The sequence below is a fragment of the Trichomycterus rosablanca genome, chromosome 26, assembly GCF_030014385.1.
Source record: "Trichomycterus rosablanca isolate fTriRos1 chromosome 26, fTriRos1.hap1, whole genome shotgun sequence".
Lineage (NCBI taxonomy): Eukaryota > Metazoa > Chordata > Actinopteri > Siluriformes > Trichomycteridae > Trichomycterus > Trichomycterus rosablanca.
The window spans coordinates 13,413,360-13,535,866 of record NC_086013.1 but is presented as its reverse complement, the minus strand read 5'-3'; the positions used below and the strand labels follow the sequence as shown (position 1 = coordinate 13,535,866).

The following is a 122,507-nucleotide window of genomic DNA, read 5'->3' as shown; positions in this document are numbered from 1 at the left end:
TTTGATATGACTCACTGAATTGAGGCAAACTGTCCACTAAACCAGAACTGACCCAGCACAAGATGGCTTTATGCCACAAAGAGGGATTTGTTCTATTTACTTCCTGAATTTTTACAGCTAGTACTAGTACATATTAGTGGCAGGTCCAAACTGATTCAAACTGTATGTAAGGGTTTATGGAAAATATAATGAAAATCTATGTTTTTCCTGGTTGAAGGTGTGAGTAGTGAAGTGAATTGCATCAGCTGATCGGTTAAACCAAATAGATGGAAAGCAGGTGAAGCAATGATTGTAATTCTGTATCATAATTAAGCTAATTCTATGTTAGCCATTAAAGTTTAACCACTTAATACTTTATGAATCACCAGTCAAGTCTTAAGCTATCATTCAAATGTGAGATGATGTGATGATTGTGCTAAAATAAGCCTTTTTGTAAGCTGTTATAAAGCTTGGTATAATAGTTGCTGAAATAATTTTGTGAGATGGTAAATAAATATGTTTAATGCTGTATAAAAGTATGCTGGTTACTGAAACAATTCTTTTATAGTGTGTGAAATCCTTTTATATTTTATAGATTCAATATTGTTTTTGTCAGTGCAAGATCACACATAATACCAAGAAATGTCCTGTAGGGGGCGCACTGCGATTAAATTGTACACTGAGAAGATACTGCGAAGTTTTTCAACCAGCAGAACCAGACGGTTCGAAAAACGATTGATTGTTTCGAAACGCTTAAATCAGCGCATTAGTGACACCTGCTGGTCAGATACTTGCAAGTGCGCCAGGAGAAGCAGAAAAATTATAATAACTGTAGTTTTAATTACCTGAAATTTAACAGATCAGTATTTATAATTCATAAAATAAACAGACATGTGTTGTAATTTACTTTTACGTTTATTTGAATCATTTTTTTATAAAACTGTGTGAAATTATTTGATAGGCTAATAAATGCACAATTATCAAAGAGCATAGTGTGTTTGTGCAACACAACATTTTTTAACATAATTAGAAGAAGATATACTTTATTTGTCATATATACATATACAGTTGTACAGTATAATGAAATTCTTTCTCCACATATCCTAGCTTGTTTGGAAGTTGGGGTCAGAGCCATCGTACGGCGCCCCTGGAGCAGACTGGATTAAGGGCCTTGCTCAAGGACTCAACAGTGGCTGCATAGCAGAGCCTGGATTTGAACCGCCAATCTTCCGGTTGATAGCCCAAAGCTCAACCCACTAGGCATAATTCACAAAATCTCTTCCACTACAAAAAAACAATATTTTTTTTCTTCAAACCATTATCACACACATAGTCATTTGTTCCTTGATTGACCAAAATCTTTTAAATTAATGATCAATTAATGATAAAGATTGAATAAGCTTAAGAATCAGTTCGTGTTTGTGTCTGTTCCTTAAAATGTTCCTCTTTTGAGGTGTTTATACCATCGATGGAGAAGATGTCTAAATGGTGGACAGCTTTTGCCTACTTGGACCAATTATTTACAACAAAAGGATTCAACAGTCAGAAAATACGACATAGCCTGGCAGAACAAAATGATGGAACTGGAAAAACCCTATTTTGGACAGATTTGCTGGAAAAGATGCTTGGAAGAGTTGAGGGTAAAAGAGGAAGAGGACGGCCAGCTGTAAGATGGATGCGTTCAATTAGAGGAACAATGAACGGGACATTAAGAATACAAAAGACTAAACTAATAATAATAATAATAATAATAATAATAATAATATAGGGCGTTTACAGAAATACTGATCTTGTATTTACTCCTGTATTTCATGCACACTAGTGCATCTTGGGTAGCCTACTCGGCATTACATCATTTAAATGCACCTTGAAAATGTTAGGGGTTTTTCTTTATGAACTTGCTAGTGCACTACATAGTGAGTTTGATGGGATTTGGGACATGCAGTTATGCTGCAGCATCAGCACCACTATCAGCCCGAACCAGGATTTTAAGGTGACCGCAAGTTCTTAAGCTCGACCTGCAAATCTGTGTACGATTGATTTAAAGATAAAAAGGTAAAACAGCTGCACTTAAGGGGTGTATTTTTCTATCGGGTATCGTTTGTTACAGATGTGCAGATTTGCGCGGTGTGTTATTATTATAGATGCATACTTATAATAACGCTCATGTTCAGCTGAATTGTGAATACATTGATTACACAGTGAGGTTACAGAGATGATAGAAACTGTATTTAGAGCTTAAAGTGACTTTGATGGGATGGTCGTTTCCCCCATGATAGTCTGATCACTGTGTGTTTGTGTGGATGTTAAATGTCCCGTTAGAACACCCCAAATTCCTGCTATAAATAATCCCTCTTATTTTCCACCCCGCACTTTATTTTAGTCTGATTATTACCAGTAGACGCAGCTCGACTTAACAACATTATGATTTTTAAAACTGATGAACAAATGATGAACAAAATGGCTATTTTCTATACAGTTGCATCCAGAAGAATAGAAAGACTGCAGTACAGAACCTGGTCTGCCAGCCATGACTCTGCATTCCTCATCAGGCACCCTGGTGGGTAAGTTAACCCACGGCCTATACAACCAATATGGTTTTTACTTGTAATAATCATGAATAAACAGTTTTATTAAAATGACATTTAAACCATTGTATCACCCACATACTAATATTTTAAACCATTGAAAGTTATCTGCAGTTAAAAAAGTTTACACTTGAAACACTTGAATTGTGTGACGTAGCAGTCATGGCATTTTAATGCTTTCTACAACTGTCATACTGTAAATAAATCATTTGAATAAATACTGCATTACAAATGGAATTATTAAGCACAAATCAATACATGTATCGATATGACGATATAACAGGGCGGGTCACGTCTTGCTGTTTAGGCACCCTGCACCTGCAAAAATGAAAAATACGTCCAAGTGCCGAACTGAGAACAGGTTGTCACAAAATGACAGGCTGCTCTCGCAATCTGCGATAACCCAGTTCTCAAAAAAGAAGAAAAATAGGGAACCCGTGACCAGCAATGCATAAGCGACACCCCAAGCCCAGCAACAGGCGCCCACACATTACATAGATTTACTTGCAGGGTCTGCTTCAAAAAAGGGATGTCACGCTGCCTCTGGGGGAATTCGTTCTCCCAGGGTGGTTCCGTCATAGGGCCCAAAATGCGATGACACCTGGTGAGTTCGCAGAAAGAAATAAGTGTGCTGGCATCATACGCCAGTGGAAAACCGGAACTGACTGGACTAGGCAGCTTGGTTAACCATTTCACGGTTTCAAAGAAATGCAGGTTTGCCAACAAAGGAGCTGGCCAGTCTGAGACGGAGAAAACATGATATAAAGAAAAAAAAAGCTTTTAAAGTGAATTAACAATAACAAGACTGAAGAGCTATGTTACACCACAGTCAAGCAAACTTTACATTATACACCTCTAAACATTTCTACATTTTAACCTGTATTAAAATAATCGTTATATGCAAATTATTTTCTACATCAGCTCACATTTAGGTTTAGTAGATATGAGCAATATTTAGTCTCTACCTAGCAAATTCCATAATGTTCTAAGCAGTGTATTAAATAGGAGGTCCCGTCAACAGTACATCAATTAAAATAATCTTGGATATTTTTAGGATAGATTATTTAGTCTGTTTTAAAGCCAACAAACAACTTGACCAGTTGAGCTGAGCTGGTTTGTATTTTGTTGTTTGTTAAAGGTTCAGTTTTCCGACCAGATTATCCATAAGATAATCAGTCTAAATTGCCTGAATGGCAAACCAACCAACCAACTTGTTCATTCTGTGGCTGGTCTCATTTATGTGCCTTCTATTTGATATGCTGTGTGGTCAAAAGTATGTGGACACACCTATCATGCTAGTAATACTATGTTTTGTCTATTTTCCTTATTCTAGCCTTTTTATTTTGCATTGTCGGATTGACTACTGCCACATTCAACTACCAGAAACCTAGCTTTCTTGATTTTGACTCCTGGTGGTGGCACACACCCCGTGGCCCTCAGATATTTTCCTGCCTCAGCTACTTGGAGAGAAATGTGAGAGTGGATTGCGAGTTCCCAAGGAGCGACAAGATTCCCGGGCCATTCTGCGAGTTCAGACAGGATGGGCGCCTCATGGGTACCACTTACCCCAACAACCCGGTGCACCTCATACCTTCTGTAGAGACCCGACGGCGTACCAATGTCACACTGGTACCACCCAACATTTGCCGCCTTACCTGGATGCCCATGACGGATGACCGAGCATACACGTACACCTGCAGAGTGTATCAGGGCAGCACCTGGAAGGAAAACAGCATGGCTTTTAACCAGAGTGAGTGCACCGTAGGACATGTACAGTTAAAGTGGAAAGTTGACATACGTTTCTAAAGAATTTTAACTCTTTCTGCAACTGTTCTTTTTTGTGACTGAATGATTGAAACAACTTGACACACATTTTAAATTCTTTTATAAATATATTGTGGATTGTCTGAAAAAAACACAAATTGCATCACATATGGGCAATAGTATTTGGACATTCATCCTAGTTTCCTGGGTTTTAGCTGCACTCATTGCTAACAGGTGTGAACTCCGAACCGAATTTGAGTTATTTCATAAATATATTGTGTATTGTCTAAAACAATTACATTTTGTTAAGTCGAAATAGACGTTAAGAATTTAGATGATAAATTATCTGGTGTTTGACTGCACCCATTAGGCCAGGGTCACAAACATAACAATGAAAAAAGCAGAACATATTCACAATTCATGAGTGTCAGTTTTAAATAACATCAGGTTTCAATATCAACTGTAGAATCAACTGACTGTAAGTACAAAGTACATTAAACAATATTCTTTTTGACAGTACAAGTACAAGGAAGGGAAATTTGAACTTTCACCTTATGCTAAGAGGAAATGTGTTTGAATAGATGTAATCAAAAAACGAATAAAAAGCAGATCCATCATGAAATGGGAACTACTACAAAACTGGTTCTACTGTCCACAATTAAGCACACTTTACATTACCATATGCCTGACTGCTGTGTGTCAAAATCAGCTGATCGAGGTGAAAAGAGCTACGAAACAGAATTAAATATTTGCTGTGGCTTTTCTACACTATATAGCCAAACAGACCGTTGCTAACAGGTGTATAAAATCATGATATAAAATAAATGATCCCTTACCTGTTCCAGCATGGAGCACAGGAACACAGTTTGGTGTGGACTCCTGTGGCCTCCAGTGCTCAGAACCCTAAAACTTATTTATTCAGTTCCATAGAAGACAGAGTTGCAACAAAAATATTCAAATCTCAAGACATGAAATACACGTCCCTTACAAGTGTGTGTAAACGTGTGACTCTATGTGTATATGTAGGAACCTGTATTTATAAAATAGAACGTTTTGCAAGTGTAACATAGTTACAGTAAGACTTGAACATGTCTTGTCTTGGTTTGACCTCTTTGAAAATGCTTAATTAATTCTTTTTGTCTTTTGCAGGGAACATGCTTGTGTGTTCAGCTTTAAGCATAGACACTCACAAAGCGTCATGGATCCTTGTGACTATGATTGTACTTTCTGTCTCCTTCATGGTTTCATCACCGTGATCTTCAGTGGTTGTTTAGTCAAAACAAAATTCATGGCACCAGTTTTTCACAGGCAACCACACACTCATTCATTAGAGAATCAGTTTATAAAGAAAATTTAAAAAGTCAAAAATACAAAGAAACCCTTGTAACCACATGATTAAAACCTGCAAAACTCTTTACAGTTTCAGAGGCAGAACCAAAGGACATTAACATATTATCATGCAAACCAAGCCATGCAAATGTACTCAGTAACTGTAATTTGAAGTTTGAAAAACACATGAAAATCAAAACTTTAATATTTGACTGAATGATTGAAACATGTACTGTTACTGTGGATTTTCAGAAAATGTGACTGGGTCAAAAATATACATACATCACAGCAGGTCATTAAAATATTTTGCATTTACTTGGGTTACCTCTGTCTAATATTAAAAGTAGTTTGATTATCTGCTAAGTGTATAACAAAGAATTGTAACAAATATGCAAAACAGGCAAATCATTTTCACAGCATTGTATTCTTGTACCTTTTGAGTATTGAGGACAGGATTTTTGGAAGGCCATACAAAAATTTAATCTGAGCCTGTTTTCGCCATTTCAAAACTTTTCAAAACTTTTCAAAACACAAATCAACGTAAAGCTCACTGGCTGTGGACGGTACCACCTGTGTTTTGGTGTGACTTGTTCTTGGTGGTTCTTGTATCTGAACATCTGGGCACATTACCCCCTCAGATTCAATTTCTGAGATCTGTCAAAAGCTCTCCAGATTTTCTATTGTAATGTTTGTGCCTCACTCAAAGATTACTGTTAAAATAGTCCTAGGAAGTCACCAGCTATTGTCAGCCATGGTAAATGGCATTATATAAGTTCATAAATGTATTCTATCAATATATCTATCCGATTTGCTGTATGTATAATTTTGAGCTATCTCTTTTCAAAACAAATACAGCAACAAATATACTGGGAAAACATTTTTATAAAAGGTTGTTCACAAGGATTGGTTGTTACAATCATTTAGTCACAAAAATTCACAGATCATGAAATTCCAGACTACCATGAAATACATAATCCTTACAAGAGATTTTTTTTACTTGAACTGTTTGTGTAGTATATATTTTAATGTTATAATGTAATGTTTCTTTTCATCTTGTGTGCTTAGCTTTGTCATACTTACAAATATATGACAGAAACACACAGCAACATCCTAACTGTTCAGCCAAAATATATCACACAAATCTGTACTCTTACCTTTTGATACATTAATATTTTTAGAAAAAAACTGTGAGGTCATGTATGAGGTTAACATCAACAACTAGAACAAATCAACCTGAACACCCAGTTTTATTTCCAGGGCATAAACTGCTTGTTGTAAGTTTTGCCACAGCATCTTCATTGTGTTTCATTCAGGACATTGACTAGGCCTTCAGAATTGTCTAATAGATATTGAAATTAAACTTTTACTTGATAACAGTAAGCTTTGTTTCTGACCCCTAGAAGAAATTTTAGCCACTTGATTTGCTGTATTTTTAAATAATACTGACCATAATAATAATAATACTGAGTAACCAAAGTGGCAATTTTACTTGAAAAAAAAATGTTTTTTTTTACTGTACTACTTTATTTTGTGTAATAACATGTTTTAATTCATCTGAGATTATTCCATGTTGTGAATAATAATGCTGGAAATCATAACAAGGCCAATAACTTTTGCACAGCATTGTAAAGTTCAATCTGCACCACACATTGTGTAACTACTGGAATGGGGAAAATAGATTTATTGTCTTTAGTCAACAAGGAAAAAGTCAGTAGTCAATTTTGGAGAGGGGAGGGGGCACAATCTGAAATTAATTCATTTTTATTTTATATTATTTGAATTTTGGTAACATTATATTTTTATTTTAATCTTGTATAGAATTCTAGTATATACTTTTATTCCAGTTTTTTGTAGTTCCCCTAAGATAACCTTTATCTTTATCTCCAGTATTATAGTCCTTCAGCTTTGCCATTGTCTTTAATGTAGTTTTTGTGAAGAATATAGTTACTTTGCCCCACCCAGCCAGTTTCAATATTATATATTGTAGAATTAAATGTCAAAAATCTGTCCTTAATTTCATTAACCAATTACTAATGTCTTATATACAATACACTATAAGCAAATCACCTTCAATTATGTGTCTTCCACTTTTGTTCACTTTCATTTTTATCAGATTTTGTACTTGCTTTTTCGCACTAAACTTTAAAGGAAAAATCTGTTGCTGTGGTATGTAAAATAATGTATGAATATAAACAGTGTGAGTTAAAAAGTATGACATATTTACATTAGCTGTTAATGTTCCAGGATTTTCCTAAATTTGAGCCATGTTAAATCTGTTTGCATATTTAGTATGATGCATGACTTAACAAACTGTTGTTTGTTTATGGTCTAAGTACTGATACACTGAGAGAAATAAAGGAACACAGACTGTAGACTGTTTGCTGACTGTTAATACAGCTAGCTAAACTTGAGGTTTTTAACCTTTTTTCGACCAGCCTTCTCTGTCTTGCAAATGTGTAGAGTCACTATATGCAGATGTGTACAGTATTGTAATCAATTTGCATACAGTACCACTAATAGCAAAGAAGGAATTGTAATTGTGGGTCACGCACATATTTGTAGCATTATGATGGCAGTTGGTCAATGGTTTCCAGAATGTAAAATGTAAAGCATTCAAATGCACTTAATTAGAGAAACAAAAGTAATGATTTTGCTTTCTATCACAGCTAAAGAAAAATGGACTGGTAAAGTGTGACTGGTAAAGAAAGGATAGATGGCAAGATGGTAGGATGGCAGAAGTAAAATTTAAAAAGATGGCAAGATTAAAGCTGGATTGCAAGATGGGAGGATGGCAACATCAAGGATAAAATTAGAGGATGACAGCATGAGTAGCTGGCATGATGAAACGATTAAAGGATGCCAGGTCAGGAGTATAAAGAGTACTACAGAATAGCAGGATCAGTAAATAAGATTTGGCAAGATAACAGGATGGCGGAACGCAAATCCTTGCTTTGAGCCTGGGGATGGTATGATGAAAGAAGGCATGGGTTTTAGAATTAGCAAATGAAAGGTGTGGCTGTATATTTCTTACTAAGCCAGGGTGGGTTGGGCAGGAGGGCGCATTTTCTCCACACCCCTCTGTATTAGTGCGCATTTCCAAGTCTGAGACGTGTGAAGAACAGAGCTCTGCTCCAGCGAATCAACATCCAACATTACAAATATTCGGTAAGAAAAAGTTTATACTTTATTATACCAACAACTATTATAAATAAAGAGATTAGATTAGACTGTAAAGTATAATATTGATAAAGCCTCAGTGTGCCGTGTCACTGGTCCATTTCGGGCTGCAGGGCTTTCAGTTCTGTTATAGTTCTTATTATAGTCCTTCAGCTTTGCCATTGTTTTTAATGTAGTTCTTGTAAAGAACATAGTTACTTTGCCCCACCCAACCAATTTCAAATATTAATATATATTGTAGAATGTTTGCCGTAAGTACCGTTAGAACATTTACACTGTATAATAGCAAACAGATCACATCTAGTAGACTGGAACAGGTTTGGCATGATGCACTTATAACGGTGTAATATTTTAATGCTTCCACTGGAATGACTAGAAGCTTTTACAGAAATCCTGCCAAGTGATGACTTGTTTAAGAATGTAGGCGAGCTCAGTCTTGTCTTGGTTGCAAAATGATAAAGGATCAGACTTCTGTGAGCTGAACTTTCATATACTTCCCACAGATTGCTCAAACCTTTAGGTTGTTTTTATTATGGTAATTTTGAAATAACGCCCAAACCAGAATAAACAATTATTAAAGTTATTAAAACGTACGTTTATGTGGTGTGGTACCGAAGTTAGAAGCATTAAATATATGCAACAATCAAATACAGCAAGCAAGTCTGAAAGAAAGCATTATAACCTTAGTGACACAGTTTAACTGGAAATTTTAATTCCTGCCACAATATGCTACTTTATTTATTGGAGGAGTAGAGCAGATAAGTAATATATATTTAGTCTGTGCGACACTCTGCCCTGTTCTAATGTCGTCGTTCGACCCCACCCATATCATACCTCTGTTAGGCATGTACACAGACAGATACACTTCTGGTGGAGCTCAAGCTCCTGCCCTCAGAAAACCCTAAAAAAAAATTTTCTTAAATTTAAAATAGATACGTATTAAACAACTACATTAATAAATATTTATTTAAGTAAAAATGTGCTACCTTTATTTTTTATAAATAACTATAAGGTGCCTTTTTTCACCTGAGCACCTCCCATTACTCTAGTGTAGCTTTAACAGCTTAATGTACAGTAGTAGTGTTTATAATTCAAAATGTACCCTAAAGACAGCTACACTATAATATATTTACTTTCTTATATTGAAAAAACCACACACACACAATTAGCCACATCATGGTTTTGCAGTGGGTAGCACTGTCGCCTTGCAGCGAGAAGGGCCTGGGTTCAATTCGCCGGTTGGGCGGTCAGGGTTCTTTCTGTGTGGAGTTTGCATGTCCTCTTTGTGTCTGCATGGGTTTCATAAGGGTACTTTGGTTTCCTCCCACAAGTCCAAAGACATGCAGTCAGACCAACTGGAGTTACTAAAAATTGATCTAAGTGTGAGTGTGTGCACAAATGTTGTGAGTGTGTGTGTGTGCCCTGTGATGGAGCGACGACCTGTCCATGATGTTTCATGCCTTCTGCCACTCTGAGCAGAATAAAGCGGTGGTAAAACAGACAGTAAATGAATGCACATAATTAATATGAAAAAATATGTGTCAGTGTGTACATGCCTGAATTGAATGGAACTGAATTTAATTGAATATCTGGGTCATAAATACACATATGGCTCACATCACTATAATGTGTTTTTAGCTTTGTTTGCCTTAATCAGCTGATGTGCCTAGAGTGAAAATATGTTAGAGTGAAGAAAAACTACTTCCTCCTAACATCCCTAAATTGTCACGCAATGTGTTGTGGTCAAATGCGGCACATGTACACAATGTGCTTCCTTAAAAAATAACTGTCACAATTCATTATTAAAATGTGTTTCTCAGACTGCATTTTAAAATGATTAATTGTGCATTTGTAGTTTTTGCTGCCACATTCATTTTTGACATTTAAGCTCTTCATACAGACTGAAATGTAGATGGTCTGGTCTTATCTGGCTTTTTTATCATTAAGAATTTAGGAGATATATGAAATAGAAAGACTTCTTTTTTTTCTTTTAATGATGAACTGGTAATATTAGATTAGATCAGTGGTTTATGTTTTTCTCCCAGACCAAAGCATCCTGTTAGCTATGAACATCTGTTACTTTGTCAGATGCCTGCATCTCTGATAACAGATAAACCTCTTCCTCTGTCGACTTCTTCTTATTAACATGCTTTTGTAACAAGATATGGCTAGGTTTTTAAGCTTTTTATGACATCTGTTTTTACATTTTACATGGCTCCTTCTTGTGCTTTCCACAAAATCAAATAAAATTATTTATTGAAGAGCTAAATAAACCACCCATTCCATAGATGTCAGTGCATAAACTTGAGCTGAATCATGTGTGGAATCAACTTGACGTTCATATCAGGAATCAAGAGGATGAAGTTTTAGTGATACTGTAATAAATATTAAGTGAAATAATCAAGGAAAGGACAAATCTTACTGTAGGCTTTCTAACACAGAAAGTGTTATCAGTGTTGTGGTATTGCAGTACAAAGTGATGAATTACTGTTATGTGATGGTTGGCTATTTTCTTCAGGGCTTCCACTGGAATGACTAGCAGGTTTTATCAGAATTCCTGCCAGGTAATGACTTGTTTGAGAATGTACACAAGCTCTTGTCTTGTCTTGTTTTGGGTACGAGAAGATAAAGGATAAATGTTCATGCATGTCCCGTTACTCCAGTGTGGCTTTAAAGGTGGAATGTACAGTAGTGGCTCTCATAATCCAAAATTTACCCTAAAGGCACCTACAATTTCTTACTATTTGCATTCTTATCTTAAAACAACATACTAAATGCACAAAATTAAAAAGTTCTTCAGGGTAGTGGTGTTTTGATCAAAGCTAAATGTCAAAGAGATATTTAATGAACATTTTTGAAATAACAGAAAAATTATTGGTATTTGCACACATTCTGAACACAATTTCTGCTGACTGAAATAAACCTGAGGTGGCACGGTGGCTCGGCGGGTAGCACTGTCGCTTCACAGCAAGAAGGTCCTGGGTTTGATTCCAGGGTGAAGCGGTCAGGGTCCTTTATGTGTGGAGTTTGCATGCTCTCCCTGTGCTCGTGTGGGTTTCCTCAGGGTGCCCCAGTATCCTCCTACAGTCCAAAGACATGCAGTCAGTTTGAATGTGTATGTATGTATGTGTATGTGCCCTCGGATGGACTGGCGACCTGTTTCTACCTTTCATCCAAGTCGGACCCAATGCGACCCTGAATAGGATAGAGTGGTGGTAAAACAGACAGTGAATGAATGAATAAATGAATGAAATAAACCGACAACAGTTAAAGTCTTACATACAGCTGTAAAGACAGAGTTACAGACTGAAACATCACACACAAAAAAAATAAAATAGAGTTTACATGGGTTTTCTGATAATATGACAAAATATTCTGGTTCAAAAATATACATTATAATTATGTGCTTTTTGTTTTTGCTTTATGTGTTTTTACATTTCACATGGTTCTTTCTTGTGTTTTACTCAAAACCATATACTGTAACTTCACTGTAATGTAGTGCATAAAAAATTATTTAAACAATAGCTGAATAAATTACTCATTCCAAGTAATAAATTATGTGTTCTGATTAAAGCTTCTGATAAAGGGAAATTGCCATTTGTGGCGCTTTGTGAAGTTAGCACGGTCGGACTAAGATTGGCAGATTTTGGCCAGAAAATGTTCCGCCATTATGGTTCAGCTCGCAATGTAACCATGATTTAGCATTCTAGTTATGCCTAACTTGTGTGATTTATTTTACCAAAATAACATGGGGGACCAAATCAGTTTCTACATATACACAAAGTTTTATAAATTGGGAGTTGTTCACATGTTTGAGTTGCTGTTTTCGAGCCTATCAAAAAGAAACAATAAAGACTTTTTCACTTTGCTACATACTGTATATACACACATATTTAAAGTTTGCTCATTTTGTATCAACTAAGAACCAATATGAATTACCTTTTTAGAAGAACAGGGCTATGGGTTTGAGGCACAAATTCAAGATACAATTTTACTTTCTGCAGTAAAATAAAAGTCAAAGTAAATGTAACAAAAAGTGTTTTGTATTTTTCCATACTGCTCCAACTTTTTTCTGATTTGAGGTTGTATTATGTAATGAAGTACTAAAAGATTTACTGTCATCCTTGAACTGGGTTTTAGTAAGTCATCTCCTTACATTATCAGATAAGTAGTCATCTTTAATAAAATATGGTTATATTATAGCTATTTCTAGATTTGAGTAAGACATTACCAGTCAAATCAAATTGACTAAACTTCTCTCCCAGCAGTCTGTAAAGTGTTCTCAATGGGTCTTTAAATGCCACGAGGCAGTATTGATCAGTGTGCCATGTTGTGTTTCATCTGCAGGCTCCTCCCTGTGCATTCAAAGGTCAAAATGATGTACTACTTCATCCTTGCCTCATTCTGCTTACTGGGTAAGATAACACTCGTCTTTCCTCCTGTCCTTTAACAGAAGAGAATACAGTACTCCATTGTAATTAACAATTATGTAATTAGAAGAACGATGCACTCTTAAAGTCACTCTTTGAAATGTCACTGTAAATATTTACATAAGTTAGCACAGTATTGTACATTAAAGTAATCAAAGGCACATAATAAACTTCTGTGTATTGACTGTCAAACTACTGTCAAACAGGATTTGTATTTATTTGACTAAAAACTTTTTAAAATAAAAATTTAAATGTTGCCCATTCATATTGTGGAGTTTAAGATTATTGCACAGCAGTTTTGAGATCTTGCTACAGTTTGATGGGGGTCAAACTCTAAACTGGACCACTCAAGAACATCACAAGTGGCCCACCAGTTTTAAAAAAACACCTCCGTTTTGAAAAACAACCTTCCAGACTTTACAATTATATCCATAATTTCCATAAAGCATCATGCATGTTCCAACCAATCCTGACCTCACTGGCAGCTAAAAAGCATCATCACAATGTAATCATATCACCATATGTTAAAATAGCTATGGATTAGAATTGATTGCAAAAGGATTCACTGTAGTAATCTCTCCAGATTACTACAGGTTGTCTTCCAGGTGGCAAGTGGTGTTGTAATGAGAGCACTCCTAGTTCATCAGTTCATTTAAAAAGGGCCTCACCTAGGTAGTGTGGCTGCAATCCATATTTAATCTACAATTACAATGGGTATTTCTTTTTACAATTTTGGTAGATTCTTTTAAAGGCATTGGCTTTTTTCCTTTCACATAAAAATGTGAAATCTAAGCTAATAGTGTAATAGGAAAGTTAAATAGAACTCAGTATTAGCAAATCAATAAGATGTGCCAGGTAAAATCTATAAGTAGTTTTTAAATATTTAAAAGATGGTTGTTCCCTTGAGATCTTGAAGCTTCTAGCTGATGGTCTTGTAGCCCATTCCAGCCTTGTGCAGGTCTACAATCTTGTCCCTGACGTTCTTTGATAGCTCTTTGGTCTTGCCCATGGTGGTCGAGAGATTTGAACGGAAGAAACTGATTCTGTGACAGGAGTCTTTTATACAGGGACAGGACTAATTTGTGTGCCTCATGGGCACATAACCGGTCTGTGGGGGTCAGAATTCTTGCTGGTCGGTAGGGGATCAAATACTTATTTCCCTTAGTTAAATACAAATTAATTTATAACTTTTATTTCATGTTTTTTTTCTGGATTTTTTGTTGATATTCTGTCTCTCTCTGTTAAAATAAACCTTCCATAAAAATTATAGACTGTTCAAGTCTTTGTAAGGGGGTAAACTTACAAAATCAGCAGGAAATCAAATACTTATTTTCCTCACTGTATATATATATATATATATATATATATATATATATATATATATATATATATATATAAAACAATTATTTTACAGTTATTTTTACTATCTTACAGGTATGACCAACTCTCAGACTATAACAGATCTGACTGCCTGTGTGACCAAGGAAAATAACTTGAGAATGGAGTGCAAGTTCACCCTAAACACTTCAGTTCCAACTGCAGCTAAATGCACCTATAAAACCTCAGGGAAAGTGGTGGCCACTACTGATCCTACTGTTACCCAGGATGCAACCTACAAGAATCGTGGCACAGCCAGCATTACTAACAATATGTGCCTTCTGGAGCTGACTGGCTTTCCTGATGGTGCGGCCCAGGATTACGAGTGTGCCATCAAACAGGACAAAAGTGTAACAAAGACAAAAAGTGTGGAAAAGAGTAAGGCCATCAGTTTTTTATACTGTTTAATATATACATTTTTCACATTTATAGCTTTGACACTATTTCCATACTACAAAACTTAGAATTAAAATGCTATGAAAAGTATCAACAATACAAATTTACATCTGTAGATATTTATGTTTTTATTAGGCTTTACTTAATGTTAACATACTATTACTGAAAAATAGATAGATAGATAGATAGATATATAGATAGATAGATAGATAGATAGATAGATAGATAGATAGATAGATAGATAGATAGATAGATAGATAGATAGATAGATAGATAGATAGATAGATAGATAGATAGATAGATAGATAGATAGATAGATAGATAGATAGATAGATAGATAGATAGATAGATAGATAGATAGATAGATAGATAGATAGATAGATAGATAGATAGATAGATAGATAGATAAATGATTTTCTTTCCAGACAGGTTCATTACATCTCTAGTTGTTTAATTAATTTAGATAAATAATATTTTGTATAATTTATATAATTAATTATTTTATATATTTGTTTTATTTGTGTATTTTCTGTGTAATATTTTCTCTGTTCTTATAAATCACCAAAGAAACCTGTCCCTTATGTAAAATATGGATTTCCACCGTCTAACAGTCCCTAAACACTTATGAGAATGTAAAAGGCAAATCTGCTTTAGTTACATTTTGTATGGCACGCAGCAACAACAGCCTAAAGTACAAAGAGCTCCTAGTTTAGGCCTAAAGAAAACAAAAATGCTCCTCTGAACAGGCAGCAAGTATTGTAATGACAACACAAGATAACATGCCACAGATGTTTATATTAATTCATATTTTTATGTGCTTTGACAGAAAGTGCTGCGACTTGCTCAGCTTGTAAGCTCATGCAGCTTGGCGGTCTGACTCTCCTGCTGGCTCTGATTTTCCCCCTGATGTCTGAGCTGCTGTAGACCATCTGGGTAAATCATGGGAGGAATTTTACCTTGCTGCCACGGCAGTGAAGCATCCTCACTGCACTGAAGAAAAGCTTTCCTGCTCCAAACCTCCAAGTGCTTTTAAATGATGAGGATTTCTGTACTACCTTAATGCTTTCATTTCTAATTGACATTAGAAGCCAGTGATATTGTTCATAATGGTCTTTTTCTGTCTTTGTGATTTAAATTAGTGTAACTTCTTCTTAAAGCATGTTCGTACATTGATTAATGACAGTGCCTACTGTATATTGATTATGCATATGCAAGCCATACAAGACTTATTGTCTTATTGTCCTATGAAGATTCAAAATGTCCAGTAACCAAAGTCGCAGTTAGTGATTGATGCTGTTTAAGTTTGTTAAATGTACTAAATGGCTTGGGGAAAAGTAAAACTGTTACACACACCTTGACTAAATGTTGCATTATTATATATTATATATATTATACGTATATATATATATATATATATATATATATATATATATATATATATATATATATATATATATATATATATACATATGGCAAAAAGTATATAGACACACTTAAAAATTATTGACTAAAGGTGCTTCTGCTACACCCATTGACAACAAAAACTAAATTTAATAAATATATGCTTTTAGCTTTCAGTCAGCTGTTTGGGGAAGACGTTTCTTGTTTATATAGACATAGTTTGATGAGTCTGGTGTGGAGAAACTCCACAATCTGCACAAATTACCTTTGGGATTCATTGAAACTTTGATACTGAGCCAGGTTTTCTTGTCCAGCATCAGTGCCTGGCTTCAAATGCTCTTTTAACTGAATAAGCTTTTTTTTTTTACTGAAAAGTCCCAAAAAACATCGACGTTTTATGTAGGGCAGCTTGTGAACTAAACCTGAAGATATGAAGCAACACAAATCAAATAAACAAACATTCTCTCTTCTCACACACATGCACCGGAGGACTAAAAAAATAAATGTTATCCTAGCTGTTGTTACCAGTGCTGATTAAGCGAACCCTTACCTCACAGCAGCAGTGTTATCATTATTCTCATGTCCTGCATTTTGATGTTCTACCGTAATGAAGCTTTCAAAAGAATTGTTACACCATATTTGTGCAGAATGTTTATGGTGCACTTGCATTACATTTACGTCTGAAAGCATGTTTTGGATTACAGTGCTTTTAACATGCCGTCTGAGCAATGTGTGGATTGTGGATGTAACACAATCCACTGTGCCACCTGAGTGCCTGGCACTCAACTCACTAAAAGTATTTAGAACATGAAGGACATGTCACGTGAGTAAGGACACACAGCAATGTTTGCCAAAAAGCCTGAGAGATAGTGGGGAAACTGTTTTATACATAGCATGCAAATTTGCTCGTGCAGAATTCAGCCTGCAAAAAACAATATCTAAACTTTAGAGATAGTGTCACATTACTGCTACCTAGTTACACAAAGTAGTGGTCAGATATTAAGTGCTATTAAGGTTTAACCATAAACTTAGTATGAAATAAATAATACCTTAATTCTAGAGGTTGTGCCACATTACTGCTACCTAGTTACACAAAGTAGTGGTCAGATATCAAGTGCTATTAAGGTTTAACCATAAACTTAGTATGAAATAAATAATACCTTAATTCTAGAGGTTGTGCCACATTACTGCCACCTAGTTACACAAAGTAGTGATCAAATATTAAGTGCTATTAAGGTTTAACCATAAATTAAGTATAAAATAAATAATACCTTAATTCTAGAGGTTGTGTCACATTACTGCCACCTAGTTACACAAAGTAGTGATCAAATATTAAGTGCTATTAAGGTTTAACCATAAACTTAGTATAAAATAAATAATACCTTAATTCTAGAGGTTATGCCACATTACTGCTACCTAGTTACACAAAGTAGTGGTCAGACAACAAGTGCTATTAAGGTTTAACCATAAACCTAGTAAGAAATAAATCATATCTAAATTCTAGAGGTTGTGCCACATTACTGCCACCTAGTTACACAAAGTAGTGGTCAGATATTAAGTGCTATTAAGGTTTAACCATAAACTTAGTATGAAATAAATAATACCTTAATTCTAGAGGTTGTGCCACATTACTGCTACCTAGTTACACAAAGTAGTGATCAAATATTAAGTGCTATTAAGGTTTAACCATAAACTTAGTATGAAATAAATAATACCTTAATTCTAGAGGTTGTGCCACATTACTGCCACCTAGTTACACAAAGTAGTGGTCAGATATTAAGTGCTATTAAGGTTTAACCATAAACTTAGTATGAAATAAATAATACCTTAATTCTAGAGGTTGTGCCACATTACTGCTACCTAGTTACACAAAGTAGTGGTCAGATATCAAGTGCTATTAAGGTTTAACCATAAACTTAGTATGAAATAAATAATACCTTAATTCTAGAGGTTGTGCCACATTACTGCCACCTAGTTACACAAAGTAGTGATCAAATATTAAGTGCTATTAAGGTTTAACCATAAACTTAGTATAAAATAAATAATACCTTAATTCTAGAGGTTATGCCACATTACTGCTACCTAGTTACACAAAGTAGTGGTCAGACAACAAGTGCTATTAAGGTTTAACCATAAACCTAGTAAGAAATAAATCATATCTAAATTCTAGAGGTTGTGCCACATTACTGCCACCTAGTTACACAAAGTAGTGGTCAGATATTAAGTGCTATTAAGGTTTAACCATAAACTTAGTATGAAATAAATAATACCTTAATTCTAGAGGTTGTGCCACATTACTGCTACCTAGTTACACAAAGTAGTGGTCAGATATCAAGTGCTATTAAGGTTTAACCATAAACTTAGTATGAAATAAATAATACCTTAATTCTAGAGGTTGTGCCACATTACTGCCACCTAGTTACACAAAGTAGTGATCAAATATTAAGTGCTATTAAGGTTTAACCATAAATTAAGTATAAAATAAATAATATCTTAATTCTAGAGGTTGTGTCACATTACTGCCACCTAGTTACACAAAGTAGTGATCAAATATTAAGTGCTATTAAGGTTTAACCATAAACTTAGTATAAAATAAATAATACCTTAATTCTAGAGGTTATGCCACATTACTGCTACCTAGTTACACAAAGTAGTGGTCAGACAACAAGTGCTATTAAGGTTTAACCATAAACCTAGTAAGAAATAAATCATATCTAAATTCTAGAGGTTGTGCCACATTACTGCCACCTAGTTACACAAAGTAGTGATCAGATATTAAGTGCCATTCAGGTTTAACCATAAACTTAGTATGAAATAAATAATATCTTAATTCTAGAGGTTGTGACACATTACTGCCACCTAGTTACACAAATTGTCAGATATCAAGTGTTATTCAGGTTTAATCATAAACTTAGTATGAAATTAACAATATGTGATTTCTAGAGGTTGTGTCACATTACTGCCACCTAGTTACACATTTCACAGCCGATTTAATTCTCTGTTTAACACAGTTCAAATGCTATTGACTCTGAACCGATTCCCTGGACTATGTTTTATTTTTTCATTTTGAAAGACGTTAAACGACAAATATGTTGTCTGTGATGTGTAAAATTTAACGTTCAGATTAAATACTGCGTATCAAACGATATCTGCGGATTATTTAGGACGTTTCTTTTGTAAACACGGTTATTTTAGCGTACATTCTGATAGAAGCATTTACGGAAATGATTCAGTGATTCAGTTACTACACAGCGATAAGCAAGGCTGCTAATGTTAGCGCCGTATTGTTGCATGTGATAAAAACATACAAACTTTGTAACGTATGTTCGTATTATGGACAAATCATAAACCTTTTCTTTATTACCACTGAACTGTTTGTAAACTAGCGAAGAATTTCAAGCCAGACTTCGCCATGAAGGGGTGAGTTTTACTAGCTTTTATTTATTTAGGTAGCATCAAGAAGTACAGACACAAGAACTCGTGACTACACTTAGCACCTACAATGGGGAATTAACAAGCATATCCAGTATACACATTCATAATCTATATTTAAATAAAGCGAATAAAAGCTTTGTTTCCCGCTACAAGTGAAGTCAAAGTTTGTAAACACTTGTAATATTTAAATGCAATCTTTGGCGAACAAAATCTGGAACTCTTACCTATTGACTGAGTTTAGGTGTTTTGACTACACTATTGTTAACATATGTAAAAAAATTAGTGCTTTAAAACGAATTATTTGCTTCCAGCTTTGCTGACTGTGTCTCTATGCACAATGCGAAGAGTATACAGTAGTGTGAAAGAACTCTAGTGGCCAGGTCATTGAACACCTTTGGGATGAACTGGAACAGGGACTGCGAGCCAGGCCTTGCAAGTGTTTACAAACAATTAGTTCTAATTAGACTGCACTCATATAAAAGTAAATAACACAGTAGTAGCTTACCATGGTTAAATGAACACCAAGACTGTAACTATGTGATGATTCATAATTTAAGGACAAACATCTGCCAGTTATTAGCAGCTGCTGGAACATGAGTGACACTGTCTACAGTCAAGCAAGCTTAACATTGCCATGGACTTAAAGGATGCTGGGCAAGAAAGTCCTCCTGTGTTTCTATGATCAACAATAAATTACAGGCAAGCATTAAAGCAGCAATTTGAAACTGTGTTTTCTTTCAAAGTGGTTCCCCATTGATTGTGCAAATCTGTGTATATTTAATGCCTGTGTTTAGACTTCATGAATGCCAATCCTATTCTAGACTTTTGCTCCGACACTAAACTAGGAAACACCTAAAACACTTAGTTATTTTAAACCCTGATACATTTACCCAAAAGCACCTGTGCACTCGTCACTCAAACTGTAACCACATTAAAACAGCATTTGATTTCAGAACATTATAAAGTTGGGTGTGTTTGATACATGTTTGAAAACATCCACAACTTTAATAGAATATATTTTATTTTGAAAGCTTTTGTTAAAATTCGTTCTTGGGCAGATTTACATACAGTACATGTGTTTCATGATCCCCATTGAGCGAACCAAAGATGACAGTAGCAAAGAAAGGAAAACACTAAGAGAAACAAAGATTTTAAAATAAAATGTAGGAATTGTACTTGGTATGGAGTTAGTGGACAGGAATATTTACATTTACATTACATGTACATTTTCAGCATTTAGCAGACGCCTTTATCCAAAGCGATTTACATTACAGTTACAGAATACAGTCTCAGCAATTGAGGGTTAAGGGCCTTGCTCAAGGGCCCAACAGCAACAACCTGGCAGTGGTGGGGCTTGAACCAGCGACCTTATGATTACTAGTCCAGTACCTTAACCACTAGGCTACGTCTTGCCCTATGATATGATAGACACCAATATGCTATTATTGTAATTAGTATAAATAGGTGAAACAGGTACACGCACTTTTATTTCAGGTGGCACACCAATCTCTTATGCTAGCCCACCACCGCTGAGATCTGGGTTTGAATCTCAGCGGTGCTATCAGCTGGTTGGGCATCTACAGTACAGTACAGTATATAGAGGTGTTTGGTTATGTCTTGTTTAGGGTGATGGATTGGCGCCCTCTGCAGGATATTTCTGCCCTGCGTCCAGTATTTCCTGGTGGAACCGGCCCGCAGCAACCCTGACCAAAACAAATCAGTAAAAAAAATATTTTTGATTAATGAGTGTTCATTTCTGACTTTTTCCTTCCACATTTGTCTTTCAGGCAGCAGAAAAGCCCAGATGCACAAGTGGATTTGCCTACCACCGAGGAAGGTATATCATTTTTTAAATAAAAGTTTTTTTTTTTTAATTAAATGTTTTGTGTAGGATGCACCACTAGATTAACAAAATGCCCTAAAATCATTTTAGGCTCTTGCTTTTGGTCATGTGCCAATTGATTAGCTTTAAAAAAAACTTCCCTCTGTTGGACTGAAGGCTTGTTATACCTGACTGACAGGTTTGGCAGACTCACCCCTCTGTGTGTTTTTGTTTAAGGCACTGTTGCCACAGCTGACGATCCAGCTGCTGCTTCAACAGTTCAGTCAGCTTCTACATTTGCTGATCAGCAGATCAAGTACCTTCTCAAAACAGATGCAAACACAGGGCAGGTATGATCAGTGTGTGTTTTTTTTTTTCAAAATCATACTAGTCAAACCTTGTCTTTATGGATCTCGCTGTGTGCACAGGGATATAATCATCCTGGAACAATAAAAGCACCTTTCCTAAATAGTTACCACAACGTTTTAAAGCATACAGTGAGCTAATCCTTGCCTTAGTGAGATACAGGTTGACCCTACGACCCTTGTGCTGCAGGTGACCTATCGTGTGATCCATTTGGCTGAAGGGCAGATGGAAGCTCAGGCAGATGGAGCTGGAGCTGTTAGTGTGGTGACTGGCCTTCCTCCAGCCACTCAGTCAGAACTGCCCATTGTAACACAGGTAACTGTGTTCCTGCAGTGTCATTATTAGCGACTGATTGGCCACATCTTTCAGTCTTTGTTGTGCTAAGGTCTTGTGTTACATTTGGATGGGCGTCATGCTCTGGCCTGGGAACAGGACAGGAAATATAATCCGAATAGTGGAGATTCCATCCAACAATTAGTATGCAAAATTTTAAAAGAACAGTGTCAGATTTTTAATAGGGGAAGAGCTGTGCCATGTTGGAGCTTTTTGAAAAGGTTAGCATTCACTATCGAGGTGTTTAGCAGTTTCTGTGAGATAATTGGCTCAGGTTTGTTGTAAAAATGTTTACTTGCCAACGACTGATTTACTGCTCTGAAAAAAGCCAAGGAAAAGTTCGGACACTGCCGGTGTCTAAAATTTGTGATTCAAATGTCACAGTGTGACCGCTGCTACAAGGTTGGGCAAATAATTGTTCGTAAGAGGACAGCAGAGGACGATGCAAAACAAGCAAATGAAACACTGTGACTTGGTTATTCAAAATAGTACAAATTTAGAACAGGTAATCGTTTAAATTCCCAGTATAATTGTTTATATTAATTCATTGCTAGATACAGAGGTTATAGAAGTCCTGATGCTACTTACAATTGTGTAGCAGCTAATAGAAAATACACTTTTTATCTTCTGTTCTCTTTGAAGAATAAGCATTCTGTGTTCTATTTACCTTAGCCTTGAACAGCTCTTCTCTTTGCCTTTTTTTTTTATTGTGATGTATTTAGGCATAACATGGCACTTTTGTACTAATGTCACATGACTGTGTGTTTGCGGGTTTGTCGCTTAAGTCTTATCATATGTACAATCACAGTGTCATCAAATCAGACAAGCAATCTAACATAGTGTGACAAGTAGTGACATTATAAGACCAGAGAGATCACACTAAACTTGACTTTAGTTTCCTACACCTAATTAATCTGTGTAGCTAAATGATCCATGTTTCCATGGAATCAAAAAGTGCATGTTAATCTGGGCCCTGCCATACTGCTGCTTTGTGTTCTTAGTTTTTGTCACACTGTGACCCTGACCAGGATGTCATTGATGTAAACAATTGTATTGTAAATCTTTTAACGGCACTTTCCCCAAAATCTCTGCAGGCTGTTTTCTCTCAGGCTGAGGGGCTGGAGACTAATCTGGAGGCCACCGAGAGTCAATACTACTATCCAGCCACCATTCCTAATACGTCCCCGGCTACAATAGTAACCAACGTCCACGCGGCCGATTCGCTGCTCACTCAGTCCGCTCCCACAAGTGAGTTTGAAATCAGTTTACATGCTGTGGTCATGGTTTATTTGTTTATGAGCTGGCTTATTTGTTTTTGAGCAGGCAAGACAGGCAACCCGGTGAATCTGGGTTTTGAGATTTGCACACGCCCATGACTTTTAACTGATATGCAAAAAGCTGCTAAGACAAGACTGGCTATGTATGGGCATTGAGAAGGGGGTGTGGATGGTGGTGGCAGAGCAACCTAGCTATTGGAAGGTTTGCTCTCAGTGCCTGTCCTAAACCGGCATAAAAAGAAGGGTAGTGTTGGGACGGGCATTTGGCGTAAAACTGTGCCAAATCAGGTATGCAGACCAGAATGATCCACTGTGGCAACCCCTAAATATGGGAGCAGTCTGCATATAAACAAAGGTGAAGATTACATTGATGCACCCACAACTATTATACAAACTATTTTTTATGTTCGCTGATAAGTTGTGGCCCAGCAAATTATACCAGACTATACTGTGCAAATTTTTTTTTAAATAAAATAAATCAGAGAAATGGTCTGTAAAAGGATTGAAACAGCACATGTTTTTATAATAATAAACTGTGAAACTGTGTGGAATATTTTTGTCAAATTAGTATAGACTTGAGGCATAATTTTTTACATATAGGCAGTATTATATATTAGTATTTGGTGTAAAGAATCTAAAGTTTTTATACCCCCTCCCTAGGTCAACTCTATGTAATGATGTCGCCCCAAGAGCTGTTAGGGAACACCCATGAAAGGTATATATCTGTACACACAGACACACACTTTTAATACATGACTAAAAGTATGTTTAAATCCCTCCTCATCATTGAGGTCAGGTTTTTCAGTTCCGCTCATTACTAACAAGTGTATAGGGCTAAGTGGGTAGCACTGTCGCCTCACAGCAAGAAGGTCCTGGGTTCGATCCCCAGGTGGGGCGGTCTGGGTCCTTTCTGTGTGGAGTTTGCATGTTCTCCCCGTGCCTGCGTGGGTTTACTCTGGGTGCTCCGGTTTCCTCCCACAGTCCAAAAACATGCAAGTGAGGTGAATTGGAGATACAAAATTGTCCATGACTGTGTTCAATATAACTTTGTGAACTGAAGAACCTTGTGTGAAGATAAACTAACGTTTCCTGTCATGAATGTAACCAAAAGTGTAAAACATGATGTTAAAATCCTAATAAACAAACAAACTAACAAGTGTATAAAGTCAACTATGTGCTTTCAGCTTTGTGACAGGCCAACAGTTTGGTGAAGGCCATTTTCGGTTCCAGTATGACTGTGCCCTTATGCACAAGCATTGTTCATAAAGACGTGGTTTGACGACTTTGTTCTGGAGAAACTGTAGTGGCTGCACAAGTTCTGACCTCAACCCCAATAAAGACCTTTGAGACAAACTGGAATGTCAATTGTGAGCCGGACCTACTCGTCCAGCATTAGTGCCTGACCTCATAAATGCTGTCTTGACTGAATGGACACGTTTGATATACGTCTAAGGTTTAAAAACCTTCCCAGAAGAGAGGAGGATTTTACAACCACATCAGGGGCAGCTTCATATTTATGCCCATTGTTTTGGAAAGATGTATCCAGCAAGCTAATAGTCAGGTGTTTGCTTTTAATCTGTATGTGTTCTTGCATTGTGCCCACTGATTCCAGGCAAACTGGACCTGCCATGACCCCATCCAGGATAAAGTGGTGGTAAAAGATGAAAATGAAGTGAAATCATTTCCCCCGTTTAATATTGAATTAAAGCATGCTCTGCAAATAGGGGATGTATTCCAACTCATGGGTGCAGAATTTATTTTAACACCTGTTTTTGGTATCTGACAGCATTGATCAGACAATGAAAAAGTTTGATCACCCCTGGTAAAATAACTTAAACATTAAATGCTCCCTGTAAAAAACTCATTTTAACTTAATAAAACACAGAATTTACAAAGGGATGTCTGAACATTTAGGAATGTTAATTATTAAACAAAACTGTTTGCTCAGGTATATTTAAATAAATGTTTTTTGTTTATTTTTTACAGCACAAATGAGATACCACACACATCAAGGGATAATAATAGAAGAGCACAACACAATGAAGGTAATGAAGCACTCGTGGTTGTAAAACATGAACTTTATAAATACTGGGTCAACTCATCAGAAGTGTTACCATGGCGGTACATATTTGCTTTTGATAAGATACCAGGAAAAATATCACGATAATAATAAGATATCATGATACAGCAGATTATGCTCAGAAGAAATCAATTGAATCTATACATTGACATTTTCACCCCTAAACTAAGCAAGTAATTTAACATTTTACAAGTATTTTGTGTTTTCAGTTTTACATTTAAAGAACGGCTTCAATAATTTCATGTTTACAGTTGAACGCAGGCGCAGAGACAAAATCAACAACTGGATTGTCCAGCTGTCCAAAACCATTCCCGACTGCAATGTGGACTTGACTAAAAATGCTCAGGTGAGCTAAATCTAATGCAATTCATATACTAGTCACTTTAAAATATCTTTTTTTAAGGGTGCTAAAGGATTTTAGGCCCTGTCCATATGTTTTTACATTTATGGCCTTCAATAAATGCTTTTATCCAAAATGAAGTACACTTGTGGCTAAATACAATTTAAGCAACTGAGGGTTAATGGCTAGTTGGTGGGGCCTGAAATGGCAACCTGAAGCTTATTAGTCCAACACTTTACCTGCTAAGCTACCAATGCCCTTAGAATATGGATATTTCAAAAATAAACAAACTTGTGACCATGTTGGTGGCGCAGCGGTCTGACGTTCTAACACACCACACACGCTGCATAGCGGTGTATTTAGAAGTAATGAATGCAGCACACACATACACATAGAATGGCATACACATACACATTGAATAAGGTTATTTTGATATAATGCAATATTAGCCACTGCAGTGTGGACAGGATTTTAGTCATTTCCCCCTTTACCTTTTAATACCTGACTATTTTTCCATCTCTCAGAGTAAAGGTGGAATCTTATCAAAAGCTTGTAACTACATTCAGGAGTTGCGCCAAAGCAATGCTCGATTATCGGGTGGAGTAGAAACGTTGGAGAGACTAAGAATGGAAAACCAACATCTCAGAAAAGAGGTATATCTAATGCCATTCTTTTATTAAAAAAGGGCTTGCTCAAGGGCTTAAACCAGTGACATTCAGAGTACTAGTTGAGTCCTTTAATCACTGAGCTACCACATTCTTAAATTCCTTCTCTGTATATCTTTTCACACAGGTAGAAGAGTGGAAGTCTAAGAATCAGATGCTCAGAAACCATCTGGGGCAGCATGGTATAGCTGCGACATCAAGCATGGATCCTTAGTAAAGCACCGAGTCCTTGATCACTTCTACTCGCTCACAGTGGGCTCTGATTAACTGAGCTTAAGCAGGTCTGCAGTTAGGAAAATTCACTCTATACTGGTTTTATCAGATGATCTTACATTCGATCATTGTGAGTGTAATTTTCCTGATCATTTCAGGTGTAATGTGAATGGTTTATGTTAGAAAGGATCTGTAAAGCTCATGCAGCTACTTCTGTCAGGTGTGTTTCTCTTGGTGAATGACTTGGTCTCCAACCACAACCACAGGTGCCAGATAAGTGATGAGGATCTGACTTGCACTGTGAATACTTTTTATGTCTTTTAATGTCTTTTTTTGATCGAATGTTATTGGAATCATTTATTTTTGTGAATCACTGGATAATAGATTAGTTTCAGACTTTTGTGGGGCACATTTTTGGACTTCTTTCTCAGAAAAGCAAGTGAAAGGCATTATTAATACATTAAAGAAGTCACAACTGAGCCAGTTTAGGGGTTGTTATTGATGTAGCATCCTGGGTCAAGGACGTAGTTTGCATTATATTTATGTCCAAATGCATTATTACAGAGCCTGCTTTGTGTAAACACTAGTCTGGCGGGGTCAGATTTAGTCTTTAACAAGATCTGGAAACTTAAAGGTGATCTGAAATAATGCCACTGTAGGCCAGGACCAAACTCAGTTGGAATTGTATAAATAATCTCTGCCCTAAAAAAAACAGTGTATGATCAGTAGTATAGTTATACACAATGAGACTAAAGTTGTGATTGAGGATGCAGCCACGAAATCTCTTGTGTGTGTTTTGTGTAAACAGTGTCTTCCTAACCATAAATATAAGTTGTCCAGATAACATGTTAATAACTGTTAAGTGTAAAATGCTGTGTTTTTTAAATTCTGTTTTTGACTTTTAGGATACATTTGCTTTGATCAACTTGTTTCTTCATGCTCAGATATTTCCACTTCATTTCCAAATTATACAATGTAACATTATAAGGTGTGCATTGTCAAACTGTCAAATTGTTTTCTCTTTATGTAAAGTAATAAAAAGTGCAAAAATAATTGTGAATTCTGTTCTGCAGCAATAGCTTGTAGTTTAATTCAATTAGCTGCAACAGTTGCATACTGCATACTTTTTAAATAAAAAGATGATGCCCATGGCCCTTTTGGTCTTTGATACTACTGGGGCAATAGAAAAAGGTGGCCTGGTCAGATAAATCAGGTTTTCTTTTACATCATGTGGACAGCCAGGTGTGTGAGATGGCACCTAGATGCACCATGGGAAGAGTGAGAAGGGAGGGTGATGCTCTGTTCTCTTGTGACAACCTGGGTCCTGGAATTCATGTGGCTGTTACTTTGACATGTACAACCTACCTAAACGTTGCAGATCAAGTACTCAAGTACACACATTTCTTAATGCACACTGCAAAAAGTGTGCAGGAATGGTTCGAGGGAGTGTTGATGAGACTGGAATACTATAAATGAACTCAGGACCTTGGGAACAGTTTGCTATGCTGCACCCTTCAATGTAATTTCAGGGTGTAAAACGTTCTGATCACGTGATCCACGACCGCGTTCTTTCACTCCGTCACTAACTGGGCGTGGCTAAGTGCATAGCAACTTCAGGCTGAGCGCTCAGGTAAGCAGTTTCACACGGAAGGGCGTCGACTTTCGACGGCTGCTGAAAGCGTTTCTCTCTCAGGACTACAAAAAGGACACAAACAACAAATCAAACACACAAAAGTTCTCTTCAACCACCTTAACTATCATCTGGGTGTTTTAAAAGAACAGTGTTTAAAACGGAATAACCGCCATGTTCGTCGTGTTTGTGCTCCTCTGCCTGCATGCAACAGGTAAGTCAACTGGCTGGGTCTCAATTCCATACTAGAGCACTACACAGTAGTGTGTGTAAATAGTTATTGGTGTGTTTATTTAACGTACTCTTTAGTACCCTAGTATGCGGTTTGGTAGTATCCATTCAGGTTTTCGTTCCTTCTTTTCTAGGAAAACAAAAACTAAAAGAGAAGCGGTTTATTATTACTTAGGCCTCTAGTAATTAATACTAGTAATTTATTTTATCAAAGTTTTAGTGGACGTGTATTTTTTTTTTATTTTTTTTATAAAAACTAAAGTACACACTTTGCATTGGCATTATTGTTAGATTTATCTCAATATAATGATTTCCGAACTGTTTTAATAAACTACTTAAACGCATATAATACTTTATATTTAGTGATTTACTTTTATTAATGTGTTTTATTTACTTTCCCTTTAAAGATGTTTTTGTGTAATCCAACGTCTCTTGGTGGCCCTTCGTTTGTTCTGTGTATTCTGTGTAGACCTGCTTTGTCTTACCAATTTTACATTTATAATTTGTGTTTTATAAGTAATTCAAAAGAAAGTTGAATCATGTTTTACTTTAATTAGACTTTAAACAAGATATTAAACGCACATGTCGATCGCTTAAGGTGCATCGAATGTGTTCCAAACGTCTTCATACGTCCCGCACAGGCACACTCGCTTCGTTACAACGTACTGACGTTTCTACCCTACCTAGTGGACTACTGCCCAGTAAAAGGAAAATTGAAACCAAGCCATTAAGTAATTTTTGAACCCGTATTCCCCCCTCCCCCACCCGAAACTAGAAGCAGGAAGTGGTCTTGGTATTTCTAACCTTTAAACTGATTTTATTTGCAGATATTTTATTTATACAAGCGGATCTTCATCGAAACATCTTTTTATTTTTAATTTATACAGTCTGAGACAACAAGTATTTTGCTTTTGTAAATTATTTTCAGTGCTTTTAAACACCTGTCACCTTACACACGTAATGACGTCATTTCAATGTAAACATAACAATATGTACCAATCAGCCAAAACAATTCTGTTTAAAGAAACGCAATTAATGGTAACAATTTAAAAACAGACTACATAAAATAGTTTTAGATAAATAAATCTGTAACAAAACAACCAAAAGCCAAATAAGTGAAGACTGGTTTCTAATAAAGAAAGTGACTTAAATAGAATTAATTCTGTTGTTCAAACAACTCTAAATCAATAAGAAAATGACCATTAAATCCTACATATACCATGGTTAACCTAATTCCTTATACTATTTAGTGAGTTGAAGGGGAAACTCCAGCACTGGGCAGCTGCATTACAAGTAAATCCATGTCAACAAAAATATGAATCCCTTTCAATTTGTAAATGGTTATGATTCCAATGAACGATAGACTTCTGTTAATGTTAAATATTAAGTGGCTCTGCCATCACTAGCTGTGAATATCACTTGTTTTTCCAAAACATGATAAGCTAACGTTTGAGTCATTAACATTTTTTAAATCAAGGCCACATGTGGGTTGAGAGCTACAATCTTAAGTACCAAGGAATTGTTCATTTCATTTTCATCAATCTCCTAATTCTAATCAGGCTCGCAGAAGGTCCAGTTCCTACAGGAAACACTGGGCACAAGGCAGGAATACCCTGAACAGGGTGCCCATCAATAACCGCGCTTTCTTTAGCAATCCCCCCTCCTTTTCAGACATGACCAGTCGTTTCTGTGTAGATGCCCGGACAGCTGAGCAGAGCTGAGACACGAACCCATAGGTGGGCTTTGTAACTTGACTGCCCACCAGTGATTTAAATGTACATTATTATTTCATCATAGTTAAATAAAATTTTAATATGAGCTCTGTTTGGTCAGTAGAAAATTGGAATTATAAAAACGTACATTACTAGCTTTAATAAGTAACAATTACTATAAATATCACCTTTCTTGAAAGTAAACAGCTTCACCACAGGTCTTCAAAAGATTACTGACTGGCTCATGTAAACTCATAGGGTTCCCACAGTCAGATTACTGAAGTGCATGTATTATTACTATTGTGTCTATACAAAGCCACCCAGTGTCTATCCAGTGGTATTCAGTCCTCCCCACAAAAGGCTGTGGCTGCAGATTCTAATACTAACCAAGCACATTCTACACCTGAACCAGCTTGAATAATCGTTGGTTCTTAATCCTCAGTTGTAGATAAGATTGATGATAAGATTGAACACCATCAGATATATATTAGTAATCAACACCTTAGGTTTGTAAGGTAGCTCAACATACACAGTTTTGGTTAAAATAGCTGTCGTTACTTAACCGAACATTTGTCTTAAGGTTTAACTGATACTACAAAAACAGATAATAAATAGTTATAGTAAGTAAACCCAGGCATTAGTCCTGTGTCATCATGTTTTAATGATGAACACAGTCTCCTCCACAATTAGCTTTATCTTGCACCAAAAAAAATAAGAAATAATGATTGGAACCCTGCATTTAATACATTGTACAATTTCCCTTTGCAAAAGAAACAGCACTTGTTCTTCTGTAACATCCTAGGAGGTTGGAGAATACATAGCAGGGAGTTTATGTAGCATTTAGCAAACCCCAGGTGCCTACATTTGTGGTTGGGTGACAGTAAAGGCTTTTTCCTCGCAAGTCTTTCAAATAAACTGTTAGACAGGGGTGGCATCGATGGTGGTTTTTGGATTATTGGTGACTCCAGGATGCACATTCTTTAAGTAGTTCTTCAACAAGTTTTTAGTGATTTTTTTTTTTTTAATTTATTTTATTTTGCTTCTCTTGGCATCCTCCACAGTGTGTTGAGGCAAAACAAACTTATCCTTATCCAGGCAAGTGTGTTGCAGTTTCAGTTGAGTGGAACTATTGAACTATTGCCCTAACAGTAATGTGGCATCATATGTCTTTCCAAAATACCCTTCCAAATAGTCTTTTGTAATCGCCCAATTTGCAGCCTAAAATGTATTGGATTAAAGTAAACAAATTGGCAATGAGGTTAATAATTTCTTCACATAAAACTAAATCATAATCTGTCAGGATGTTGATCACAGGAACACGTTGTATTATAAAATGTAATAGGTAAAACCTTCTAAATAAATATATTTTTTAAAACTATAAAACATTGATACAAATGGTAGTTCAATTTCAGTTGGACGGTTTCATTTCAGTCAGTTTTTATGTGTGTTGGATGGAATAAAGCTATAACGTAAGCACCATTATACCAAATTTAATGCTAGAACTAAAAAGTTATTTTGTTAGCCCACATCTCTGCTCTCTTGATTTGTGTTTTTGTACAGTTGACAGTAATAAAACAGTTTTATTAAATGCAGTGATACGAATTTAGTTCCTTCATCATGCACATCAACAGTGCTAAACAGAAATATAATGTTAATTCCTTTTGTTCTGTCAGTGATTGAGTTACATACTGTGTTTCATTTCCCATGTGATGCTCAGTGGTGGAACTGGGTTATGTGTTAAGCAAACACACATGATGCAGGTTTGTTGAACCTGTTGCCTTTGGAAAAGCCCCTGACAGATCAAATAATGATGACATCGGCATGGATACCATAAAACTGCACTGCTCACACATTGATTTGGTAACAGCGTCACACTAAAAACGAAACAAAATGCACAATATGCATTGCTGGTGTTTTATCTTAGCTGGCACTTTACTCTCTCAGTGTAGGACTTGATCATAAAATATCAGGTATTTGTTCCTATCACTGCCACTGAAGATATGGGAGGAGATTAAATGTGACCCACTTAAAAAAAAAAAACTATGTGGGTGGGAAGGATGTAGTTCAGACAGGTCTGGTTTCTCTTAGGAACCTGCTCAGGTGCTGCATGATTTATGTGTTACACACTAGATGGAGAAGTTTAGTTGTGGGGGATGGGGGGGATGCAAATGCCAATTTAAATGAAAAATAAAGCTATCAGACTATAACAAATGCTTCAGATTTGACCATGGGTCTACATTAGACTTTTGTGATTGCACAATGTCTTTCAGGCGGCTAAGTGGGTAGCACTGTCGCCTCACAGCAAAAAGGTTCTGGGATCGATCCACAGGTCGGGAGGCCCGGGTCCTTTCTGTGTGGTTTGCATGTTCTCCCCATGTCCGTGTGGGTTTCCAACGGGTGCTCTGGTTTCCTCCCACAGTCCGAAGACATGCAAGTGAGGTGAATTGGAGATACTAAATTGTCCATGACGTGTGTTCGATGTAAACTTGTGAACTGATGAATCTTGTTTAATGAGTAACTACCGTTCCTGTTATGAATGTAACCAATGTGTAAAACATGACGTTAAAATCCTAATAAACAAACAAACAGCACGTCTCTCCGACCTTAAATGAGCCCCATAAGATAAATGTAATCCAAAGAAGAGAAACAGAAAGACGTTTTTGAGAAAACTGTACCTAAGACAATCTTGGACTTCTTAAAAGACCTTAATTTGAAGCAACTAATATAGTCAGTGCAACAATTTAACCACTGTACCTAAGTGTATGCCATGAAAAGGGGCCCATTAAAGGCTAAAATGAAATAACAGACCCCCCCAATCCCCGAGATAGGACAGTTGCGAGGCCTCTGGCACCCCACCCCCCGCACACACCTGGAGGTAGCCAATTGTGTCTGTACATAGAAGCCCGACCGGCCGACCGCACAACTAGGGATTCAAACCCTGGATCCCAGCGATAGTGTGTTAGTGCAATTTACCGCCATGTCACTGTGTCATCTGATGTTTCTTTTTCAGGCCTGCATGCCTTTACTGCCAGCTCTTCTACACCAACTGTGATGGTCAAAGAGAACAATGGTGAGTGCATTTGTTTTTTTGTTTGTTTGTTTTGTGTTACTTTTCTTTTAATCTGCTTTCATAGAATGTTTTGATTATAGGTTCAGGATTATTACAGTGCACATAAACAGTAAACATTTATGTGAACATTGTTCTATATTACAGAACAAAAAAACGTCAATTACTGCTGATTTCAAAAGAAAAGAAAACTTTATTAAGATACTTCTGTCCTTTGTGTATCTCAGGAGCCGATTTGAAATGTGAATACTCGGCTGACTTTGGGTCGGCTCCTCGAGTGGAATGGAAATTTATGGGCCCAAAAGGAACTTCACAGTCTTTTATCTATTTTGATGGGCAGATCACCAGTAAGTTACAACCACTTTTTTTTTATCTCTCTAAAGATAAAAATTAAAAATGGGTATTTATTAAATGTATTTACTGTACATCTGTTTCCATTAACATGCACTTACTATCCTAACTTATTGGATTATGTATTTACTTTCTGAAGTACATCTTTATCAGAGCTGATCTTAACTTTCTCCATTAGAGCCGTTCCAAGGACGGATGACTCAGTACCCTGGTGGCCTGAGAATCGAAAAGGCAACCAGACAAGATACTGGGGATTATTCCTGCGAAGTGTCTGGCAACTCGGGTTATGCTGAAACAGTCATTAAGCTAACTGTTCTTGGTAAGTTTCTGTGTCTGTCTGTGTATTAAAATGTAATTGATTGGAGAAAAAAAAACTGATTTTGAGTGGATGTACAGTACAAACTGACCTACTACTACTGGACTTTAGATTCAGCTGGTCAGTGTGTAATTTGGATGAGTAGTTGAATGTTTCCTGTATGACTGTCTTTTTCAGTGGTTTTAAAGTGAAGTCTGAGACATGGTGCCATTCTAATCAGCCAGATTAGCAAACTGCGAAACAGAGAGGATATACAGGGGTTGGACAATAAAACTGAAACACCTGGTTTTAGACCACAATAATTTATTAGTATGGTGTAGGGCCTCCTTTTGCGGCCAATACAGCGTCAATTCGTCTTGGAAATGACATATACAAGTCCTGCACAGTGGTCAGAGGGATTTTAAGCCATTCTTCTTGCAGGATAGTGGCCAGGTCACTACGTGATGCTGGTGGAGGAAAACGTTTCCTGACTCGCTTCTCCAAAACACCCCAAAGTGGCTCAATAATATTTAGATCTGGTGACTGTGCAGGCCATGGGAGATGTTCAACTTCACTTTCATGTTCATCAAACCAATCTTTCACCAGTCTTGCTGTGTGTATTGGTGCATTGTCATCCTGATACACGGCACCGCCTTCAGGATACAATGTTTGAACCATTGGATGCACATGGTCCTCCAGAATGGTTCGGTAGTCCTTGGCAGTGACACGCCCATCTAGCACAAGTATTGGGCCAAGGGAATGCCATGATATGGCAGCCCAAACCATCACTGATCCACCCCCATGCTTCACTCTGGGCATGCAACAGTCTGGGTGGTACGCTTCTTTGGGGCTTCTCCACACCGTAACTCTCCCGGATGTGGGGAAAACAGTAAAGGTGGACTCATCAGAGAACAATACATGTTTCACATTGTCCACAGCCCAAGATTTGCGCTCCTTGCACCATTGAAACCGACGTTTGGCATTGGCACGAGTGACCAAAGGTTTGGCTATAGCAGCCCGGCCGTGTATATCGACCCTGTGGAGCTCCCGACGGACAGTTCTGGTGGAAACAGGAGAGTTGAGGTGCACATTTAATTCTGCCGTGATTTGGGCAGCCGTGGTTTTATGTTTTTTGGATACAATCCGGGTTAGCACCCGAACATCCCTTTCAGACAGCTTCCTCTTGCGTCCACAGTTAATCCTGTTGGATGTGGTTTGTCCTTCTTGGTGGTATGCTGACATTACCCTGGATACCGTGGCTCTTGATACAGTGTATCACAAAAGTGAGTACACCCCTCACATTTCTGCAAATATTTCATTATATCTTTTCATGGGACAACACTATAGACATGAAACTTGGATATAACTTAGAGTAGTCAGTGTACAGCTTGTATAGCAGTGTAGATTTACTGTCTTCTGAAAATAACTCAACACACAGCCATTAATGTCTAAATAGCTGCAACATAAGTGAGTACACCCCACAGTGAACATGTCCAAATTGTGCCCAAAGTGTCAATATTTTGTGTGACCACCATTATTATCCAGCACTGCCTTAACCCTCCTGGGCATGGAATTCACCAGAGCTGCACAGGTTGCTACTGGAATCCTCCTTCACTCCTCCATGATGACATCACGGAGCTGGTGGATGTTAGACACCTTGAACTCCTCCACCTTCCACTTGAGGATGCGCCACAGGTGCTCAATTGGGTTTAGTCCATCACCTTTACCTTCAGCTTCCTCAGCAAGTCAGTTGTCATCTTGGAGGTTGTGTTTGGGGTCGTTATCCTGTTGGAAAACTGCCATGAGGCCCAGTTTTCGAAGGGAGGGGATCATGCTCTGTTTCAGAATGTCACAGTACATGTTGGAATTCATGTTTCCCTCAATGAACCGCAGCTCCCCAGTGCCAGCAACACTCATGCAGCCCAAGACCATGATGCTACCACCACCATGCTTGACTGTAGGCAAGATACAGTTGTCTTGGTACTTCTCACCAGGGCGCCGCCACACATGCTGGACACCATCTGAGCCAAACAAGTTTATCTTGGTCTCGTCAGACCACAGGGCATTCCAGTAATCCATGTTCTTGGACTGCTTGTCTTCAGCAAACTGTTTGCGGGCTTTCTTGTGCGTCAGCTTCCTTCTGGGATGACGACCATGCAGACCGAGTTGATGCAGTGTGCGGCGTATGGTCTGAGCACTGACAGGCTGACCTCCAACGTCTTCAACCTCTGCAGCAATGCTGGCAGCACTCATGTGTCTATTTTTTAAAGCCAACCTCTGGATATGACGCCGAACACGTGGACTCGACTTTTTTGGTCGACCCTGGCGAAGCCTGTTCCGAGTGGAACCTGTCCTGGAAAACCACTGTATGACCTTGGCCACCATGCTGTAGCTCAGTTTCAGGGTGTTAGAAATCTTCTTATAGCCCAGGCCATCTTTGTGGAGAGCAACAATTCTATTTCTCACATCCTCAGAGAGTTCTTTGCCATGAGGTGCCATGTTGAATATCCAGTGGCCAGTATGAGAGAATTGTACCCAAAACACCAAATTTAACAGCCCTGCTCCTCATTTACACCTGGGACCTTGACACATGACACCAGGGAGGGACAACGACACATTTGGGCACAATTTGGACATGTTCACTGTGGGGTGTACTCACTTATGTTGCCAGCTATTTAGACATTAATGGCTGTGTGTTGAGTTATTTTCAGAAGACAGTAAATCTACACTGCTATACAAGTTGTACACTGACTACTCTAAGTTATATCCAAGTTTCATGTCTATAGTGTTGTCCCATGAAAAGATATAATGAAATATTTGCAGAAATGTGAGGGGTGTACTCACTTTTGTGATACACTGTACATCACAAAGACTTGCTGTCTTGGTCACAGATGCGCCAGCAAGACGTGCACCAACAATTTGTCCTCTTTTGAACTCTGGTATGTCACCCATAATGTTGTGTGCATTGCAATATTTTGAGCAAAACTGTGCTCTTACCCTGCTAATTGAACCTTCACACTCTGCTCTTACTGGTGCAATGTGCAATTAATGAAGATTGGCCACCAGACTGGTCCAATTTAGCCATGAAACCTCCCACACTAAAATGACAGGTGTTTCAGTTTCATTGTCCAACCCCTGTATATTTATATATATTTATATTTATTTATTTATAGACGATTATTTGTTCTACACTATTTTAACCTTTAAGCTTCACAGGTTAGCACAAACATTCAAACTTTTCACCGTCCTTCCCACCGTCAGGACCCCCATTAATGCAGCACCTTTAGTAGTGTTTTCATTTTATAGCAAAATTGTTACTACAATGTGTGTGTTCTTTTTTTAATTAAAGATTACATTTAAAGACCGTCAGTGAGCATTTCATTAGGAATATTGTTGGCAAGATGAACATTTCTACATAAGATACTTTATTACCAGCAGCACCAATCCAACCCACTGACAGCAGGCTTTTCTACTGACTTTAAGCTGTTATTAAGATGTTATTACAATGCTAAATTTGATTAAGTAAGTAATTGGATTAATTAATGGTGGTATTCCAAGTTTTGGTACATTTCCAAGTGAATGAACAATAGCATGCCTTCTACAATAAGTTATATTACTTTTATTACCTAAATTTGATGTAGTGAAGATGGATTAAACGTAAACATGTAGCATGTACAAAAATAATGCTTTATAAAATGTGCATAAAATATGCAAGAAGAAAAAAAAATTACCAGCTCATAACTATCCATGTTTTTTTTTTTTGTTGTATTTTTTAGTTCCTCCTTCAGTGCCTGTGAGCCGAATCCCCAACTCGGTTACGACAGGCCGGAATGCTTTAATGACCTGCTTCGACAAGGATGGTTCTCCTCCACCCACCTATAAGTGGTACAAAAATGGCACTCCCCTTCCTGAGGACCCCACAAAGTTCCCTGCATTCAAGAACATGACATATAAAATGAACATGCAGAACGGAAACCTGGTCAGTGTGTCTTTTAAAGTCCACTTTTAAATAAAATAGTGTCCAAGTACATGTGCAGATTATACTAAAGGAATTGAGATGCTAAAACTGTGGATTTTAAGTCACAAACTTTATTTAACTAGACGTAGTGTTACAGTTGGGTGGAACCACCATTATCAATCAGTTCTGCTCACTGTTTGCCTCGTGTTTTTCTGTGTGACAGGAATTTCCCAGTGTGACTAAGGCAGACGGTGGAAGTTATTACTGTGAAGCCAGTAATGGGCAGGGTGATCCAAAACGTGGAGAAGCTGTAACGATGGATGTCCGTAAGTACACTTCGTTTACAATGCATGTGCACTGCAAGGATGAAAATTCTAAATGTTTCATACACAACTCACATTTGTCTTTTTCATATTTTGTGCCACTTTTGAAACTGGAAATCCAGTTCACAGACCAGTCTCGACATTTAGCATCATTTTGTGGATTATAAAATTCCAGAATGCAGTTTGAATAATATGTAATATTTAATTAGCTTTTTTAAATATTACAAATATAGTTGTGCCTGTGTGGGCACTTGAGCAGGTCAGTAGCACCGCCTGGAATTTAAACTCAAGAGCTTGAGATCCCAGCTGCAGTGGGCTAGCCCTGTTTCTCATCCAAATGACTGCTGCTTTACTAATTTTTTGTGTCTGGATCACATTTATATTCTTTGCATCAAAGATATTGTTCTTTTTTTGGCTAAAGGCATAATTTAAATATTTTTGGTATATATCTATAAGACTTTACACGTCTGCATGTTTAATTTCCTTAGGTATCGTATGAATTCAATATTACTTCTGCTAGTGGCAGAAACATGGTTCCTGCTGTTCTAGCAGTAGCTGCTTTAGCATCCGCTACCTATTTAGACTGTTGACTAATATTAAACAGTTACAAATATTATGTCAACAAACTAACAAATAGATTAGGCAATTAATCCTGCAGCATCAGTGTTGCTCTTGATTTCAATCATTTTAATAATTTCTCATGTTTCGTAGGTGATCTGAACACTGGAGGCATTGTGGCTGGAGTTATCGTAGCCCTGCTGGCCATTGCATTGCTATGCTTTGGCCTGTGGTATGCCAAAAAGAAGGGATATTTGCCCAGTAAGTTCTGCTCAGTGTATATGTCCTAAATAAGCTTTTAAATTGTAGTTTTTAAAACTAATCTAATGCTAATTTCTTTTTCTCTTTTTACCTCACAGAAATGTCTCAAAGGTAAGAGATGTTACTCAGACAGAGCACATTTTAATTAACACTTAAACATGCTGATGACTTGTCATTGCTACTATGCATTTGTTTGCTGAATATCGATTTTCATGTGTTGTTACAGCAAGCCGAAAACAACAGTGTACACCAAACCAGCAGGACAGGATTATGGGGATGAGGATGATGTAAGTACCGTTTGAGCTAATGAAGGGACTAACGTCACCTTACTGTGTTTACTGAGTCTGTCCTGCTCTATGGTTTTATGATTTTAATACATTTTACAGAGAACATCTCTGTACATCTTGAATAAGTAATTGTGATGTTTTTATTTTATTATATTATTTATTCAGGATAGCTGTAGTACACTAAGTATTCAGACCCTGTGACATTTTGAACACTGTATTGTGGATTGCAATTTTTACCCATCAATTTACCTTTAATCACCCATAATAAAGAAGCGAAAATATGCTTGTAGAGGTTTTCATAATTGACTTAACAATCAAAAACTAATATCTCTTATTCACAGACCTTTCAAATCGTGGTCAGGTGCATTCTGTTTGCATCATTAAATTGCATCCCTAAGGTGTTTCTAAAACCTAGTTGGAGTTCATTTGTTGATTGGCCATAGTTTGGAAAGGCAGCTCACACATTCTCACCCTCCTGTATGATGTAGCTCAAGAGGATGTGCAATAAAAAATAGGATAAACCCAAATAGAGACACATGCAAAAAGACATACAGAGTCTTTTACTTTTGTAAATAAGAGACTGTAGTATTAAAAACCTCTTGAACATTTTTGCCATGCCATTTATGGGTGACTAAGTGTAGATTGAGGGTGGAGGGGGATGGAAATATACATGAAATGAAATTAAGCATTAATGAAATTAACTCCACAACAGTGTGCAAGTCAAGAATACTTTCTGAATTCACAAAACTTTCATATGCTAGCAACAATAATCACATGACCTTGTACTTTTTGTTGTTTTTGATTTGACACTGAAGTAACTTATTATCTGTTATTATTCTGACAGTAAACAGTAGATAAAACAAATGCTTAGCTGTTTCTTGATGTCTCATATGGGTTTGGAAATACTGTATGTGCTTTTGTCCAGAAACACAGTATACTGATTGTTAAATTAAATAAGTCAGATGCATGCTTCAAGATCAGAATGAGAACAAAATGAGAACATCACAGCTGCACTGGTACTTTTTGAAACAAAAGTTAATTCATTTAAATAAGATTTAAAATGCCAGTAAATGTAGTTGAACTCAAGTGCTTGATCCAAACAGAAAACGGGATGTCCTGGCAGGATTCAGAATTGACTTGACAGTACTTAATAATAATGCTGTTTGGATTGTTCTGCCTGCAGCATGCTCGTGCACAGACTGATCTTGTCAGCTCAGCAGCAGTGTTAAAGAAATGAAAAGAAAAGAAATTCAAATGGGCAAAGATTCTTTGAGTATGTCAGAAGCCTGTTTGCACTTGCTGAAAATTGCTTATTCGTAGTTAAAGGTTAAAAGGTTGTTCCTTCAAGTACTGAGTATTAGTGTATGTGGATATTTGTCAATAGAACTAGATGTTTTTATTCTCCAAATTATAACTCCAAATTATGTTCTCAAAATACTGTTATCAATACATTCTTTGTCTGTTTACTGAGACCTCTATACACCACTGTAAAAGTGTATGTGTGCATATCTTTATTTTTCTACGTATTGAATATATAAATAAATAATCATATCTGTATTTGTGTTTTCAGGGGGAGTTCAGACAGAAGCAGTCGTTTGTGGTGTAGCCCTGATTTTGTACTGATGCAGGTGAAGAGGGTCTTGTACAGTGTAATGTCTGTTAGCTCTGGGATGATAATTGTGTGTGTGTGCGTGCGTGTGTGTTGTTGTTGTTTTTTTTACCACTACTGGCCATTCTATCACCACTGATCGTTTGTACTGACCCGTGTAGCAGTATGTTTTGTAGAATCAGCAGTTGCTCATTATGAAAAGGCATCATGGATTGCTGATGATCATATCATATTTCCTAATGAACAAGTATAAATCTTTTTATTTAATATGGAAAAACAGGTACTGGAATGACTGGACCTGCTTCAGTGGATATTTTCTGCTGAATTATACAAAATCTAAACGTTTGGCCTTCTACAGAAATACTTGTATTCACTGGTTATTCAAATGTGTGAGTTTTATTCAAATGAGTTGTATTTCCTTTTGATTTTTACTTAACTAGTATATTTATTAAGAAAATGGGAAAAAAACTTACAGAAGGTACTCAATAGCTTTATCCTATTTAAGTGAAGGAACGTCCTCTACTGTTTACGTAATTAAAGATTTTGGATTTAAGTTTAACTTTGTTTTAGTTTAAAAGCTGTAAATATGTGCTTTGCCATTTTTAAGTCATTACCATCTGTGCTCTTAAGCTATTTAATCATGCTTGTGCTGTAAGTGACAGGACTGGTTGTAATACAACATTCTATATAAACCTGACTTTCTAAAGTCACTGTGAAAACTAAAATATAAACTAGTCTGAATCTGATTTACAGTAACACATCTTGTAATAATGAATTGTCTTGTTTGATATGATATGCTCATGATTTTTTTTTTAATAAATGCACATTAATGTTTATCTGTTTTTTTTTTAATGTACTTGTGGATTTTTGCTATATCTTGTGTTGCCAGCAGAGGGCAGTGCAATCATGTTATTGATTTTATATTACTTAAATTGCAATCGGAAATAATTTAATCTCGAAATAAAAATTGTTGATGTTCAATCCTGCTGCTAGCCTGTATAACCTGAACTTGGGTTACAACATGATTAAACCATTGGAAACTAAGTAACAAGCCTTAATTTGCTTCAGCTGTGCACATTCATAGAGATACAATGAATAATATTGTCCTGAAGTTCCAACCTTATCATGCAGCAGCAAGCCGGCCAGGCCGCAGGAGAAAACTCAAAAAGAACAAACAGGATGAGATGATGAAGGCTATGATAGCAACCATAAAAGCACTTACCAATCAAGGACTTCATGGCCATACTCAATGATGAACACCACTCTTGACCAAGAATAAAAGAAAGGGTCAGTTAGAATAAACCAGAAGGAATTTGGACAGATCTACAGAGTCCTGGGAGACAGTTCTTTGGAGTGACCAATCAAAACTGGGACTGTTTGGCCATGAATCAGCAGTTTGTCTGGCACAAGAAAGGCGAGTCTTGGTCATGGTCAAGCATGAAGGTGGGTCAGTTACTCTGCTGCTGTGTCTGGCATCAGTAATATTAAGGCATTTTCAGAAGTAATTTTAGGCCTTATGTGGTGAAATTGAACCTTGGTGATAACTGGACTTTCCAGCAGGTGACTGATCCCAATCACACTTCCAAGTCAACCAAAGCTTGGTTAAGGAATTCACCCTGGAATATCATGGAGTGGCCTGATCAGTCTCCAGATATAAACCTTATAGAACAATCTCTGGTGGGGTTAAAAGAACACTGTAGCAGCCTGAAAGCAATGGGGTGACAGTTTGGTTGTCTTTCCATCCTTGGTAGGAGACTGCTCTTCCATGTTTCTTTTATGCATGCAGTAACAATAGACCTATTTATATGGGTACAGATAATAAGCAGTATTTGATTGCAATTACCATAAATATTTAGGATGCCATGTCAAGTTAAATGACATTACAGAACCTTCTAGAACACCAACTACTACTAATTATCTTGATGTATGTTTATATTTGACTGAAACCTAAAAAGTGTCTGGATAGAGAATTGATTGAGAAATAATTAAATCTTAAGAATATGGTAGGATACGTGTCCCTAACAAGTAATAATTGTGAAATATTAACAAAATTATTCTAAGGAAAGAAACGTTCGCCTCACTTTTTACATACTTGGGCGGCACAGTGGCTCAGTGGGTAGCACTGTCGCCTCACAGCTAGAAGGTCTTGGGTTTGATTCCCAGGTGGGGTGGTCTGAGTCCTTTCTCTGTGGACTTTGCATGTTCTCCCCGTGTCTGTGTGGGTTTTTTCCAAGAGCTGCGGTTTCCTCCCACAGTCCAAAGACATGCAAGTGAGGTGAACTGAGGAATCTTGTGTAATGAGTAACTATCTGTTCTGTCATGAATGTAACCAAAGTGTGTAAAACATTATGTTAAAATCCTAATAAATAAATAAAGATGTGTATAGAGAATAAATGGATTGTAATTACTATACATAATTAGAAGGTCATGTCAAGTTAGATGACATTACAGAACCTTCTAGAACACCATCATAATTATCTTACTTGATGTATGCTCATTTTTGACTTAAACCCAAAGTGTCTGGATAGAGAATTGCATTTTAATCGCAGAAATAATTAAATCTTAAGAATATGATAGGATACGTGTCCCTAACAAGTAATAATTATGAAATATTAATTCACTTTTGACATACTTGGGCGGCACGTTGGCTCAGTGGGTAGCACAGCTAGAAGGTCCTGGGTTTGATCCCAGGTGGGATGGTTCGGGTCCTTTCTGTGTGGAGTTTGCATGTTCTCCCCGTGTCTGCGTGGGTTTCCTCCGGGAGCTCCGGTTTCCTCCCACAGTCCAAAGACACGCAAGTGAGGTGAATTGGAGATACAAAATTGTCCATGACTGTGTTTGACATTAAACTTGTGAACTGAGGAATCTTGTGTAAGGAGTAACTACCTGTTCTGTCATGAATGTAACCAATGAGTGTAAATAAATATATGTGTATAGAGAATAAATGGATTGTAATTATTATAAATATTTAGAAGGCCATGTCAAGTTAGATGACATTACAGAAGCTTCTAGATCACCAACATCAGTATCTTACTTGATGTATGCTCATTTTTGACTTAAACCCAGAGTGTCTGGACAGAGAATTGCCTTTTAATCGCAGAAATAATTAAATCTCAAGAATATGATAAGATACGTGTGTATAACAATAATTATGAAAAATTAACAAAATTATGGTTCGCTTCACTTTCAACATACTTAAAGGATTTGTGAGTGAAGGCGAAATGAGCCTATCAGCAGGCGGTCTCGTTTAGGCCCGCCCTTTAAGTAAACCGGCCTATCAGAAAGTAGCTAGTCTCACGCTGCTCCGTGATAGGCAGATTCCGCTGTCATTCAACACACCATTCATAAATAAGTCATGGAAGGAGGAAGCGAGGCGAACACGGAGGCTAGATTTCATTTCTGATATGACTGTGCTTACATTTTCTCCTCACTACTTCGGCTGCTGGGGGCCGGGACGCGTCCACCCCGCTTCCGAGACTGCCCATGTCATTTAACAACACTGACTTCCGATCTGTGATCAGTTTTCTGCAGCGATGGCTTGAGCGCTCCATCATCGGATAGTCCGAGTTGCATCAGTAAACAGCGCATCCTCAGAGCCCGCAGTTCATCCTCCATCCAGATCGCTGCGGACTAATGCGCGCTCCTCTCTCCTTCTCCGGCTCATCTGATAGTTCGGTTTGTATTCGCATCCAGCCCTGAAGATCCGCCGTGTCTGTCATGTCCGACATGGCAGCGAAAGACGAGCTTTACGCCAAAGTGACTCCGCGCAGGCAGCGGCAGAGTCGCACGGGGACCCTGAAGCACGGATCCTGCCTGGACGTGCTGCTCAGCATGGGCTTTCCCAGGACCAGGGCGTGAGTACACTGGCCTTACTAATACCTAAACCTCACCCACGATCTTATTCAGCATGTCATGGCAGTTCGGTTATTTTTTTAGTGACTGAATGTTTGGGAGACAAACTGCTGCGTTCAACAAACTTTCAGCAAACACACTCGAGTTTCATCATGTCATTCAAGTTTGTTTTTATTTGGAATTGGCCACATTGTGTGATCTTGATGTGTCCATATAAATAGGGCTAGTTTGGCCGGTGTTCTGTCGATTTATCCTACCCATCGATTTGTCCTACTGAGCATGCGCACATCGGTTTTGACTCGTTGCGGGGAACGCCTATAATTCTGTGCTACCTTTGCCTAATTTATTTGTTCTAGCGGTTAGTAACGTATGGTTTCGTTTTAATTCTTTAAAAAGTTTAAAGTTTAAGTGTATGTAATGCTGTTATTATGTGACTTTAAAAAAAAAAAGCTATATAAAAATATTCAAAGTGCTTAAATGAGCTGTACTTGATTGATTACAGTTAAATAACTGTGTATCTTAATAATGCTGTGTTAACGTTGTATTTAACCACGTTTATACATGCCTTTGGTAATTTTAGATGCGTTTTTCATACATCTAGAAAAGCCAATCATTTTTAAATAACCATCTGCGACCTTAACATTATGACAACACAAAATGTATTAGGTTATTTTTCAGTTTTGTGCTTTATTAGCAGTTCAATATGTACAGTAACGGTTGTTTGAAGTTAAAGTTGAGTTTAAAGTGAATTACTGAATGAATATGTTGAGCATTTATTACGTTTTTTATGTACTCAGTTATTTGTATATGTACAACTATTTTTTGCTGCTCCCCTGTCAGTTTAGTTCTAATTATTTGAGATTAAGATGTTCTTCGGGTTAGAATATTATTTACTACAAAATCAAAATGTACATACATCATACATACATCATACACACATACACATATATATATATATATATATATATATATATACATACTGTATATACATATAATACTCACTACATAGCCAACACTACATATACACACTACATAGCCAAAAGAACTCGCTTGTAGTTCTACAATTACTGACTGTAGTCCATCTGTTTCTCTGCATGCTTTGTTAGCTCCCTTCATGCTGTTGGTCAATGGTCAGAACCCCCACAGAGCAGGTATTATTTAGGTGGTGGATCATTCTCAGCACTGCAGTGACACTGACATGGTGGTGGTGTGAGTGGATCAGAAACAGCAGTGCTGCTGGAGTTTTAAAATACAGTGTCCACTCACTGTCCACTCTATTAGACACTCCTACCTAGTTGGTCCACCTTGTAGATGTAAAGTCAGAGACGATCGCTCATCTATTGCTGCTGTTTGAGTCGGTCATCTTCTAGACCTTCATCAGTGGTCACAGGACACTGCCCACAGGGTGCTGTAGGCTGGATATTTTTGGTTGGTGGACCAATCTCAGTCCAGCAGTGAGGTGTTTAAAAACTCAGCACTGCTGTGTCTGATCCATTCATACCAGCACAACACACACTAACACCATGTCAGTGTCACTGCAGTGCTGAGAATGATCCACCACCTAAATAATACCTGCTCTGTAGTGGTCCTGTAGGGGGTCTGACCACTGAAGAACAGGGTGAAAGCAGGTTAAAAAGTATGTAGAGAAACAGATGAACTACAGTCAGTAATTTTAGAACTACAGAGTGCTTATACATGATAAGTTTTTCAGGATGAACTCAAGTTCATATGCATGTATAAATAGCTGGAGGTAATATTGTTATTGAATATTTTAAACTAGTTAGAATTTTGCTAAACCAGATTTTGCCACTGTCTCCATTAATTAATAGGAATTATAAAGCCAAGTGAACTTCATGACAGCAGGGCTGAGTGGTGATTTAAGACAATGCAGAGGATTACTGCATAAGTTGCTCCATGCTGCAAGACAGAGCTGACAAGAGCATGATTGAAATGATAGATATTTAGAGCAGCTATATTATACAGATATACAGATATATTTTATCTAATTTTACCTTTATTATTAAAAAGTTATTGTGAACATTATTTACTGATTTGTACAGCATTGTTACCTGTTTTACTCAGGTGCAGTGTGACAGTAGATGGGTACATTTTAATGTGCAGAATATAACAAATCACACCCAAAATACATATGTAAAAAATGTAGACACATCCACCAGAGACTCAGGATGTGTTGTTGTTAATAAACTAGTTTAAAAATTACACAATTATTTGAGATGTATGGGCTGTATAGTGGCTCAGTGGGTAGCTTTGTTGATTCACAGCAAGAAGGTCCTGGGCTCCATTTACAGGTGGATTCTTTCTGTGAGAAGTTTGCATGTTCTCCCCATGTGTATGTGGGGTTTTTTTTCCGGGTGCTCTAGTTTTCTCCCACAGTCCAAAGACATGCAAGTGAGGTAAATTGAAGATACAAAACTGTCTCTGACTGTGTTTGATATTAAATGTGTGAACTAATAAATCTTGTGTAATGAGTAACTACCTGCCCTGTCATGAATGTAACCATGATGTTAAAATCCTAATAAATAAATTAAAAATTAAGATAAATGTCTGAGAGACAGGTCAATAAATCAAGTGTGCTACCTATCATTTGTAATAAAATATAAGCCCATCGAGATGTGCTAACACTATTTATAATAAGACATAGATCTATCGAGATGCGCTGTCTATTGTTTATAATAATATACATACCTATCGAGATGTGCTACCTATAGTTTATAATAAGATACATACCTATCGAGATGTCCTACCTATTGTTTATAATAAGATATAGAGCTATCGAGATGTCCTACCTATTGTTTATAATAAGATACATACCTATCGAGATGTCCTACCTATTGTTTATAATAAGATACATACCTATCGAGATGTCCTACCTATTGTTTATAATAAGATACATACCTATCGAGATGTGCTACCTATAGTTTATAATAAGATACATACCTATCGAGATGTCCTACCTATTGTTTATAATAAGATATAGAGCTATCGAGATGTCCTACCTATTGTTTATAATAAGATACATACCTATCGAGATGTCCTACCTATTGTTTATAATAAGATACATACCTATCGAGATGTCCTACCTATTGTTTATAATAAGATACATACCTATCGAGATGTGCTACCTATAGTTTATAATAAGATACATACCTATCGAGATGTCCTACCTATTGTTTATAATAAGATATAGACCTATCGAGATGTGCTACCTATAGTTTATAATAAGATATAGACCTATCGAGATGTCCTACCTATTGTTTATAATAAGATACATACCTATCGAGATGTCCTACCTATTGTTTATAATAAGATATAGAGCTATCGAGATGTCCTACCTATTGTTTATAATAAGATACATACCTATCGAGATGTCCTACCTATTGTTTATAATAAGATATAGAGCTATCGAGATGTCCTACCTATTGTTTATAATAAGATACATACCTATCGAGATGTGCTACCTATAGTTTATAATAAGATACATACCTATCGAGATGTCCTACCTATTGTTTATAATAAGATATAGAGCTATCGAGATGTCCTACCTATTGTTTATAATAAGATACATACCTATCGAGATGTCCTACCTATTGTTTATAATAAGATACATACCTATCGAGATGTCCTACCTATTGTTTATAATAAGATACATACCTATCGAGATGTGCTACCTATAGTTTATAATAAGATACATACCTATCGAGATGTCCTACCTATTGTTTATAATAAGATATAGACCTATCGAGATGTGCTACCTATAGTTTATAATAAGATATAGACCTATCGAGATGTCCTACCTATTGTTTATAATAAGATACATACCTATCGAGATGTCCTACCTATTGTTTATAATAAGATATAGAGCTATCGAGATGTCCTACCTATTGTTTATAATAAGATACATACCTATCGAGATGTCCTACCTATTGTTTATAATAAGATATAGAGCTATCGAGATGTCCTACCTATTGTTTATAATAAGATACATACCTATCGAGATGTGCTACCACTAGTTATAATAAGATACCTATAATTTATAATATGATAGACATAATTTTAATAAGAACAGATCGATAAAACTTAAATATTTACTACAGGAATACATTTCGATAGGGTAGGACAAATCGACAGATAGATCTATAAATCTGCGCTACGGTAGGAAGTTTCGATAGGGTAGGACAAATCGACAGAACACCGGCTGCACACACTGCTACTTGTTTAGATGACCTAAAAGAACTTTGTGCAAAACCAAACTCATAATTTTTGTATAATTATGACCCAGCAGATTTTCTGTCCACTTAAAACCAGTATCTGGTGGACCAGGGCGTGAGTACACTGGCCTTACTAATACCTAAATCTCGCCCATGATCTTATTCAGCATGTCATGGTAGTTTAGGGATTTCAGTTATTTTTTGCAACTGTATTTAGTGACTGAATGTTTGGGAGACAAACTGCTGCGTTCAACAAACTTACAGCAAACACACTCGAGTTTCATCATGTCATTCAAGTTTGTTTTTATTTGGAATTGGCCACATTGTGTGATCTTGATGTGTCCATATAAATAGGGCTAGTTTGGCCGGCTGCACACACTGCTACTTGTTTAGATGACCTAAAAGAACTTTGTGCAAAACCAAACTCATAATTTTTGTATAATTATGACCCAGCAGATTTTCTGTCCACTTAAAACCAGTATCTGGTCCAATTAGCATGGGCTTTTTCCCAGGACCAGGGCGTGAGTACACTGGCCTTACTAATACCTAAACCTCGCCCATGATCGTATTCCCTATGTCATGGCAGTTCGGGATTTCAGTTATTTTTTGCAACTGGTTTTAGTGACTGAATGTTTGGGAGACAAACTCCTGTGTTCAACAAACTTTCAGCAAACACACTCGAGTTTCATCATGTCATTTAATTGGCTAAAGCGTGTGATCTTGATGTGTCCATATAAACAGGGCTAGTCTGACCGACTGCACCCACTGCTACTTGTTTAGATGTCATAAAATACCTTTCTGCAAAACCAAGTAGTAATCTTTGTAATTGTTAATAAACAATTATTCAGTCTCAAAAACCAGTTGCAATAGTTATTGCAGGTCCAATGCATTTTAGGGCCCATGCATGACTCTTTTTTTCCAGGACCAGGGTGTGAGTACACTGGCCTTACTCATACCTAAATCTCGCCCATGATCTTGTTCAGCATGTCACGGCAGTTTCGGGTTTTTAGTTATTTTTTGCAACTGGTTTTTAGTGACTGAATGTTTGGGAAACAAACTGCTGCGTTCAACAAACTTTCAGCAAACACACTCGAGTTTCATCATGTCATTTAAGTTTGTTTTTATTTGGCTACAGCATTTGATGTGTCCATATAAGTAGGTCTAGTTTGGCTGGCTGCACCCATTGCTACTTATTTAGATGATCCAAAAGAACTTTCTGCACCACCAAACTAAAATGTTTTGATATTGTGTGTTTTAACCCAGCAGATTTTCTGTCCACCTAAAACCAGTACCTGGTTCAATTATAGGGCTCATGTATGACCTTTATGCTGCTCAGCATGGGCTTTTTTCCAGGACCAGGGAATGTGTACACTGGCCTTACTACTAATAAAGACTCTTATCAGTCCGGGTTTTAAAAAGTTACTGTACGTGATTGTTTAGTATAGATGCAGTTCAGTTCACATACATGCATTGTTCTATATAGATGCAGTTCCTCTTTTTAACATTAAACATTTCACACATCCAGTCCTGTTTGTGCACAAGTATTCTGCTCTAATTTATTGCAATGGTGAATTATGTTTTCCACAAGTTACACTTTCTTGGATGCAAAGTGCACAATTGTAACACCAACTTCCCAATCTGCAGTCTGTAGGCTAACTTATGCTGATGTTATTTATTATGCATTAGGTCAAATATAGATACAGTCTTTATAATCAATGAGTTTTATCCTTTTGTGAGCTCACAGTAGGTTAGGATTTCATAACTGCAATCTATTTCCTACTGTAGTTTTTTATAGAGTTAAATTTTGATTGTCAGTGTACTTATTTTAGGTCAAATATGCTGAGGGTATCAGTGATGAGCATTTGTAGATTGAAGGTTACAGTTTTCACCTTTAATTTTGTGAGAAATCTGAACACAGGACCAGGGTATAAACAGCCTGTCGTAACTATATTGTAATCTCATTTCTCTTTCATCATTGTCATTATTTTTTTCACAGGCCCGGTCACACCAAAATTTGCGTTGCTTTGCCTTTGCAAAGTGAGCTGGGCCAGAGTGAAACTGGGAGGTTTTAGCCAAAAATGGTGTGCCATTGTGGTTGAGTTAACATTTTAGCTGTGCCTATTTTAGGAATTCATTGTGATCTTGCAGGCTTCATAAATGCAAATTTTATCTGCCTTGCATGCAAGAGTCACAGTTATCAAGTGTGAACAAAAAAATGACAAAAAAAAAAACACTAAATGTACTCGTTTTAGTCCATTTAATTAATCTTCCTGAGTTTGATGATTTATCTTTATCCATGTTTATTTAATTAAAAACTGTAATTGAAACTGTAATATGAAGAGCTTCTGCTGTTTAAATTTTTTTGATCAACTGTCTTTCAGCACAGCCGGGCAGATTTGCCATTTGTTGATGATGCACATTCACAGCTTAAACTTGAACAAATTTGAACTCTGGTTTCTCTAAATTTCAGTTTTTATTCTGTTTTAATTTAAAAGATTTTCACCTCACTTTTACTTGCACAACACTTCTAGTTCTCGGAAATTATTGGACATCTGCTGCATTTTTTTTATCTACCAACACATTTTTCATGATGTTCAGGTCAGAGGGCTATTAGGTTCATTACAAAAGCTTCAGCTTGCATTTCATAAAGTAGTTCATGGTGGATTTTAGGGTTCAGATATGTTTTGGATTATAGTTCTGTCTGGTCATTTTAAGCAGTCTGTGCCAAACATTTACAACACAGAAAAGCTAAAGTATCTTTGCTTAAAGTGGCATATTGCTGTATGGCCAAAAGTATGTGGACTGTGCTCCTAATTATTGCCTTAAGGTATATAAAATGAATAAATGTGGTTCTGTTTACAAAGCAAGGTTTGACAAGTTTGGTGGAATGGAACTCCAATGCATTTAATGCAAGACTGAATGTGAGCCAGACCTCATCCAACAACCAGCTGTTTTAATGCACATAGTTTGAAGTGTGTTGTCCATGTACACCACATGTACAGGTGTACAGCACAACAAAATTCTTTTTTTCGCATATCGGAGCTCGTTTAGAAGTCGTGGTCAGAGCACAGGGTCAGTCATTGAATAGCACCCCTGGAGGTTTGCTCAAAGGCCCAACAGTGGCAGTATGGCAGAACTGGGGTTCAAACTCTCAAACTTATGATTGATAGCCCAAAGCTCTACCCACTAGGCTACCACTGTCTCTAAATTTTACTTGTAAAATAACAAAATAATAAATAAAAAAAACGTTCTTCTGTGTTGCTGAACCTTTTAGCTGAAACATTTCCTGAAACAGCAAAAAATAAACTATCAAACGATCACTTTTATTCACATGAATTAGAGATCAACCCTACTGTTAAAAAGGGCCCCTAAAAAGGTTTTTAAAGATCATTGACCTGTACGTTCCATCCACACATGCACAGCCTGGTTTAAATCTAATTTCTTGGAAAGGAACAAACCTTTGAATTAGTCACTCTCACCATCCTAATTACTCACTTTAGGCAACATGTGCTAAACACTGTTAGACTGTGTGTAATGAGTCAGAATATGGAGAATCTTAATCTTGACCTAAGCAGTAGTTCCATTTTAGCCCACACTAGTTAAAAATACACGTTCAGCCTTTTCAAGACTGTTACTGATCGCTGATTTAGCAAGATCACCTAGATCAGTAATTTTTCGATTTCGATTTTTGGGACTGGCCTGTGATTGCACGTTTCCCTCGTCAGGCGCCCATGCAATCATGCAAGGAAAAAGTGAACATACTAAAACTACGCTTAATGAGGGCTATAGACTGATAAAAAAAATACCTACCCTTATAAACAAATCTTATAATAACTACACTAATGTCAGGAAGGTTTGAGATGGGGTTTAAAAATTAGGGTATCTAGACTCTACATGCTGACCTCACCAAGACGGCAATACTTAGGATTCAGGGACATAACAGACCCAAGCAAGCAGGTAACTGTAGTTAACAATAACATTTACGTGAACATAACAGATAAATATAGTGTGTTACATCCACCATTGGATGGAGGTTGCATTAAAATGAATATTGGAACAATAGGTCAGTCCTAGACGTGCTTCATGTTTATGATCACCGGTGAAGTGAACGTCTGTGTCTCCAGCTAACCGTGAACAACCATTATGTTACTGTCGGTGAGAAGCTACAGACTCATTTATCAAACTCACTGTGCCACACACACACAGTTACCTTGGCTTTATCCAATCATGGGTGATGTTCAGTCAAATCATTATTGTGCTTTCAGATCAATACTGTACTGTTGGTCTTTGGATTATAAGCCCAAATTATGATAAAATTAAGAAAAAATAGTTTCCTGTGCAGAAACAAGAAATGTCTTTTCTCAGTCTGTTGCAACTGTTTTTTGACACATTTATTTATTTTTGTAATTTATATTTTGTTTGCACAAGTCAGGTTCACCAGTACAGTTACTTTTGGATATAGACGTTCATATTTATCAGCATTCATGACAAAATGGGAAAAGAAACAAAAACAAACACAAATAAATGAGTGAATAAAATAAATTTTATTCTTGGTTTTTATTTAAAAAATGTTTTATAGATTTAGTTTCAAAGATGAAGCTGTTTAGTTTGTTGTTTATGCAAAAATAGACTAAATTAGAAAAGTATGTGGATAATCCTCCTATTGCCTACAGGTGTTTAAAATTATATTATATTATTAAAATTGTAAATAATATATAAAGAAATGCTAGTGGTTTAAGATCGTTCTTTATGAAATCAAGTCAAATATATAATGAGATGCTAATAATATATAATAATAATATGCTAGTGGTTTAAGACCATTCTGCAAGTCAACAGGGCTGTAATCAAGCCTGGATGTGTTTAGTCCAATTAAACCCAAATATCAATTCAGTTTGGTTAGTTTGTTGATTGAGTAATTAAAAAGACAAGTATTTTTTTCACACAGGGCCTCCTGGTGTTGCATAACTTTCTATCCATGAATAAGTATATTATTTATATAAAATATGTTTCAAAGATCCATTTAGTTTGTTGATTATGAAAAATCGACTGAACCAGAAATGAAGCAAATTCTTTTTTAATGCCATTTTTATGTATAAAAGTTTCCCCTCAACAGGTGATTTGGGTGAGCAGATGACCCAAATGCTAGATAATATTCATTCACCCTGCTCCTGTCACAAAGCTTTAATAACTTCATCATCAGTCACGAGCAAAGCTTTTTTCATGAACAGAATGTGGAAAAGTTCAGTGGGTTAGTTTATCGCTAGACATCGGCGGGTCACTGCGGAATAAAGTCTGTGTTCTGGACACCATGACGAGAGCGATCACCCGCTCTATCTCGGCCACATACACGTTCAGAGATGCAATCACACAAACAGTGGAAACACTGAGCTTCCTGTAGTCAGGCAGCGGTTACATGAGAAGAGAGAAGACTGAAGGGTTGAGTTCAGGGAGAGTGTGAGTAAGCCTCGGAGTGGAAAATTCACTTCATATAATCACAAAGACTTATTGAATTTTAAAAAATGTAGTTAAAGAAATGCTTTGGTGAAATATATTTTTACCAAAAACCTGCATTATTCCAAATGCAGTCGATTGGTCAGTTGTGTTGGTGTTTAGTTTCGCACTGGACTTACAAGGCTAATGTACTAATAGTGTGGGAGAAAACTGTTAATTTACACTAGAAGTATTAATACATAATCAATTACTACTTAGAACGTGTAGATATATGATCGCCAGTAGTGATATTTTAATATTCTAAAGAATACTGTTACAATAGAATCTTACTAGAAGGTGGTGTACATGGCAAGAAGTGCGTAAATGACATTGTATGATGTCCAAAACCCAGTTGTAGCTGGTTTAGACCAGTTCCAATGTTCTAGCTAGGAAAGCTCTATTAACCGTGGAATCTTCCACTGTCCTACAAGGTCACTGATGGGAGTATAAAGGGTGATTATTTTCTTTCCCTCATATCACATTTACAGAAACCCTTACTCAAGAAAATACAAGAACAGTCCTAAACTTTCTTGCAGCTATAAAAATGAAAAAGAAATTATAAAATTTACTCAAACAATTAAGACAAGAAATAATAAACAGAATAAAACAACAAAGATCATGTCCTATAGGACAGATGTGTTAAACATGGTGTTAACTTAAATAAATAAAAAAATAATTTGCCCTTATGGATTGATAAAATGGCAACTCTATCTATTTTAAATCAAGTTCACAAGACAACTAAGTTCACGTAAATTTAAGGGGTCTGAATACTTTCTGAACCCAAAGTCAGAAGTAGATTAATGCACCGTTTCGTAGTTAAAAGCATTCAGCGTCAGTTCTCGGTAGCATTGATTGGCACAGCGTTTCCCATCAGTGACTTTATTTAGCTGCAGCATTAAAGTTGATGTTGGTTTTATAGAGTGATGATGAGGCTTTGACTCAGCAGCCAATAAATGATGACCCAGCTTCTGTTCTGTGTGAGTCTCTTACCACATGACAATGTGTTTTAGAGGAAGTGGATATGAAAAACGCTAAACTAGAACAGACCTGCTGTATTTAAAAAACATTAAATAAAATATTCAGGCTTCTTAATGGCTCGTTCATTATTCCTCTGATTGTATCCATCAAGATGCGCTTTGTATTTATTTATTTTTTACTATTTTATTTATACATTTTCTTCTATTTTTCTCTCAATTTAGTGTAGTCAGTTAGTCTTCCGCTGATCGAGACCCCGACACTTTGGTGAATTTGTGGGTGAGGCCAGTCGCGAGACCTTCCTCCACTTCTGTACAGGCGCATTGGGATACTATCCAGGGTCCTTACACAGCATCGAAGACCCCACTCCCTTTTTTAGTCCATTTTTTTCCCCTACCCAGCAGACTAGTAGCCAATTTTTATCTGCTGCAGGATGCCAATCGTGCCTGCTAGCGGTACCCAGCCCCTCGACGCGTTCTAGTGGAATATCTCACTGCGCCACTTGGGCGCCCTTATTTTACTTTCAAGCATTGAGTGAGAGGCACCTATTGGTCGTGAATCCATTTGTGTATATGTACGTTTAGTGTGTGCACAGAGCCATTACACAGAGCCGTAATATGCACACCAGACAGTAGGAGTCGCTGTTGTAGTGGCAAAGATTTGACTCCTTATTAGGCTTCTCTTTTCTAGACACAAAACCCAGGCCTGATGGCATTTTATGATCACACATCAAGTCATTAGCAGGTGTTCAGGTGGCTCAGCAGTCCATTATACTACCCCAACACCCATTTAGAGACAGGTTCTGGGGGTATCTTCTCCTAACTGCTGCAACAGTGACCTCTCTGTGGAGAATATCATTACTGGTTGGTGGAAAGAAGAGCCTGATGGCTTCACATGTGTCACACAGGGTGCCTGCTAGTCTGTAGTCCTTATCAAGTTTATTTAACTTGATCCAGCAGTGGATCCAAAGCCACCGTGAAAAAGTGAAAGCTCACCTTGGACAGCATTTATTCATAGAAGCTCATTGCACCCTCCCCTATTAATACTGCACACAACTAGGGGTCATAGGGGTTAGTTTACTTTGTGAGGTGGATTATTATTTATTTATTTATTTAATTAGGATTTTAACGTCATGTTTTACACTTTGGTTACATTCATGACAGAAACGGTAGTTCCTCATTACACAAGATTCATCAGTTCACAAGTTTAATGTCAGATTTGTATCTCCAATTCATCTCATTTAAACGTCTTTGGACTGTGTGAAGACACCGGCGCTCCCGGAGGAAACCCACGCAGACATCTGGAGAACATGCAAAGTCCATACAGAAGGCACCCGGACTGCTCCACCTTGCAATCGAACCCAGGACCTTCTTGCTGTGAGGCGACAGTGCTACCCACCGAGCCACCATGCCGCCCTTGTGAGGTGGAAAAAAAAAAAACCCACCTGGAATGAATCTACACATCAGAAGAAACATATTGCGCTCTATCTCACACTTTTTTATTTTCGTCAGAACGTATCACAGTTCCATATGGGTGAAGATCACTTCTGTTGCATGTTAAAATGACACTTGAAGTGTGAATATGCAAACACACGTCCTCTTGTGATGCCTTACATTTTCATTTCACTTTACCGAATAACTTTAAGTGAATAATTTTTTTAAATAATGAAGCCGTGTGTGATCACGTCATGTGCGATGGGAGTTTCACGTCGGTGGAAAGGAAAGAATCAGTTCATGTATGTATTTTGCACGCACCCTGTCACACATGTGCTTCCCTCCTACGCTGACACTCGAAGCACAGAGCCTGTCCGCTGAGAGGAAGTGGCCTGTTTGAGGAAGTGGTTTGTGACCTTTTAAGTGCGCCGGGGCTGCTGGGACATAAAGGAAGCCATATGTGGTGAGCGCTGAAGCACAGACGTATGGGAGATTACTTTCTTGCTCAGTTATACATATGTGCAGCATTTGGTTTGACGATCATGCCAAGAGAAGATAATATTTAAAGTAACTTTGTGAACTCGTATACATGTTTGTTATTTTATTTTGATCAGGGACATCGTTGTTTGGTGCCACCTGGAAACACTGGGCACAAGAAAGGAATAGTTTGAGGGCGAGCGAATATTCAGCTGCATTTTTGTCATTTAATACGCTTTGAGTGTGTAAATACTTTTTATACATACTAATTACTAGGGTTGCATCGATACCATTTTTTTCCCAACCGAGTACAAGTACATGTATTTTTGTACTTGCCGATACCGATACCAATACCTATTTAGAATACCGTTTTTTTTAAAACAAAAACACGTGAGAAGTGACGAGAAGTTTAATGATACCACGTCCAAAAATGCACGTCAACAAGTAGTGAGTGATCAAAGTGTTTGTGCGCTGACGTGATGAAATCAAGGAGGAAAAATAAATGAATCTGAGTGGATTTGGCAACACGAATAGCATGGATTGTTCTGTAGTGAGTTGGAGGTTAATAAATATTTTTGCAATGTTGGTGTTTTGTTATGTTTTGTAGAGAACGATCAGGTCAGAAATACTGTATAACGTGTGTGTGTGTACCGGTGTGTTCTGATATAAACTATATCATCCCCCTGTCCCACCTGTTTACACTCCTCTCCTGCGTTTCCCCTCACACCGTGTCCTACGTTCTAATTGGCTGTTCGACATGTCACTCATTCCCAGTCGCACATTGCAGATCAGATATCTGACGTGCTAGAAAACTCGAGTGGTCGGCGAGCCGGTCGGATCGAGTTGTTGGATAGTTCACACTTAGCGATCGAGAGCCGAGTTTTGATCGCCGAGCGAACGCCGAGTTGCTCCCGAGCCGGCAAATCTAGCGCCGACCAGTCGCCGAGCGAAAATCAGGGCAAAAATCGTGTAGTGTGAACCAGGCATAACGCAGCAACGTGCACTAGGCACACGGTATCGGATGTTTAGTATCGGAGCCTCGTTTGTGAGTACGAGTACAAGTTAATGAGCGCGGTATTGGGCAAATACCCGATACCAGTATCGGTACTCATGCATCTCTACTAATTACACACAATGGGTCTGTTCGAAAACCCAGTGAGCTGGATAAGTAGAGAGGATTCTAATAAGACATCAAACTCATTCAGTCAGATTATTTCTTCGAATTAAGGCACCTCAGTAGGCAGCATTTTAAGGTATCTAGGAATTTAGACAGCCTTTTTCTCTGGAGCGTGTAGGATGACATAAAATGTGTCTATGTAGAGAGATCACTAGGTTTTCAGACAGACCCATAGTGCCTTTAGACGTGGTACATATAAACAGAAAAGGATCCATTTATAGCATAAACAATGTGTTTTAAAAAATGGTTAAAGGGAGAAAAGTGTACATACATGTATCTCACTTAAATATGCAAACTCTTTGCTGTGGTGAGATACTTTCTGTTTAAATTATTATTAACATTTCGTAAGTCTGGACCTCATTTGAAGTCCTGTTGCAATTGGAATTGTTTGGACATAGTTTTGGACTATATGGCATAGCAAAATCCATGAAGTCCAAGGAACTGTCTGTGGATTTCTGTGACTGAATTGTGATAGGGCATAGGTCAGGGCAAGGGTATGAGACCATCTCTAAGGCTTTGCGGTTTCCCGGGACAATGGTCTAGAGCGCTAACAAACTCGGACTGGGTTAACGGTTCACCTTTCTACAGCCAACACAATACCAGAGTGGCTTAGGTGCAAGTGTCCATGAGCGCTTTTGAAGGTCCGTGGTTCACAGTTCACGGTTACTTGCTGTTTAATCTGACAGAGCCTAAGAGGATCTACCATAAAATATGGGTTAAACTGCCCAAATCCAGTTGTAAAGCCTGAAGAGTATTTAAGAATATTTGCAGCTGTGATCCCTACCAAGGGGGCTTTTATATATTCTTAAGTATTAAAAAAGGGGTCTGAATACTGTGAATAAGAGATTCCTAATAATTACATTTACTTACATTTACTGCATTTAGCAGATGCTTTTACCCAACAAGACATACAGTTGTGTGCAATTGAGGGTTTAGGGTCTTGCTCAGGAGTACAACAGTGGCAGCTTGGTGATGGCAGGGCTTGTTTCGATAACTAGTCCTGCACCTTCTAGGTTCTAGGCTATCACTGCCCTATTAAAAAATTAAAAATTTTTACTTCATCGTTCTGGACGATTGAGAGTAGATTGATGGTTATACATGGCAACCATATCCATTCAAAAATCAAATCCCTAACACAAAAAATGCAAACAGTCAGGGTGTCTGAATACTTTCTGAATCCAGTGCATCACCAAAACCATGTGGAACTCATAATGAATATACTGAACATAGCCACCAAGTAATGAAGCGACCTGGACCGACCGCGCGCGTCATCGTCAAACACTAGCGACTATCACGCCGTGTTAACCGGAGTCACGTGCGAGCTCGCGCTAAACGGTCAGAGATGGCACATGCTGGTTTTGTCTGTGCACCAATAGCATGAGAGGAGAGAGTAAAATGGTGCGAGTGTATGAAAGAGAATGTGTGGGTGGGAGAGAAAATAGAAGAGGTTAAGCTACAGAGAGAAAAGAGAATGAAAAATAAAGTGTGTGCGCTGGTCCCTTGTGTAACACTTTAAAGAAGGATCATTGTGAAGAAGAGCGTCTGTAAAAAATCAGTCAATCAGCCAATACATTAGGATTTAGATGGAAGATACACTGTATTACCAAAAGTATTTGGGCACCTGATCATGAGCTGCTCACAATCTCATTCCAAAACTGCCATTATTATTGCATTATTTTAGATTACCTTCTTCGTTTGCATTTGTAACAGTAACCAAGTTCTGGGATTTCCAGAAGACTTTGAAGTGTACCTGTGGAAATATGTGCTTGTTCAGGTAAAAAAGGAAATGAATCAGGTTAGGCGTTGCTGTTGGATCTTTTCTAAAAGTGTTAACTAGAGTTGAGGGTCAGGGTTTTGAACACAGGGGTCAAGTGACATTAGAACAGAAAGAGAGCTTCTCCAAACTGTCGCCACAAAGCTATCAAAATATAGTTGTTGGATAATTGCTATCATAGTCATTAGCAATGTGTAGCTAAAACACCTAAACGTAAAGATTACAAACGTTGTTCAAATACTTTGGGCATCTAGTGTATAAGTACTAGGATTTGTAGTGCTCTGGAATATTAAAACATCACAGTGAAAACTGAGACAAATGCCGCTCAGGTGGCGCAGCGGTAAAAAGAAACGCGCTGCAACCAGGGCTGGATTCTGAGAACGTGGTATCGAATCCAGCCTTGCTTTACCGGTTCGAAGCTGAGTGGCTATATGAGCAACGATTGGCCGGTTGCTCATATGGGGGGTGGGACAAAGAACCGTTCTCTGCCGGCTGATTGGAGGCGCTTACACAGAGATGGGAGAGGGTGCCCTTAGGGTGTGTCTCTCCGCATGCAACGCTAGGTGGCGCCAAACTCGTCAATGTGTGGGTGGCAAAGATGCATCTGGCTGCTGCTCGTGTTTCGGAGGGGATACGGGTTAGCTTCAATCACCTCCGTCAGGGCAGGGTTCGGCATAGACAGAGAGGAAGCACGATGCTAATTGAACAATTGGATGCACTAAAAGGGGAGAAAAAGGGGTAAAAATAAAAAAAACCCTGAGACAAATGGTAAGTCTATTTCTGAGACCTTACTCTGGTTTTTATCTTGATTTGGGGATGTCATTTTGCTGGTTCTGGGAAATGTACGATTTGAAACCAGTGCCTCAGGTCTGTGGTGCTGTGCAGAGCCCAAAAGTGTCAGCTTGGTAATGGTAGGGCTTGAACTAGCAATGTTTCGATTACTGGTCCAGCCCCTTAAGCGCTAGGCTGTCACTGCCCTAATAATAATAATAATAAAAAAATGCTTTTACTTCATCATTGTGGATGACTGAGTGTAGATTGATAGGTGCACATGGCAACTATATCTATTAAAATCAAAACTGAAACAAATGGTAAGCCTATTTCAAAGTCCTTACTGTTAAAAATTTGGGGTTTTACTACACTTGGGAATGTTGTTTTGCTGGTTTTGTGAATACAAATGGTAAAGTGATTGGTAATGTACAATTTGAAACCAGTACCTCAGGTCTGTGGTGTTGTGCAGCGCCCAACACTGTCAGCTTGGTGATGGTAGCGTTGAACCAGCAATGTTTTGATTACTGGTCCAGCACATTAGGCGCTAGGCTATCACTGCCCTATTTGAAAAAATGTTTTTAATTCATCATTGTGGATGATTAAGTGTAGATTGATGGGTGCACATGGCAACTATATCCATTAAAAATCAAAACTGTAACAAATGGTAAGCCTATTTCTGAGACCTTACTTTTAAAAGTGTTGATTTTTACTACACTTGGAGACGTTGTCTTGCTGGTTCTGGGCATAAAAATGGGAAAGTGACTAAAAATGTATGATTTAAAACCAGTGTCTCAGGTCTGTGGTGCTGTACAGCGCCCAACAGTGTCAGCTTGGTGATGGTAGGGCTTGAATCAGCAATATTTTGATTACTGGTCCAGCACATTAAGTGCTAGGCTATCACTGCCTTGATTAAAAAAAACACTTTTAATTTATTATCGTGGATGATTGAGTGCAGATTGATGGGTATGGGTATTAATGGTTGTATTTATATGGCAACTATGTTGGTTTTACTAAACTTAGGGATGTTGTTTTGATTCTGTGAATAAAAGTGGGAGAGTGACTGGAAATGTACGATTTGAAACCAGTAGCTCAGGTCTGTGGTGCTGTGCAGCGCTCACACTACCTGCTTTGTGACAAATGGTAAACTAGTAGCATTTTAATTATGGCTAAATGATGCTAATTTACATTCTAAGTCATGGCAGATTTGCTAATCGATCCACAATGGCGGATCATTTCCAGGCAAGCTCTCCCGGTCTCGGCCTGATCTCACCCACTTCACAAAGCAACCCAAACAGCTAGCTTCAGATGTGACCTCGGTCTTAAGTAACGTCGAGTGTCGGTGGTTTAGGGGAGCTCGCGGACATTCGTTTGTGGTGGTTTGAGCAGGACCGCATGCGAACTGCTTCTCGATAAACAGGAAGTTGGTATATCCTCATCGAGTCTGATAGAAGAGGTGCGACTGGCTAAAGAACATGACGGTGGACTCGACTCGTGTGGTCACCCACAAATGACAAAGATTTCTCACAATAAAACCGGAACTTAAAGTGTGAAGATGCTAAACGACACACACACACACACACACACACACACACACACACACACACACACACACACACACACACACACACACACGGCCGAGTTTAGCCTATTGTTCCCTCCTAACTGCAGGGCAGGAAATGCAGTTTATAAATAAATCATTGAGTTCCTGCTTGGAGTTCTGACTGGATAGGAAGGGAGGGGCACACTAACACACACACACACACACACACACACACACACACAATCAGAAACTAAATACATGACATGACAGTATTTTTGGAAATACTGTGTAGTAGTTTGTGTAGGATGATGTGGATTGGAACACAGCCGCAGATGCTTATCAGCTTCCTGCTCTCCTGTCCACACTATACATTTTTCTTTTTTATCTTTTTTGTTGAGCTTAATAAACAAATTAGACGTGCCCACACATTTCCAGAATTTTCTAGATACAACAATACCCATTTATAAAGTCAGAACTGTTAAAAAAACAAATGGACAGTAATTTTAATTGTTTTAAATAAAGGTTCTGTTACAGTCCAGACTGGTATTTCTCCTCTTTTCTTCCGATTTTTAGCGCGTCAAATTTTTACCCAATTGCGTTATGCTTCCTCTCTATTGGTGCTGACCTCCGCCCTGATTGAGGAGAGCGAACTGACACATGTCCCCTCCGACATGTGACCAGTAGCCGACTGCATCTTTTTACCTGCACCAGCGAAGTTCATATGTGAATCAGCCCTGTGCACGAAGAGCCACACCCTGATCAGCATCACTGTGCAGACACCAACAACCAGCCAGCAGAGGTAGTATTTACATCAGTTATGAGGTCCCTATCCGGCTTCCCACCCTGTATGAACAACAGCCAAACATTGTTCATATAGCCGCCCAGCCCAGCTGGGTTGCAGAGCTGAGATTTGATAAGATGTAATCTCTGTATAAAGACAGTAAATTGTACGTTTTTGTGTCAATATTTTATTTTTATTATATTATATTAATTATATTATGTTATATTATATTAATTATATTATATTATATTATATTATATTAATTCTCACGCGATTTAATAAAACAACCTTACAGTTTTCTCTTGTCCCAGCAGTTTTTAACATAAGTACATTTAGCATAAAATGTGTTCACCATTTTAATTGTAACATTTCACTTAAAAATCCTTGTTTTCTATAACATTTACACAGATTTTTTTTAAATGCGATTAATCGCGATTAACTATATGAAATTCTGAGATTAATCGCGATTAAAAATTGTAATCGTTTGACAGCCCTAATATATATATATGTATATATACAGACAATGTAACGAAATACTGACTAACCTGACACTGGGAACCAGGGCTAGTTAATCAGAAACAAGGACATGAAAATAGATGAAGTTTCCTAGTTCCTGTATTTTAAATGTTAAACATTGACCTGCATTCCTAGAACGTTCTCACCACATTACCTTCTACAAACAAACCAACAATGGCATGAAAACCCTGTTGAGTTTGAACAGATTTATGCTGTTTTGCAGTGGTCACCAATAAACCATGTGTTGGGTGATGCTATTGCACAGCACTGACCATTTTTCACCAGTAGTAAATTAGGGTTCAAGCCCTACCACTGCCAGGTTGCCACTGTTGGACCCTTGAGCAAGACCCTTAACCCTCAGTTGCTTAGATTGTATGCTGTCACAACTGTAAGTCGCTTTGGATAAAAGCGGCCACTAAATGTAAATGATCTGGTGCTGTACAAATTTAAATGGTCGTGTCTGAGGAAGGAAAGGTGAATTGGGGTATTACACAGTCGCCCCTACAGCATGGACTCCTTTTGTCTGGTTGAGGTGCCGACACAAGCCTCTGATAAATATATGATGGAGCTATATGTAAAGAAATATGCTACATGTAGGTGAAGAGAAGAGGCACGTGTCAGAGGAGCATGTCCTAGTCGCAGGTCCTCCTTGGCCAGCATGGATCTCTTGGACATGAGGATTGAACGTTTGTGACCTGACTCGACCAATTCATACAGAGAATCTGTTCATCACATTGATCCTTTCACAGGTCACTCATCATCAGTGTGCATGTGTGTACACATCCACAGCCATATGACCACACATCAGGGGTATTCCCATCCCAGAGTGCATTGAGGCAACATGGTGTAGAGCGCCTGAGGGACAGTGGTCGAATGCCTGACTAAATATAGAGCTATCAAGCGTGAACTCTGACCCTTGCAGCTTCAACACACACACACACACACACACACACACACACACACACAGAGCAGTAAGAGAGCTAGCCAGGCTGTGAATAAAGGCCCACACACAATGAATATATAGAGATCATGTGAATTCACACATTCAGTGAACAGCTCATGTTGTGTTGATAACAGAGACGTGAACTTCTGCTCATTTGTGGACTAGTTTCAGAATAATGCAGCATTTTCCTGCAGGCTCTATTTCACTGCATTTACAGTGTCATGGAAAAGCATTCATCCTCCAGCTCTAATTTCACACATTTCAGTTTGTGCCAATCATTTAAAGTTTTCTGGCTAGTTTTATAAACTTTGTGGGTGCTCAGGTGGCGCAGAATGGGTTCCTGATTGCTGCAGCAATTGCAGCCTCTGCTGTCTGGTTGTGGCAACTGCACAAGGGATGGATGATTCATGTATGGTAGTGCGTGACTCCTCACAGCTATACTCGGAAAATGGACACACCTAGATTAAGAGGAGAGGGGGAAAATGCATAAATGGATAAATTTTATTTTATATATACATATATTGTACATTGATTAAGAGTTTTTTTGCAGGTTCTACCAAGTTAGTTGTAAAGCTGTGTACTATAGCCATTCTGAATTTCCCCTCACGTATTATGTCCGACAAACTCATGATCAAGGGTTTGCATACAATGTTGGTACAATATAGGTTTTATATGAAGCCCCGCCCCGTTCAATTTTTACTGCCTACACTCTATTTTTTATGCACGCACTGATCTCCATTATTCCCAGTCTCGTTGTGCAGGTGTCGTCAATCAGCCAGTAGAGGCCACAATCGAAGCATTTATGAGGAACCCTCTCCGGCAATATGCGCCCGGTCTGCTGGTAACAGAGCTGAGATTCGAACTCACAGCTTCAAGATGTTAGCTGTTAATGTTTCTTTTTATTTTTAAAGTGTTCTGTAGAGTTTAGGTCCAATTTTTCACCTTTTGTAGATACAATAAACAAAAATTAAACAGCAAACTAAACAGCTTTCTGTTGTACAAAGAGTTTAGAGGCTCCAAGACTCAATCAGGAAACCATTGTTCAGAGTGAAGATGTAAGTGAAAGTCAGTGTAAACGTAGGTGGTGTATACTTTCAATGACAAAACATTTCCTGTTCTTTGTGTGTGTGTGTGTGTGTGTTTGTGTGTGTGTGTGTGTTTGTGTGTGTGTGTGGAGCGCTACAGTTAACAGTGGTTTGTTTCAGATCAATTCTTGTCTGTCTACTTTTCTGCTGCCACCGAGGCTCACATTACAGCTGCAGAAAAGCTGCTTTGCTTAAGTGAGGAACTTTGAAGGTGCGCTGTTGGGCCCCTGAACAAGGCCCTTAACCCTCAATTGCTTGAATTGTATTTGGTCATAACTGTAAGTTTGCTAAATGCCATAAATGTAAATGTTGTTCAGTGAACGATTTTGACCGAGTTGGCACAAATTTCCACAGTGGAAAGCTTTCCTAGAAGGGACTGTTATAGCTGCAAAAGTTGACACCTTTATATTAATGTTTATGCTGTCAGAGCAATTCCGTGGTCAGGTGTCTACATACCTGGGAACAAACATGAGCTGTAAGTGCCATGATGGGAACTTTATTCTATAGTCGAGGCGCCGCTCCGGCTTCCTCGGCCGCTGCTCAGCGTGTGTTTTTAGTGCTTTTATAAAAAGACAGTAATTTAATTGAGGCTGTAATTGTATCAGCTGGTTCTTGGTGCGAGTGTGGAGGAGAAAACCAGCTCTCAGTGTCAGCTGATAGTGTGTAGATGGTGCGGGTGCTTAGCTAAACGCTCTATTGGATTATATGCAATTACAGCGCATGGACACGTGTGATTATCTCTCGCTGGGAGGAATTACAGGCGGTTAGACGACGACACTTTTACTGATCCTGAGCTGAAACCTGCTTCGTCATTTCGTACCTTTATCAGTTATAATTATGGACAGAGTTTCAGGTGAAAATTATCTTCCCTCATGACCTTTTAATAACTGTCTCTGTGCTCCTGTGTCTATTCATGCATGTGTCCATAACCACAATTCCAAAAAAGTTAGGACATTAGGAACAATTTAAAATAAATACAGTTCAATTATTACCACCCTCTTCCCAAAAATCTATTTATTGTTTAAACTTATAAGCTCTTTATTGGCCGTAACACATTTCAAAATAGTTGGGACAGTGGCATGTTTATCACTGTTACATTACATTTAACAACATTTTGTAGTTGTTTGGGAACCGATGTCATCAGGTAATGGTACTTGTAAAACTTATTAAATAAATAATAAAACCCGGGCCTAGACAGCTGGCAGGCCAGTCTAGCACCTGCACTCTGTTTTTACAAGGATCTCTGTTGTAACATGGAGAACGCTTGGTAATACCTTGATAAAACAAACAGAGGCATCCCTAAAAATGCTGTCTAGATGCTAGCATATACAAATTACATACGTACATGTCAGCATTAAAAGTGGTTTCACAGATGTACCTTCAGTTACACCTAAAATACCCCCATACCATGACAGGTGCTGGATTTTGAATATTGCATCGGTAACATGAGGATATTCATTTTCCTCTTGGGCCTGGAGAACGTGACGTTCGTTACTTCCAAAAACAGTTTGAAATGTGAACTTGTCAGACCACAGCACTCGTTTGTCTTTTGCATTAGTTTGTCTCATTATCAAATTAGTTCCAGAGAAGACAGTGGCATTTCTGGGAGTTTACATATGGCTTCCTGTTTTTGCAGTAGAGACTTGCAGATGCAGCGACAATTTATTGTGTAGTTTTTTACTGGCCTTTAGGTGGCGCAGTGGTGAAACACGCTAGCACACCAGAGCTGTTATCTCGAACTCGTCTGTTCAAATCTCAGCTCTGCTACTGGCAGGCTGGGTGCCTACACGAACAACAATTGATTTGTTTACAGGGGTGGTGCCGGAGGGGATAGTGGGATCAGGGTGTGACTCTCCGTGCACAAAGATGAGCCACATATGAACTCACCTCGTGCAGGTGAAAAGATGCCATCTGAGGAACTGAAAGCATTCTACAGGCATTCAATATTGGTTTTAAATTGACCTTGCATTTTATGCACGGAGATCCTCCAGGATTCTGATTCTTTCAATAATATTATGGACTGTAGATGGTGAAATCCCTAAATTCCTTGAAGTCCTTCGTTAAGGAACAGTGTTCCTAAATTGTTGGACTATTCGCTTTGGCAAACCTCAACCCATTTTCTTGTAATGACTGCAAAACATTTAAAACCTGGAAACATTGAATCAAAAAACACTGAAAACATGTTGTTCTTTAAATGAATGGCTGTTGCATTTTACCTACTGACTCATCTTGTTTTTTACAATTGAGGTTGTATAACATGGGTCATATGTGCCACATCATTTCTATAAAGGTCATTTTAAACCCCCTGCAGTGCTGTACCCAGGGAAACTGAGATAAAGATTAATCATATGTAGAGATCATTTCAGCATTTCATAAAGATGAGTTCAGTCTGACACATTTTCCTATCGCTAGATGCTCTTATCACTCTGCTTGCATTTATGAAATCGCATCTCTTGCCTCCACTTTTTACCCCTGACAGTATAAAAAACACAGCTCCAAGCAAAACCGGCCAATCCAATCACTTGGATCAGTTCACTTTAAAATTGGATAGCATCTAAGAGATTGGATTTCTTCAATGAGTCAGTGCTGCCGGCTGCTGTGCCGTTATAATGACTTATATTTGGAATTACAGCTGCTTTATTTACAGCAATAACACACGATAAACAGAAAACCTTTTATAGAAAGATCTGGTGAATTATTCGCAGTTTAGTGTTGGAAAAGTAGCACAACACCATCAAACAGCTTCTCCAAACGTCAGGTGTAATTACACTTTGAAAGAAGAGCTGTTGGTAAAAGGTGGAAAATGGAAAATGCATTTTTAACAAACTGGTGGACAAATTGTAAACAAATGGAAACATTTTAGCACTGTAAATACTCCCTGTGACCGTGAACTTTCTGCAAAGATTATACCAAAAGCTCCACCTGTTATTTCCCTAACTCTAAAATCAGATCTGCAGAAGCTTCTAGAACTTGCTTAGCTTCAAATGTATGCCAGAAAACATGGTCTCGTATCATGTGATAGAATAACACCAGGACTAATATGCAAGGACACTATAGGACACCCTACTAATTATTTTTTAGGTTTCATGTGTATAAAATTATATAAACAAATTTCTATGTACAAGTTATATGCTTTCAACTTTGTGGCAACACTTTGGGAAGGCCCTTCATGGTCGTGAGTTATCATGACACCATAACAGGTCGGTTATACTTTTTTATTCTTATTCTTCAAAACTTCGGTGGATTTGCGCGTGAAGTCAGCTTTGCGTACGGAGAGCCACACCCCGTTTTCTGCGCTTCTCCACTTTCTGTATAGGCGCTGTGGGCAACTAAGGTTTTTAGACAGCGTTGATAACCCCACCCCTTAAACCGGTCATTCCCACCCAAAAGAATGGAGGCCAATTTTTGGAATAGGCCAATTGTGCCTAGAGGGTGCCCAGCCGACCGGTAGCAGAGCCAAGATTCAAATCCGGGAGCTTAGAATCTCGGCACTGGTGTGCTAGCTGATTATCCTGCTGTGCCACTTGAGCGCCTTTGCTTTGTTTTTTGTTTTTCCTCACATTTCCTCACATTAAGCAAAATCATACCATGCTAATTATGGTAATGTATTAGATTTTTTGCATTTTTGGGAATTTAATTATGAATATTAATAATACTGAATATTTAATTCTGAAACATATCACCAGATTTTACTATTTATTTACATCTTTAAAAGTCTGATTAAAATCCTGATTAGTCTGTTAGCAGGATGTATTAGCTTTTGTCGTTTCCTAAAGGCATAGTCACACACTGAAATAGTATAATCCACTATCTATTTACTTGCTATATGGCCATATGTATGTGGACACCTGACTGTGTTCGTTTGATATTCCACTGGGGAATTTCACTCAAGTGCAACAAACAAATTACATTTTACAGTTCTAAGAGTGCAATGAATGAATATGAAGGGATGGCTTGTGCAAGATTTGTTCCATTAGATGAGCTCATATATGGTGAGATATGCCTCAACCAGCTTCTTGGCTTCTGATAAACATCCTCCAGAAAAGAGAATATTGATTTTGTGACCATCACACCAATGGAGCTGATCTCTCTCTCTCTCTCTCTCTTTCTCTCCCTCTCTCTCCAGGCTGAAAGCACTGGTTTCAATTGGCGGCCGAAATGTACAGGCAGCCTGCGACTGGTGAGTAATAACACACACACTCACACACATGCACACAAACAAGCGATACGAGCTGTACTCCAGCTGCCTTTTAAAGTCTATTAAAGCTCAATCTGTGGGCTCTGAACACACCCCATTCACACATTTACTCAAACGCTCTCACATGTACAGGTGGTGGACAAAATAGCTTCATTTTGAAACGTCTAAATCCAGCTGTTCATGTGATTTTCATTCCACATTTTCTCAATTACCACTTTCATGTATGAGATTTTCAAGCAACATGAAGCAACCAACTGAGATCCAGTAAGGCTAAATAGTGGGTGCCCAAATTGTTGGTAAGTAAGTCGCATAATTTGGACCACTGGCCACTTGAGCGCTGGATTGTAGATATAAAAAAAACTCCTTTTGGTTTCATCAGACATGAATCTGTTCGATTTAGGAAATAAAATAAACACAAACGTGCTGCTTTACTGTCTTCAGTGTTTTTAAAAAGAACTCTTCAGAACTCTTAGTTAGAACAAGCATTTCATATAGCACTTATTCAATGCCGTTGAGACTCATCAGGTGTGAACTGAGTTTTGATTTTTGTAAGCATTCCATTCAGTGTAAATTTGGGGTCAGGCATGTTTGGAAACCTCTTTTAGCTATTTTGGTATCTCCTATAAAAATGAAAGTTTCCAATCTAGACAAAAGGTTTTGTTTTGGTGGAGCTTGAAGCTCATTATTAGAAATAAGATGGCACTTTAAAAAATAGATGCTACAGGTTGTGGCCACTTTCTCCCCCTTTGTTAAATTAGCTACATCTAAGTGAACTTTGTGATAACGCTCGTCAGAAATGAGTCACAGATCTGTTTTCTCCAGGCTGTGGTTTCACTAATGACTGTTAATCTCAGTGGAATATCTGAGCCGTTTAAATATTGTAGTGAACGCCGCAGGGTGACCGGTTTTGAATGATCTGTAAATTAAAGCTGGTCTGGACTCTAGGATGACCATATGTCTGTGTTTTTGTCTCGGTCAGGATCCTTGGGAAGCAGAATGCATGACCTCCAAAGCTTCAGTTACATAGTTGCATGGTTATTGATGCATTTGTCAAATATTTAAATCTCTATTTTATACACACTGCCATGGTGCCACCAATTACATGAAATTACTTTGTCAACTCTCGCCCCCCCAAAAAAATGGTCATCCTACTACACGCTGAAACCCATTCAGTTTTACTGCCCTCTGCTGGCAAAAAGTTCCTTCTATTATCAAATAGAGGTTTTATTTTCACTGTTTCCAGTCGTGCTGGGTCTGTGCCACCTGCAAACACTATGTGCAAGGCAGAGATTCACCCTGGACAGGATGTCCATCTCAGGGCATCAAAAGTTCACATACACTTGTAGGGGTCATGGCAGCATTGGGACATCATGATTTCTGCAGTAGGATTTGTCTGGATGGTCAGATATTATATTATATTATATATGAACCATTTTTTCCACTTTTTTGCAGTGTTAATGCGGTATTCGGTCAAAAGTATGTGGACACCCGACAGTAAGCTTGTTAGACTTCCATCAAATTTGGGGGGAAAAAAACAGCAATTGAGGGTTAACGGCCTTGCTCAAGGGCCCAACAGCAAAGGAATAAAAAGACAATGGCGTGTTCATCCAGATGTGTTAAAGCCCTCTGTAAGAACCTGCCGTTAAGGTGCTGTATTAGTAATCAAAATTTCAGTGGTTTAAGCCCCACCACTGCCAGGTTGCTGCTGTTGGGCCCTTGAGCAAGGCCCTTAACCCTCATTTGCTCATAATGTGCACTGTGCTGTAAATCGCTTCAGAAAAAGGCATCTGCTTCTTTTTAATGCAAATCTTCTGATTCTTCTTTCTCCCTGCAGGCTGTTCTCGCATGTCGATGACCCCTTTCTGGACGACCCACTGCCAAGGGAGTTCGTGTTGTACCTGCGCCCCAGCGGCCCACTTCTCAATCAGCTCTCTCAGTTCTGGCAGCAGAGTCGCTCGCTGTGTGGCAAGAACAAAGCTCACAACATCTTTCCTCACATCACGCTCTGCCAGTTCTTCATGGTCAGAATCTCTTGTAATGCTCATGTCTGCTAAATGCTGAAAATGTAAATGTAATGCAGTGTAGTTGTACACAGATACTTCAATTTAAGAGGTTTTATACATTAAATGGCTAAACATATGCGGACGCCCGTCTTGTCTCACACATACATTATTTGCTGCCAACTTTGTGGTAACCGTGTGCGTTTGGAAGAACCCTTTTCTGTTTCAGCATGACTGTGCCCCTGCGCAGAAACCCAGGTCCATAAAGATGTGGTTTGGTGTGGAGAAACCTCAGTGGTCTACATAGAGCCCTGACCCTAACCACATTAAACTTAAATGAAAGCATTTATGAGGTCAGCCACTAACATTGAACAAGAAAGCCTGGCTCACATTCAACGTTCTTTTGACATAATTGGCACAAATTCCCACACACACTTTTAAATCTTGTGGAAAGCCTTTCTAGAAGTGTAAAAGCTGTTAATGCAAAATACAACTTACAGGGGTTGGACAATGAAACTGAAACACCTGTCATTTTAGTGTGGGAGGTTTCATGGCTAAATTGGACCAGTCTGGTGGCCAATCTTCATTAATTGCACATTGCACCAGTAAGAGCAGAGTGTGAAGGTTCAATTAGCAGGGTAAGAGCACAGTTTTGCTCAAAATATTGCAATGCACACAACATTATGGGTGACATACCAGAGTTCAAAAGAGGACAAATTGTTGGTGCACGTCTTGCTGGCGCATCTGTGACCAAGACAGCAAGTCTTTGTGATGTATCAAGAGCCACGGTATCCAGGGTAATGTCAGCATACCACCAAGAAGGACAAACCACATCCAACAGGATTAACTGTGGACGCAAGAGGAAGCTGTCTGAAAGGGATGTTCGGGTGCTAACCCGGATTGTATCCAAAAAACATAAAACCACGGCTGCCCAAATCACGGCAGAATTAAATGTGCATCTCAACTCTCCTGTTTCCACCAGAACTGTCCGTCGGGAGCTCCACAGGGTCAATATACACGGCCGGGCTGCTATAGCCAAACCTTTGGTCACTCGTGCCAATGCCAAACGTCGGTTTCAATGGTGCAAGGAGCGCAAATCTTGGGCTGTGGACAATGTGAAACATGTATTGTTCTCTGATGAGTCCACTTTTACTGTTTTCCCCACATCCGGGAGAGTTACGGTGTGGAGAAGCCCCAAAGAAGCGTACCACCCAGACTGTTGCATGCCCAGAGTGAAGCATGGGGGTGGATCAGTGATGGTTTGGGCTGCCATATCATGGCATTCCCTTGGCCCAATACTTGTGCTAGATGGGCGCGTCACTGCCAAGGACTACCGAACCATTCTGGAGGACCATGTGCATCCAATGGTTCAAACATTGTATCCTGAAGGCGGTGCCGTGTATCAGGATGACAATGCACCAATACACATAGCAAGACTGGTGAGAGATTGGTTTGATGAACATGAAAGTGAAGTTGAACATCTCCCATGGCCTGCACAGTCACCAGATCTAAATATTATTGAGCCACTTTGGGGTGTTTTGGAGAAGCGAGTCAGGAAACGTTTTCCTCCACCAGCATCACGTAGTGACCTGGCCACTATCCTGCAAGAAGAATGGCTTAAAATCCCTCTGACCACTGTGCAGGACTTGTATATGTCATTTCCAAGACGAATTGACGCTGTATTGGCCGCAAAAGGAGGCCCTACACCATACTAATAAATTATTGTGGTCTAAAACCAGGTGTTTCAGTTTCATTGTCCAACCCCTGTATATTGGTGCCTATGATTTTAAAAACAAATGTCCATGTTTACGCTCAGGTGTCCATACAGTTCTGGTCATATAGTGTATAAATATCACAGAAAATCCAGCAAATAGCCACATTAGGTATGCTGGTTCTAAACCAGTTTGACTGTTTTGGTACTAAAAGTTCAGGTTCTCTGTACAGACCTAAAGGTTCCAGGACTTCTATATAAGAACACAAACCCTGGTGTTTAACTGTACATGTGTGTTTTTACTCAGTGCACCGACGAGAAAGTCGAGGCTCTCTGTGAAGCACTGCAGACTGTTGTGGGGCAGTGGCGAGACCGTTTTCCTGCCCCCCTACCTCTAGAGCTCTACACCTCATCCAACTTCATCGGTCTCTTTGTGGACGAGAAGGTGGCCGAAGTGCTCAAGACCTTCGCAGCCGACTTAGCTGCTGAAGCTTTTACCAAAGCAGGTATGTGTCCCTCACTCAGACACAGCTGAATGTAATTTTAGTTAAAGTTCATTCAAGCAGCTTGTTTTTCAAATTCATGAAAGCTCTATGGTGTGCAAGCTTTTGTGTCGTTCACTTTATTATTTAAAAATGTTTTTTTTTCCTTTCGCTTCTCGTTGCTGCACAGATGTCCATGTGGAACCACATAAGAAGCAGCTCCATGTGACTCTGGCCTACCACTTCCCGACCAATCACCTCACTTCGTTAGAAAAGCTGGCCAAGGAAGTGGACATATCGCTGGGCTGCGATTGGCTTGCCGTGCTCTTCTCACGGGACATCCGATTCGCCAATCATGAGGTATTCGTCTGCTGCAAACAGTCTTATTACTGACTGATTATTCCGAAAACGTGAATTGTTAAAGAAGCTGACTGAGATCAACACTGAGATTTAAATACACACCTGTTTTCTGGAAAACTAAACTGAATGCTAAAATCAAAGTGCACTTTTTTTGCAGACCTTGCGGGTGATGTATCCATACACACCTCAGAATGATGACGAGCTGGAACTGGTGCCGGGTGACTTCATTTTCATGTCCCCAGTGGAGCAGGGCAGTGCCAGTGAGGGCTGGGTATATGGCACTTCTTTAGGCACCGGGATCTCTGGCCTGCTTCCTGAAAACTATGTTAGCCGAGCAGACGAGTGTGACACCTGGGTGCTTCATGGGTGAGACGGAAATGTTATGTATTTATAGAACAACCACTTAGTAAATTATAGTAAATAATACATATATACGTAAAGTGAGTTTTTGGCCTCATAGTGTATATATACTTTTATCCTTTTCCCAACAGGTCTCATTCTTTCCTCAACTGTACCTCTCCAACCTTAAGTGAAGGTGCAATGGGGGGAGCTTTTCTAGATGGACAGCTGGACGGTCGTCTCCATGAGGACCACAGCCTTCTGGAGCAGCACAGTCTTAGCGTCGTATGCCAACCAATGCAGGTAAGACACTTGAGAACAAAAGTGGATGAATACCTGTTTTCCCTTCGTTGTGCTATATTTTAGCTGTGTTGACCCTTTGATTTTTCTCTTTTAGATACTGCGGCCCAATAACCAGTCTCGAATGCCCAAAAAAACCCTGTTTGTTTGTCGCCATGGTGAAAGGATGGATGTCGTGTTCGGAAAGCACTGGATCACCCAATGTTTTGATGCCAAAGGTTAGAGATCAAAACTGATGTGTTTGATACAAATCAAATCTTGGTAGCATGTTGGGGGTATTATTGTAGTGTGATGCCTTGCCTTGTGATGCCATCGGGCCATACAGTCTAGTAAACAGTTCAGGGAGCTGCTCGATCCTCAGTATTGGGGTAGAATTTACCACAACATTGCCAAATTTGGTGTTTTTAGTCTGATTAATTCTGTCTAACATGCATTCAAGGGAAAAAAAAACATGTGCTTGGAATCCTAATAATAACAGTACACAATAATAGAAGTGTTGTGTGTGTGTGTGTGTTTATAATAGTAAAAAGTGTGTGTGTGTGTTTTGTGCTTGTTATAGGTCGTTATGTGCGATCCAACCTGAACATGCCATGCAGTCTTCCAGTACGGAGTGGAGGGTACAGGGAGTATGATAAGGACTGTCCAATCACTGTGTTTGGATCTACGCAGGCTCGATTAGTGGGTCAGTACACAAAACGCATGCACACTTCTAAGCAGGGTAACAGTTAACAAGCAATTAATTAGTGTATGTGTCTGTGTGTGTTATGATTTAATTTAGGCGAGGCCCTGTTTGAGAGTCATACAGTGATCGACTTTGTGTACTGCTCTCCCTCTCTGCGGTGTGTTCAGACAGCCCATAATATCCTCCGAGGTGCACTTACTTTCATCTTTCACTTTGCATCGCTCCATTTTCCCCTCCTGACCTTCACTCCCAATGACCAAGCATTTCAGCTCCTTCCTGTCTGCCACACCACTCATCCATTCTCCTTCTCTCTTTCTCTTGCTCTCTCTCAGGTCTTCAGCAGGAAGGGAAGACTAAGATACGGGTCGAACCCGGTCTATTCGAGTGGACTAAGTGGGTGTCGGGTTCTTCGTTACCCGCCTGGATACCACCAGCCGAGCTGGCAGCTGCTAATTTTAGTGTGGACACAACCTACAGGTCCTTTTTTTTATTTAACAGCTTTTATTACTGAGCTTGGGTGTTAGTTGTGCATGTCATTTGGGAACAGGACAGAAAAGCATGGGTCCTGCTTTGCCCCCCTTTTTACTGCATGGTACCTTATTGTTGCTGTGAGGTTTTAAATTCGTGATCACACATGTAATGGTGGTGTCTTGCCATGTGACCTGTACTTTATTTAAGTACCTGACCAAAATTTGGGTATCCTTCTTGATCAGAGACCAAGCGGTGGTGGATCATTCTCAGCCCTAAAGTGACACTGACATGGTGGTGGTGTGTTAGTGTGTGTTGTGCTGGTATGAGTGGATCAGACACAGCAGCGCTGTTGGAGTTTTTAAATACCGTGTCCACTCACTCACAGTTGGTCCACCTTGTAGAATTAAAGTCAGAGACGATCACTCATCTATTGCTGCTGTTTGAGTCGGTCATCTTCTAGACCTTCATCAGTGGCCACAGGACGCTGCCCACGTGGCGCTGTTGGCTGGATATTTTTGGTTGGTGGACTTTTCTCAGTCCAGCAGTGACAGTGAGGTATTTAAAAACTCCAGCAGTGCTGCTGTGTCTTACCAACTCATACCAGCACAACACACACTAACACACCACCACCATGTCAGTGTCACTGCAGTCCTGAGAATGATCCACCAGTAGGGGTCCTGACCATTAAAGAACAGAGTAAAAGAAGGCTAAAAAGTATGTAGAGAGACAGATGGACTACAGTTAGTAATTGTAGAACTACAAAGTGCTCCTATATGGTAAGTGGAGCTGATAAAATGGACAGTGAGTGTAGAAACAAGGAGGTGGTTTTAATGTTATGGCTGATCACTTGGCCGTATAATGTAATTATTATTGAACTGTGTTTAAATTTTATGGAACGTCTAAGTATAGAAAATATTTATCTGTTTTTTATCAGATTTTTAATACTTGTAGTGTTTATAAAGTTAGCGCACAGGCTAGAACACGTCATGATCTGTAGGGTCACTGTGATCATTGTAAATGACTTCAGACTAATTACATAATGCAGTACATGGTGTGCAGAAGCCGCTGGTATTTAACATTATGTAGGGCATAAAAAAGGCAGCAAAAACCAGTTTGAGATTTGGACTGACTGGAAAAAAAATATCATGCAGTATTAGCACTTAATTAGCACTCTGATCCAACACCATATATAAGAGATGTTAAACAAAATGTTTGTGTATTAACACTGCTTTACACGTCCGTCTCCAGACCTCACATTCCCATCAGTAAGCTGAATGTGTCGGAGTCGTACGACACCTACATCAGCCGCAGCTTCCAAGTGACCAGAGAAATCCTCGCCGAGTGCAAAGCGCTGGGTGAGTCACACTGTCGTGTCTGTCTGACTCGAAACAGAATGCAGAATGAATGTAGGGTGTGTGAGACATGAGGGATTGTGATGGGATGGGATTTAGGCCAAAGTAAAATATTGGAAGCTGAATTCTAGTCTCTGATGATCTGGTGTGGGTTGCTGGTGTGGACGGGTGTGTTAACAGAGTCTCATTATCTGTTGTTTTGTGAACAGGAGACACGGTGTTGATAGTGGCCCACGCGTCATCTTTAGAGGCCTGTACACGCCAGATGCAGGGACTTAACCCACAGAACGCCAAAGACTTCGTCCAAGTGGTCAGAAAGGTCAGTAGCGTCTCCTCCTTTTGTAGCAATGCAACAATAGATTTGATTCCACTGATTGTTGATATGGCCACAAGTTTGGCCACAAGTTTTTGGACACTTGGCCATGACCTTGCAACTATAACTATATTTTCAGCTATAACAACAGCCACTATTCTGAAAAGACTTCTCACAAGACTTCCAAGAAGTATGTCTATGGGGATTTGTGTCCACTGATGTTGGTCAAGGGCTTTCCATGCACTGTTGCTGCCACTTTGGAGGCTATAATTTCCATCACATAATTGACTTATAGTACCTCTTATCAATTGTTATATCTGAAACTAAAATTCGCCATTCTTTGTGTCTCCACTCCTTTGAGAAGGCTGTTGATAAGATTTTGAAGTGTGTCTTTAAGAAAGTAGCAGTTGCAAAATGACATAAGGTGCCAGTAATTCCAAGGGCAGAGAGGCCTAGGAAGTCCCACAGTTTCACCTGAATAGCCATTGATGCCCTCTAGTGGCAAGCACGTGAATACCAGCTCCTACCCAAACCTTATCACTTTTTTCACTTATCAATTTTTTAATAAACTTGAACATATTAAGTAAATAAATTCATAAATCTTTCACATTTTAACTGAAAAATGATAAACATTTGTAATATGTATCAGTGATTATTTTTATTTCCTCAGATCCCGTATCTGGGCTTTTGTGCGTGTGAAGAGTTGGGTGAGACTGGGGTGTGGCAGCTCGTGGACCCACCTATCCTCCCGCTGACTCACGGACCCAATCACAGCTTCAACTGGCGGGAAACCTTGCTGCAGGATTGATGGGGTTTGCTTTCTTTAAGTCGGCCTTCCTTTTAGCTCTTCCCTGAAGAAAAGTCAGGAGATGCTGTCAGCCACGCTTATCTTCTTCACAGCTGCTGGTTCTGCACCAGAGCGACCACAAGCTTCCATACAGCAGCCCTTATGCTGCAGTTTTCCTTTCTGATTCTGTACTTTTCTCTGTCTGATGTCTGTCTTAAACTAAACTTACATTTGTTTCATGTTCCTGTTTGTGGTCATGAGTTCAGCTAAACAGTTACAGATTACAAGGAAGAGTTGAGATTGAAGGATCAAGGCTGCTATGGTTTGTTGAGCTTGTTCCGCCAACAAGCTCAGAATGTAACTTGTAAGCTATTTGTGCATAAAATAGCTGATGACCTTAGCAGGTTTCACAACCCAGCAAGGAGTTTTGTGCTTTAAAAATCTGTCATCCGCCACTTCCAAGACTGCCGCCAAGCTAAACCGGATGCCCTTGTAAAACAGCAAAGGGAACACGGTGTCCGCCAAACACACTGTGACAAACTTCAGTTCAGCGTTTTGCACCAAGGTTCAACTCTTCTTCTTGAATATCTTGCAGACAAGTAAAGCACAAGAAACGTAACCTAAGCACGACAATCAGAAGGATCGGGACGGCCACGAAGAAGCTGATGACATGAGTTTGTCTCAGGATGAAAAGAAACGGTTGAAAAGGGCTTAATTTAGCAGTTCATGACTGAGGAAGGGGTAACTTGAGGCATGCTTAATATTAAAGGGGAACAGTTTGGTTTGGCTAATTTTATTTAAAAATTTTGCATTATATTTTATTAAATCGATTCACAAGAAGAAAACTGGTAAAAATCGACCAGTTACATCATAGCCAGTGTATCGGTGTTCAGTCATAATCTCTAATCACTTCCTGTGACTGGATTTGGATTTTTTTTTTTTTCCCAGAGCACAAAACCATTACAAAAAAATCACTAACATGATTAAAGTTGTGGATTAAACCCAGGTCCTAAAGACCTACTGCATAACTATATATTTTCCAGATTGCTTTTTCACTGTAATTCATGCACGTCCTAGTTAATGCACCACATTGATGCCTAGGTGTTCAGTTACCCCATGCATGATTCAGTCACAGTGATATCACTGATCCTGACCTTTTTAGCTTCTATCTAATAAATGGGCATTTTTATTTTGTTTGTTGTTAAGCTTTGATATTACACGGCTTGTTTTTATATTAAAATGCCAAATGTGACTGTTCCCCTTTAAAAGAAAGACACGTACAGGATGGTTTGCCACATGAGTTCACTACCAAGACTGCACTGCACTTTTTATCTGACCCGTTCTAAAAAAAAAGAGGAACTGTAATACATTCTTTTAAGTATATTTAATCAAAATCTAAATTTACAAGTAACCAGAGTCACAGGTTCTATTCATGCACGTCACACCTTTCAGGTTGCCAGTTTTTCAGCATAGAGTTCTTGGTGCCTGAGTTTCTTTAGTCAGGCTTTATCTGCCTCTTTAAAACAAGCTGTGGTAGACAGCATAAAATAAAAAGCAGATCACACATTGCAGTAAAATATGCAGATCATCTGGTATCAGTTTTTATAAATCATAAAAACAGTTCTTGGTAATGGACTCAGATTGGTGGATCCTCTGAATTTAATAACCATTGTGTAGTTTCTTAATGGTGTGCTTGATCAGGAAGCCTTACAGTTTGAACTGAAACTAAAGTGTCAATGAAAACGTACATGCCTGTACATAGTAGCAAACTTTAACTGAAAAGCATAACTGCATTTATTTATCTATTCACAGCATAACAGTTATACATATTCTGGTGCTTCTTATAAAGTTTTTGCTTTTAAGCTGTAGCAAATTTTAACATTCAGTTCTATTTTTTTGCTCACTCACTATACATATCAGCCTTATTTTACTGATGTTACTCCTCAGTTCATTTAAACAAAGTAATGCAGAGTTGGGTCCCGTTGTAGGGCAAGCGTGGACGTCAAGTTCAAAAACATACTGAGTTAAATTCTTAACAATTTATGATTTTTAACAGTTTGTGAAACTGTAGCTTTGTTATTTGCGTAAATCCAAATTTATTTTAAATAGTAATGCATATTTTGTAGTAATAATTTTATTATTTTTGGGGGGAGGCATGCATTGTTTTATTTTTTTGTACTTTAATTGTCCCTCCCTGTTGTGTAGTGAGCTTATATAATTTTATGTTTACTCATTTCCACTTATGTACATGGTCTAAAACTGGTATTTCAAATATTTCGTCACTTTAGGTTTGTAAAATGTTCTTCCTATGGTCATTGTGACTTGAAACGTCTATGTTGTTTCTTACAAAAGACTTGCTTCTTCTGAGGCTTTGTTACATTATGTGCATTTATTGAAATGTTTAAGAGATTATATTTTTGATTTCATGTTAAATGCCAAATTCTATAGAGATCGTTGTTCTTCCAGAATGGCTGCATTCTAACCATCACATTATTTGTAGTTGTATGGGCCAAAAAAGCTGTGGAGAATTCTGCAGGCTCTGTAACAGCATCGGTGACTCACATCATGCTTATTGTGCACATGCTTAATACAAACCCAATTCCAAAAAAGTTGGGACAGTAGATAAAATGCTTAAAAAGAGAAGGCTATTAGTTATTTAATTACAAATATGAGAAAGAAGAAACACATTTGGAACAGGGGCAATGTAATATTGGGAAGGTAAAGAGGTCAAGCATTTTAAGAACAACAGTTCTCAATGCACACTTGTACAAATGTATCTACACTTTATAGCATTTATTAGAAGACCTTGAGAAATCTCTCAATGAAAGAAAAGGCTGTAAACCATAATCAATTACCTGTGACTCTTAAACACCTTTCAACATGCTTCTATAATTAATATAACCCTAATCATTTAGAAAATCTTTGCCAGTACATACAGTTTGCATGCAGTAGCTGCATCGACAAAGTAAGACTTTACTATGCAAGGCAGAAACTATGTATCAACAACATGTAGAAACATTCAGAGACTTCACATTCTCCAGGCCGAAAAAAGTGAAGGACCAAACCTATTATTATGTCTATATTAAGTGTGTATATGTATACAAAAACAAAGTCAAATAACTGAAACAGTAAAAACCTGGTTGCTGCACTGTTATTAGTGTTTGTAAATCATTGCTTTTCCTTTTTAACTACTGTCCTAATGTTTTTGGAGTTGGGTTTGTACTTGGTCTGTTTCTGCCTGTGGTAGTAAAAGGATAAGTCAGAGATTTCAAAGTTGCTAAACAGTAGTCTTGTGTTTCAGTACATTTATAAACTCGACCTTGATAACTTCTCTTCTTAACCGGATAAAGTGTGTAACACACAAGTGGCTACTGGCTTCTCAAATGCAGTAGATTTTAACAGGAAGCAGAGCTGCAGCAACAATGTGGTTAAGCTTCTTTACACAATGTTTTTCATTACATCATAAACAATTTAGCTTGGAAAAGCTTATGGCGGTAGATGTTTATATTGTTAATTGGTCATCTAGGCTGGTAATGCTGGTTGACCAGCAACAACAGCTAGCTAATAGCTAAAACAAGAAACTGGTTAATTAGCATGAGCTGGTATATTAGCAAAGCCATTGAAATTAATAAAAAAAAACATAATACATTCTGAGCAACTGATCAGGGGTTTCAGAGATTATATTATTAAGCCCAAGTTGTCGTATTTAATAAGTAACATTACTAAATGTGTAGATAACAGATTCATGCGTTTACTCTTTAAAAGACGGGTTGGTGGAAGATAATGCTCAACCACCAGATGGCGCCAGAAAGTCAAGCAAACATGCTAACTGAGGAGAGTTGCAAAGCGGACCCAATGTCTCCCAAACCATGTCTGCTAATGCTATGCTAACCATATGCTAACTAGAAATATACATTAATAATTCCAGGCAGCATTTTTGTGACCCTGTGCCTACTCCTGCCCTAGATTCCTGTTCTCGGTGACAGGAATGGAACTTAATATGTGGTCAACCAAGATTATAAAACAGTTATTTCAGTTTCTGTAGTTCTCCCTTAATACCCTGAATTATTTAGTACTTAGCACAATTAGTGCTAGAATTTCTGCTCATCGAGTTGGTTTGATTCAGTTGTTCTTGAAATGGTCAACTGGAAATTAATTTGAGCTAATAATGTATGAAACAGTTTATTACCCAGATCTGAACAGGGTTTAAAGCAAATGAATGTTATTAAGTGTGGGTTTTAAACAGTACTGGAACAGAGACTAACTCAAGCTCCATCTGCTTTTGTCCATGTATGATATGTATATTTTGTTGTTATACTTCTTTTTTTTTATTTAAAGACTGCATTGTGGGTTAGTCCATATTCACGCTGGTGCCAAGGTATAAACATTTCAAGAGAATCCTAAAAACTAATCACAGAATTATTAAGTGATTGTGTGTAAATGAAGAGTAAAATATTTGTGTCAAAATCATGAAATTCCTGCCCGTTTGGTGAGTAAAAAAATAAATGAACAAATTTGCAAACTGGCAGGAAGAACAAATGACTGGTGATCCGCTACATTTACATAACCAAGTGAACTCAGCTTGAACTCTATGTAAGCCATATTGTATGCCTGTTCAGAAAAGCTGTAGTTCAGATGTTGAGTTCTGTAGCTCTTATCCACTCTGGCTCATACATGCATGAAGATACAGATTTAAACTTTATAGGTAAACTCTTTACTTGAAACTGTTCATTTTTGTGTGTGTATTGCAATGATTTGTTTGATTCATATGCATTCCAGGGACATGTTTTAGAAGATGGTTATATTTTGCTGCAAAGGATTATATCGATTTATAGTTTATTAACATTCATTTGCATTTAAACTGCTTGAAAGATATTAACAGTGTTAAATAAATGTTTTATCACCCTGTCATTTGTGAATCCAGATGATGTAAAATTTGTAAATTAAGAGATTGGAAAGGTTATATTTAATATTAACATGTATGTACAATGTCTAGCTACTAGCCAGTAACCACCATGTAACCAGTAACAAACACTAGACAGTTGGCACAACTGTCCAGACTGGGAGCTGATCCACTGCAGGACAAACTCAAACCTAAGGGGCAATTCAGACTGGCCAATCTATCTACATGTATGTTTTGTGGGCTGAGATGATGTACACTGAGGCACCAACACAGAGATTATACCAAATTCTTTATGGACAGTGACCATGACCAGGTAGAATGTAAACCCAGGTCCTGAACCCTGAAGCTGTGCAGCACTCACACAGTTGTCTATATTAATTGAAAATATTAATGAGTTGTCACAGACATTTGAATCATTGAAAATGATTTTGGGCAGTGCAGCTAGTTTTTTTTCCTTGAGTCCCTGTTTTTAGCACAGCGGCTGGTTGGAGAACTGTTACCCAATTTTAATGCCACATTTTAAATACCTCTTATGTAGATTAAGATTAAATGTCAGTTACTCATTTTGTCAGACATAAAACAAAACTGCAGCAGTTTGAAGAAGCTAGATCACCTAATGGAAATCCAGTCAGGTTTGGAGAGCATACAAAAGTATGAAACTGTGCAGCACCCACAACACCTGCTGCTCCACCATGCAAGTCCATTGCAGGGCACCACACACTTACATTTACTCAGCTCCTAAGATTTTTGATTTCCTAGGCCCCGGATTTAATAGTTGACTGAATCTTCAGATCTTCATGCTAAGTGTTTGTGCTCTGTGTTACCGACCCCACCCCCCTGACCTCAGAAGCAACAGCCTGTGAAAGGTCAGAGGTCAGGTGGCCTGCAATTCGATTGATCAGTGGCTCAGCTAGAGATTCTCTCCTGATCCTCTCTGTGATCCGATTGCCTCGAGTGTAGATTATCCCTTCAGCAGCTCCTATAGATGATAATATGTGTGTTTGACAGAGATTTGACCTAAGACTTTTCAAAGGTAGTATTTCAAATGTAAGGCTGGATCACAGTCAGTGTTCCAGTTCATCCCAAATGTGTTTGATGGGGTTGAGGTTAGGACTCTGCAGGCCACTTACCAACTTCTAATCCTAAAACTAGGTTATATATTTCTTTATGAATCTTGCTTTGTGAATAAAGGCATTTTCATGCTAACAGAGGAAAGCATAACAAGCATAGTTCTTTAATATGTTTTGGCATTAAAATTATTTTATTCTCTCCTGTATTAAACCTTGATAACAAACTGTATTGTTCTCGGGTCTTCACCAATCCAAGGTTTCTTTTTCCATCAGACTATTGAATAATAAAGTCATGATTAAGATTTCAGAGAACATTTTAATATTTAATATAATTTGCAAGCATCCAGTTGGATTCCAGCTGATATTGGGATTGTGCATGGCGATCATAGGCTTGTGTCTGTCTGCTCTGCAATTGAAACCCAACCATGAAGCTTCCTCTAAACTAATTAGGTTTGAATTGTCTTTTACATTAATCACTTGATGATTAAATTTTGGGAGCATGTTTATTCTACAGTACAACTTTATGGCTGAGATGTTGTTGCTCCCAGATTTTCCTTACTGTTGTCCAGCACACCTAAAAGTTTTGTCCAACCGTTTTTGTGGAAGACTAGTTGGGATGATCCATTTTTAAGATTACTTACAAATTGTGCTTGCAATGAATGTGGATGAAATCTGCTAGGTCGAGACAGTATGTACATACTTTAGGCCACTTGTGTTAAATCAACTCAGATTTCCGATTTCATTTTCTATATTTACTTTTTCTGTCTCATGTCTTTGTCTTCTCTTTGTAAATGTAGCCTATTTGGCCATTAAGCATTGAATGGAACAGCTGAACAAACTTTGAATATGTACTAAAGTTTAGTAAGTAAATGGACGTTCACGCCCCTCCCACCCCTTAATGTGTTGTGTGTAGGAAATGATGAGGGAGGCTTCATGCTTCAGGGGAGATTGGTTAGTGTTACCTCTAAGGGGAAAAGCTGCTTGCTTTTGTCTTTGTTCACCACCAGTGTCAACCTCCCTTTCAAAAGTGAACCACCACAAGTCCATGTTACTACACACCAGCATTATCGCTCCTTCTATTTACCTCAAACACAGACATGCACACACTGAATGGAAGCGTCTTCCTTTTTCCAATATTTTTTCCAATGAGATCTTTTGTTCCATGTTTTTCTCATGACCTCTGACCTTAAGTATCAGTGGGTGCTTGTGTGCAGCTCAAAGGTTTCCCCCACAATGTCAAACCCCTTAAAATATTGGAACAAGGATAACAACATATTCATTTTCAGAAAGCTAATAAGGACTTGGACCATTCCCCCCACCCAATCGGCTTTAATTCTTTTTGTAAGGCTTTCATGCAAGTCTTGAATGGTTCATGATTGGATGTTGGATTATTCCTTGAAAAGAAAATCTCAGTTATTTGGTGGATATAAAAGATGAAGCTCCAGACCATTACATATGGGCTCAATGATATAAATCTGGTGAGGACATGGAATAAGCTCGACTGCATTATGGTATTATGGGAACATCATTAAAAAATGTTTGTATAAAAGGGTGCATCTGGTCCTGTAAAATAGCTTTAAATTTGTTGCCTGTTATATGACAATGCAAAAACATTTGATGAACCTAATGCTCAACAGATGGCTGTCCATACCATTATGAGTCCTTCACTGCTTTGAACAGCTGGCAGCTTGAATTGTGGATATTGACACCATCTAAACATAAATCAACACCGACCCGAACATATTACGATTTTATAAATCAGGGTCCAGGTTTAGAAGCAGCTCAGTCAATTGGATGATTTAATCGTCACTTATTTTATGCTTTTTATTGTTTATAATGACTAGGTTCAGTAGATTGCTATTAACCACTTCAAGCAGGTGTACAGGTAAGGTAGATCTTATAAAACTCACAATGTATAAATTTTGATGAATACATTCAGAATGATGTGATTCCTTTCCTCAAAAAATATTTTAATAAATCTATGAGGAGAAACCAAAAATATTCACAGTTATTCACAGTTAAAATGCTAAACGCCACAGCTAAATTAGTCACGGACCTGGTGCAATCCTTTCAGGGTGATGCAAACTGCACATTTATAATGTAATCACAAATGAAGAGTTTTAGTCGTTCATTAGAAAGATTTTTTCTAATGTGAATTTCATGCATTATTGTGATCAGAATGAATTGTTAGCCTGTCCAGTGCTTGCGCATCAACAGCATGGCTTTATAGACACAGAGTGCAAGTGATTGATTGACCTGCCTGCAGTCCTAATTCTAAGAGAATGCACAAATCACAGATTCTTGCTTTCTTGGGTTTTACAAAATTAATAATCTACAGGTGTTTATTAATGCTAACTAACTGAAGAAGCCAGGGATCCATCCAAGAGCCACATCTATGTTCTATGCCTATCCATAAATTTGTGAAATAAAACGATCTCATGATTGGTCTTAATTTTGACTTTAGACCTTGCAGTTTCAATTCAGTGTTGTTTGTTATTGCAAAGTAGCAAAGCTGTCTGAGTGTGAATGAAAAACAGAACACTCTGTCTGCTTCCCGGATTAGTCGAGCTATTTCTAGATTGACTCTCTTTCTTTCTACCTCTGGAGACAGCTGTGCCCAGGGTGGGTACATTGACCGCCTGTGGCCACTTAGCATATACTGCATTAATGTATAAGTGAGTTTTGCATACATACTCTCAGCTTCAGTATTATTGCTAACCTTGGGTAAAATTGGTAAAATATTACATCATTCATATTTCATCAATCATTTTTTAACACCACAGAGGGTCTGGTCCACATACCAGCACTGGCAGTTTTCATTTTTCACTAGATGCCCTTTCTGACACAACCCTAATAATTCTATCAGGGCTTGGGACCGGCATGTCTGTCTGTCTGTCTGTCTGTCTGTCTGTCTGTCTGTGTCTGTCTATCTATCTATCTATCTATCTATCTATCTATCTATCTATCTATCTATCTATCTATCTATCTATCTATCTGTCTATATATATATAACTGTATTTAGTAAATGTGGGTGTGAGTGTGTCTGAATCTGGGTCAGAAAATAAGAGATTATGTACAGACAGAGCTTGTATCTGTGTGTTGATGCTGCTGGATGTATTAGACCGAGGGATTTTTGGAATAAACATCAAAGAGGTTCAGTTACTGCACAGACAGGGTGTTTTTTATTTAAATCTTACATAAAATAGCCTTTACCAGGTCAATATGTTTCACACTGTGGATTAGAGCTAAAGCTACAATAATTTTTATCTCAGCTGAGAGTCTGACAGGATGCTGGTACAGCCTGGAAAAGAGAATTATGGATTAAACAGTAAAGGAATTGTTAGATTTACTTGGAATCCTAAAGTTTGCAGTAAAATTGTTTAATGCTTAATAATGTATTAGTTTTTAGACATATCTACAATAATATGACAAAACACTTTATATGCATTTAAAAAAAAATAAAAAGTGAAAATATTTTTTTTCTGCACTGTATAACCAGTTAGCTGTCTTTAGTTCAGCTGAAAGAAGAATAACGTCTCTAAAACATGATGCTGAGTTGTTCAAGTTGACTTATTTTTAATTGCTGTAGTGTGGGGGGTCGTACAGCACCAGAGTCCTGGGTTAAAATAGTCGTTCTTCATAAGTATACCCAATTAAACTTTATTATTTCTTTTAGAATTAGCTTTGTGGTCAATAATTAGGCTAAAAGAGACCTGTATGTTTTTCTTAATTTTGTCATTTGTTCTTTATTTTGTCTTTATTTTTTTATTTTTTCTCTTGTTTGGTCAGCCAGGAAATTAACAGTGTTATACGTAAAAAAAAAAGAAAAGAGAACTAACACATGCATGTTTAGGCTACAAATATAAAACAGTCAAACAGGGACAGTGAGGTGTTAACAGAGCCAGTCTATGCCTTCTGTAATCAGAGCTCATAGTAAGTAAGTAAAATTTATTTATATAGCACTTTTCACAGATAAGAATCACAAAGTGCTTTACAAAAACATTGCATGACAAAATATACACACTCATCTACATAATAAAACACAACATAAAATAAATTAAACAATAATAATAATAAATAAAAACAAAGAAATGAATAAATAAATAAATACAAATAAATAAATAATTCATTCAACATTATACAAATGCCTGCTTGAAAAGATAAGTCTTTAGTTGTTTTTTAAAAGAATCTACAGAATCTGCAGATCTTAAAAAGTTGGGTAGTGCATTCCATAATTTTGGAGCGTTGACCTCAAACGCACGATCCCCACGAGTCTTTAAGCAGGAGCGTGGGACAGACAGCAAGTTCAGCTTGCTAGACCTAAGAGAGCGCCCCGATACATATGGGTGAAGTAGCTCTGATATATAGATGGGAGCCTGACCATGCAATGCTCTATAGGTAAAAGTCAAAATTTTAAACTGGATCCTATACTGCACAGGAAGCCAGTGTAGAGATCGTAACAGTGGGGTTGTGTGACACCGTTTATTTGAGCTAGTAAGTAATCTAGCAGCAGCATTCTGTATTGTCTGCAACCGATCACAAGCAGACATACTAAAAGCAGAAAACAGGGCATTGCAGTAGTCAATACGAGATGAAATAAAAGCATGTATAATCATCTCTAGGTCAGCATTTGAAACTATAGATCTCAATTTGCTTATATTTCTTAAATGAAAAAAACAAAATCTAGTCAAGCTGTTTAAGATGTGTGTCAAATAACAAAGACTGATTAAAAACAACACCCAGATTTCTTAAATCTGAATGGACAGCAGAGGAGAGAGATCCAAGACCATTTTCAGTCAAGAGAGTCACCTTATCAGGGGCAATAATCATGACCTCAGTCTTTTCAGCATTGAGCTGTAGAAAATTATTTGCTGTCCAGTCCATAATAGCACCCACACAGTCTATGAGTCTACTTATATTATGCAACTCATTAGGTTTAAATGAAAAATATAATTGGATATCATCAGCAAATAAGTGATAAGCAATATTAAAACTATTAATAATCTGTCCCTGAGGCAACATATACAAAGAAAATAACAGTGGCCCCAAAACTGATCCTTGTGGAACACCACAAAGTAGTGGAACAGAAACTGACCCAACATCTCCAATAGATACAGCAAAACTTCTCTCAGTCAAATATGATTTAAACCAGTCTAGCGCTATGCCTGATATGCCCACCCAGTCACGTAACCTATCTAGCAATATATCTATATCTACAGTATATCTATCTAGTAATGATGTATAGTGTGTTGAATTAGTGCACTATAGTTTATAGTTACACAAAATGTAGTGATTTAAAAAAATGTTTATTAGTATTTTAAAGTCATGTTTTACACACTTTGGTTACATTCATGACAGGAACGGTAGTTACTTGTTACACAAGATTCATCAGTTCAAGTCATGTAATGTCAAACACAGTCATGGACTATTTAGTATCTCCAATTCACCTCACTTGCACGTCTTTGGACTGTGGGGGGGAAACTGGAGCTCCTGGAGGAAACCCACTCAGACATGGGGAGAACATGCAAACTACACGGAAAGGACCCGAACCACTCCACCTGGGAATTTAATCCAGGACCTTGTTGTTCTGAGGCGACAGTGCTACCCACTGAGCCACCATGTCACCAGATTTAAAAGAATACATTTAAAAAATGGTAAGTTGATGTTTAATATATTTGATGTCACAGCTTGGCTTGTTTAAGTTCTGAGACGTTGTTTTGAGTTTATCTTAAATGAAACTCCTTCAGTGTTGTAGGTGGTTAAAACTGCTTAACTGCACTTTACATATTGATATTTAATACAAAAGGTTTCTGAATAGCACACATGACGTGAATTTTAACTTTGTTGAGTTTAAAATATACAGTTTGTTGTGGGGACTGGTGTTATTTTGATGTGGTTATTTTTGTAGTTGTGCTTTCAGGGTATTTACAACTACAGTGTAAACTGCTGCTGTTCCTCTTTACTGTTCTTGGTGACCAAAGCTACCTCAATTGGGGCACTTACTGTTTGGTCTAGAAGTATTAGCCTTGTGTTGCTCAGAAATCATACTGTAGCAGGTGGGTGTGGTTTGTGGGACAATGAGGGGGTTAATTAGCTGATGGGACACCTGTAAGCCATTACCTGTACACTTACTTACACTTCTCCCATGTGTTTCTTCTCTTCTGTTTTTAGAAACACTATGGAAAAGCATTAAAAGCTTTCTGTTTGCTCCTAAACCTGCTTCTGATGAACTACAAAGCTTATAAAACTGATTAACTGGTAAAATCAGTCTGGGTTCTCAGTGTTCTCCTTACTGCTGGTCAGAACCTGTTACCTTTAATAAAGTCTTCATTGTGTTCATATTTGGAAAATAATAATAATAACATTGTGTCATTACATTGCATACATTTACACCAAAATACACATAAGTGTAATGTACACATGCAAACCAACCGGTCTGAGAACAGTGTGTGTGTATGAGTGTGTGCGCAAATAGTGCAAGTACTTAGACTTTGGACGGAGCTGGATACAATGCTGAGAGAGAGAGAGAGAGGAGAGAGAGAGAGAGAGAGAGAGGTGGTAGGAGGAGTAAGAGAGAGTGACGAGGTGAAGGAGGGGGTAATGAGAGGGGGTCCTGCACAGGGAGGGTGTATTTGGGAAAAGTGCTGGCGCTTTTCTCTGTTGGAAGCACTAGTACTGTCTTCTGTCGTGCTCTCTGACGGCCGGTGCAGAAGGAGGTGGTTGGGTTTAGTGACTGGATTAAGCTTAAAAGTAATGCAGGAGAAACTGTGAGAAAGTGTGGAGCTGAACATTTGGGCATGGGCGTGCTTCAAAAGTGCACAGAAAGGGAACATGGAGAGTGAACTTCTGAAGAAGGTGAGGAACATTTTAAAGTGTTGAATGTAACTGAGGTCTGAGTTCATGCACAGTTGTTAATGTGAATGTGAGAGATGGTGAGATAAGATCAGAGAGGATTTGCTCAGAACATTATTTTGATTGAATATTGAGCAGCTTTTGTAGTTAAAGATGAGAGATTTAGATATATTTGTGTGTGTGTGTGTTTGAATATGCTTTAAGTATGGTTGATATACCTATGTAAGTAACCACTGTGCCAGTTTTACAATTTTATGCTTAAAGTTAAAAAACATAAACATACACACAACAGTAAAACTTTTTGAGACAAATTTTGTGACAGGAAGTAAATTGTGCTTTAAAACACATTGCAGTAATTTATAAATTCCTTTACATTTCAAACAGCACAAAGACTGGATGTTTAACATTTTACCTTACTAAGTTTATTTGTGTAAATATACGCTATTTCCAAATGTAATGCTGGCAACATATTCCAAAAAAAGTTAGAACAGGGACAAAATAAGACTGGGAAGTTTGTAAAATGACACAAAAACACTTATTTTGGAACTTTATACAGTTTACATTTACGTTTACATTTTCAGCATTTAGCAGACGCTTTTATCCAAAGCGACTTACACAATGAGCAGTTACAGTTAAATGGGGTAAAGGTGTAACAGCGATGTATTTTCCCTCTGCGTTGCCATTTTTGGCCAACAGAAGGGGCACGGAGGCACTGATGATTGTGTATTTCAGTTGACAGTCATCTGCATGTTGTTAGCGTTAATTCACAATTTCTCTTTCACAGAATTGTCAGTTTTTGAAACTGCCTGTAAACTGTAAACCTGCCTTTTCCCGGAACCATAACTGGTCCGGTCAGGTATTCCACTGGCATGTGATGCCAGCAGACTTATTTCTTTCTGGAAGCTCACCTGGTGTTGCAACCCGCTCTGTTACAATAGATACCAGGTTATGCTATCATGATTGGGTATAAATTAAGCATTAACGAAGAGCTCGGTCATTTATGAGCAATCATGGGTCAGTGTTTGTCATTTTATGAAACAAAGCAGAAGGAAATACATTTGCAAATCATCGCTGTGTGCTTTATTTATTTTTTCCTACTGTCCCAACTTTTTGGAATTTGGAATGTATATGAGTATTTCTGTGTAAGGAACTCACCACGTATCTTTTTACTGACTTATCTGTCCACACGATCAGACCCCAGACATCTACTGCGTCCAGATATAGAGAAATTTTAATGTGTAGATTTAGAACACACACACACACACACACACACACACACACACAACTTCCATTTTTTACTTACAGTAGTCAGTTTAAGACTCTAGTTCAGGGTTGTCAGAGAAATTGAAGTGATTATTATTTCCAATAGTAGGGTAAGGTGCAAGTGTATGCAAATTATTATTATTAACTTTTCATTTCATAAGGATGGCCAAAAGTATGTGGACACCTGAATATGGGATTCCCATTCCAATAACAAAAGCATTAATATGGACTTGGCCTCCACTGTGTGGCTAGAACAGACTTCCTTCAACTAGTAGGATTTTCAGGCGTGTTTGGGTCACTTTGTGCCCGTTTAATAAATAAAACATTTGTGATGTCAGGCACTGATGTTGGAAAAGGAGGCATGGATTGCAAAGAACATTCCAATTTATCTGAAAAGTGTTCAGCTGGGTGAAGGTCAAGGCGTTGACATTTGCGGCATTTAGCGGACACTTTTATCCAAAGTTACTTACAATTATGACAGAATACAATTTGAGCAATTTAGGGTTAAGGGCTTTGCTCAGGGACCCAACAGTGACAACTTGGCGGTGGTGGGGCTTGAACCGACGACCTTGCGATTACTAGGTCAGTACATTCATCACTGAGCTACAACTGTCCCAAAGAATTAAACATTTGATACGTTTATGTCATACTTGATATGTTTATTATACAACGACGACTCTCGCACCCAAAGCAAGAATCAAACCCCTAGACCCCTAGACCCCTAGACCAATGAGGCAGTTTATCTCCGTTGGCACAAAGACAGGATTTGTAACGTTTTACCTTACTAAGTTTATTTGTGTATATATATGCTATTTCCAAATGTAATGCTGGCAACATATTCCAATAAAGTTAGAACAGTGACAAAATAGAACTAGAAAGTTTGTAAAATGACCCAAAAACACTTATTTTGGAACTTTTTACAGTTAAATGGGGAATAGGTGTAACAGCAATGAGCCAAGTTAGAATATTCTCCTTCTGCACTGCCATTCCTGGCCAACAAAAGGGGCACAGAGGCACTGATGATGGTGTCTTTTAATTGACAGTCATCTGCGTGTTGTTTAGGGTTAAGGGCTTTGCTCAGGGGCCCAACAGTGACAACTTGGTGGGGGTGGGGCTTGAACCGACAACCTTGTGATTACTAGGTCAGTACATTAACCACTGAGCTACAACTGTCCCAAAAAAATTAACATTTGATAAATTTTTTATACTAGATACGTTTATTACACAACGACGACTCTCGCACCTAAAGCAAGAATCAAACCCCTAGACCCCTAGACCAACGTGCCATTTTATCTCCCTTGGCACAATGCATTCAGGCGGGTAATGTAGTGTAGTGTAGTGTACGTCTGGCATGCGCCAAACCTAGACTCATTTGTCAGACTGCCAAACAAATGGTGTGTATGTAATCCCACCAGAGATTGTGTTTCCACTTCTTTACACAACTCCAACCGACGCTTGGCACTGTAAACAATGAGTGATTTCTGTCCGTTTTCTGAGGCATAAACCAGACTTCAGGATAATGATGGTATTTGCACGACCTTCCTGAGCGCTCGCTGTTTTTTTTTTTTCCACAGAGATCAGCAGCAACATGCAGGGTGTTTGAGTGACTCCCCTCCAGCTTAAACCTGGCTTACCCTTTTACTTTCCTTCCTTTACTTTCACTCTGTGTTTGTGTTGGTTAATGCTGTTATTTTCATTTTCTATGTTTTTTTTTTTTTTTTTATCACTCTCACTTTTACTGCACGTACCCTCCAGTGTTGACTTTTGTTGCGTTGCGGTAACATTAAAATGGGAACTTTTTGTTAAACCGTTCACCCACAGGATATCCTTTTAGACCCCCCTGCAGTTTAGTCTACACACCCACATACATCACTGGAAATTTTTTATTAAGCATCATGATGGTACAGACTCTACTCACCCATCCATTTACGCTCAAGGGCAATTTAAGAATGCCAGTCAAGCTACAAGGCTGTTTTTGGGAGATGAGAGCGAATGTCAAGTCAAGTCCAGTCGAGCCAAATTTATTTGTGTAGTGCTTTTTACAGTAGACACTGTCTCAAAGCAACTTTACAGAATCCAGGACCAACAGACCAAAAACCCCTGTTGAGCAATCCAAGGGCAACAGTGGCAAGGAAAAACTCTCTTAAAAATGTAAACGTCCACAGCTCTGCCAGTGCTGTCCAGTCATGTAGTTATCACAGATGGCGACTTCTCAATGTCCAAATAAACAGGACCTTCTATCAGATTTGAGAATTCAAACAGCACCATGATAATTTTGCATCTGTAGTTCAGGGGACATTCATGCGAAGTGGTTACTTATGCCTAGTTCACACTACATAATTTTTGCCCTGATTTTCGCTGACAGGTCACCGCTAGATGTGGCAACTGAGAGGCAAATTGGCAGTTCGCCAATCGCTCGCAGACTCAATAAAAATATCTAGCATGCTAAATTGTGGGCGCGGTTTCGCGATCAGGTTGTAATTGTTATGAACACAAGTTACAGAATAATAATAATAATAATAATACATTTTATTTATATAGCGCTTTTCAAGATACTCAAAGACGCTTTACATAAGACAAATAATCAAAACAAATACGTACATACACCATACAAATCATAGTACAAAATCAAAATAGTACATCAACATCAAGAATAATTAAGATAAAAACAAAGAGAGCAGCATAAGACAGTTCATTAAAAATTAGCTAAATTATGAGAGAGAACAACAAATATAGAACAATTTCTTAAAATTAGACAGAAACAGGACAGATTTACATGCAATCAGGAAACTGAAAACTTTACAAGTTTTAGGATCTAGGACTTCACATTTCTGTCGTGATCTAAGTATAAAAACTATTAAAAAGAATAGCAAAAATAAAAGCATTTATTTCGTGTTGTTACAAGTTAAATGCCATATTGAATAGATGAGTTTTGAGAAGTGACTTGAATTTGGACAGGTCAGGACAATCTCGTAGGTGTTTGGGGAGAGCATTCCATAAAGATGGAGCAGCTATGGAAAAGGCCCTGTCACCCCAGGTCCGGTGCTTGGTCCTAGAGGGTATGGACAGTAGGTTAGCCTCAGAAGAGCGAAGGCTACGGGAGGGAATGTGCTGATGGAGCAGGTCGGTGAGGTAGGATGGGGCCTGATTATGGAGAGCTTTGTGAGTGAATAGAAGAATTTTGAATTGAATGCGTTGAGCAACGGGAAGCCAATGAAGTTTTTGTAGAACAGGTGTAATATGATCACGGGAGCGAGTATGAGTAAGGAGGCGAGCAGCTGAATTCTGGATATACTGAAGTTTTTTTAGGATTTTGTTAGATGTACCATAAAGGATGCTATTGCAATAATCAATTCTGGATGTAATAAAAGCATGAATCAAGGTTTCGGCGGCAGAAAAGGAGAGTGATGGACGTAGACGTGCTATGTTTTTTAGATGAAAGAAAGCAGTTTTGGTGATGTGATTTACATGGCGGTCAAAAGAGAGGTTGCTATCAAAAATTACACCAAGATTTCGGATGTTAGAAGACGGAGACAAAGTGTCATTATCAATGGTAATTTGAAAATTTTTTGTGGTTTTTGCCAGGGTTGTAGGACCTACGATGATCATATCTGATTTTTCACAGTTTAATTTGAGGAAATTAGCTTTCATCCACAATTTCATTTCAGTGATGCAATTTGTCAGAGTGGAGTGAAGTTCAGTATTAATGGATTTGGAGGAGATGTAAAGCTGAATATCATCAGCATAGCAGTGGAAATGTAAACCATGCCGACGTATGATGTCACCAAGGGGGAGCATATAAAGAATAAACAAAAGGGGACCTAACACTGAGCCTTGGGGAACGCCTTGGGACAGTGGAGCAATGGCAGAACTACAATTGTTGATATTAACAAACTGTTGTCTGTTTACGAGATATGACCTTAACCACAAAAGGGCAGTACCAGTGATGTTGACAGAGGATTCAAGGCGGGACAGAAGAATGGAGTGATTAATGGTGTCAAAAGCTGCAGTAAGATCAAGGAGGACGAGAATATTAATTTGTCCAGAGTCTGAGGAAAGAAGAAGGTCATTTGTGACTTTGAGGAGGGCTGACTCAGTGCTGTGCTGGGGGCGGAAACCAGACTGAAATGATTCAAATAGATTATTGGAATTTAGGTGATCTTTGAGCTGTGAGGCAACAACACGTTCCAGTATTTTCGACAGAAATGGAAGATTGGAAATGGGCCGAAAGTTACTCATAATGTTAGAGTCAAGTCCAGGTTTTTTAAGTATGGGAGTAACAGCAGCCAATTTGAGTGATTGAGGGACTGAGCCAGAACTAAGAGAGGAATTGATTATCTCTGTGATAAGTGATGAGATAACTGAAGGGAAGTCAGACAGCTCTGGATAGAATGAAGGGAAACCCAGGGGGAGGAGTGTAAACATGTGGAACAGGGGCATAATATAGTTTCTACCAGAATACATCGGCACACACACAAGCTTTAGAGTATTTGTGACTTGTCGTCCATGCCAAACCATAATACCAACATTTCATTGCAAAAAATATTTATTTAACTCCAGCTCTCTCTGCAGAACAGACAATCCATAGTGGCCGCGTAGCGAAATCCGCTCCTTTAGCCAGATTGATTTATCTTCCCTATTTGCTTTTACGCTGCATAGTTGGGAGACCAGACAGAGTTCTCCTGGTGATAGATGGTGTAGTGTGTGACCCCCTATTGCTGATCAGTGAACGACTTAAAAGACTCCCGATTACAAGAGATCAAGTTGTGTAGTGTGAAATGTACAGCGATCTGAACGCTACACAGTCGTGTAGTGTGAACCTAGCATTACTTAAAGATGGTTACTGTCATTACCTGGATATTACAAATGGGATTTGTAATACATGTGCCACACCCACAGTTCTAAAATATTTGTTAATGATTACATTACTCTCGGTTGCACCACTGACTGGTATGCGTTCAAAAATTCCAGTTTGTAACAGTGTTGTGTTTTCACATACTTTCCATTAGCTGTGTTACTCCTTATTTCAGAGTGAACCTCTCCTCCCCCTCCTGAGTTTCTTATTTTCTTAATCTGATCATTGTTCGCTTTTACTCTGTGCTAACTCAGATGCTTTTTCAGAGAGGAAAGAACGGGGTCACTGTGTCGGGTCATAACCTCCGTGTGAGCGTAAAAGGATGCTTGAAGAAATGTGTCATAGCTCAACTGTGGTCCCTCTGAGGTCAAAGTTCAGCCTGGGGTTGGTGTCTCTCCTCTTGTTTGGACATAGTTCATGTTGGTTGCGGTATATGGTGGTATTTTCTTAGAAAGTTGATTAATACTTTTTATGTGCTTAAAATGCTAAAAATGAGTGGAAGCTATTAGGGATTAGATCTTCAACAGAGTCTCAATGAACTAGAACGTCATGGTACCTAAAAATAAATGAAAATCTTTAGTATGGCTAACAGACAAGTTAAAATAGATTAAAATCACTGCACCTATACCTTCATTTAAATAACAGAATCCAAGAATAGACCTGTACACTAAATGGCCAAAAGTATTTGAACACCTGACCATCAGCTTGTTGGACATCCTTGTTGGACATGGTATTAAAAGAAAGTGACCTCTAGGCTTCTCACAAGACTACATTATGTCTGTGGGAATTTGTGCCCATTCAGTCAAAAGACATTTAGCACTAATGCTGGTCAAGAAATCCTCAACTAGTGTTCACTAGGGCTGAGGTCAGGGCTCTGTGCAGGCCAGCGAAGTTTGCTATGCTGTGCTATGCTTTGTGCATAGGGGCACAGTCAGTCATGCTGGAAATGGCCTTCCCTAAACTGTTGCGGCAAAGTTGGAAGCATATAATTTCCTTTATGTAAATATATAGCATTCATAATATACTTATTACACCTCTCAGCAATTGTATATATATACACACCAGTTAGGCATAACATTATGACCACCTTTCTAAAATTGTGTTGGTCCCCCTTTTGCTGCCAACGGCCCTGACCCGTCGAAGCATAGACTCCACTAGACCCCTGAAGGTGTGCTGTGGTATCTGGCACCAAGATGTTAGCAGCAGATCCTTTAACTCCTGTAAGTTGCTAGGTGGAGCCTCCACGGATCGGACTTCTTTGTCCAGCACATCCCACAGATGCTTGATTGGATTGAGATCTGGGGAATTTGGAGGCCAAGTCAACACCTCAAACTCGTTGTTGTGCTCCTTAAACCGTTCCTGGACCATTTTGGCTTTGTGGCAGGGCACATTATTCTGCTGAAAGAGGCCATATATAAATAAATATTATGTGTATTATCTATGATTTTAGGAGTTTGTAATAAATACATTGTACATCTGTGCACTGCATTCAGCTCACAAAATATTATGATCAGTTCTCCAAAGCGTCAAACATTAGAAGACTTTATCATGGGTGATTAATTGTAGATTGATGGGGTAAAAATATCAGTTATATTATGTTAATATCAAATCCCACACAAGGTGTGCACAACGTCAAGAGTCTGGATACTTTCTATTACATCACCCCCGTCATTTAAAACTATGTATGGACGTAATTTGATTGTTTAAACTCAACGGTTTGCGATTCAACAGTTAATGCTTTAAGCCCATTATATAAAAAACTTTCATATTTAGTGGTTAAGAAAAACATTGTTTAGGTTATACAGATACAAATAAAGCCAGACATGACACTCAACAGTTAAGTTTGAGATTAACCAAGAAAAAATACTGTCAAAAATCATTGTCATAAAACTACCAGAAAAAAATCAGGCAGCTCTGATGGATCAGACAGACCTGAATTAGGAAAAATTACTTTTGAATTTTATATAGATTTCACTACTACTGTGTCCACAATTTCTTTAACTTTGGGATTTCCTTAGACTGACTTGGAAGTAGAACCAGGACCAGAATTGTAAACAGACTACCCTGTGGCTATTCTCCAAAACAAGCGGAGGAAATGAGCATCATAAATGCTCACTGTTAGCTTTAATGATGGACCAGGATCCTGACTTCTAGTTCAGATTAGCTCCACTAACTGTTGGAACCATGTAGTTTTACTGTAAGGTAGTGAATACCTGGATGTTATGAATGTGTTGAAGTGTGCATAGACATGATTTAATTATTCAGAAATTCCTCACTGGTTTATGGTTAACCAGAACTGGTCTTGTTGAGCTGTCAGTTCTTCTGTTTTCATGGAGACTTTGCTGCTGGAGCATTTATGGAACAATATTGGTTGTGTTTTATGCTATTCTTTGGTTTTTGCACAATATACGTACAGTCTAATGAACAAGTTTAGACACCCATGGTCAAATCCAATGTTAATCCATTGCACAATTTCTACCCATTTGCTAAACATATTAGTTAAAATAAACCTAGAGTATTAAATGTGTAATGTTTAATTAAGCAGATGACCAACAAGTATCATTAAACCATGCAGACCTTTGCTCCCTAAACCGGACATGTTAGCTTATTTACAAACTTAGTCAAACTTACTGGCACAAGTTCAAGAGTACAAAATCATATATGACTCTGAATCGTTTGTTGTGTTAGCAGGAACGAGATTAGATTTTGCATGTATAAACATTGGCTTGTAGCCAGAACAATCTGAATGCTAATGCATCATGTGTAACATCCCTCTCTCCTTTGTTCCTTCATGCTGTAGTAATCACTGGAGGGGCAACATGTACAGTATATTGACATTAAGTCAAGTCAAATTTATTTGCATAGCGCTTTTACAATAGGCATTCTATCAAAGCAACTTTACAGCATCCAGGACCGAAAAACCACTGCTGAGCAAGCCGAGGGTGACGGTGGCAAGGAAAAACTCCCCTAACATTACCAGACTCAGCAGGGACCTCCATCCTGCTTGGGTGGCCTAGAGGATCTATTGATTAAATAAGAATTAGATTAAATAAACCAGACATTATTATTTAAAAATTATTAAAAATTATTTCTATCAAATAATTAAATAATAAATAATAATAATAATAATAATAATAATAAATAAGTTGAGATCATCATATTTCAGTTCAGTTTGTGCTAGAATAGTGAGTCTAATAATGAGTTCTGGACATTGTGGCAGATTCATATCTTGCAGGAGAGGCATTGTTGGCATGACAGCCTCAAAATTGTAGACAATGTACTGTAGTTAAAATGTGAAGTCAGTTGTGAAGAGAATACCTTGAGACCTTGAGAATTTGATTAAAAAAAAACACACAAAAAACAGCAAATGCATCTCCCCATAGGTAAACATGGACTTCTGATACCAGGGATTTCGTATTCGTACCTTACACCAAAGATTTTGATGTGGTTCTGAACCCACCACAACTGACTGAAGATGAATAAACGAATAAAAAGTAATTACCTTGAGGTTTATTTTGTCTTTCATGTTTATGGAATAGAAACCCTACTCTTTACTTACATTAGTTGGTAAACCATGTACACTGATACTGTTACGCCTGTCAACAGACCTTACAATCAGAATTCTTTTGGGATGTGGGCATATGCATATAGTGGGCAGTCAGACAGCTCTTTCTCTGTCTCTCTCTCTCTCCGTCTGTCTCTCGTGCTTACTCTTTCTGTTAGTTGCCTGTGTTTGACACCATTAGCAGCATGCTAGAGTAGCGACGGCCCGAGGCTCGGTCTGACCCAGCTGTGTAAAAATACCCACTGCTCCCATTTTAGTGAACACACACACACACACACACACACACACACACAGTAAAAATGCTGTTTATCTCCATACAACGCCATGCAGCCAGGAACAGGATGCCACCGACAGCAGTACTTTTTTACCCCCTCGAAAATAGATAGACGTTGAACTGTGCCCCAGATTTACACTTAGTACAGCTTTAGCTCCGAGATGAGCTTTCACACAGTTCTTACTAGAAAGCTGCTTTCACAAACATTGTGGAGTGCTGCCTGTCAGACTTTTTAAACCAAAGACCAGACCAAACAGTGACTAAAAGGCCTGGTTAAAGCCCAGGTTTCTGGGCAACTGGCACTGTGTGGCACCCACAGTACCCATTGTTTTATGAACTTTAGCATTTAGGTTTTTTTTTCTTTATAAAACTTAAACGTCTGGATATTCATGTTAATCATTAAAGTTCACATTTTTACTCTTGGGTGAGCACAGAACTCATTAGGCTATCCACTTTATTGCAGAACCCTTCTAGAACATCCTAAAATAGTCCTAAGAATGGCAGGAAGTGGGTCGACATTGCACAGAAGGTCATTCAGGCCACTAGCCCATACACAGACACACACACTAAGCAATTTTAAGAATTCTGTTAATGGTGAGAACGGGACGCTGTGTTCCTCCTCTTCCACCTTCTGTCACTCAGAATTGTGTGTTCGTGTGTATCTCTCTACATTCAAATACAAGAGCATTACTGAGGTCAAGCACTGGCTTTAGGAGACAAGGCCTTGTTGGTTTTGAGTTCATCCCGGAGGCGTTGGATGGATTTAGGTTGGGGATTTATGCAGACTAGTGGAGGCCATTTCTTTATAAACAGATCTTTGGGCATTGAGAGGTAGGATCATGCTGGAACAGGACAGAGCCGTTTCTAAACTGTTACCTTAGAACAGACACAAAATTCTCTGGAATGTTTGTATGCTTTAGCATTAAGGTTTCCATTTTCCCAAACTTTGAGCCCCAGTCTAGTCCCAGAACATCATTTCTCTCTCACTATAGTTTACAGTTTACTCCACGCATTTGGACAGGTGGGTTTCTCATGACCCTAGGCAATAATCATTTCCAGTGACTTTGGGGGTGTTAAAACACTGAAGCTGTAAAACTGCTTTGTCAAGACTAAAGCTCAACTGCTACCTATTACTGAAAGTGTGAATGATTCAGATCATATAAAATAAAGATTTTTTAAAATGCTTACCATGATTCTGAAAGCGTTTGGAATTCTAAAGCCACAAAAATCTAAATGGACAACGTTTTGGATTCCAATACCTGTGGTGAAAAGCAAATAAAGCATATTGCAGGAACAATTTACCAACAGTTTAAAATAGAGGTGATATATGATGGTGTGTGATGGTGCAGGACCTGGGTGACTTGATGTTATTGAGGAATTGATAAATTCATCTCTGTTACTCTGCGCTCAAACCGGCAGTGATTTTTCCCCACTTGTCAACCGAATTGTCCATCGCCCATTGCCCTGTGTTCACACCCATCACACCCAGCATCATAATCACCTGTGACTGTTTGGTTGCTTTTGGTTTAACAGACACCAAGCAAAAAAGAAGATGCCATGGCAGTACAGTGTACTTTACTGACTGGTATTTTCAGTGTGTATAGAAAAAAATTATAATCATGATCACAAATTATTATTATTATTATTTCCATCAAGTTTTAATTACAAATCAGACACTAAAATCCACTAAAATTCCCCAAAAATTCCTCTGTAAACTTCAGTTCATCCTTGTGCAGTGCATCACTGTCTGTGCAGTCAACATGACAACAAAACTGTGTTTGTTCTTTGCATTCGCTGCCATGTCTATTTACAGTTTGACACTCCGACGATGTGTTTCTCTTCCTTCTCTAGTAGGAACCAAAAATGGAGCGTACTGTTTTGCAGTATTGCAAATGATCCCTATTGGTAACTGCCACATTGATTCTCTGAAACTGCAGGGCAGTTGTAGCCTGGCGGTTAAGGTGCTGGATTAGTAATCATAAGATTGCTGGTTCAAACCCCACCAAAGCCAGGTTGCCACTGTTGGGCCCTTGAGCAAGGCCCTTAACCCTCAACTGCATAAAAAAGTGTATACCCTAAATGTAAATGTAAATTTTTTTGCATTGTTGACTCCACCCACTTTACATTAAATTAATGACAGTTGTTGATTTTGTCGTGTTGCTTTGCTGCTGGTCTGAATGTGCCTTTAGTATGTAGGCAGTTTAAGCTGTTGATTTTTTAGTTTATGCAGTGGGACATTGATCCAAAACACAAAAGCCATTTAAATAGTTTGCAAAAAAGTTTTAGAGTGGCCGAGAAATGAGCAGCATGTCTGATATAAAGCAGTTCTACAGAAAAGTAGGCTCAAATTTAAGTTTGGGGAGATTTGTATTACACAAAGATGAAATAGATGTTGAGTAAAGTTTCACAAAATGTGTAATGATCTGAAATGATAAAGTGTGAATGGAAGGCCAAAGCAAATCAAAAAGGAAAAATGTTTTTTTATTTGTTTTTACAGCTTTGTGTGTTACAGTAAAGGATGTAGAGGTTGTGTAGACCAGGAACACGTCTTTCTTCCTTCTCAGTTCATAAAGTAAGATATTCAGTTGCACATGTTTAATCAGGCTTAGCTAAGGCAAGTGTGTGTGTGTGTGTGTGTGTGTGCATCCAAGAGTCATTAAATTACCTCACTGTTTGTTTTACTTTTATGTCTGTAAGTCAAGCAAATATCCGATGAACACGCACACACTCACACACCTACACACTTACACACACTCCCTAACTTCCCTAAGCATGGACTCCTTGTTTAAACATGTGCATTTTTCAGTATGATTTATGTACAAAAAGCTCTCCTTCCTTTACCACTACACATCCTTCTCATCACACACACACACACACGATTAACCATTCAGTTTGCTTTGAGAAACAGAAGGAAAGAATGCTATGATTTCACAATTACCTGATTCCGACTAAACAGAAGTATGCATCCTTCGATAAAATAATCCTCCCTTACCCACAAGAGATGATATACAGCACTGCTAAATCATTCCAAAACTAAACCAAATATGATGCAACACAACTATTAGTTTTTCTCATGATGGAAACGTTTTTTGCTAAGGTATATGGGACTAAACAACGAAAGTATTCATCCAGTTGTGTTTTTGTTATTTAATATACATCCGGTGTGTATGTTCACTTCAGACTTACACACATGAGGCTATTTGGCTTTATACTCGTAAATCTGGACAGAGAAAATATGTATGTATAAGCAGTAACCATCATATACTTAAAAATTTAAATTAATGAGGCATTAAAATTTTGGTACGTAAGGGTCACCTTAAAATAATGCACATAACATCTTGTTTCACACACACACACAATATAAATAATAAAAAGTGGATTTACTAACAGTAGCGGTTAAACAGTATTTGTTTAACACAAGTCATCTTTTTAAATTGGGGTTGGATGTCATGACCTAACACCACGCCTTTTAACTTTTTGATGACATTGGTAGTGAGTCATTTACAGCCGATTCCAAAAACAAACTGACCACAGATTCCGGTTTCTTGCTGGGACTGAAATGACTAATTGTCAAATGTCCTATAGCGGTTCTTAACCTTTTTTTGGGCCAATGACCCTAATTTATCTGCTCAAAATTCTCCATACCCTGTGCTTCATACCTTTATCAGGTCAGTATTATAAATAAGTGTATGTTCAACATACTGTAAGAGTTAAAAGAATCTCCAAGTTTAATGAACATCCCTATAAACGGCTTATAAATGAATGTCAAGAAGTTTTAATTTTTTAAATATTTCAAACGTTCATATATTTCATACATTTGTTTTAATTCCCAGTATTAATTAATTGTATAACAGTTTTTAGGACCACATCTACATATCAGGCAACCCTACGTGTGGTCTAATTTCATAATCAATGTAAAATAAATTTTTGGTATTGATTCGAATCCAAATTTATAATCCAATGAATCCATTTATAATATAATTATATATATAATTATGTCGAAAAAAAGAAAAAGATGTGAACAAATGCCTAGACTGTTCTGACATTCGTGATCTATCAGTTTAAGTAAACCCTTGACTTAAATTTGTATAAAAGTCGAATAATAAAATGGAATTTAAAACATAAGTCTATGCTTATACAACAAGCTAAAATAGGCCGTCTAAAATAGAATGCTATGCTAAGTGCTTCTTCTGTATCATGTTTGCAGATGTTAACAGATAAATGTAAGTTTCTGGTACTTAATCTTATCCACAAAGAGCCAAGTGGCTGCAGGTTTTCATATCAACCGCTCACAAGTTACACATGATATGACTTGTTTGATTAGTTTGTTTAGCAGTTTACACTAGCGATCAGTTTTATCAGGTGTAGCTTGGTAAGAACTTGTAGGCACACTAGACATTTGTGGATAAGACTGAGTACTAATAAGTACTGGTACTTTTAGTTGATTGTTCTGCATTTACAACCTCTACATATTCATATAGTGAGTAGATTTGAATAGTGTGAATCTAAATTTGGAAATTTGAATATATATTTTGTCCATACCCTAGGAAACCGTTTAGCCTATATATATATATATATATATATATATATATATATATATATATATATATACAGTGTATCACAAAAGTGAGTACACCCCTCACATTTCTGCAGATATTTAAGTATATCTTTTCATGGGACAACACTGACAAAATGACACTTTGACACAATGAAAAGTAGTCTGTGTGCAGCTTATATAACAGTGTAAATTTATTCTTCCCTCAAAATAACTCAATATACAGCCATTAATGTCTAAACCACCGGCAACAAAAGTGAGTACACCCCTTAGTGAAAGTTCCTGAAGTGTCAATATTTTGTGTGGCCACCATTATTTCCCAGAACTGCCTTAACTCTCCTGGGCATGGAGTTTACCAGAGCTTCACAGGTTGCCACTGGAATGCTTTTCCACTCCTCCATGACGACATCACGGAGCTGGCGGATATTCGAGACTTTGCGCTCCTCCACCTTCCGCTTGAGGATGCCCCAAAGATGTTCTATTGGGTTTAGGTCTGGAGACATGCTTGGCCAGTCCATCACCTTTACCCTCAGCCTCTTCAATAAAGCAGTGGTCGTCTTAGAGGTGTGTTTGGGGTCATTATCATGCTGGAACACTGCCCTGCGACCCAGTTTCCGGAGGGAGGGGATCATGCTCTGCTTCAGTATTTCACAGTACATATTGGAGTTCATGTGTCCCTCAATGAAATGTAACTCCCTAACACCTGCTGCACTCATGCAGCCCCAGACCATGGCATTCCCACCACCATGCTTGACTGTAGGCATGACACACTTATCTTTGTACTTCTCACCTGATTGCCACCACACATGCTTGAGACCATCTGAACCAAACAAATTAATCTTGGTCTCATCAGACCATAGGACATGGTTCCAGTAATCCATGTCCTTTGTTGACATGTCTTCAGCAAACTGTTTGCGGGCTTTCTTGTGTAAAGACTTCAGAAGAGGCTTCCTTCTGGGGTGACAGCCATGCAGACCAATTTGATGTAGTGTGCGGCGTATGGTCTGAGCACTGACAGGCTGACCCCCCACCTTTTCAATCTCTGCAGCAATGCTGACAGCACTCCTGCACCTATCTTTCAAAGACAGCAGTTGGATGTGACGCTGAGCACGTGCACTCAGCTTCTTTGGACGACCAACGCGAGGTCTGTTCTGAGTGGACCCTGCTCTTTTAAAACGCTGGATGATCTTGGCCACTGTGCTGCAGCTCAGTTTCAGGGTGTTGGCAATCTTCTTGTAGCCTTGGCCATCTTCATGTAGCGCAACAATTCTCAATCCTCAGAGAGTTCTTTGCCATGAGGTGCCATGTTGGAACTTTCAGTGACCAGTATGAGAGAGTGTGAGAGCTGTACTACTAAATTGAACACACCTGCTCCCTATGCATACCTGAGACCTAGTAACACTAACAAATCACATGACATTTTGGAGGGAAAATGACAAGCAGTGCTCAATTTGGACATTTAGGGGTGTAGTCTCTTAGGGGTGTACTCACTTTTGTTGCCGGTGGTTTAGACATTAATGGCTGTATTTTGAGTTATTTTGAGGGAAGAATAAATTTACACTGTTATATAAGCTGCACACAGACTACTTTTCATTGTGTCAAATTTTCATTTTGTCAGTGTTGTCCCATGAAAAGATATACTTAAATATCTGCAGAAATGTGAGGGGTGTACTCACTTTTGTGATACACTGTATATGAATATATGAATACATTTGTGTCCAAGCAGCTGATGGTTTAAATCTTTGGTTAAAGTCTGATGATGCTGGAGCTCAAATGTTTTAATTAGTAAAGCCATACCCTAACCACCAGGCCACCACCATCCCAATGAAATGCTGTCTGCTGCCCCTAAAAAGCTGTGACTTTAATGGTGCTACAGCAGAACTGGTGTTGCCTCATCTTGTTTTCTTTACCTTGCAGATGTCTCATATTCTATTTCACTTTCTTACACTAAGGAACTAGTTCAAGCCTTATTGGGTTACATCTATTTTTCTGGTAATGAAATACACACTAAGTTTTCTCCTAAGTAATAAACAGGTTTATCTATGATGTCCACAAAATCATTGAAATAAAGTCCATATGAATGCCATTATTTGGAACTTGGGAGTAAATGTCCATTTTAGTTTAGTTGTGAGTTTACTTGGCGTTTATTGGAGTTTATCTGTTGGTTTTAGCTGAGTTGGTGTTGCTCCACTTCACAATAATGCTTACCACTGACTGGGGAAGCTGTAGTAGTACAGAAAGTAGATGAACAGTATAAGTTGTTGGAAATGTGTGTGATCTTTATTATGACCATTGTATTGGCATTGTTTGTAGAGTCCATGGCTGTGTACTGATCTGTTTGCTATTGACTTTGCTATTTTCCTTCTCTAAAACACTGTGGAAACTTGCATGAGTATGCCAGTCCAGTCAGTGGTGGTGATATTATATTGGCGTTTGGGTGGTTAGGCACTTGGTGCACATGGGCACAGTCATGCTGGAACAGAAAACATACTATTTAGGGGAAGTGTCAGTATGGGCAGTGGTAGCTCATTGGTTAAGATACTGGACAAGCAAGCATAAGGTTGCCAGTTCAAGCCCCACAACTGCCAAAGTAGCCACTGTTGGGCCCCTGAGCAAGGTACTTAACCCTCAACTGTTTAAATTGTATTCAGTAATAATTGTAGGTCGCTCTGGATAAAAGCATCTGCTAAATGCTGAAAACGTAAATGTAACAATGTATTCTAATCATTAACATTAAAGTGTGTGTGTGTGTGTGTGTAGGAGTGTTTGTTGCAGGACAGGACATAACGTCCTTTTCTTTAGTAGAAATAGGCCAAAGGGGAGAACACTAGAATGTCTCACGTATCTTAACACTGAGAAATCTGAGACTCGCTTTGTCTTCCATGCCAGATATTGGACTGTCATGGTCTGATTACGTTAAGTTTATAACTTAGCTTGTCTAAACCTGATTTTTTGGAACCTTTCAGGTTCCAAGACTATAAGACACACTTAGTTACGTTTAGTTTTACTTGTCTTGTCCTAGCTTGAGTTTCTGGAACATTAATTTTATTTGCTGATACACTTCAACCTGACTGAGTAACCCATATCTTAAAGTCTGTACAGTAACATATTTCCTGTTAAATAAGGTTTCCAAAATGTTCTGGTGTTAGCTTAGCGAATTTGATTCAGAATAAGTTAGCTATTTATTGCCCAAACATACATTTCTTTGCAGGTACAATCTCAAATGCATGTGTGAGCCATTAATGTTTTTGTAACAGCTTTTATTAACATAAGTTACTGGAATATTCTGTTAAGCAGGCTGAATTAATCATATCTAGTTTATTGTAACCTGTATGGTTTATTGTATTGATTAGCCCATGTGTCTGGAATTTTTTTAGCATTAGCTCATACAGCCAACAGTATTTAAGCTGTATATTGTTTCTAGTACTGTAACATATTTCCTGTTAAATTAGGTTTCCAAAATGTTCCGGTGTTAGTTTAGCGGATACTGTTTGAAATGTGTTAGCTATATATTGCCTTAACATAAGTATCTGGAAATTGGTGCTAGCTACGTGCTACAGTTTCTCTACAGGTATAAATGCACGTTAGCTTTTACTAGCATGCATTTTTGGAATATTCTGTTAAACATACAGTAAAGTATGTTCACGCCTGACTAAAAGTAGTGTAGCTTCTCTCTTCACCCCTCTGGGAAGAGTTTTCATGAAGTTTTAAAACGTGTGTGGAAATTTGTGCCTGTTCAGTCAAAGATGAAGAGAAGGCCTCTCGCAATCAAAAATGTGTATACAATTTGGAACGAGTGCTAGTTAGAGCGTTTTATTAATGAATCTAATGTACACCTGACTTTGTACAGTCTGAAAAGTGACTGCTAGCTATTTTTTTGTCTTATTTTGTTGTAACTGAGTTATGCTTTGCGAATACATTTAATATTGTGAACTGTAAAGCTAACTTTCTAGAACATTCTTCTATTTTCATATGTTTCCCTTACATAGTTTTTCTGCTCAGTTGAGCCACAGTACTGTATATACTGTATATAAGTGCTTGTCATGTATGAGTCTTTGTGTGTGTGCGCGCACATATGTGCCGGTGGCGTTAGATGGAAAAGGCATGTGTCTGTTCTTCCCAAGAGGCCTCTGGGCTTGGTGTGTGTGTGGAAGTGTGTGTGTAGAAGTGAATGAACTCATTGGCCTGATGCTGTTTTTGAGGGCGGAGGGTCACAGAGTGCAGAATTCCTACGTCTGTTTACAGTTCAGGGCCTACACCATTAGAAAACACTGGTGCACACATACACACGCAGTCATGTTCTGGTATACATGCACACACACACACACACACACACACACACACACACACACATATGTGAGAGGTTTCTGAGTCCGGAAATCCTCACTTTGTGTGCTTTATTTTCTTTTAGATTTTTTGCACTAAAGAAAGTACTTTCACAATACTGACAAATGTAATACATTGTAAATAATTCTAAATTATGTAAAAAATATTATTATGTAGCACAATGATGAAAAAGAATATAAAACAGCATTTCTTAAGACTTTGGCGTTTATTATATCACGTTTAGACCTGCCATCTACAGATAAATAAAACGGTTACTACTCCATTGAGGGGTACACGTTCTGTCCACATATTCTTTCTCTTTTTAATTACCTGTGTATAAAGTTTCAGAAAATTATACTCAACAACAATTTGCCAGTCAATACATTATTAAGAGGAAACTACCACACTGTATCAGAAGAGAGTTAAAAAATAGAACGTAGTTTAGATTAGACACTTATTGCTTATTGAGAGATTTCCCAATATTTCCCAAACTGGCAACCATATTTTTACAGGATAATTAATATACAGTGTATCACAAAAGTGAGTACACCCCTCACATTTCTGCAGATATTTAAGTATATCTTTTCATGGGACAACACTGACAAAATGACACTTTGACACAATGAAAAGTAGTCTGTGTGCAGCTTATATAACAGTGTAAATTTATTCTTCCCTCAAAATAACTCAATATACAGCCATTAATGTCTAAACCACCGGCAACAAAAGTGAGTACACCCCTTAGTGAAAGTTCCTGAAGTGTCAATATTTTGTGTGGCCACCATTATTTCCCAGAACTGCCTTAACTCTCCTGGGCATGGACTTTACCAGAGCTTCACAGGTTGCCACTGGAATGCTTTTTCACTCCTCCATGACGACATCACGGAGCTGGCGGATATTCGAGACTTTGCGCTCCTCCACCTTCCGCTTGAGGATGCCCCAAAGATGTTCTATTGGGTTTAGGTCTGGAGACATGCATGGCCAGTCCATCACCTTTACCCTCAGCCTCTTCAATAAAGCAGTGGTCGTCTTAGAGGTGTGTTTGGGGTCATTATCATGCTGGAACACTGCCCTGCGACCCAGTTTCCGGAGGGAGGGGATCATGCTCTGCTTCAGTATTTCACAGTACATATTGGAGTTCATGTGTCCCTCAATGAAATGTAACTCCCCAACACCTGCTGCACTCATGCAGCCCCAGACCATGGCATTCCCACCACCATGCTTGACTGTAGGCATGACACACTTATCTTTGTACTCCTCACCTGATTGCCGCCACACATGCTTGAGACCATCTGAACCAAATAAATTAATCTTGGTCTCATCAGACCATAGGACATGGTTCCAGTAATCCATGTCCTTTGTTGACATGTCTTCAGCAAACTGTTTGCGGGCTTTCTTGTGTAGAGACTTCAGAAGAGGCTTCCTTCTGGGGTGACAGCCATGCAGACCAATTTGATGTAGTGTGCGGCGTATGGTCTGAGCACTGACAGGCTGACCCCCCACCTTTTCAATCTCTGCAGCAATGCTGACAGCACTCCTGCGCCTATCTTTCAAAGACAGCAGTTGGATGTGACGCCGAGCACGTGCACTCAGCTTCTTTGGACGACCAACGTGAGGTCTGTTTTGAGTGGACCCTGCTCTTTTAAAACGCTGGATGATCTTGGCCACTGTGCTGCAGCTCAGTTTCAGGGTGTTGGCAATCTTCTTGTAGCCTTGGCCATCTTCATGTAGCGCAACAATTCGTCTTTTAAGATCCTCAGAGAGTTCTTTGCCATGAGGTGCCATGTTGGAACTTTCAGTGACCAGTATGAGAGAGTGTGAGAGCTGTACTACTAAATTGAACACACCTGCTCCCTATGCACACCTGAGACCTAGTAACACTAACAAATCACATGACATTTTGGAGGGAAAATGACAAGCAGTGCTCAATTTGGACATTTAGGGGTGTAGTCTCTTAGGGGTGTACTCACTTTTGTTGCCGGTGGTTTAGACATTAATGGCTGTATATTGAGTTATTTTGAGGGAAGAATAAATTTACACTGTTATATAAGCTGCACACAGACTACTTTTCATTGTGTCAAAGTGTCATTTTGTCAGTGTTGTCCCATGAAAAGATATACTTAAATATCTGCAGAAATGTGAGGGATGTACTCACTTTTGTGATACACTGTATATGATGAATTTGAAAAATATGTTTTGTTAACGGAAGGAGATTCGAGATCTGTTTAAGCCAAATATTAAGAGATGGAACATCTGAAGATAACGACATCAAAAAAATAAATTTTTGCCAGATGTAGAGTTCCTCAGAAGTACCTCTGATTGTCATTCAGTATTAGGTCAGGGCTGTAGTTTAAACGGTATAAACGTAGTGACATATTTACATTTGATCTAATATTTTTCCTAAAACTTTAATGAACACCTCTGTAGGATATTAGAATTTTTTTATATATTACCGAAGCATACATAACAGTCTCTCCACTTTACTATGTAACACTGATTTGGTAGTCAAAGACTTTGTGTTACTGAGCTACAGGCTTGTGACATCCACACAGCACTCTTCTAAAGCTGTGTGTGTGTGTGCGCGCAAAGGAGGTCTAACCACGGACTGGTTACAGGGTAACTACATGCGTGTTTTCTCAGGAAAGTGTGTTTGTATTGCAGGCCTGTGCTGGGGCCCTTTTGTTTAACTAAGCGGAGAGGTTCTCCTTCACTAACGGCCCACACACACACACACACACACACACACACACACACACACACACACACACACACAGATCGGTGTAAAAATGCAGGATTTTGCATGCAAAATTCTGTATGCAGAAATTACATACATTTTAAATAACTTTAATAATATTTCAATTAAACAAGTGTTTTCATAACAGCAACTTTTGGTGTGAATAAAATTGACCAGCGACACCAAGTTTAACCCAGCTCAGGTTACTAGCTAGGATTTAACTCCTCCCAACCCAGTGTTTAACAAAAGAATGAGTTAAGAGGGCTAAATTAAAATGTGTAGGATTTTGGGACCAGTGTAGCTTGCTAAAAGCGACTTGGACAGGCATGGAGGTTTGCAACAATCTCCCAATGTAAAAAAGTTAATTTATCTACCCTTTCTTGCATTCATAAAGCCTGCAAGATCAGAATAAAACTTCAGATTACAAGTGAGGTGGTGCTTGGATGGCACAGCAGTGTGTAGATGCTCGTCTACTACAGACCTGAGTCGTGAGTCCTTGTGTGAGTCCCAGTCTCTGCGCTCTGTAACACTGTCACTGTGGCTCGGTGGGTAGCACTGTTGCCTCACAGCAAGATGGTCCTGGGTTCAATTCATAGGTGGAGCGTTCTGCATGTTCTCCCTGTGTCTGTGTGGGTTTCCTCCTGGAGCTCCAGTTTTCTCTCACAGTCCAAAGACATGCAGTCAGGTTAATTGGAGATTAACTGGTAAATTGCCCCAGGGTGTGAGTGTGTGTGTGTTTGCCCTGTGATAGACTGGCAACCTGTCTGCAGTGTTTCCTACCTTTCGGCCAGTGAACTGGACCCACTGCAACCCTGAATTGGATAAAGTGCTGGTAAAACAGACAATGAATAAATAAATGAATCACTGCTGTGGCCTTCGCAGTCACCAGATTTTAATCTAGTTAAACACCTAGGAGGGTTTTTATTCTGGTGTACCACATGAACAGGCAAAATCCCTCCCTTTGGGAGTGTGAATATTTTTTCTGATCTCCAGCATGAGTGAAATAGTTTTCTCTGGTACAATGCTGCTCTCTTCTGGTGTGAGTGGGTGAGTATGAATGAACCAACAAAGATAAAAAAAAAAAACTGGTGCCCATGACAAATGAGCATGTGTTCTTATTATTTAGTCTCAGAAGAACAACAGTTGCAGAAATAATAGATATCCTTACCCCCTGTTCCACAGTATTCCTCATGACACACCCACACCCCACAGAATGTGCTGGTAGCACTGTGTTATATATTTTGGAACAGCCTAAGCAGTTAGAATCATATTTCTCCTCTTTTAAAACAATTCTGTTGTGTTAAATTATGTGATTTGGATTCTATTAAGATTAAGTTGCTGAGATCCTGAGGCAGCAAAACAGCTACAAAACAATGAGACACTCAAAAGTTGAACAACATCCTGGTGATAAAGTTTGCAAACCTCAGTTGTGCTGTTTTGCATGAGCAGTGTTTTTTCTGATTTGTTTTATTAATTAATTAATTAATTAATTAATTAATTTAGTTATACAGCAGCTAGTTAAAATTTTGAATTAGCTCCTGCAGTATTGTGTGTTGTGCTCTTATTGTGATCTTTGCAAGACATTTACTATTAAGTGGAGTAGCAACAGTACTATAATTTTTACATTTCTATACGGGTTCTTATATTGTGAACTGATAGAATAGAATAAATATTAAATATAATATATATATAATTATATATTTGTGTTTATATAATCTTGTTTATTCAATTCTATCAGTTCAGAGAGGACAGTATAAGAAAATATAGGAAAATATAAGATTATAAAAATAGAAGAAAAATGAAATGCTGTAGAATAATATATACATAAATAAGCTTGTTTATTCTATTTTATTTTTCTTTTATTTTTTATTACCCTGCCCCCATTTATCCTCTCTATTATCTTTTTGTCTCATATGTTTGCGTATTTCTAACCCTCCCAACACACATTTTAATGTACAATTGCTGCTAACATTTGTACAAATGACAAATAAACTTGAAACTTGATGATCCTTCAGATTCTCAGTAATATCTTGCAGCTATATTTTTCTCAGTTAAATTCTATTTCCAGTAAAATCTGGTTCTTTTTAAGGGGAAAAAAATCTACAAAATTTTTTTCATTGTTTATTTTCAAACCCCACAGCACTTTTGTTTAGAACTGCTCTCTTGGCAGCAGGCAAAATGAAAACCTGTCTATCACTTACACATACACACACAAACAAATCGGTCAACGTGATGCATCTCCATCAGATGCTTTAATGAGAACCACACAATGCAGTGGAGAACCGTTCTCTCAGTTCTGAGCATGTGTACACACTCACTTTGCCAGCCTGTGTAAATGTGTCGTTTCCAGACGGGCTTTAATTACCTATCGGCTGTTTGCGGCTGTCAGAATGAATGGACAACGTGTTAATTAGATTTGTGAAGCCAGCTCGTTAACGACTGAGCTGTTGAATGGCAGGCTAGCACATGTAATAGCACTGTCTCGCAGTTTCACAGAGTAGCACACACACACACACACACTCACACACACACTTTTACTCGTGGATGCTGGCAGGAATGGAGCCGTCTGGTGCCATGGCAACCATTGCGGATATCTCTTTCCTCCCTGAATTAAAGAGAGACAGAGGAATAATGAAACTGAAGATAAGGAGTGAGAGACACTCATTTATATCCTCACCCTTATATGAGCAAGTTAAAAACAGCTTTAGATGAATGGAGTAACAGAGCAGAACACAATCTGTATTTAAAAAAATGATTGCCATGCCTGTCTCCTTTGTTCAGTCCCGACAGAAAGACATTAACAAATACCAACCAGTAACCCCTTACTCAGTCACAGTTGTCCCACTCAGCATTAGATCGTAATATACCATGGTCAGGGTGTCAGTCCATCCCAGGTCATTACACACTCACTCACCAACACTGTGGCTTGGTGGGTAGCACTATCGCCTCACAGCAAGAAGGTCCTGGGTTTGATTCCCAGGTGGAGCGGTTCGGGTCCGGATCCTTTCTGTGTGGAGTTTGCATGCTCACCTTGTGTCTGTGTCCAAAGTGTACTGTACTTGTACAGTCCAAAGACATACAAGTAAGATTAATTGGAGATACAAAATTGTCCATGACTGTGTGTGACATTAAAAACTTGAACTGATGAATCTTGTGTGACCAATAACTACCGTTTCTGTCATGAATGTAACCGAAATGTGTAAAACATGATGTTAAAATCCTAATAAATAAATAATCACAACCATATAGCTGCATATTGTATGTATACAATGCCTTAAAATAATAAATCCCCTAAACTATTCACTAAACTATTCACTATCCACTATCTCATGATTCATACCATATTACTTGCCAAGTTGTTAACGCCCTGAGAAAAATCTGTGGAACGCTATTTTCAATTTCTTCACATAATAAAAATAAAAATCTAATCTCTTTTTAAGGTCTGTCATTACAGCAGGAACACAGAGGCAATAAACAAGTCTGGGATCTAAGTATAGAGAATCATGTTGTACCACATTATAATTAAAATAAAAGAATGCTTTACAGCACAGTAACGACTACGTTTCCCACCTGATGTTGTGTTTTTAAATGCTCTGACCTTTTTATGGCACTGTAGATGTTGGCCTGTTTTTATTTGTCTCTGTGTGTGTGTTCGTTACAGATACCAGCATATGGATTTTTCAGGCTGAACATAAACTTGCCCTGCAGTGGATTGATGCTCCGTCCAGGGTGTGTTCAGTGTGTTTACACCTTATACTCATTGTGTTTGATGAAGCATTTAATTAAGATTGATGAATGAATGAACAAGTGAAAGAACACATTAAATGGTGGTAAGTGAACCGTGCCAGTTTATAGAATTGTGCAATACTTCTTTGCAGCTGAAGATGGCAGTCAGTGTGTGTGTGTGTGTGTGTGTGTGTGTGTGTGTGTGTGTGTGTGTGTGTGTGTGTGTGTGTGTGTGTGTGTGTGTGTGTGTGTGTGAGTGTGTGTGAGTGTGTGTGAGTGTGAGTGTGTGTGAGTGTGAGTGTGTGTGTGTGAGTGTGTGTGAGTGTGTGTGTGTGTGTGTGTGTGTGTGAGAGTGTGTGTGTGTGTGTGTGTGTGTGTGTGTGTGTGTGTGTGTGTGTAACATGACCTGGCAGATGCATGTCAGATAGACACGAGGGTGAGAAATACAAAAGGAGTGGTTGTGGTACCACCTCACTGCAGTGCAATGTCATGACTCAGCCGGATTTACTGTAGCTTGGTAGTTTGGGTTAATCTGTTAGAGAGAGAGAGCGTGTGTGTGTGTGCGCGCTTGCACATTTGCTTTGTCATGCGCTTCTGTTGGCACTGATTTTTTTTCTTTTTTTTCTCTCTAAATACCACGCCCCACTCTGGGTTTTGAAAAATGCAGGACGATTTGGTGCAGAGTGTGAATAATGAAGCCTTGTACTTTATCTTTTTGGACTCATTCTTCGATATACACTTACACACACCTTGAGGCAGTTTTAAATGAGCCAATCCACCTACTAGCTCAGGAAGTAGAAGTGGTGGAAGGTAACAGGAGTACATACAGAGAATTAAAATATAGTATAGTTATATAGTTAGCCAGTATAGTTATAGGTAAGACTCTATTAAATCCACAGTAGTCATTTAATTACACTCATAAATTGAGTAAATGGAAGTTACAAAACACAGCACAGTAACCTTAATAGTTGAATATAAACCTAGAACATCCAGTGACAGTGTGAGGCTTCATGTTCTGCCTTAAAGATGAAAATACTCATTTGTAAATACCCCCCCTGTGTCCACAGAATCGGTTAAGAGTTTACGAAAACTTAGTTACCCAAATAGTGTTTTTAGCTGCCTTAGACTTCGACATCTTGAAAATTTTAACTAAGCGATTGCTAACTGAATTGCTGTAGGATTGCTAGGATGCCTCATAGTGCAAATTAACCAGTAACTGTGAGGCACTTGAATGCTATATGAATTAAAAATGTTAAATTGCTAAACACAAACCTTGATTTTTGAATTTTACAGTGAATTGCATATTACACAGGAAAAGGCTCATTTCACGGTTTGTGATGCGATTTAGGTTGGGCCTTGGGTATAGCTGTAGGAAAATGTTCCTACCCTGCAGCCCTGTTTTTTAGTTCCGGTCTTTTCTCACCCAGCAGACTAGTGTCCAATTTTGTCTGCTGCAGGCACTGCCAAAAAACCTCGGAGAGTTCAGAAAACCAGCGCTGGTGCACTCGTGGAATATTGGAGGCATTTTTAAGTAGCCAGTTTAAATCACCTAAAAGGTAGAACCATAGGTTGCACGTTTCTTTAAAATTGCTTTTTGACCCTGCAAATCTATTGTCAACGGTTGTAATGATTTGTACCAGATCCTTGCTCCTACCATCATGAATCCTTACTGTACTGCTAAACTGCCATCATTGTGGGAAGAAAACATCCATTGAGTTACTCTGAACATAAATATGCCCACAGTCGTCATGCCATTGTACATTCTACACTGCTCCTGGATTTAGGTTTTGTACTTTTTACACCAAGGTAGGCATAGTTGTGCATTGATTTTTAAGTTGTGAAGAATGCAAGTGCTTTAAAGCTTACTGCACAGGGTTTTGTTGATTGGGTTGTTTGTTGAGAGTTGTATATTTAATTCTGGGGTTATTTTGTGGCTGTTCTCCTGCACTGCTGACCGCACCACTGTTTTTTCATATTTTAGATACTATGTTTGTCACTTATGCATATGAAATTCAGGCTGTTTGTTTGAAAGCTCACATGTCAGAGTGGTAACAGTCCGAGCCCTTGCAATAAACACGATATTCCATCACTGAAGTTGGTAGGTGATAAATCAGGTCAGAAATTCATGAAAACACTGCTAATTTAATATCCTACACATTTTGTGTGCAGTCGAACCACAGACTGCTGGCTTGATTCACATTCTAATCAGGTAAGTTTAGAAAGTATCACCTCTGTGAAAGAGAGCTCGACTAGAAAACATGATTCAGCGTTCTGCTCGGCCGTCTCTCAGTCACGAGTCTCACTGAGATCCAGCTGCCAATCAAATACGCCCTCATATTCCAGGCAGTTAATCATGTTAGAGCAGGCCGAAGGTCTATTAGAGGCTTAAAACGGGAAGATGTGATGGCCGTGCCTTCCTGTTTCCCAGGGAAAAGCCCGTATCTCTTTACCTACTGAGGATGAATGAGAGCCAATTGGCTGGAGTTAAAGTGGTTCGAGATCGGCTTCGGACCAATCAGAGTTCACTGCGGCAGGGCGAGGCAACCGAGAGGGAGACAGCTTGTGAGAAAGAGACGGAGAATCATTGAAGGAGTGAGAGGTGAAGGGAAAGGCTTCACAAAGAATCGACAAAGAGGAAATGAGGAAATTGAGGGATGTGTTTGAATGGGAGGCAGAGGAAGAGTGTGTATGTGTTCATATTAGTTTGTCCTCCCGCTAATGCTGATTTCAATCAATTCAAATCGTTGTCTTGTTTTTTTATGGTCAAGTAATTATAATGCAGCCTATTTTGTTTCTGATGTGTGACTGAGGGGGTGCTCAAATATGTAGTTTATTCCTGTGTATAATTTGTTAAGTTCCAGCCACACACACGGCTCATTTCTATGTGCACCCATTTCTGTTCTATCAACACTCACCATATTGCTTCTCCAGAAAGCCATTTGTGTCTTTCTCCCCCAAAACAGCTGGTGTAACATTAACTATGCAGCTATAAATCCTCCATAAGTATGCACTCACTTTTCCCCAAACAGGTGTCATCGGATCATTAATTACAACGAAAAATGGCTTCAGCGAACCTCTACTGAATACAGCATGAGTCAATTCGGTGACTCTGAACTGACTCATAGTTCAAGGCTGCAAAGAACCGTTATTTTGGGATTAAGTGATTCATGGATTTTGAAAATAAAATAATATAGAATTTATATCCAGCTGTTATACATTCTCACAAAAAAGAGGTCCAATAAAAAAATCTATATATAAAATAAAAATACTGAATGGGGTTGTTTTTGACACTTATACACTGAAAATAACACAAATATTATATAAAAACATGTTGAGTTTAAGGGAAAGGTTGAGTTAAAAGGTAAAAAAGTTATTGAGGAAGGATGTAGAGTTTCAAAGTTTTGAGTTTAGGGGACGTTGAGTTACAAGGTACCTCAGTATTAAGAATGCTTTAAAAAAGTTTCAAAAGCTGTAAGCAGGTGGCACTGTAGGGATTGTGGATGCCACACAGCTCCATAACCTGGGTTCAATCCTTGCCTTTAACCACTGTCGATGAGCATCTTGGCATGTTCCTCATGTCATTGTGCATTTTAAGGTTCCACCCAAATACTGTTCTCTTGGTGGACTTTTATTCTGAATGATCACTAGGTGTGAGAGCATGAATCAGCACAGTGAATGTTATTTCCTGAGAGAGACTGGCCCAGTGTTTCCAGGTCGCACCAGAGACCCACGCTAATGATCAGGATGAAAGATGTAGTAAGAGGGCTGTAGTGAACATTTCCTGAGCTATTAGCCGAGTCTCTGTGTACGTCAGGAACAGTCTTAAAAGAAAAGTTGGAAATGCTTGAAGTGGGTGACGCTGAACATTGAGTGATGGGAGTGGGTGTGAGTATACAATGGAATGCCTTTCTCATTTATACATACACACATGCACGGCACAGTGAAATTCTTCTCACACTTTTCATGTCGTTAGAAGCTGGGGTCTGAGAGGGAAGCTGAGAGCGTTAAGGGCCTTGTTTGAGGGCCTAACAGTGGCTGCCAATTTTTTTGATTGATAGCCCACTAATTCTCTCCACAATTAATGCCCTCAACAAAGTGTGTGTGTGTAGGATATGACTCAGGGAAGCAGGCATGTGTGTGTGCGCGTGTGTGAACGGATATGACTGGAGAAATTCTTCTGAGTCAATGGTAGGGGAAAGCCAATTCTAACCACACAAACTTTCACTCTTACACACACACACACACACACACACAGAGGTATTAAAGTGAATACTGATTATAATATTGTATATTATATTGTAAAGACTTTGATTAGCCTGAAAATATGTAATAATAATATTAATAACCAATAATAAGTTGGACTGACATCACAATGTTGTGTTTTGCTACAAGCGACAGGAGACAGAGCGCATTAGAGCGATGACAGCAGTGATGTGATACTAATAATATTAATAGTCATTTATTTATTTATTTATTTATTCATATACTGTATATCTTCACTAACTGCTTGATCCTGGATCAGCCAGAAACTTTGATTATGAAGTAGGAACACAATCCACTCACTCAGTCACACCTAGGGACAATGTAGTGGCTTGGTGGGTAGCACTTCTACCTCACAGCAAGAGAGTCCTGGGTCCTTTCTGTGTGGAGTTTGCATGTTCTCTCTGTGTCTGTGTGGATTTCCTCCAGGTGCTCCGGTTTTCTTCCACACTATCGCACTTAAGTTACTTGGAGATCCTAAATTACCTGTGGTGATGTTTGACACAAACTTGCACTGATTAATCAGATGTAACCTGTAACTACCTGTTCTGTCATGAATGGAACCACAGTTGGGACTTTTAAAAAGAGACTCAAAAGCTTTCTTTTTAGCAGAACTTATGAATAATTTTTTATTTAATGTAGTGATTGCGGCTATCTTTTAAATTGCTTATTTACATTTACATTTTCAGCATTTAGCAGACGCTTGTATCCAAAGCAATTTACAGTTGTAACAGTATACAGTCTAAGCAATTGAGGGTTAAGGGCCTTGCTTAAAGGCCTTGCTTATTTATTATTTTTTGTAGTGATGTCTTTTACCTTGTGGCACTTTGAGATT

General features: G+C 38.4%; 5 protein-coding genes and 1 long non-coding RNA gene across 6 annotated transcripts; 5 read left to right on the top strand and 1 right to left on the bottom strand.

Moving 5' to 3' along the window:
- Nucleotides 1-2,509: 2,509 nt before the first annotated feature.
- si:ch211-215c18.3 (uncharacterized) lies at nt 2,510-5,587 on the top strand. Its single transcript, XM_062989205.1, has 3 exons — nt 2,510-2,543; nt 3,901-4,317; nt 5,481-5,587. The coding sequence occupies exons 1-3, from the start codon at nt 2,510-2,512 to the stop codon at nt 5,585-5,587; spliced, it is 558 nt and encodes a 185-aa protein (XP_062845275.1).
- Nucleotides 5,588-8,753: 3,166 nt separating this feature from the next.
- Nucleotides 8,754-16,403, top strand: thy1 (Thy-1 cell surface antigen). Its single transcript, XM_062988495.1, has 4 exons — nt 8,754-8,825; nt 13,185-13,252; nt 14,702-15,022; nt 15,867-16,403. The coding sequence occupies exons 2-4, from the start codon at nt 13,213-13,215 to the stop codon at nt 15,962-15,964; spliced, it is 459 nt and encodes a 152-aa protein (XP_062844565.1). The 5' UTR covers nt 8,754-8,825; nt 13,185-13,212; the 3' UTR covers nt 15,965-16,403.
- Nucleotides 11,943-20,417, bottom strand: LOC134303171 (uncharacterized). Its single transcript, XR_010007627.1, has 3 exons — nt 20,382-20,417; nt 13,069-13,281; nt 11,943-12,032 (listed from the first exon to the last, which is right to left on the bottom strand). It is a non-coding gene; the product is annotated as an uncharacterized LOC134303171 (long non-coding RNA).
- Nucleotides 19,727-28,012, top strand: usf1l (upstream transcription factor 1, like). Its single transcript, XM_062988494.1, has 10 exons — nt 19,727-19,861; nt 21,664-21,713; nt 21,936-22,048; nt 22,254-22,379; nt 23,492-23,645; nt 24,335-24,389; nt 25,661-25,719; nt 26,006-26,100; nt 26,619-26,747; nt 26,887-28,012. Exons 1-10 carry the CDS (start codon nt 19,854-19,856, stop codon nt 26,971-26,973), a joined length of 876 nt encoding a protein of 291 aa, XP_062844564.1. The 5' UTR covers nt 19,727-19,853; the 3' UTR covers nt 26,974-28,012.
- A 608-nt stretch (nt 28,013-28,620) lies between these two features.
- f11r.1 (F11 receptor, tandem duplicate 1) lies at nt 28,621-42,088 on the top strand. The gene is made up of 10 exons (XM_062988615.1): nt 28,621-28,816; nt 33,556-33,615; nt 33,840-33,959; nt 34,142-34,282; nt 38,035-38,237; nt 38,440-38,542; nt 39,251-39,358; nt 39,457-39,469; nt 39,585-39,645; nt 41,216-42,088. The coding sequence occupies exons 1-10, from the start codon at nt 28,777-28,779 to the stop codon at nt 41,249-41,251; spliced, it is 885 nt and encodes a 294-aa protein (XP_062844685.1). The 5' UTR covers nt 28,621-28,776; the 3' UTR covers nt 41,252-42,088.
- Nucleotides 42,089-44,979: 2,891 nt separating this feature from the next.
- ubash3ba (ubiquitin associated and SH3 domain containing Ba) lies at nt 44,980-79,476 on the top strand. The gene is made up of 14 exons (XM_062988692.1): nt 44,980-45,108; nt 70,424-70,477; nt 72,330-72,516; nt 74,514-74,712; nt 74,879-75,048; nt 75,206-75,414; nt 75,540-75,690; nt 75,785-75,905; nt 76,247-76,369; nt 76,466-76,558; nt 76,702-76,846; nt 78,089-78,195; nt 78,402-78,511; nt 79,176-79,476. Exons 1-14 carry the CDS (start codon nt 44,981-44,983, stop codon nt 79,311-79,313), a joined length of 1,935 nt encoding a protein of 644 aa, XP_062844762.1. The 5' UTR covers nt 44,980; the 3' UTR covers nt 79,314-79,476.
- The last annotated feature ends 43,031 nt before the right edge of the window (nt 79,477-122,507 follow it).

Bases quoted from the DNA above. Each gene is read 5' to 3' on its own strand.
- usf1l (XM_062988494.1), top strand. The intron at 22,049-22,253 runs GTATGATCAGTG...CTTGTGCTGCAG, and splicing joins CAGATGCAAACACAGGGCAG to GTGACCTATCGTGTGATCCA. The intron at 25,720-26,005 runs GTAATGAAGCAC...TCATGTTTACAG, and splicing joins AAGAGCACAACACAATGAAG to TTGAACGCAGGCGCAGAGAC.
- si:ch211-215c18.3 (XM_062989205.1), top strand. From the start codon at position 2,510: ATGACTCTGCATTCCTCATCAGGCACCCTGGTGG. The intron at 2,544-3,900 runs GTAAGTTAACCC...TCCTTATTCTAG, and splicing joins CTCATCAGGCACCCTGGTGG to CCTTTTTATTTTGCATTGTC. The intron at 4,318-5,480 runs GTGAGTGCACCG...TGTCTTTTGCAG, and splicing joins CAGCATGGCTTTTAACCAGA to GGAACATGCTTGTGTGTTCA.
- f11r.1 (XM_062988615.1), top strand. From the start codon at position 28,777: ATGTTCGTCGTGTTTGTGCTCCTCTGCCTGCATGCAACAG. The intron at 38,238-38,439 runs GTCAGTGTGTCT...TCTGTGTGACAG, and splicing joins ACATGCAGAACGGAAACCTG to GAATTTCCCAGTGTGACTAA. The intron at 39,646-41,215 runs GTAAGTACCGTT...TTGTGTTTTCAG, and splicing joins ATTATGGGGATGAGGATGAT to GGGGAGTTCAGACAGAAGCA.
- thy1 (XM_062988495.1), top strand. From the start codon at position 13,213: ATGATGTACTACTTCATCCTTGCCTCATTCTGCTTACTGG. The intron at 13,253-14,701 runs GTAAGATAACAC...ACTATCTTACAG, and splicing joins TGCCTCATTCTGCTTACTGG to GTATGACCAACTCTCAGACT. The intron at 15,023-15,866 runs GTAAGGCCATCA...GTGCTTTGACAG, and splicing joins GACAAAAAGTGTGGAAAAGA to AAAGTGCTGCGACTTGCTCA.
- ubash3ba (XM_062988692.1), top strand. From the start codon at position 44,981: ATGGCAGCGAAAGACGAGCTTTACGCCAAAGTGACTCCGCGCAGGCAG. The intron at 72,517-74,513 runs GTCAGAATCTCT...GTTTTTACTCAG, and splicing joins CGCTCTGCCAGTTCTTCATG to TGCACCGACGAGAAAGTCGA. The intron at 75,415-75,539 runs GTGAGACGGAAA...TTTTCCCAACAG, and splicing joins GACACCTGGGTGCTTCATGG to GTCTCATTCTTTCCTCAACT.